Source organism: Coffea eugenioides, chromosome 2 (genome assembly GCF_003713205.1).
Source record: "Coffea eugenioides isolate CCC68of chromosome 2, Ceug_1.0, whole genome shotgun sequence".
In the NCBI taxonomy this organism is placed as follows: Eukaryota; Viridiplantae; Streptophyta; class Magnoliopsida; order Gentianales; family Rubiaceae; genus Coffea; species Coffea eugenioides.
The window spans coordinates 6,516,845-6,638,368 of NC_040036.1; the positions used below are offsets into that span (position 1 = coordinate 6,516,845).

Sequence of the window (121,524 nt, forward strand, 5' to 3'; positions counted from 1 at the left end):
TAAAGTAGCAATCCTCGTCCGTCACTCGTGTACTTGTCGGAAGCTACATCCATATGCAGAAAACGAGTTTAACTACGATATATATATATAAAGAAAGTTATGCAGAATATAATAAATAATAATCCTGTTCAATTTAAAAATTGCAAAAAACACCTCAAACATTAATAACTAGAAGTGAAAAAAGTTAAACGATCACAAAGACACCAAACGTGTTGCTTACCTGGATCTTGGGCATGACTCTGCCGCAGACAGTCTCAGAGTAGTAATAGGCAAAAGCTGCAGGCCCAAATCCTTGTCAACGCAGGGAAACATATTCAAAAGCTTCGAATACGTCTCGTACCTCGCGGCCGCTCCAATCAACCATACTTTGTCTCCATGAATCTCCACCAGCCTCGTCAATTCGCTAATCACAAGCCTCAGAACATCAACTGGCGCGTCCTCCTTAGCCATTGCCCTTAAATCACCAAAATTCACCACCACCCCTGCTCCGACACAATTTTCCACCATTTTATCAACCTCCCGAAACCTCAACTTCAAAAAACTCTCTTCACACGTGCCACTGACGAACCTCAAAATCTCATTCTCCAGACAAACTACGCCCACACCAAATAGCTCCAGTGGAAGAATACCTGAGCCCCGCCTCCTCTGCAGCGTTTCGAAGAAAGTCCTCAAAGCGTCATAAGCACATGCGCCAACAAGCAGAGGATTCCTCCTCCCTTTGATATTATCCCTCGGTACCATAACTTCCGCAATTCTCCTAACACAGTTCTCCTCTCCATCTAAAACCCCAGAAAAACCCACAAACGGAAAGCTAAAAGCTCGACTCCCCAGCTCATCATCGCCGCCGCCTAAATTACACAAAAACACGGGTGGCCCTTTGTATTTGGGGTATCGAAACATCTGACGATGAAGTGGCCTGAGTATAGCTAGTTTAATCTCGCAACTCCTGAACCCCGACTCCCCGAAGACTCTACTCACTACTGGGTCGTCAAGAATGGACAGAATCAGGTTCCGAAGCTCAACTTTCACTACAGTGATGGAGGACGGAGAAGAAGACAACTGGTTTTGCTGCTGATGAGGGTGATAAAGATGGAAATTCTCAGGCTGCCTTCTCTGGTTAGCCTGAGACCTCTTAATAGCGGCCATGAGAGAGTTGGAAATGGGAGGCTCCTGGACGGGGTTGGGGGTGGAAGGCAGGCGGTCCAAGGAAACGCCAAGGCAGAGCTCCAAAGCCTTGAATTGAACGCGAGTGGAATAGGCGTTGTTCCGGGTACGAGAACAAGCCTCCCGCAGAGCCGAGGAGGGACGTGAAAGGAGAGACGAGACAAGGTGGAGAGAGGTGGTTTGGGCGTGGCCACGGCGACGTGCCACGGCCACCGCCTCGTCCAGAGCTTGCTCCGCTTCTTCTGTGAAGCATTGCCTGGCCGTGTCCACCGGCGTCGGCATTAGCCTAATAAGCAACAACACTAATTAATTAAATACTATTAATCACTACTAACGTCGGCCCCCAGAGTAACTGAAAAAAGGTTGGGGAAATGTTTTTTTTTTTTTTGGTTAAGAAACTTTAAAATTTTGGTCGGATGGATCATACCACTGCTTGCTTATTAGTCTAATAAATATACAAAGTACTGACTACTTTATGATAATACAGAATACTAACTACTCTATGCCAAATACAGAGTACATCTTCTTTTTTTTTTTTTAAGTACTATGTGGGTGTATAAGAATCGAGAGGATTGGATTGAGGGGGACTCCTTGAATTATTTATAAAAACTTGGGGGTTGTGTGCTTGTGTTGAAAGGGTGGACAATGTTTTGCAGGTGGAGATACTGCTCTCTGCTCTCTGCTCTGTGCTGACTAGTGCAGTGACTGCTGCTGCTGCTGAGTGGGGGCTGTGATGGTGGTGGGGGCTGTGATTGTGCTTTCGTGTGTGTGGTCTCTTAGATGGGGGCCTGGCCTAGAGGCTAGTACTACACTAATTGTAGTTGTAGTAGAGCCCTCGGAGCAACATTATTTAGGAAAAGGCTATGCAAAAAGCGATTGGATTTTGACATTTTTGTTCTCGAATCTCAGTTCTGGTGCTTGTAATCCTCCTGCACACCCACTTTTTCTGTAGGGATCAGTGAAAAAACAGAAACCCGCATTTTAAAACTGATCTTGTTGCGGGTGCAATTACAAAATCTCACGTATGTTATGTCTTTTGAGTTCCAACTACGTATACTTCTTGATAGTGTATTGCTCATCACAAACTACAAGCTGACCCTTTGTAGGGGTTGCTTCATGATTTTGAGATTAACTAAAATTTCAATATATATTTCGCCTGCGCCTGCGCCTGACTTCTAATTCTTGAAACAACTTTAACCATTGTACGTACTGCTTTTTGAACGTCTGTCAAGTGTCGATATATATGCATTACAATGCGGGAATTGATTTGATCCCTGCTACTTCTCCGTCCATATTCGGCCATTTTTTTTTTATTTTTTTATCGTTAAAGGATTCCTAAACTTGCGATTCTCTTGTTGATGAATGATAATAACAACATGCTTGCCAAGCTCGATGTTGAATAACTCGTCCCAAAGCATTATTACGTACGCAGCTCCTTCCTTAATTATTCCTTCAAGTTCGTTTTCAATTGTTTAAGTCGGTAAAATTTACTTACTGTTTGTCTTATATGGTACTATAAAAAAGAAGCAGGTACTTGCTAAGAACACTTTTTATTGTGAAAAAAAAGAAAAACCACTTCCAGTTATTGCGCATAATAATAGAGTACTGTAATCACAAGTACCATATTTTCAGCTTTTGTGGGGATCCATAATGCTCTCTTCCCAGTAGTCTCCAAATTTCCCTGAGTTGATGGATGAATGAATCATGAAAGAAAGGTTGAAACAGAGTGAAGAGGTGTAAGAAGAAGGACAAGGAAAGGGAAGGAAATGGGCACTGAGGACTGGGGAGGGGAGAGAACAGAGAGAGATGCCAAGCCCACTTACCTGGGAGAGAGGTGGGGGCCATTTCTTCCCTTTGACGTCACTTTCTTCTTTCTTGTCGAAACGGGTCCGTCTATTATTTGGAACACGAGCGGGTATTACTACTGCTACTGCTAGTTGAGAATTGAGAATTGAGATTGATGATGCATTCATGTCATTCGATCGCTGAGTTGACTCACTGGGTCACCCTTCTTGTTTCACCTTTATTCTCCTTATTTTACCCCATGCGCTACACGACAAAATCTCGACACTTCAGCTAAGCCTACTGGGAGTCTAGTGGAGTTAAAGCGTCGTCCCAGTTCCCATGCACTCGGACTTGGCTCCTCTCTCTATATTTTACGCATATCACGTTACTATAACTACAGAGTATTTCTACGAAATAATCTACAGTTCAAACTGGCTCTCAAACGTTCAACTACACGTCTTTCTTTGGTTTTGTCGGTCTTTCACATGATGGTATAGCGCCAATCCATTGACAAATAGACGATGATAGAGTGTCGCTGTCTAAGCTAATACGTCCATCATCAGGAAATGATCCTCGTGAATGAATCAGTCTTTGCTATTCTAAGTTTCGCTGTTTAACAAGTCCTGTTTTTCCTTGAATATGATATGGCATTCTGGATGCGCTACTGCTGCTGCCGCCCAAAGATCTTCTTGTGGGTCTTTATTCTTTGATCTCTCGTCTGAAGGGCTGCGGGCGGTAACTTCTTGAAGAAAGGTTGAACTGAGTCCATGATCAAGGGACGTTCCTCGAATTAGGTGATCGATTCGCGTGAACTCGTGACTCAATGCATGACGCGGACTTTCCACTTTCCAGTCACTGTGCATTTAAGAGGTCCCTTCAAATTGTAAAGGTTGAATGCGACGGGGGTGGAACTAAGTGAGTGAATCAGGCGTCCAACTCCGGAGCCGCACCACACACGTATCATTCATCATCATCACTTGCGATTGTGAAAAGCTGAAACCTTTTTCCTTTTTCCTTTTTTTTTAAAATTTTTTTTCAGAGTTTAGATGCGTCATCCCATGGTACCGGAGGACTATTATCTTAGGCGATCCCTCCCTTACTCAACAAGCATTCTGTTCCGCAAGTGATCTTACACTTTGTTTGGATAGGACAGAGTATTATTTAAAATGCAGTATTCTCTAAAATAATTATTATAATACTTTTTATGATGGGTTGTGTATGAGATTAAAAAGTATTAATTAAAAATATACGAAATATAATTAAAAAAACGTATTTATAATGCAAGTAAAATGACATTTGAAAAAAGTTTTGATATTCAAACATATCGAGTTGGACAATTTGTATAAGTATGTAATTAAACCCCTCTTGACTCTTGACGCATACACCATATAATCCAACAAATTTTTATGTACAGACACAATAAAAACATTCTGCATTAATTGCCAGTACATTTTTTTTTATAATTTCTTGAAATAACAATTTAATTATACAATTGGAGTGTTTAAACAGTGGATTAATTGTCACTTTTTTTTTAATTACATCATTAACATATTTTCTAATCACTTTTTATCTTATATATATATCACATTAAAATATGTCATAATATTTTTTTAAAAAATAATTATCTCAAATAACCTACTATATCCACGTGTGCTCGCTAGTGCCAAGAGGCGGAGAGCGAGAACTATTTACCCTAGCAAAAAAAAAAGGCATTGGATTTGACGTGTCGGTTTGGTTTCCACAATCTCTTTCTGTTCACTTTTGTATTCCTCTCAGCTGCTTTTTCAGTTTTCACTCTTCGTACCAAGCAGTTAAATCCCACTCTCTCTTTGTCCTCACGCCGGGCAAACCAAGATGGAATTTCCGATACTATTGGAAGAGCGATGATTATGAAGCCCCTCTGGAAAAACGTTGACTTGAAGAGATATACAATAAATTGGTTTCCACCACTCGTATCTCGACACTTCTCCCCTCGCAACAGATTCTTGATCAAAGTCTCTTTCAGCTGTGATGATGATCATTCTCCTATTGCTTTCAATTATGCGTTTCATTCAAACAGACAACGACAACGCGCTTAAGTTTTAGGTTTTAACATCGACAGCAGTACCACAAAAGCTGAACCCATTCGGGTTTGTGCTTTTGTACCACAGCCTAACGTGACGAAGAAAATTCATGTTTACCAGCGTGGCGTGGTATAATTTCGAAATTGTAGCAAATTGAGACGTTTAAAATGTTTCCTTAGCCTCTGCTAACCTAAGGGGATTTTTTTTTTTTTTTTTTTTTTTTTTTTTGCGGAGCTCTTGCAAAATTTGTGAGGTAGCAAGTTTACACGAGTAATATACTCCTTTTTGTGATGGGAAAATTTTTTGTTTGAATTTTAGTTTCTTTATTTGCATCACCATCGATATATTTTTTAACCGTGTTTTTATCTAACATATATCGCATAAAAATATTCAAAAAGATGCTATAGTATTTTTTTTTTCAAAAAATTATTCCAAATAATCTTCTAACCAAACACAGTAAGTAAGGTGAATGGCAATAATTCAGGTGAAGACTTGACCAAAATTTTTAAAATTTTCTCTTCGAGTGTTAGTAGTGATTAAAAATAATGAACAATCGAGAAGACCACCATCTCCCTAACTGTGAATTCTTGAACGCCCGATAAGGAGTTGTTTCACATCACTTTCTCATGGCCTCTCAAATCCCCCAGAGGCAGGCATGTAGAGCCCAAACAAGAAGAATCTTCAAGTTGAAGATCTCTTTGGGTATGGATTCTCTCTCACGTGTCACAACAACGAAGAGGAAGAAAAGCACCCACCACCACTGAATGCTGGAATTAGAAGAGGGATAATTTTCGATGACTCCTCCAAGGTTTCTAATAGTTTTACTTGCCTCCTCTCAACTTTTGAAAACCTCACACGCCTCCCTTATTTGGCATTTTTGTACACCATGTCAGCCCAAATAACAAAAATATATAATAAAAAATTGCATGAGAGAGAGAATAGAATTTTGTATCGAGAATGCCTTTTTGTATCTTGCAACAATTTGTTTTCAGAATTTTTCAATTGAATTAAAAGTTGGTGACCAAAAGCAAAAGTTTGGGTGTGACGCCCAGTATTTTTTTACTTTTAGTTATGTATATAGATTTGAGATTTTTCAAATTTTGGATTCTAATTTCAGTTTTACGAAAAAAATGATGTTACTGGTATTATGACTAGAGTGTATTATTAAACAGTTTTTCTTCAAATTTTTTTAAAAAAAAACTAAAGTAACATGATCATTTGCTAACCGACAAAAATATTATATTAAGTATATAAATTTATAAGCTTAAATTAATGAGTTTTGTATATAGTGTAGGAGTTGACTAGGTATAATTAATTATGAAATTTTAAGTGGAGAATGGAACTGATCATCAGAAATACAACAAATAGGACTCTTATATTAGAATAGGTCATTCTCTTTTTCTTCTTCTCTTTTAAGAGTTTGGTCATTCTTTGTAACCGCTGAATTAAATTTAAAACATTAAGAAGATTTTAAACTAATAAGTATGAGCGATTTCCAGAAGATTTAATTATTGAATGAATTTTAAACTTATCTACCAAATAAAAATAAAATGTGAATAAAGTCAGAGAACTTTTTGTAGCCTATGTGTTAATGATGGTCAATAGATAGGGATGTTACAAGTTTTTTATTAAAAATTTGGAAATTGGTATTGTTATATATAAAGGTGAGTGAGTGTGAAATAAAGTTTAGGAAAGAAAGAAAATTTCAAGATAAGAGGCAAATAGCTCTAATCTTGTGAAACTGTGTAGCAGCATCAAACAGAGAATCATTTTTGCTTGTTTAATAATTCCTTTTTTATAAAGTTGTACATACAGGATTTGTCTTTGAAGGTGAGAAATTGTCTAGTTAATATCACCAAAGACTAAAATATAATAGTTATTATGTCGCACCTCATGTCATCAATGGGTCGTCACTCGTCAGGGGAGACATGTAAGATTTTTCAAAATTGAGAGGAGGCAAGTGAAATTATTAGAAACCTCTTGAGGTTTCTAAAATTATCGCAATGGAATTCCATTCTCATTCTCTCTCGTGCTTTCATTTTCTTACACGTAGTTGTTGCATTGTCACCCAAGTTGCCAGTTGCGAGGGCTTACGGAAACAACAAAACCCGTCCGGGTTTCTTTTTTAACAGCGGCGGGTTGCTGGGAGCTATTGTTGGATGGTTTTCATCATTTCTTCCACTCTCCTACTTTACAAGATTCTAATTGATACTTTTTGGAGTTTGGGTTTTTCTATTTTTGCGCTTAAATCATTTCTATCTTTAACCAAAATAAGATTCATTGGAGGAGTTTTATTATCTGTACTTTTACCTTATCAAATTATCTTTAGAGAGAAATTTTTTTTGAAAAAAAAAAAGAGAGAGACTCTAAAAGGCTCACATAATAACCGGTGTATTTAAATACAAAAATGATTTCAAATATTATTTAATTTGTATCATAAATAAGTTTTTTTTAATCACCTTTTTATATTCTGGAACTATTTTTTTTATCTCATACACACCACATTGCAAAATAATATTACAAAACGTATTTTAAATAATCTCCATTCAAATAATAGGCTGGAACAAGATTAAGCCATTTTTGCGCAATAAAATTATTTGAAGGCGATGTCAGGTCCTTTCACGGAAGTTTATCCTGATAGATCGCTGGATAAGCCGCAGTTTTTGAAAAATTGGCGAGGAAGGACGCTTTATGGACAACCCAGCATCATGCTCCGACCTTTCACTCCTGGCTGTCATTCATTTTAGCTGGAGACGAGGGAAATGACGATGAGCCATTGATCTGATCTGCATGCTTTTTGTAACAAGAAGTGCAGCGGTGCTGACATTACAGGAAGAAGAGTGAATTAATCATCATTTTGAGTAAATAAAGTTTGAGGAAGCACTTAGGTGTGCCTGCATTACGGGTTACATTAATTAACACGAACAGGTCCAAGTCGATAATGTGTCGAGGATTGGCATCGATTCGAGGGCGTTCGTTGAGGATATTGAAAGCACAAACAACGATGGTAACAGAGAATAAAGAAGCATAATATCTCCAAAAGGGATGATCAGTTTAGCGGTTGGGGGACCATAAATTATACCACTGACTTCCTGTGTTTGATGGATTGCCACCATAATTCACCAACATATTCAACACCCGCATCACTTTGCCTTTGAAAGCTGCTTGCACCATTACTGAATAACCCCTTTTTTATCCGGAAAAGTGATGAGATTTGACTTCAATATATTAACGCCGACCGCCCCCAACCCCCCGGCCCCCCTCCCTTCCGACTCGAACAAAAATGGAAACCCAAAACTCGGGCATACGGATTATTTTTAAAGATTCAATGATTCAAATTGTATCATATCAATTACTCCCTCCGTCCCATTCATTTGGTTATTTTTGGGAAATTCAACTTTTTAAAAGTAATGGTTTGATTGTGATGTTTGTGCTTCTCTTTTCAATTTTACCCTCTCAAATACAAATTTTAAATTTAAATGTATGATTAAAAAGAAGGGTTATATTAGAAAGAGAGTGTAAAAGTTGTTTTGACTTTTTTAACATAACAAAATGAATAGGACATCTCAAAATGAAAAGTATAACCAAATGAATGGAACGGATGGAGTAATAAGATGGAACGGCACAATTTGAGCTATTGGATCAGAAAGTCCAAAACTTGCATAAAAAGGAAATCCCCATCATCTCCTCGATAGGCTTCTCTTCTTTAGTTAGTATTTACTAAAACAGCCATAACGTCCTTCTCCATCACAAGTCAAAAGGGCGTGTGAACGGTTTGGGGGGGAGATTTTGCCTTGTGTGCGTTGTTGCTGCGGCATTAAAAGCACTGATGCACCTAAAATATCAGTCAATTATGTCAATTAACTTACAAAGACGTGCATTAAAGCTATCATGTAAACATCAAATTTATCAACTTAGCCAGGAAATTGTTGCATTTACAGCCGTTATGAACTAAAGTTGACCAATTTTCCATATACCATTTCCTCCTGACACGTGCCTATGATTGATTGATTGCCACGACTGGTCCATCTAGGCAATATGATCCAGTTTTTTCTTTTCTTTTTCTTTTGGTTGAAATCTGGTTCTACCAAATCTATGGTTCAAATTTCTAAATTTTTAATTTATAAGAGTGGAAAAATTATAGAAGTGGCAAATTAAAATAGAATGCTGCGCTTCTTAATTGCTTCTGCCAAAACCAAAGAGCCGGAAATTTGTCGGAAGAAAATTGCAAATTTTGCATGCAGGAAAGGCGTCTTACATTGAAACATATTTAGATAAGAGTGTAGCCAACTCACAATTTCTACTTAGGTAATCCAGAACAGGTTTTCGGTATAACCCTCTAATCATTATTGATTATATATTAGGAGTATATATCCACTGATGACATCATATATTGACTTCGTAAACATAATCCTTATTTACGTGACACAAAATTGGAAAGCGGAAAAATGCTTTATTTATTGTGTTACGAGCCACAAAATAATACATTCACAAGCATGAAACTACACCTCCAAAAAATTTTTTTTTATTAGATTACAACTAACTAACCCAGAACATTGGGAGGAGGGATGCGTTGAGCGGTTTCTGAAAGAAGGAGTGTAGGTAACAGATTCTGAATTCGAATTTTCTCATTTACACTTTAAAAAAAAAGTTTGAGTAGTGTAATGGAAGGTCCCGAGTAACAAGTTTAAATCCTGTCACTTACACTAAACAAATAAAAAAAAATGTAAAAGAATCCCTTCCTGCAAGCAGTATAAGCGAGAGGTCTTAAATTCGAACCCTCTCACTTATACTATTAAAAAAATTCTTTAAAAAAAAAATGGAGCAATGGTATATATAATACAGACAACTTACAATCAAGGATGGACGTAGGGAGGGACCACTGCCCCCGAAATTTTAGAAAATTTGATCTGCTGCTGTAACAAATTAAAAAGCTTTCAAAAATTCTCCTTTAGAAATTTAAATTCTGGCCCCTTACAAAATCTTTAGAATGTTATATGCTATATACATAGGTTAACATATGTTAAAACTTGCACTAAATTTTTTTAGTCCCATTTAAACTTGTAACTCAACAACATTAATTACAAAGTAATCCATCCACAAATGATGGGAGGAATATACAAGCATGTAATTAATTAACTTGTTAACAATTAATCAACTTGTTAACTTTTTGTATCCTCCTATTCCCTGTTAATATTTGAAATCTTTTGTGTATCATTTTTGTGGGGTACTGTCACTACTCTTCTAAGACGTACGTTGCCGAACTTTATACCACTTTATAGCTAAAGGTTGCACCGAATTGAGGCCTTGCAACTTGGAACTGGAGAGATATATGCGATGCCATCATAATACCCTTACTTTAATTCTCAGCCGCTTCGTGGCACAATTTTTACCAAACCTTTTGGAGATAGCCGCTGCTTACGTAAATCGAAGATATATGCCAAAACTTTGGTACGAGACAGTGAAAACGATGTCTTGTTATTCTTGAAGAGGGAACTAGAACAGGAAAAAGATGGGTGACGATGACTTAAAGAAAAAGTTACAGTTGAAAGAAGAGAAGAAAGAGGGGGGCGGCACAATTGGGGACCAACAACCACTATGGAAAAAATCAACTGTGTGTAGTTTTATGCTTAGTGAATTGCGGATCGATGGCGAAATGTCTTTGCCTTGGCCGCACAAAAATTCAACATTCCTTTCAATTTTGTGCACCCTCTGGCTTTGGGAGGAGTTTGTCGCGTAAAGGGTGATGAAGAGTGACTTCATTCTTTCAATTTGTGTAATGAATATGAACACATTCTAGACCTTTTTTTCTTAAATTTTAACGGCTATTTTTAATGTCTTCTTTAATTGCAAACACTGTACCGTCTGCTTTCATTCGGATGTGTTAAGGTGTTGCCTCCATGGACTTAAATGGATGCTACAGAATTAAGGTGCAAAATAGGTTAAACACGCAGCATGTGAATATGCTGCGAAGTGCGAGCACTTACTTACCTTACCTGTGTGCATCTTCCATCTTTCTAACGACTTTATGGAGCTTCCAATGGCCTTAAAATCAATGAAATTCATTTCTAAAGTATATGAAGAAAAACAAATCACTAAGTAAGGTGTTGCCAAATGCCAATACACTCTGAACAACTGAGACTAGTGCCCTTCGTCCCCCACCCCCACCAAAAAACAAAAAAAAAATCCCCTCTTCCCAGAGGAAAAGAAAACAGAGACTCTGTTTGGATTGGTCTATTTTTCAAAAACTAGTTTTTCAAATACAATGTTACAGGAATACACAAACAAAAATAACTCAAAAAATATCTCATCTATATAATATATCAAAAATAACTCACAAATATATGCAAAAGAAATAAAAAAAATAAATTTTACAATATTTTTCACCTATCACCACCACTACCATCACCCTCGCACTACTACCGCCACCCCTTCCTCTTCTCTCTTTCTCCTCCCTTCCCCTTCCTTCCTTCCTTCCTACCCCCAACCCTTCCTTCCTTTTCCTCTCGCAATCTGGTCGTAGCTAGAACTAAAGGGGGAAGGGAGAGTCGGGGGCTAAGGTGGGAAGGGGAGGGGAGGAGGAAAAGGGATGGGGAAGAGGGAGGAGAAGGAGGAGGAAGAGTGAGGGAGAGGAGAAAAGACGATAGGAGGGGGTGACGGTGGTAGGTAGAGGTGGTGGCGGTTGTGGGTGGTAATATTAAAAGTTCAATAAAATGTCAAGGGTGTAAAACAGAACTCGTCGGAGGTTTTAGGTTTCAGGACTGTTCTTCTTTTCATCTACTTTAATTTTGTTTTTTTTTTTTGGGATTTATTCCTGTATGTGGTTACCAGCTCTTGCATCGGATTAGTGGTACATTGAGTATACAGACAATAACTAAAAAGAAAGAAGGGAATTTCGTTGGTGTTAAATTTACAAATTCTCTCTTTTATGAAGTTGCTTTCAAATTTTTGTTTAATGTTTACTGAGCACCAAATATAAAATAAGTAAAGAAATAAGCACGCACTAATCAAGAATAAAGATTATTATGTTCTTCAACTTTAAAAACATATGTCGACCAAGAAAGAGCAGATATTCTTGAAGAAAACCGTGCCAGATGTTTGGCTTATACTATCGTGATTAACACGTACTCCACCATAGGGACTCAAATTACTCCTGTGTAGAAATTCCTGACCGTCTTTTTTTTTTCCCGTAACGACACATGTAGTCCGCCTAACCTAGCCTACTCGTACTCATAAGGAGAACTTACTCTATGGGAATCGACTTTAAGGAGTGACTCAATTGAATCAGGGGAACTTGACAGGGATTGAACCACAATCAGACCATACGGGTGCACCACTCACCTGTATGGATTTAAAACACTCCTGACCGTATTTAACTACAAAATGTTTTTGGTTCAAGACAGTTAATCCCGATATCCATGGAAGACCCTGGGTGCGTTTTGGGTGTGTTTGGATATTAACTTTTTTTTTTAAATAATATTTGACTTGCATCATAAGTAGAGGTGTTAAAATGAATAATTTTGTCGGATTTAGATCGGTCATAATTGGATAATGAGTATAATTGGGCAAACCCATTTATACCCATTCATAATTTGGACCAATTTAAAATTAGTGGGTGTGGTTGGACGAGTCAACATAATTAGGTTATAATTGGCACCTCTCATTAATTATAAGCACGTTATTCAATAAATTACTCTATTTTATCTTTTCAATAAATAATAAATTTTTATTTTATATAATTATTACACTATAAAAAGTGTTATAATAATTATTTTAAATTAAACAATATTTTAAATAATCGCTTTCGGGCACCCGCGGAAATCACCGGCTAAAATTTTCCGTTCAGTCATCACCTTGCAGTTTCACATGTTGATTTTCAAAATTGTCATAATAGAAAGGCCCCGCGTGTATAAGGATTTTAGGGACCCTAGGCCTCAATAATTGGCACGTTGGTGCCATCCACCACTGACCACCTTCCACAACTTGTACAGAATCTTCACTAACTGCCTAATTTTCAATATATGAAACGGTGGCTTTTTGGCATCCGCCAATCTGCATTTCGATTCTTGAAATCTCAACAGCAATAAGGTGTCAAATCTTGTTTCCTTTCTATTTTTTTTTCCCTAGTTTTGCCAGCAGAATTCGGGGTCAAATTTTGCATTTATTCTTTTATGAATTTGTACACTTTTGTGGCCTTTTCGACCGATTTATTCTCCACAGACTAATAAATAAAGCCATAGTGGAGAATTGAAGTCATATCATGTGAAGAAAAAAAAAAAGTGTGGGTATGGATGTGTGATGGCAGATGCAATGTAATGATCAAATATCGAATGATCCTTCAACTGTGGAAAAAGTTTTCTTTTCCACGCAAAGAAGCAATAATAGAGACGTGGGAAAGGAGTTGGAGGAGGAGGAAAAAAGGAAAAGTGATGTTGAAACTGAATGATGCTAAGCAGTGGAGACAAAAGGGGCAACTTGTTTCTGCCTTGTACATTACCATAAATAGGAACACTTTTGTTTTGGCTGGTGGAAATGCTACGTCTTTTCTAGCATTACTCAGATTCGCCTTGGCTTTCTCTAAACCGTTTCCCTTCTCTTTTCCGGTTTCCTCTGCTTTAGCCGCTGAAAGTCTAGCCAAGCAGCCTAAGGTGCTTTTTTATAATTCAACTCAACATTTAAATTTAATGGATTCAAATCTTAATATATTCAGACCGTTCGACAATTAAAAATTGAACATCTGAATTAGTTAAGTGGCATTGAATTTTCTAGACAAAACTTGCTTCCAAAATTAAGTGACAAACTATTCACTTATCATTGAATGTGATACGCACTCAAATGTATTTGATTTAATATTCAACAATTTAATAAATTAATGGATTCAGACTTCAAATTTCAATTTTATCAAACGCACCCTTAAGCCTAAGCTCAAAATTAAACTGTGAAATAACACATATTTTTATCACCACCTTAAAGAATAAAAAATACCAAGTAAATTAGGTACTGGATACAAAACACGTTCCTTGTTAAATGCCTCTTATTGGACGGAATTTTGATTAAAAAAATTGATGAATGAGAACTTAGAAAACAATTACACATCCAATAATTTAATATATTCCTTTTTTTTTCAAATTTATTCAAGTTATTTTAAGTCTTTTTTCAATCTCTATATACGTTATCATTTAGTCCCTTTTTTCGAATTTAAAATCTTAATAACGAGCTATGTAGGAAGAATGTACAGCTGGAATCATTTCTAGACAATTTGAAAATCCAAATCCGAGATGTTTTTAAAAAAATTACAAACAATAATATTTTAACATGACTTCACCCACAAGATGGGAGAAAGATGGGTTGGATGTTTCAGAGAGAAAGAAGTGTAAGTGAAAAGTTTCAGATTCATGCCCCTCACTTACACGTATAAAATATATATATATATATCACCAACAAGACTATCAATCATAACTCTCCTAATATATAAGATCAACCAATTTTGATGTTATTGCAGATCTTGTTGTCACTTCTAGAGGCATGTCTAATTGAGCACTCGTTTGCAGTTTCTTTTTCTCTATGTACTATGTTAAAAGGCAAAAGCGCTGCCTCTAATATCTTCAAAACTCATGTAACTGAGTAAAAAAGCTTCCATTATATCAATGAGATGTAGTAATGTTTGATATACAATAAAATTTAAAATAAGGTAGAAGAGACAAATTTCGAATTTAACTAACCAAGTGTAGTGTGGGCTAGCGTATGAGAATACTTTTTCCTGTTTTCTTTAGTTTATTTTACACACTTGGGAGTGAAGTTCTAGAAAGTTGGAAGTGTTGAACTACCAATTATGTAGTCACCTTGATTCATGCCATGACAACGAAACTGGATCTTGAAAATTGTGAACCGGGATGCTTCGTGACTTGTGGATTCGAAAGTCGGTCCAATAACTAGCCTCCATTGAGGATTAATATGCGAAGTCTCGTGTGGGTCAGTGTGAACGAGGCCCATTGAGACGACAATTACTACAAATCTCGGAACCCAATCAATTGGAGAGACTCCCTAATCCCATGGTTTCTTGAGTAAAGGCCAAACTGTTAAAAAATTTTTTTTTTTTTAAAAAAAAAGTGTAAAAAAGTACACATGGAGCATAAATAATAGAGATTTTAGAATTTTCACCGTGGGCTTGCCCTGATTGATGCTCGAAAGCGTGCCTACTAAAAGATGTGTGTCTCACAGGCAAATTACGTAGGGAGAGTGGAGATTTAACTTTAACCTAACCCCAGATGAATGTTTCCACGTAGTAAAGCCCACAGTTCTCAGCAGCAACGGTTTTGATGTAGGAAAACAAAAAAATTACGGGAAGATGGCCTGTTGCTCTTTAACACCGGTCAACTTCCAACATCCTTTTCAATCAGAGAAAGGAAACAAGAAATGTAGGAAGCAAAGGTGCTGTGGTCGTGATTGTTGTTGCGGATATGAACTACATCAGGAGCTGGTTGGGACGGGTAAAAAAAAAAAAAAAACAGAACACCGAGTTTTGCGCATTTTCATCCCGTCTGTCGGGGGCATGCGCAGCACTGTCTATCATCCTCTGCTTTGGAAAAAATGGTATAATAATGTCTGGCCATTTCGCAGTAACGTTACGGTTCCTTTGGCCATCAAAAAATTCCAAATCTGAACAATTATGTTTACTTAATGTGTAGTGACGAAATAAACATGTAGAAGTTCTTCTATGCAATACCCGGAGATATTATAGCGATTTAATATATATATATATCAAATCGCTATAATATATTTTTTTTTAGCAACAAAAATCATATTCATATTCATAGTTTTTCTCTTCGTGTGTATGCATAATGCATCTTAAAATGTACCTGGCTAACGAATGATTTTTTTTTTTTTGTCGGCACAGAGGTGTCGGGGTCAATCCTTACGGTGCCCGACTAATCCCCTGCGGCCCGGACCCGGCGCCCCAACCCGGCCCGAATACGTTAAGTGCGCGGAGGAATCCAGCGTAGCGGAGACTCGAACTTGTGACCTCAAGGGTCACTGGTGAGAGGCACTGTCGCTGAACCATTCACGCGGGGGCCGGCTAACGTATGATTGCAGCCAACAATCCTATTGCATGGAAAGTCTAATCACGTGCAAGAATTGCCTGCCCATCTACACGTAAATAACTTTACACACAGAATTAATACCAGTGCACAGAATTGCATCTAAGATTATTGCCTTGTTTGGATTGCGATTTTCCATGGAAAATTAAGTCATTTTCTGTGATCATATTTCCCTATTATCTTTTTTTCTCACATACATCAAATCGCTACAGTAATTTTTCCATGAAAAATCATAGAAAATGCAATCCAAACACAATCTCTACTAAGTATAAAATTACATACAAGGCAACGAAGCACCATCATCAACCGTGGATCAATAGATTTTGCTTGTTTTTGTCATTCATATGGATAAGGGATTCTTGAATTTTGATTTTAACTCAATTAATGAAGACTGGCCGTTTTCAGCTCTTGCTGTTAATGGGTTATTGTTATCAATTATTAAGGCCGGTGAAGTTTGAACATTGAAGCCGCTAGCGGAATGATCAATGCTACCAAGAAATGACTAATAAAATATAAAATCTGCTTGGCCCAAAAGATAATTGCCAATTAATGAATGGTGGAGGAATAACAATTAATAAATGCTAATAAGAAGCGTCCCAAAAAACTCCATATTACCTTTTTCTTTTGTTTTTTTCCTAATCGCTTCTTTGGGTAAGGTATGGTAGGACATATAATATAACATACTTGTCACGATTCATCCGTCGATCAATGTCCTAACGATCATCTACCCTGGACTTGGACTATCTTGATTTCATTAGGGTTAATATATAGCAATACCTAACTTCATGTCCCTCGTGGACCTAATCCATAGTCTACTCGATGCCCTATAATTGTATCTATCACCACCTAATTTATGGTGGCCAATCCAACCATTTGGTGCTCTTTAATTTATTTGATTGGATTGGTTGTTTGACATTTTTGTTATTAATAATTAGTCAAGAAAATTTCTTTTATATATATACATTTTGGGTTTTCCATCTTCCACGAAATAATGGGACAATATACCCAAAAACTAGAGGCAATTCTTCTCTAATAATCTTTTGGGATGTCATTATAATACTACTGTATATCATCTCTTTATTCCCAATGACTATATATATAGGACACAAAAAGGCTGCATTTACAGCTGGGCTCGGATATATTCCAAAATGATTGGAGCTCCTTTCTCTAACTTGAAATAAAAGTCTCGGCCAAGAACAATTCAATATACCGCTCGAAACCGATTGACCAGGAAATGCCTCCCGCGCTTCATCTTACTTTTTTTTTTTGTTTTCAACTAACGGCAATATCAACCGGAAGCATCTTACTACCTGCTGATTTTTTTTTTTTGGTTCCCTCCAGTTCTCTTCTTTAATCATTTTAGTGGATGCCGGAATTGACTTGGAAGGCCTTGCGTAATTTTGATCATTTCCCGTTTATTTTATTTTATTTGTTTCCCTGACCTAAATAAATACCGGAGGATACTTAATATTTATCTATTTATTTTGAAAAAGAAAAAAAGAGATATTTATCTGTTTGACCTACTTGGCAAAATGATTTTCTAGATGCTAAAAGTAAAAAATTTAACTCTTAAAAAAACAAAAAAAAAATGAAAAAGAAGAAGAGAGATGGGAGAGAAAGGTTGGATTGAATGATAAAATCAGGAGAATTGTAAGTAGAAGATCTTAAATTTAACACCTTTCACTTAAAAAAAAAGAAAAGAAAAGAAGGGGGAGGTGGGTGTGTAATTGGTCTAATCACGTCATATGTGTAAGCAAGATATCAAAACCTGCAAATTCATCTTTCATGCAGAATTGCAGATTCGTCTATGTTAACTTTAATAATTTCTACTTTTGCCCCCACAATTGAGCTTCCTGTCCTCTTTTCCCTTTTGTATATCTCATTTATGCCGTTAAAGCTAAAAGATACGAAGCTCGCAAGATTTTAAGTTTCAAATCTCAAAAGCCAGAAGTAGTAACATAAAAATAGCGATCTCTCAGCATAATTACATCCTTTACTGTGGGCACACACACCAAAAAAAAAAAGAAGCTTTAAAGTGAAAAGGATGGTTTGCCCACGCTATGGTAATAATGATGGTATTTGTTGGGGTGGGTCTTGTTAATTATTCATTGCCCCCCGTGAAAAGTAAGGTGCAACAGTAAATTGTGAGGTGATGATCCTCCATCTCGGCCACATTTTTCAACTTGTGGTGGCGAGTTAAAGTTTTAATTAAAGACATTGATCACAATCATATTCCCGTGTTTTTTTTTAAATTTTAATTATACACCAATTTCCAATTCCATGTTCTTTTTTTTTGTCTGCAACGATTTCCAATTCCAATTCCATGCACCAATTTCCAATTCCATGTTCATCTCCAACAACTTCTGACAAATATTTGGATGGAATATGCTGTGGTGGGTTTTGATTCTTATCGTATATGATGATGTTATGACTAAAGTATTTTCTTTAATTTATGTTCTTCAACTTGAACAGAATTGATGTGAACTGATGATCGTTATGTTTATCCCGCAAGGTATTCATCCACTACTTTACATTCATTCATTCGTTAATTAATTCTTCAGTTGGCTAAAGTATGAAGAATCAATCAACGAGTGAAAAAGGGGAAAAAACAACGCAAACAAAAATTAGAAATCAAGTCGTGTGGAAAAACTAGTAGGTTGTCAAATGCAATGAATTCTTTATCATAACATGTTGCGTGATGAGTTATATAAAAGCTTTGTGAATGTTGCAAATGCAATTCGAAGCCGAAATCGGGTACAAAATGATGATGGTGACCTATTGATTCTTTCTTTTTCTAGTTTTTATCATGTTCTTTACGGAGTGTTGTCCTTCCAGAAAAAAAAAATGGTGAAAATTATACAATTCTAGAAAACCACAAGATTCCACAAAATTTTCCAAGTTATAACTATGCATATCTTTCTTTTTTTTTTTTTATCAATACTACAGATTATTCTACACTAGAAAAGAGGGAGAAGAGGTCCAAAGGTAACGCGGAAGGGACTGAAGCACCTATCAGATCTAACGAAGTGCACTGCACGCCGATTTAAAATTTTTAAATAGAGCCACTTTAGCATGACAACTTGCTTTACTCCAATCAAATTTTAATGCATTGGCGGTGTGCCCACCAAATTGGCGAATGCAACTATTCATCAAAACGAAGACGTACTTTTGCACAGAGGAGAACAACCCGGAAGGATCCAAAATAAAATAATGCACTCCGAAATCAAATCCGCAACTACTAAAAGACGTCTGACTTTTGTGGCCTGGGATTCTTTCTTGTTCAGCGTTCCATCCATTTATAGCATTGTGATCACAGATTTGAACAAACAGATCATGGCATCCACCACCAATACCCTGTACTATATTAAGCTACTATTAACCATCCTCACGAGTCAGATCAGAAGCCCCCACCGCCCTCTTCCTTTCTTCCCTCCTTTTTTGGGCACGTCAGATAAATGATTTGGGATGGTGGGAGTACAAATTGTACAATACTGGTAGTAAAAAGTAATTTGCATTGCATTTTTTTTTTAGAAAAAATTTATTGTAGTAATTTGATATGTGTGAAATAAAAAGGTGATTAAAAAATATGTTCACGAAAGAGAAAAAACATAAGAAAAATTGCAATCCAAAGAAAGCCAATTATGAAATCCTAGAAAAACTTTTCTCCTTCATTCTTTTATCCGTAGAAGAAGTAGTAGTAGTACGTTTTTCCTTACATATTTCATTCGTTTCCCGCTTTTTTCTTTTTCTTTCTTGAAAAAGAAAAATAAATTTTTAAAAAAAAAGAAGAAAAAACTAGTATAGTAGTACTACATAAGAAATCAACAAGCGAAAAATAAGAGGAAAAGACAACCTAGAATAGATCAAAATTCCAAATGTCAAACACAAGTTCTTCCTGTTTCACTGCACCCGGGACCCACAGGACAGGACCGAAATCTCCATCATCTTACTTTACTTTTCAAAGTTGGTACCAGGTCCAGGATATCATTAGATTGATAAATCACAAATCCTCCTTTTCTGGCTTTCCACTCTAACTCAACTCTTCTGCTCCAGTTTAAAGCCATTTACAGCAGAATCAAACCCAAACAGATGAATCCCGACCGCCTTCAGCTTTTGAGTCTTTACTCCTCACTCCTTCACGCAATTCCCATGCATTCTCATTTGCTTTCCCACTGCCAACGGAAAAGCTACTATATCACCTCGGATTACTATTAGCAGCAGTTTAATTTTTTTTAGTTTTGTCCCTTTTTTATTCCCTTTTGTTTAAATTTTAGTTCTACTGGTATGGCAGTTTCTGACATTGAAGCTGTGGTTGAATTCTTGAGGAAAAATGGATTTTCAGAGTCTGAATCAGCTCTTATGGAGGATATTTGTGACAAATCCCAACTGGGATCCTCGGATTTTCAGAGATTTTTGTTCCCAATGGTGCCTCCACTTCCCCCGGTTAAAATTCCGGCCCCCGCAGCTAGGTGGTTGCCTCTGGTCCCTGGTGGAGGCGATGCTGATGATGGTGGTGGTCATCAGCTGAGTTCTCCTTCTTCTTCTTCTGATGATGAGGAGTTTGTCAGCTTGGCTTCTTCTACTACTGAATTGTGTTCTTCAGGTCGTGATTCTAATTTTTTAACTGCTGCCAGTGATCTTGTGGATTTTCCTTTCTTTGACTTATTATAAAGTTCTTGTTAATTTTGCCATGTATAATTTTATTGTTTCTCTTTTTATCTTGATATGTGTTGTCTGTTTTATTTGGGAACTGGGATCTTTGGGAGAATTTTGTCTTTTTTTGTGCAATTTAGTTTGCTTTTAAATCGATTATTAGCTTGTAATATTCTTGTTCTTGTTTTCTCCATTAATTGATTGAAGAATAGTTTTTGTTCAGTAGTTGACAGCTAGATTGCTCCTTGCTTTGTTCCCTCTGCATTTCGGAGTTTCTCTCTTTCCCTCTCCTCCTCTCTCGCTGAACTAAGTCTGTAGAAAAATTTATGTCTTGCTCTGTCAATTATGTACTGTAGACTGTAGTCATTAAAGCAAAAGCATACCAAATTAGGCAATGAAATCATGCGTTTCTGCAGTCTAATCAAGGACTTTAGGTAAATTCCCAATTTGATTTTTCATTACTACATGAGAGGGAGTATTTTCTTGCTTGTGTTTCCTCTTATAACTTCGCAACATCCACTGAACTCCTCCTTTAAGTTTAAAAATTTTTCTCCAGTTCTGCTTGGCTATCCAGTGCAATTAATGCAGCATTATGTAGCTGGTGTCTATTTTTTCCTTTTCTAAATCAGCATTTTGTTCCCTGGCATTTGTATGTTGACCCGAGCTTTATATTAGCATGCAAGTCAGAGGTCTCATGAGCCCTGAACACCAAAAACCTGTGACTATTGCTATTCTTTCCTAAGAAATGGTGGTTCCTTTTTCTTTTGGGAAGGGGTGTGGATGTAAAGGTAGAAATGGTGAATATTTGGAGATCGTATCTGATGCATGCTTTTTTCCTTTTGCAGACTTCACAAATCCATACGGGATTCATACTACCACAAGGCCGAGTTCTCAAGCTTCATCTGATGGGATGTCTCAATTTGGTACTGCACGAGATTATCATGAGTTTGATATGCAAAATGACTTATACTGGTACAAAGAGAAAGATGAAGACTATGCTATGCCTCCCCTCTTTGGGATCTCAGACTTTGATGCTGACCCAAGCGAGGATAAGTTTGTCATGACTGTAGAGACAGGGAAGCACGGGGAGAATGAGCTTTGTCTGAACCATATATCTGAAGGGTTTCAATCTGAAAGTAGCACTCATTACTATGATAGACAATGGCCAATAAACTCAAAGGAGAGTGGACAAAGTGAGGTTATTAAAGATTATTATGATTTGGAAAGAAATATACAACTTGAAGAAAATTTTAAGAAGGGAGAGGAAGGTTGCACGGGTTATCAATGTTCAGGCACGCTCTGTGCTTGCTGTGGTGGAGCAGGGATAAATCATATTGAGGATCCTGCAGATTTTGGAATTCTAAATCTTAGTCCTAGTCAGGAGGCATCTATTGGATGTGATGCAAACTGTTCTGTCAAGAATAATACAAACTATTCTGTGAAGAGTAGCCCTATGAATGGCTGGGTTGGAGAACTGAAAAGTAGTGATGACTTTCAAACTCACATCATTGAGGAAGATTACCACCTGGGTGAAATCGAATCTAGGAATCATGAAATGGATGGAAAAATCTGTGACCCTGATCCCTCAGCTGATGAAGAGGTTGGCACCCCTTCTGATGAGCTTCTGATGTATGAGACTAAGGAAGATGATTATGAAGTATTCAGTCTGAGAATCATACACAGGAAAAACAGGTTTGTAAGTCCTTCATTGTCTTTTTTCTAGATTTTGTCTTTGTCCCCAGATGTTGATGCTGAGCTTGCATCCTCTGTGTTTCTCACTTTGATGATGAAGTGCTAATCCGATGTGAGAAATGACATAATGTAGACTTATTCAGCTAGTGCAAAAAGCACTTGGATTCTGTATTAGTCCTTAATTGAATCGATTTTTCTAATCTTAGTTTCCTGGTCCTGTAATGGTTGTTATAGTTTGTCTTGTGCAGGGTTGAATTGTAGCAAACAGTAGTACTCATTTGTTATGCCATCCACAGGACTGGATTCGAAGAAAACAAGGACTTTCCCATTGTTCTAAATAGTATTGTAGCTGGTAGATATTATATCACTGAGTACCTTGGTTCAGCCGCTTTCAGTAAAGTTGCTCAGGCACATGATCTTCATACTGGAATGGATGTTTGCTTGAAGATCATAAAAAATGATAAGGACTTCTTTGATCAGAGCTTAGATGAAATTAAACTTCTGAAGTTTGTAAACAAGCACGATCCTGGTGATGAGCACCATATATTGCGCCTTTATGATTACTTCTACCATCAGGTGTGCATCAAGGACAGTTTCTCAGTATTCTTACTTTCTGAGAATCTTGTTAGATTTATTTACTAGCAGTTTTTCTCTGATAAGGCATGGCAGATTAACAAAAATGTCTCTCCCTTTCCTTTACTCATCTCCGTAGTGATAAATCAGTATGAGTTTTCATCTATTCTTAGATACTCATAAGAGGGATTTTCTGCATGTATTTTGCCTTTTATGTGGTCAAATAAAGAAGTTTTCCCTTACAGTTCAACATTTATATTTCAAAATCGCTAAACACAAGTGTTATGAGTTGTTCACTTTTTTCCTACCTCCAGAGATAAACAAAATGATTGTGTAGTGCTTGCAGACATGATTTAACATCTTTGTCCAGTTGATCTGCTTCACCTTATCTGTTTGTCTTTCTTAAATAGGTAGACTTCCTCCAGCATTATATGCTGAAAACCTATTTGGATTTTTTGAGGTCATAAATGAAAGACTTCTGATAATTAATCATCTGGTAACATCGCAGTTGGTAATCTTGATTTTCATAGTTGGATCTTTCTTTAAAAGTTGAGATTTTTTATGTTCTGACTTTATGGAAGCAGTTTATGCTCCATCATACTACCAAAGGGCTATCACATTTAAGAACTTGTCTTCTGAAAAGTCTCTCAAGGGGTTAGATGTCAACTATTAATTTAGTGCAAAAAGGGACAATAAGTTACCTAAAGAATGGGGTTTTCCGATAAGCTGTTCAGCTTTTGTTATTAAATCATAATCAAGAGCGCAGATAGTACTTCCTTTTGGCTAGTTTAGTTAAGCTCTTTCAATGCCCAAAACAGGTCTTTACTGCTCTTTTTTTCCTACTACGCACTGTTAGTCATGCATTTAGCTAAATTTGAAAATACATCTATCATTCATTTTAAATGGAGCTATCTCAATGGTTCTTGTTATCCTCTTTGTGATTACCTATAGGAACATCTATTCATTGTATGTGAACTACTACGAGCAAACTTGTACGAGTTCCAGAAATTTAACCGAGAATCTGGTGGAGAGGCATATTTTACATTGAGCAGGCTGCAGGTTGGTTTTATTAGAGCTATAATTTGAACTGATTCAACAATCAGTGAACTTCTTTGCAGAGGATATTTTCAAGCTGAGTTGGAGAAATCCCAAAATGAATATTTTCCAATTTTTACAGGGCATTGCTCGGCAATGTTTGGTGGCATTAGAGTATTTGCATGGCTTGGGAGTAATCCACTGTGATCTGAAGCCTGAAAATATTCTTATTAAAAGTTATCGAAGATGTGAGATAAAAGTCATTGATCTTGGAAGCAGTTGCTTTCAGACGGATAACTTATCCCTCTATGTTCAGTCTCGTTCTTATAGGGCTCCTGAAGTCATCCTGGGGCTATCATATGACCAGAAGATTGATCTTTGGTCACTTGGTTGCATACTGGCCGAGTTATATTCTGGGGAGGTATTTGTTTGATTCTTATTTTATCTGTTTGGCTGCATTTTGTACATTATGTGGTATGCTCAGAGTGGGTCAGCAAAGAAATTTCTTTTACTTTATTCTGAAACTTTCGAATTCTTTTCCTTCTGACTGAAAATTGGATTGTGTTTTGTGCACTTGTTCCTCACAGCATAACTGTTTTCCCAGGTGCTTTTCCCCAATGAAGCATTAGCATTGTTGCTTGCACGTATTATAACAGTGCTTGGGCCTATTGACATCAACATGTTACAGCGGGGACAGGAGACACACAAATATTTTACGAAAGAATATGACCTTTACTATATAAATGAGGTTTGTTACTTGCAATGCTATCTCCATCTACAGTGTCATGTGTTACCCTTTTATAGCAGATTTGGAAATTATTGAAGTTTATAGTCTCACTGAACTTTGTCCAGTTTTCTAGATTAGGCCTGTTAGACTAGTGCCCCTTAATCTAGGCGTGGAGGAAGAGGCCTTAGAACAGCTAATACATCCTCATTCTTTCAGTTTGAGAGGAACTTTATGAAACATCATCTGTTTGCGCTAGATTGTGATCCAAGAAGTCTTTGAGATGCAAATCTTTGTACCTATTAGAAAAGTGGTTCTTTTTTTTTTTTTTTAAAAAAAAGGGCTTTATACTTTTCAGGTATAGAGAAGCCTAGGTATGATGAGGTCAAGTTCCATGTCAAACTTGTGGCTTGTACAGGACAACATAACAGTTACACGGAAAAGAAACAAAGCTGCATATAGTTTGTGGTGCAGTAAAGTCGTTTAGGTATTGACCTACAAGAACATAGATTTTATTCCATCTTCTCCCATCTTAGGAACCCAGTTAACACAAGTAAGGGTGGTCACTCAATGTGGAGACAACAAATTAAAAGGATGGTTCAAAGCATGTTTTCAGTCCTATCAGTTGGTCAATGGTGGATCATAGAAGTCTTTGACCATAGAAGTCTTTGATGAACGATATGTGGTCAAAGACTTCTATTATCCGTCATTGACAAATAGGATTGCTTGAAACATGGGGTTATTGATTATTCATTTTTCCCCTAACTTTCTTCTAAAACTTGTTGTGACTTTGCATATTGACGTGGTCGTAGGAGACTAATCAATTGGAATACATAATTGCTGAGGAGTCATCGTCATTGGAGCATCATCTGCAAATTTCTGATCCTCTATTTTTAAATTTCATAAGCAAATTGCTTGAGATTAATCCTGAGAGGAGGCCAACAGCAAGGGAAGCATTGGGCCACCCCTGGCTGTCTCAAGACTTGTTATCCTGTCCGGAGTCCTGAAATAGTTGGTCATTTATCTCTTGCTTGTATCTTTACTCAGCACAAAAGGCTCACTTCACTTACTCTGATTGGGTCCGTAAATATGTGGTTGCATTTCCAATTTGTATAGCGGGTGTTGGACATAAGTGGTTTTGCTTGGTTCCTTGGGAGTTTTTGCTTAAAAAGGCGGCAGGGAATTGCTTTTGGGGAACGGCAAGGTGTTGATATTATTCTTTTTTAGATCCTGTAGTTTCTCATGCATAGATCATACTGTCAAAGCTACAAAGGATTTTGATGTTCATAATGTATTCATCCACAGCTTATTAGATTTATATACTATATCTTCAGCAAATAAGAGTGCGCTGGATTGAATGGCATTGGCAACTGAATTCCCACTTTTTTGTTGGATTAGTTGTCGAATCTGAAGTTTGCAGTACCAGGCAGCCGTACCAAGGACGTAGAATTATTATTCATATCTCCAATGATTTTCGGAACCTTTCTTTGAAATTTGAATTGAACATTCCTATTCATGATCACATATTCCAAGTTTGGTAAAAGTCAACGCTGCCTTTTTTTTTTTTTTTTTGGAGTCGGCTTCAAACTTTAAAAGAAAATAGGGGGCACTTGAGGGTCAAGGTTCTCCTAATCACGCAATTATTATCCCAACCAATTAAAATGGATAAAAAGTAAACATGCTATTACAAAATTAGAATAGGTTTCTAATTGACAAATATAATCATATGACCCTGTAGTGTTACTTTCCAAAACTGTTTCAGTTATTTTACCACAGACTTTAAATTTTTTTTTTTTTTTAGTGTAAGCAGGAAGACTCAAACCCGAGACCTCTTACTTACACTCCCTCCCCCCGTACCACCCAACCCAACTCTCCCCCCTTTTTTTTTGTTTTTTTTTTAGTGTAAGCGGGAGGATTCGGGCCCGAGACCTCTTGCTTACACTCCCTCTCCCGTACCACAGACAACGAACAACTGATCAGTTAAGATTGTGCAATAGAGTTAGGGGTGTAAACTGGTCTAATTAAGTCAAACATTTTAGTGTTTAAATTTGTTTGATTATTTTAATGAATATGAAACTCTGTTTAAGCTTGGTTTCTTTATTTATTGAATCTAGCTCGAACGAATTTTTATCGAGTCAAACTTGAATTAAGTTCTAGTTGATTGAAATTTTTACAATATAATATCCAATTTAATACTAATCAAACTAAGCTGGAATCGACCTTGAAAGTTGATAGAATATAAAATTATGTTCAAATTTATCTTTGACTAGTTGGCGAATCAAATTTGAATGAACTCTTATCCAACTGAGTTCAATTCGAGTATTTAGTAGTTTTGTCCATCTTTCAATTCTAAATAGAGTTAATCCCCCTTCTTTCTCCTCACTTCCTAAATCTCACCTTTTTTCTACTTAAGGGAAAAAAAAATTGTGTGATAGAGGAGTTAAAAGTAATTAAAGACAAACAAGAAGTAATTGGTGCAAGAATACACTACAGAAATTACCATATGATGGGCACGCTTTAACGTAACTGTTTTTTAGAATTGGTGCACATTGAAGTGTTGACTACGTGCGATTCCATAGTTTGACCACATTTTTGCATTAGCGCACAGTAGTGCTGAGAACTTAAAATATTACAAATTTCACAGTTTCTAGAAATGAAAATAAGTTTTATTTCTTCTTCAAGCTACAAAGTACAATTGCTGCTCATATAAATAAGAAGAAGAAAAAAAAATAGTGCAATTACATGATTAAGGGTTGAAGCTAGGCACTTGGCTCGCCATTTTAAAAAAAATTGTTGTACAAGATCCTCGACAATTGTAAGTAAGCCGGATAAATAGACTTGTAATTAGAGGAAAGTATTTGTGCTACTAGCAAGCAGACAGTCTTCTTTTTTGACCTACAATTGTAACAACGACTGCTAGTGCTAGTAGCCTAGTACTAGTTTTTCTTCTTCCGGGAAGCCCCCATCAAACAAGTTTGCCGTAAAAGAAGAACAGAAAACGAAGCAAATTGTCAGAGAAAAAAGGCTGCATATATCAGAAGCAGTAAGTAAATGCTGGATAGTGAATGCTGAAATGACTGGGCCCAACCCAAGTATGCAGCAGCTGATCAAGAAACAAGAGTTGTGTTTTATTTACCGGGTTGCATCCTGAGGCAAGTAAACGATAGTAGTGCCTGTTTTTTGGGGGCTGCGGGATCTTTAAAATTCTGAAATAGCATCGGTTATGGGAGGAGGCAGGGACAAAACCCTCCAACGATGGAAAGATTGTCCCTTCTCTTCTCCTCTTATTGGCGGATGCAGTCCCTGACTCCGCCTTTTTTTAACTTTTTCTCAGACGCCTCTTTTTTATAGTGAAGCGCGTGAGCTCAAATGATTTTTTTCCTGATTCTGAAAATATTTTGTCCTTTTCTTTTTTTCTAATCAGTTCCAATTGAAAGGTGCGGGGCTACAATTACTTTGTATTTTCGTTTTTAGTTCCTTAACTCAAAGTAATTTACTTAACATCTAGACCCCTTTTCAATTGTTTATCGGACAAAAAGAAAAAAAAAACCCCCTTTTCTTTTCAATGGGGAAAGGGACGAAACAGGATCATAATTCCATATGCTATACTTTTCCAACTTCTATTAAAATTCCATATGCTTGGTCCTTGTCAAACAACCAAACAATCTGTCTACTAAGAAGAAAAGTATCACTTGAGTGCTAATTTTAGAAGAAATCAGCAATGAAAATTCTTCACTTGCACGTGTGACTAAACAAAGCGGGCAATTTGAAATCAACGTGAAATAGTAGTGCAAATTAATAGCATAAACGTGAAACAGGGTCGAAATTATTCGTAATTCAAGTCAAATTTGACTAGTGTAATTCAGGAGAGTTAAATTCATTCAAATAATTAAATATAAATCCTAACACAATGTAAAAGTCATCCTATTAAAACATAGACATACTGGAATTTGATTGGACAAGAACTCAAATTTAATCAAGCAAAACACGAACACAATTTCGAGGATGTTTAAGGATTCAAAACTAACCAACTGCTCATCACCTGGATTGCAGTTGAAGAACAGAAAAGAAAGAAAATTTTAAAAAGAATCAAGAAAAGTAGTGGAGTGGTAAAATGAATCAACTACTACTAGTATAGAACTGAAACATGCTGTGGGGCTTGGGGGTAGTTATCTCTTAGCAGCAGGGCACTCTGTGGGATTTTTTATCCCACGTCGAATTGGAGGGTTGGATGTTTGGGTAGATAAGTCCCTCGCAGGACTTCAAAAGTTGTCGGTTTTTGAAGTTTCTGTGTAGATTTGGAACAAGTATAGAACTGAAACATCCAAGTTCCTTTTCCTTTTTCATCCCCCCAAGACACCCTCCCCAAACGCGTGCCGTTAACTCTCCCATTTTCCCTTTCTTTTTTTCCTTTTCTCTCTCTCAATCAACACCACAACCACTTCGTCGAGGCACCACCTTGACCACAACTCCGTCGGCACCTACGCCACCACTGAAAATTATGGACTGAATTCCCAAAACTCCTCACCACACTTCTTATAAGACCCATATATAAGCTTCTACTTAACTAGAAAAATAAGATACTAAATATAAAAGAACAAAAATCAGTGAGCCAAAATTCAAAAGCCTTGTATGATGGCGGAGCTGGCTCAATCCGCCGACGTCTACGCGCCGAAGACTATACAAGTTTGGAGAGCACTATTAAACTGGCTGGCTTTCTTCTTCCAGATCTTCGTTCAGATCATCAGAGGCACGCCGTCGCTGACTCAGGTCCTGTCTTACGTTGGCCTGCGCCACTCCTCTCTTCTCTCTTCTTCATCGCCTCAGTTCAAGCCTTTACCTGTCGTCGAGTTACAGGAGCCTGAGCATCCTCCTCCTCCCCTTTCTTCCGCCGTTCAAATTACATCCGGCGCCACCTCTGATGGTGGACTTCTCGATAAGCTCACGGTAGATTCATACTAGTTCCATTTTGTGACTTGAGAACCTTAATGCATTTAATATGGAATATATATATATATAGGTGTTTTAGGAATTTTTAGTGTGATCTTTCTCTGGGGATTTATATGGTAATTTTGCCTAATTCTTGTGTGAGCGAAGTTAGTTATTACTGTTGGTTGGTCTGGACTCTGGAGCATGATATTTTTATTGTGTTGGGGATGAAATAGTTAACACTTTGCAGAGTTCTTACTGGATCTTTTAAATATATCATTTGTTTCGGCTGACCTCTTTTTATAATCCTGATGAGGCAAAACATGCATGAATTGAGAAAGAGATGCCTTTGTGTTTAAGCTTGGAGTTTGTAGAAACACTTGCGTAAATGGGGTGAAAGTAGAGTTATTCTTGAGAGCTGTTTCTAAGTAAAACCAAAGATTGGATTTTGTGGGCTGGAAAAAAGCAGCCCTGAGATTTTTTTTTCTTAAATAAAATTTTCCCTAATCTGGAACCTGAAAGGGTATAAATAATTCTACTCCTTATATTTTCGTGCTGTTGTCTGCTGTAGAGTTGTTGACTTTCTTAGCAGATATTTCTTTACAGTCTTTGCCTTTCAGTAAGAGTTTCTGTGCAGTTGTGATGGATGCTGTTTTCAGTAAGTGCAATAGGGAGACGTGGTAAATGCTGTATTACTATATGTTTTCTGTACTTATTTTGAGAAATTTCAATCGCCATGTTAAGATTGTTGCTATGGGAATATACATATCGAGAAAAGGGAGGATGTATGAGTTGTTCTTGTTGCTGGAAACCAAGATAGGAGAATTGAACTTTGAGCTTGGTCTGAATAATTATGTACACTATTTGTGACTTCTTGAGACTTGTATTTGAATAAGAATAGATGTTCGAGGAAAAACTGAGTCAAAGATTATTCCAGTTGAAGCTGGAATTAGAAATTTGCGCGTCATGGAGGATAAAAGTGAGGTCATTTTCATGATGTTGGTGGTATTCAGGATTAACCGAAATTAGCTAAATGATGTGTTAAATCCACGAGTCATTTGATTGTGTTTGAAATGCTGTTGAATGGTTGTGTGAATTACCTAGATTTTTCTTGCTTTCGAAGGACCTTAGGCGGCTCAAGCTATGAACTTCTGGTTGCAGGTGGTTCTGGACTTGGATGAAACTCTAGTTTGTGCATATGAGACATCTAGTCTGCCTTCTATGATACGTAGTCAAGCCAGTGAGGCTGGGTTAAACTGGTTTGAACTGGAATGCGTATCTTCCGATAAGGTGATCATGCATGTTCAATTCACACTAAAATAATTCAGAGCAAAATATCTGAGGTGAATGTATCTCATTTTGGTTATGCTTTGATTTCAAGGAAATTGAAGGCAAGCCTAAGATTAACTATGTGACGGTGTTTGAGCGTCCTGGATTGCATGAATTTCTCAAACAACTCAGTGAATTTGCCAACCTTGTATTATTTACTGCTGGCCTTGAAGGTTTGTTCAATACAGGGCAATTTCTTTGATTTTCTATGCTTTACTCTCTTTTTCCAGTTAAATCCTTTTTTTAATGTTTTGGGATTTTTTTTGGGGGGGGGGGGGGTTTATTGTTGTAGTTGATTGCATTTATATATAGTTGCTTAAATTAACAGTGCTTTGTGCTTGCACCTTGCAGGGTATGCTAGGCCTCTTGTAGACAGAATAGATGCTGAAAATAGGTTTAGTCTCAGACTTTATCGACCGTCAACCATTAGCACGTAAGTGTAGTAGTGATCTCATTCGATGTGTCTTGGGTAATATGTTCATTATATTATCTCGGGTTAAAGTTACATTAATTTATATGGGAAGAACTTTTGATTGTTCTTAAATCTACTAGTTATACTTGAGAGTCAAGTTGATGTCTGCACATATGTTTGGAAGTATCAAAACAAGTTGACTTCTGTATATATGTTTGGAAGTATCAAAAAAGGAATATAAGAGACTTTTACTCTTCTGGGAAGAAAGAGTTAAAACTTACTGGAGGAAAAGAAAATGAAGAAGAAAGAAATTACTAAAGCTAAGAACACATATCTAGCTGGCAAAGAAAAAAGAGACCAAAAAAAAATCTGGCTATATATTGTGGGATATCCATCCAGGCTTAGTACAAAACGAGTACTCTTATATGTAATGTAACATGAAACATGAAACAGTGTATCTTGGACCTCTTTGGTGAACTCCTCTTGGTTTTCTTCTCTAACTAGTGGAATCAATGCTGTGGTTATAATCCTCGACCACTAGTTATTAAGTTTTCTGTTCTTCACTGTTAACTCTCTGGGAGAGAGGTTCTCTTCCACTTTGAGCTTTTGGATGAATTCCATATGGGTGCTTGATGTAGCTGTTGTGATGCATAGCTCATAATGAGGTTGAGTTACATTGAAAGTTAACCATTTAACAGAAGACCTAATTGGGCTAACATATCATGGCAAAGATGACCTAGCACTATTTCTTTTCCTTCGGAAAGTCACATCAAATGTGGATGAGGGCCCAAGATAAAATAGCTTTACATTTTGAATCAAAGTTCGCATCTACGGTTTGATATTGGTACCAGATTTTCTCTGTAAGAGATGTCATGTAAACCATAGGTCAAATGTGGATGAGGGCCCAAGATAAAATAGCTTTACATTTTGAATCAAAGTTCGCATCTACGGTTTGATATTGGCACCAGATTTTCTCTTTAAGAGATGTCATGTAAACCATAGGTCTGTGACTAGGATAATGTACTCATTGATCAGTGGTTAAATATAGGGTAAAGAACACTCAAATTGGGATAAGGTATTCTTTCTGTTTTGGAGCTTGTTTAACTGGTGAATTGTTGGGAGTTAGTATATTGTTGGGATAACGGTATTCTTTCTGTTTTGAAGTCCTTTGACCTTATTGATATAAAAATGTCTGGTGGACATTGTAAGAGATGAACAATTACAGGAAAATGGTCATGTAGGAAGAATGGTTCCTGTGCTTCGAGCTGTTTTTGCAATTACCAGACCCCATAGTTTTCGTGATTATTGTTATTTAGATTTCTTGTTTTCTGTTTAATTGCATAATTACTTTCTAGTATTGGTGAGGTTAATTTTGATCATCATTTAGAGATTTATATTACATTCTTAAAATTTGATGGAACTGGAATATTCAAGGACAAAGCAGCTGAGCTATTTCCAGAACATGTTGTCAAGATATATTGTAAGTCAGCCCAAATTTTTTATGAATTGAGCAGATTTTGGTGATTATATATTGAACTAAAGAAAAATGGTAATAATGGTGGCTCAGAAACTGTCACTGCTCTGATGCATATACACATCTACTTGAGGGGGTTGACTGAGTTTCCTTGGAGCTATAAATTTCAGATTTCCCTGATTTCTGAAGTGTGGGGAATGGATATTCAAGCACTTTGTGTAAAAGCAATTAAACATGAAGAGTCTGATTGCATTTGCAGTTACTTCTCCCTCCCCTTCCATTTAAAGAATTTTGAGCTAAAATCCTTGTGTGGGCACTCGCATGTCACGTGTGTTAATACATACTAGAGACATGATGTTTTGAGTTTGTATGGATCTTAATTAGCTCACAGTTCATTAGTCTGCCGTATGTAGGGATGACATCAGGTAACATTAAGCTATGTCAATTTTATTTTATCTTCTTTGATTTTATATTATTTTAGCACTTGTGTTTGGGTGTTAGATAGTTCTAGTTTTTCGGGTAGTAATTGTCTCCTCCAATGAGAATCCACAGAGCACTGAGAGGTCAGTGATTTGTCGATAGATATGGAAGATCTATCTTGATATGGAGCAAGCCTGATGGTGAAAGTTACTATTCTTTGCAGGTCAACATTCTTAAGCAAAGTTCACTAAGCCGATAGTTGACAAGAAATAGAGCATGGTTTTTGGGGGCAGTCATTATTTTTCTCTAGCTAAGATTTTTTGGCATGGTAACGCAACTATTCAAAAAAGTTCTTGAAGCAAATTTCGATGGTATCTATCTTACCGTGCCACCATCATTGTATGAATAATGTATTGGACTAAGTTGACCAGTTTGAGAGTCCTCGTTCATGTTCTGCTTGATGCTCAAATGACTTCAGATGCTCTTTTATTAAGAAATTAAAAGAATATTAGTAGCTTTCTGATTTCATTTATTATTTGGTGCAAGTATTCTATCAACAAGAAAATGCTTTACATGGGGGGAATTGCTACTAGTACATTCGGGATATTGGTTGGTTAAAAGTTTGGATCTTCTTGTTGAGGATCCATAGTGTATTCATGCTTTTTGGCTGATGTTGAAGATTGATCGTGTTTTCATGTTTTGGATGCTGGATATGTTGCAGGGAATATAGAGAGCATGTGAAGGATTTGTCATGTGTATCAAAGGATTTGTGTCGAATGGTTATCGTTGATAACAATCCATTCAGTTTCTTGTTGCAACCACTAAATGGTATTCCATGCATTCCATTTTCAGCAGGGCAACCGCAGGATGAACAGGTACCATTGATTACAGTAATTGGATAAAAACTTTTGTCAAACTACGTCCACTGGGTGAGACTCACGCTAATTTAAATATGCACATGCTCATCAGCTTTTGGAAGTTATCCTTCCACTTCTCAAGCACCTTTCTCAGCAGAAGGATGTAAGGCCAGTGCTGTATGAAAGGTTTCATATGCCTGAATGGTTTCAAAGACATGGGATCCCTGCATCTTGGTGGGCAAACTATGAAGGGATTGTTAAAAATTGAGATAGTTTATTATTCCTGGATGCACCTGGAAAGTAAATCTTTTAGAAGGGCAACATCTCTTCCCACGAAGAGTGAAGTTTTGTATAGCAGCATTTTGTGCAGAGCAGCAGCTTTGAATTTTTCACAGCCGCTTCACAGAGGTGTCTCCAACGGATGATGCACATACTGCGATTCTGGAAACTAAAGATTCTTGTGTAACTCTGTTCATAGCTTTCAATTCATGTGGGATCTAATGTACTTGTCAGATGTTGTACACTGTATTCTAGCCAATAATTATTTGCATGTTAGCAGTATTCTTCTGTACAGAACCTACCATTGGATGCTACTTTTAGTTGTCAAGAATTGTTTATTTAGTACAAGTTAGCTTGTGCCGTTGAAACCAGATTATTGTTGCATTCTCACTTAGTCTTGCAGAGAGATGTAATTCATCATCTGTCTGCTTGCCAACTCGATTAGTAATAGAAGGATGCATCCAATGGATTTTGGTATGCCTAACTCGTCTGTTCGCTTTATGGGAAAGGTCAGGTAGACATTGAAGAATGCCATGTTTGCTGCATGATTAAAAACTTGTTCACTAAGTCAAGAGGAGTAAGGATAGATTTTCCGGACATCGGCAAATTGTGAAATGATGATATCAAATCGATTTAAAGAAAGTTTCAGACGAGAAACTGGTGTCATTAGTCGCCTGGCTTCCATGTTTCGATAATCACCATACATCTTCAGTTTTCCATCCCAGAAAAGTACATCATTTCTTGACGAAACATAAACTGATGGATTTCTGCCTGGAGTTGAGGGTTGCCAGCTAAATACCGAGCAAATGAAGAAGTGGTATGCAGCAAAGAAAACAGCCCAACGTGACCTGGTGATCCCCGGTACAGTTAGCTAGGCTATTGGGAAATAGGCTCGTAATTAACAATAACTGAGGATAAGGATTTGCTAAAGAGTCCGACATCATGATTGTGTCTCAAACCCAGACTATCACAAAATGGTTGATTAACCTTTCTACAACAGCCCCATGTTCCTTCCTAAAAGCCCTTCATGTTCAGCCAGAATCGAAAGCATGGACCAATACATTGTTCAAGAACTTCTAACACGCTTTTGTTTTACTAATCATGTTTAGGTGGACCCCAACAGAGCGCTGGCCTGTTATTAAAGTTGGCAAATTAACAGAACATACCATATTTCTTTAATTCAGGATCATAATCTGTTTCAGAAGCACGTCTGAACAATCTAATCTGTCACCCTCAAAACAAAACAAAACAAAAAAATCTAATCTGTTCAAGAAGCGAAGTTTCTTTGATTTTTGAAACATCCCAGATCATCGCGAGGTAAGAACAGAATCCCAAGCAGATAGTTTTTTACCAACACAATTTTTTAAGTTAAAAAATGAAATAGCTTTATGCATTGTCATCTAAATTAGGTTCATCAATATCAAGGTACAGCTGCAATAACTAGTCAATGTTGTTCTTGAAGGGTGCAAGGTAAGTCCTCGTGGGAAGTTTCTCTCTCACATGAACTATGAAGGCATCAAATATTATGGTTATGGTGGTTAGTCTCATAGTTTGTATATAATATAAGCCCAATTGAGTTGTTAGAAGAAGCAAATGATTGTACAAATGGTATGACTAATCGAGCAGGGATGATTGCCATAAAAGGCAAGTCTGTCCTCTGCTAATTGGAATTGGTGACTAATTGATGAAGAATGAGCATCGGAAAATAAAGAAAAAAAAGAGAAGAAAGCTTGATTCATGTTTTAGTATTCCAATGGTCAACACGGAAAATAAAATGATGAAAAAAGAAACGTCCACTGTACATCATTTGCTTTTCAGATCAGGAACTCAATTATTTTCTCATTCAATGTATATTTTAAGAAACCGAAAAGCAGAAAAGTAAGAAGACATAAAAGAGCAAGGGTCATAGCCAACTGCTCCAACAACTCAAAGTTGCATACTTCTCAGAGTTGTATTCCAGCAAGAAAGCATACATAATTTGACCCCATTTGCATTTTAACACCGCTGTTCCAAGAAAACCTCCAAGGAGCATGGATGTCGTCATGTAAAGCATATAGCCACCACTAATGTTCTTTGCTGTAATTCTTTTTTCTTTCGTCTCTTAGATTTTCTATGGTGTACCAGATCTAATTAAATTACTTCCCTGAAATTGCTGCATGGCATGTACTACCAATTAACAGTCCATTTGTTTGAAGCCCTGCTTTTATTTAGGAAGTTGGCCTTCCTTGCATCTTTTATTTTCCCCGGAAGCCCGGGTCGGGTGGCATTGAGAAAAAAGAACAACCCACAGGAATGAGGAGGAAGGCTTTTTGTGCTTGGGAGGTCTTGACAAATTTCAGTCATGAAATTCAAAAGCAAAGGACAGGAGCAGTTGTATAGATCCTCAAGAGTTCTGGATTAAGAATTACCTTTTTCTTTGACGACGATTGATTGGAAATAGAGTGGATCCCTAAGGGTCAAATTTGCTCCCCTAGTTGAATATTAGTGAAGATTAAAGTATATATTGAACTATTTGCTGTTCAGGTTCTTGATAGTGAAAGAATTCACTCAGAGTATTTCTATCTTTGGCTTATTTTATTCTCTTTTATCCTTATAATTGAAATTGAAAGGGTAGCATTATCCTGACAAAATTTTTACTTTCAACCTACAAATATGTGAAGCTATAATCTATATATTTTCTTACATAAACAAAAATTCAAACTAAGACAATTATTATTATTTTAAGAAAGGATAACACTGTCGATTACCTTAATGCAGGTAGTCTAAAAACCAAAGAAAACAATCATAGATGTGGTCTCAGACTTCATACACGGCAAAGACCAGAGATGGCAAATGGACAGCAAAATGATTGGTTCCATGGCATCGCAAATAAAGCTAGAGGCAATTGAATTTGAGCCCCCTTAGTAGTTGTTCCATCCCACATATATGCTAATTGTTATTGTTTTTCAGGCAATTGGGTGGAACGGGCCATTTGCTGATTTTAACACTGTTGTACTCAATCGGGCACGGTAGGAGCAGTGGTGGGTAGCCGGTACTCCATCTCTTCCCCTAAATACCATACTCCACTTGAACATGAACTTGGCTCCTACCAAAGATTTTAAGTCCTGATGGGTGTAACTTGCCACAATATATGTGATTTCCTCGACTCAAATCTATACGGATGCATCTAGTTCGATTGTGATTCAATTCTCGTCGATTCTCTAATTAATCCAGTTGGACCCTTCCTTCAATTAGATTAGAGTAAAAATAGGAGTAGAATAAATAAATAACGAATGACAAAAAAAACACGGAAAAAAAAAGAACATGGCTCCTTATTAATGCGGAGAGCACTTATTTTGGAATGACAATAAATGATTTTCACTTTTTTTTTGGAATTTAACCTGAATTTTCCACGAGTGGAAGAATATAAACACCAAAAGGAAACTGTGAAAAAAGCTTGAAGAAGAAATATATTTAATTGTAATTCCATGTTGATTTGTTGAATCGGCAGGAGTAATACGCAGCCTTCTTTCGAACGTTCGTGTTGATTTCTCAAGTCTCGAGTCATGCAATTCAATTTCAATTCGTTAGCCATCTCTCTCATTTGCCCCGGAGAAACGTTCCAAGAAATTCCTCTTCATCGGCAGTTTCCATTTGCCAATGACCCGATCAAAGGAGATGAAATGTAATCCACTGGCTTGCTGGATTTTCCTAGAAATCCAGTGTACCTTTTCTTCCTCTTATCTTTCAGCTGTCCCTCTCAAACTTTTTGCCCCTCTCCCACCCACCCCCCTCCCCTTTTTTGTTTTTTATTGTTGCAGGGAAAACTTTTCTGTAACTTAATTTATCATATTTAACAGGGAGGAGAGTCTAAAGAACGGATATATAGATTTGATTCGATTAAAGAGGTGTTTTGATACTTTTTTAAAAAAAATTTCACAGTAGATGAGACTCCTAATCTACTACACAAAGAGTGATTTAATCCCTGTTTGATAACCACTAAGCCAAAACTTGGTAGTTCTCCCACCCCCTTTTAAAAGCAACATTCTTTCGATTTGCCAGTAGACCATTTACATTGATTTAGAGTCTATACACAAGTACTGAATCAACATATAATCACGTAATAAATATTAGGATTTTATTTGAGTAAATCTTATATATACTAACGGTGTATATACTATCACAATTGGATATACGACAGATATATAAAATTTGAGTTTCAAATTTAAGTTCGGATTATATGTCATGCATCTAACGGTAAAAGTGTATACACTGTCAGTGTATGGAAGATTAATCCATTTTGAGTAAATCTTGTATTTAAGTTTCAAATTCAAATTCGGATGATGCGTCATACATCTCACGGTAAAAGTGTATATACTGCCAGTGTATAGAAGATTAATCCATTTTGAGTAAATCTTGTATATACTGACGATGTATACACTATCACGATTAGATATACGATATATATATAAAATTTGAGTTTCAAATTCAAATTCGGATTGCATTCAAGAGTCAAAAGGATGCATTTTGTAAAAGATGCACCAAATTTAAGCTAGTTTCTTTTAGCAGCCACAAAGCTGAGGCCATCTATATTCACTTTTAATTTTTTTGAAGGCATGAAGCTCATGTTACATCAGGGGTGAGACCATGCAAAGAAACTCGTGTTATTTGAATTTGACCGCTTAGTTCCTTACATTTGAATTTCAACTTTAGTAAGTATAACAGCCCGCCATTTATGTTCTAACTTAAGCCCGTATTAAATCATTAAAAACCCCCCAATTAACGACACACCCTAAAATTGGTCAATACTAGTATTTTGACCCGTGCTATGCGCGGAGTTATATTTCACTTTGATTTCTGCGAAGGTACAATGCAACACACCATAAGTGAAAAGATAAACAACGCGGGCCTGTAACACTGACCAGTGACCGCCACCTAAGCCGGAATAGTATTTACCAGGTAGTTTACAATTGGAAATATTTTTTTTATTGTATTTTTTACACTTGGGAATTTCGTATGACTGCAAGGCTATTGTATTTTTTTACATAATATGTGTTGAGATATGCCAATTTCTCTACAGATTTTTTTAGATTGTTTTTGATATTAGAATAATTTAGTTAATAAAAGAATACGTCTTGTTATTAGGATATATGTTATTCAAAGATCATATTGGTTTTTTAACAAAATATTTTAGTTAAGATTTGCTAGTAGAAAATTATGTTTTGTTGAGATTTTATAGGATAATTATTAGTTAGATGTTTTGTTAATTTGTTTTACGTAAGTTGATGAATGAATAACATAAGTTCATTTTCCAGCTTCATACAAGTTTCTTATAAGTCATTTTTTTGCAACACTAATAAATACCTTTTTTTTTTTACAAGTTTCATACAAGATTATGTTTCTCAAAAATATTTTTTTTGTGTACATTAACTTCATACTACATAAATACAAATACTTTTGTAAACGCACCTCAAATATACCACACCAATAACATCTAATACCAATCATAATTACCTCAAATCCATTTACTAATACCGAGAGAAACACATGCCTACGTGGAAGCCCCTAACTTGTCTCGTATCGCACATGAGTTTCAGCAATGTGGACCCACATGCACCACGTGTCCGAATAACAATGCAGTTCTCGTACAACATGAAACGCAGCTTAACATTTTCCCCCTCAGAATTTTATGCAGTTGAACAAAGAGCCCCTTCCAGTCTTAAAAACAGTAGTGTAGCAACAATTCTCTATGCTTTTGCAATTCCGGCCTCTCTCTCTAGGCCTCCCACCAAGTCCCATCCCCTCTCTCTCTCTCTCTCTCTCTCTGCCAAAAAAAAAAATGAGGGGGGACTGGAGGGCCTTAACCACCCTTTAGATGAGTCCCCCACCTTCCGCCGCCACCATCGCCACCGCCATCATCATAACTACCATCCTTATATTCACCGTCACCAACCCACCTCCCTCAGCCTATGCACTCGGAGGCTCTGCCACCACGGTGGCCGTCAGCTACGGCTCGGCCACCACCATCTGTACCTTACTCGCCGACCAACCCACCCAGCAAATTCAATGCTGGAGGAACGGCCAGGTTTTCCTATCCATCTACGCCCCCACCGTTTCTTTCGACTCCATCGCTGGCGGTCTTGACACCGTCTGCGCTGTCCGCTCCGGCGGATACAGCCTCCTGTGCTGGAATGTTGCTAACTTCACCCCCAAAAGACTCTACCTCGGGTCTTCAACCTTGTTAACAAGCATTACAATTGGGGATACTCAAATTTGCGCCTTAACAAACGGTGCTACTAACGTCCGTTGTTGGCGCGGGGAGTCTCATTCAGCAAGTTCGCCAAATGGGACGTCGAGTTTCAGTTCAATTTCATCTGGGCTGGGCTTTTCTTGTGGAGTTGTGGGGAATACTAGTAGGGTTGCTTGTTGGGGCAGTAATACAAACACGGATATTCTAGCTTCAAAGATAGAAACACAGTTTGCAAATATGTCGATGAAGAACATATTTGCAGGTGGACAGCATGCTTGCGGGATGAATACAGGTGGAGTGGTTATTTGCAGAGGGAATAACGACAGTGGTCAGTTAAATGTGCCCGCTAATTTCGGGTACGAGTACAATGCCTTAGCTCTTGGTGCAAATCATACCTGTGCTATTAGGTCACTAAACCACACAGTTGTTTGTTGGGGAGGAGGTGGAGAATTTTCTAGCAGTGTTACGGAAGATACCTCATTTGAGTCAATTGTTGCGGGGTTGGATTTTACTTGTGGATTAGTTACGAGTAATTTTTCAGTGATTTGTTGGGGGCCTGGATGGCCTAATAACTTGAATCCTGCAGGCGTCGGGCTTCCATTGCAGAGGACTCTTCCGGGGCCATGTGTTCGTAGTATTTGTAGATGTGGTATATATCCTCAATCTCAAACACTCTGCTCTGGTAATGGTAATATTTGTTGGCCTTGTGATATTAAAAATTTAGCTCCACAGCCACAACCATTAGGTCCATCACCATCGCCGCCTCCGCCTTCAATTGGTCCATCACCGTCCTCGCCCTCTAAAGCGCTGAGGAGGGGTTTATTGGCCTTTGCCATCGTTGGATCAGTTGGGTGTTTTGCTGGGATTTGTACTGTAGTTTATTGTTGGTGGACTGGTGTTTGTTTTGGGAAAAAGAAAATTCATAATTCAGTGCAACCTACTATTAGTGCTGCTAGTGCTCCGCAGCAATCAAACAGTAGTCCACCCTCAAGATCATCCACTCTTAGGCGGCAAGGATCACGCCTGATGAGGCGACAGAGGAGCGGAACATCGTCAAAACATGCGGACAGGGCAGAGGAGTTTTTGTTTCAAGACCTTGCTGCGGCCACCAACAATTTCTCCATGGAGAACAAGATTGGTGCTGGGAGCTTTGGGGTTGTTTACAAAGGCAAATTACTTGATGGGCGTGAGGTTGCGATTAAACGGAGCGAGACAGGTCCAAGAACGAAGAAATTCCAAGAGAAAGAGAGCGCATTTGAATCAGAATTAGCATTCCTGTCGCGGCTTCATCACAAGCATTTGGTTAGGCTCGTGGGGTTTTGCGAGGAGAGGGATGAAAGGCTTTTGGTTTACGAGTTCATGAAAAATGGCGCGCTTTATGATCATCTGCACGACAAGGACAATGTGGAGAAGAGCAGCAGCGTGGTGAATTCTTGGAAAATGAGGATAAAGATTTCACTGGACGCTGCTCGGGGCATCGAGTACCTTCACAACTACGCAGTTCCACCCATAATTCACAGAGATATCAAGTCATCCAACATATTGATCGATGCAAATTGGACTGCCAGAGTCTCTGATTTTGGATTATCACTAATGGGTCCAGAATCGGAGCAAAAACATTTTAGGCCGACCAAGGCAGCTGGGACAGTAGGCTACATCGATCCAGAGTACTTCGGTCTAAACGTATTGACAGCAAAGAGTGATGTGTATGGTCTTGGGGTGGTATTATTAGAACTCTTGACGGGGAAGAGGGCTATTTTTAAAGCAGGCGAAAACGATGGTGCACCAATGAGCGTGGTGGATTATGCAGTACCGGCAATTATGGCTGGGGAATTGACCAAGATTTTGGACCCGAGGGTCGGGCCGCCGGAGCTCAACGAAGCGGAGGCGGTGGAGCTGGTGGCGTACACCGCAATGCATTGTGTGAATTTGGAAGGCAAAGATAGGCCGACCATGACCGATATCGTTGCTAATTTGGAACGAGCATTGGCTCTGTGCGACGATAGTCATGGCAGCATATCAAGTGGTCCAATATCCATTGTTTCAGATTGAACTCAAAAACAACTCCAGGTCACAAAATTTTCAGTTTTTTCTATTTATTCTTTTCTTTTTTTCCCCCCGGTCATTAGTAACCAATTGATGTGGGGATTCTTTGTTTTGGAGTGTAAAGAGTAGGATATTTGTTCTAACGCGGGACGTAGCCTAGAATTTTATGAACGCTGACAAGCAAATAGAAAGATCGATAATTTATTTTCATGGAACAGCTACACTACTGTCTGCGAAATGCTCATGTATCGTTTTTTTTTTTTTTTTTTGGGTAATTTGGACTTGGTCAGCCTTAGCGGGGGCTTTTTATCCAAGGTTTTTATGGTTTCACGTATGTCCTTGAATAAATATTTACTACAGTAGTATATTAGAACATGGGATGATATGATATACTACACAGAAAAGAAAGAGAGAAAGAAAGAAAGATGGTTGGTGCAGCTTTTGTACTTTGATGGGAGTCGTTGTTCCTACAGCGTACGGGGGGCACAAAACAAAAAAGAAGTCTAAAACCGTAACAAAAGTGGTCCAACAGGGCATTTAAAACTTGCACGTTGGGCTAATTTACTTCCTACTCAGAATTGACTTTGAAAATTCCATTAAAAGCGGTCAATTAAAATCAAGTAGTCGCTCCAGATGATGACACCTGTAGGGCAGGCTCTCCTCTGTCCTCCTCCCAAGGCGGACCCACCCTGAGTTGTTTAGTCATCCTCCTCTGGAACGGATCCCTCCACGTTGAGTTTCTATCTACTGTCTCCCAGGAAATGTGAACTCTTGCTGGCTGTGTTGCTGCTCTGGCGCCGCCGCCTGCAAAACATGTTTACTCGGTCCTCCTCCTAAGTTTTTTAACAGAGCTTCCAAATGTTCGAGATATTTTAATTTTAATTTTGTATGAACCAAGATTTCAAGATAACTAGTGTACTACGAGGGAGGGATGGATTAAGTGATACGATGAAAAGATAGTGTAAATGAAACATTTCGAATTCAAAACCTCTTACTTACATTTAAAAAAAAAAAAAAGTTCGCACATCAAAATAACTAGTACATGATGTCTGTATTAGTACGTCTGATATTCATTTGGTAATTTACTGGATACCTTTTTTTTTATGAATTGTTAGTGTGTAGTTTTTTTTTTTTTTACACTAATAGCTAGTACATGATGTCCGTATTAGCACGTTTGTCATTCATTTAGCAATTTGTTATGGATAGTTTTTTTTTTATAAATCATTAGTGTATAATTTTTTAATATTGATAAATTTAAATCATGTTACATGATATGAATTCAAATTTAAACTTCAAATTATACACATGTGACATACATTTAAAAATTAATTCATTTGTTATTTTTGGGAGAGGAGTAGCAAAACCAATTCTTGAAAATGATAGAAGTAACGTTCACCAAATTACTCAGATTCCTCCGGTGCAAACATTCTTGGTATTAAAAGTCGGGACAATGAATGGCTGGCGGTTGAGAGGTGGATTTGTAAATGGGCGGCCGCGGACCTGGCCTCCCCATGCACTAATTCCTCAGTTGCTTCCAATTTGCTTGCTGCTCTTTACAAACATTTTTTAAAAAAAAAAAAGAAGAAGAAGAAGAAGAAGAAATCCTTCATTTTTTTATTGCGGGGCGTAGATCTGAACGATGCACGTGAGGAGGATGTGATTCTATTGAACCCGTGCTGGTGAGCTGTGAACGGGAAGAACAATCAATCTTCAGAGTTACGGTGGAGTGCCGAGGTTCTTTATGGGAGGATCCGAAGAAGTGTGAGAAATTTGTGTTACAAATCCAACGTAACAATTTACACTACTGATAAATTATCTGCAGTGATAGCTATCATTTTAGCGTCAGACACAAGATAGAACGTTGTACCATTCCCAGTGTAAAATTGGAGCTCGTGATGAATCCGATTGTGGATTTTGTCAAAGAAATACTGAACATCTTCATTTGTTTTTGCCCTGCCCGTGTCCTAAATTCGTGAACACCCCCATAATTATTAATTAAACAACTTTTTTGACTTTTCTTTATTTCTAAGTCAATTTGTCCAAGAATTTGGTCTTCCCGAATCCTGTGTCAGTCGTCGTCTACTTCGAGTTCGAACCCTCTCACCTCATCCCGGCAATATTTTAGTAGCAAGAACCTGGGATTTTGTTTTATTTTTTTTAAAAAAAGGTCTATCCAAGTAATTGAATTGAACATTTTTCCATTTTCATTCTCGTTTAAAAATAGCTGCATGAAGCCAAAGGGAAGTTGTTGTGCTGCAGAGATCCCCAACCAATTATTACTACAGTGTAATGTAGTAGTGTGTACACGACTCTTGCGCTTTCTTGGCGGTCAAAATTTTTGGTCATCTGATGATCCCGTCCACTTTTTGACTTGGTGATTTTTTATTTTTATTTTTTCAAAGCACGCTCATGCTGATTGATACCACAAATAGAATTGCTCATTTATCCCACGCAAATTGCTCGTTTATACCATCCAACACAGTAAGTGTAACACGTTCACTTAAATTAAATGTAGAAGACCGCGTCCATAGTATAACATCGCAAAGCAACAAAGTGCAGTCCAATGGACACCATCTCCCGTGCATTAGATTCCATCCTTCGAGATTTCATAACCCCTGTCTGTCTAATGCATCACAAGGAAGCATAAATTTTCTTGTTCTTAAAAAATTTAGAGATTGCAACACCTAATCTCCATACGCGTCTCTCCTCCTCTAGCTCTCCCCTTCTCCATAGTGTAGATTAGCATGTGAACCTCCATACAAGTACAAACCTTTTGTACGAGTAGGATAAATTATTGCCGTTGCAAAAAAAGAAAAAGAAAAAGTGTGGCTGGCTTGCTTGGCCCGAGCAAATTGTGCGTTTTCATTTCTGAAGTGGTCCAATTATTGTTTAACCCAACCAAATTTCTTTTTTAAAATATGCCAAAGCCGAGAAAGAGCAAAGATGAAAAGGGAAGGCGACATCTACCCCAGAAGCTAGAAGCACGTCCAAGTCCATCCATCCCCAACCCTCCAAAGTGACCGAGTACTCGTCGTCCATCCCATATTGAGAATCATGGGAGGATGAGGCCTAGTTGGTGTTGGTGGTACACACTTGATTGTAAGTTCCTGTGGGGTGCGTCCACTAGAATTGAATCATTAAATTAATGATGCACACCCCGCTAAGCCAAACTCTCTATACATTCGGGAGGAGAAGATGAGAGATGTCGGTCGGGAATGGGGTTATACAGGGCTACTTTGTAGAGACCACGCGGGGCTAGAGCTTTTACTCGAGCCACCGCCGTGTGTGCGAGCCTCCGCCTCTCTCTCTATTCGGAAGATATGCACACACGCTTGACGCTCCTGTTCCTGTTCCTGTTCCTGTTCCTGTTCCTGATTGCCCCTTCTGCCGCCCCTATTTATTGTTATCCAGACTTGTTCAACATCCACCAAGAACCTTTTAACAATCTTTTATAAGTAACATTCCACAAGGGGCCGTATTGTATTACTTCCATGCCTACAACAATCAATCTTCCTGTTAACTGGCAAACTCAATACACGATCAATGGGGTTAACAAAGTTCTTCAAGTGACTAAATAACAAATGAATAAATGGATAAAATCCAAGATTCTGAAACATCCTCTAGTCTAGTAATATATGCTCGGTAAGTCCTACATGGTGCAGCTTTATTAAAATCATTAAACAGAAAAAATGAATTCTTTGATGACTGAACCCACTCTCACTCTATACTTACTTAAAACCCCACTCCTTGACAATTGATAGTAGTATTACTACTACGTGCTAATCAGATTCGAGGGTATATTCTTCTTTGCCGTTGTAGTTCAGCTTCATTCATCCAATCTGAGAGCCACAAAAGGCCATTGTATCCACAGTATGCTACTGCAATCAGCGTTACCAAAATGATGACAATCAAAAGCACCTTTCTCGTAGCACCACTAATAACCTGCCCAGGAATAACAGAAATCACCCTTAGTAAACCTACAGCAACAACCACCACAAAATGTCTCGTTACTTCTCTCACTATGTGCTAACCTGCAGTCTGGAAACTTTCTTGTCTTCCTGAACCCGCTCCCTTCGCCTTCTTCGTTTTGCTACGGGTTTCTCACCATCTGGCTCCTTTTTCTGTGGAAGCAGAAGAAAAGAACTAGAACTTAAATATCAAGCATCAGGCACATGCATCACAACATTTCCATCATGGCAACAACCTATACACAATACAAGGTGTCTAAACTCGATCAAAGAACAACTTGTCAACAAGAATAACATAATCAAACTATAACTTTAGGATCTCCCATTCTTCTCTAAAAATTTAATCTTCTTGAATTTCACATTGCAGTCCCAAAAGACTGGCATATTTGTTGATGCCAAAAGAATAGCAAATGTGACATTATCACATAAATCAACATATTTAACAGGAAGTCAGGAATTGCCTGTGTCACTACAGATTTACGAAGTTGTAGCTCAGAATCAGTGATCTTCATTTTACTCCTGCAATCCGTATCACAACGGAGAAGTCCAAGTCCAAAATGAGTTTTAGGCACATCTTTGGGATCAGACCCAGCATTCCTGTAGGCTTCTTGCACGTCTTTGCACGACCACTCCTTCTTCAAGGTCTGGCATCCGCACCGAACAATAACCTTATGCAAGGAAGATAAATAGTGAAATTCAAACTACTGGTAAAAGAGTCTCAAAGTGAAAATATTCGGAAAATCACAAGGCAGTAAGGACACAAGCACATGGAAAATAGAATGATGAAGTAGTGCACTGCAAAATTAAACTACAAAACTGTCCTAGACAACTATAAACAAATTTAACTTCAGGATCATAATCTGAATTTTGCAGATTTTTTTGATTTTACAGAACGAGAATCCAAAACACATAGCTACATATGAGGAGAAATTTCTAAAAGTAGGAGAAAATGATTGTTCATCCACGTAACATAAAATTACCTTTTTGGAGCACTTGTCAGGTGATGGACATTGACCACGATGACAAATCTCTGGACATAGATGCGTACAGTTTGGTAGCTTTCTGTTGCGCCAAAATCAAAACTTTAACATCACTAAATTAGTTCATAAACTTGAGGTTTCATTTGCATACCTCTCCCAAATCTCAACAAAAGGATTTGATATTAAAGAAGGATTGAATTGCATATAATGCCTAAAGAATATTCCACACCCTTAAACATTAAAAGCAAACACATTCTAAGAACAGAGACTTAAAATGTTGGAAAACTAGCAGTAATTGAAATCTAAAATCATAACAACCATCCCAGGTGGTACTGTGGTAGCAACAATTCTCACTACATGACTGCATTGTAGCATAATACTAGGGTTTTTCCAAAGATAAGAAACCTTCAGTCCAAAATATATTCACCTTTTATTTTCACACAACACAACAGTACTAAATCTACTAATCAAATAAAGGTATGCTTTTTTCACACTGAGCTATTATAAATAGAGATAAAATTAAAGCCTATGTTACAGGCTGTACTTTATATTTCACACCTCCTTTTCTTGGCCCCAGATCTTTTATGCTCAAAGAGTTCATCATAACTCCACTAATGAATAGCAAGCTCAATTGTAAGAAGAAAAATAGTCATTTCTATGAAGGAACCAACTACTACTTGTCGCCTAAACTGGCTTATGTGAGCCAATCCCCGATGATTTACTGCTGTTTTCTACAGTTTACATGCAATTGTTATTCTTCTTTTTAGGGCCAATCTATCAGAAGATTGTACTATAGTCTTCTAAAGCTTTATCTAAACCAGTCTATCCATTTGTTTCTTATAACTAGGCCTTAAAGAAATTTCACCTAGGAAATACTTGTACATTTTTGGCAAATAATTTCTTTTAACACAAAAAAAAAACCTCATGCAGGGAAGGGTAATAAAGTATAAAAACCCAGAAACAAAGATGAACAACAATGAAGATAATGTTCCAGCTGGTAAAAGTTAAACTTCGATAAGGTCTCTTCAAAATGTCAATTACTTTTGGGTCAAACTACCAAATTTCTTGAAGCAATATTAGGTGTTAATGTTACATTATTTCCATATTTATGGAATTTTGGATAGCAATGCATAGTTATTAGGACAAAGAGTTCATACGTTAAAAAGAAAGTTAAAGGGGACAATCACTTCTAAATGGATTAAGTGTATTAATCACTTGTCAATATAGCCCTTTATACAGTTTTTTTCCAGTTCTTTTGGAACTTTCCGATGTCCCTACTTACATATACTTAAAGAAACACAGAAAAGAAGAAAAAAGGCGCTTGGATCTGTACCCATGGTTCTTTCTGCTCCAATACTCATTTATTAGCATATGAAAAAAGAAGATACAGTCTGCTGTATGCCCTGAGGAAAAAATAAAGGAAAGGAAGATATATTACCTATGACATGGTCCTCCGCATGAACGAACAGCCATTTGCTCCCTTTCGTCCAAACTATTGTAATATATGCACTTAAGAGCATGAACCATGGCACCGCAGTGGCATGCACGCTTTAATAGTGAATGACACGGAGGGCATTCTCCAGGATGACACACCAAAGGGCAAGGATGCAGACAAGGAGGACTTCTCTCCTGAACGGTTCACAAGTAAAAGATAGACATACTTGATACTAAAATTATTTGAAAATACTGAATTATGAATCTGTAAATGCAATATTCAAAATGTGAGGGATGTTGTAGAGAGTTAGTTGCAATAGCAACTAGTTAAGTTTTGGTGGTGATCAACAAGCTGAGAGCAACGATTGAAAGTCTTACCTTTTGGCAAGGAAGATTACACTCTTCACATGATTCAGCCAGTACAGAACTATATGATTTCGAATCGCTCTTCAAGGCATGGCATATCTTTGTACAGTAATGGTTGCCACAGGAAAGAAGAGTGCCACATAAGTTGTCGCATGAAAACTCTGCTGGATTTGAGCAGATCATCTAAAAGGTGGAAGATGAAGATGGTCAAGACTTTTCAAGAAAAGCAGACACGTGACACAACAAAGAGGTAAGAACAAGGAATGCCCCACTTCTCCTTCCCATCCACAAACACGCGCACGCGCATACACACTTGAAGGAGATAGAAAATAAAAAATTCAAGTATATATAAGTTCTGTGCGAACCATCCTCTCTGCTCCTATGTGATTGCCAACACATGATCTCCACAGCAGTTCAGGACAAGGAGGGCACAATGTACCAGGAGTATGTTCAGCCTCATGACTTGACTTCTTTTTCTTTGGTTTCAATGTAAACTCTGGAAGGGCAGGAGGTCTAGGGCCATGGCACCTTTAAAAAGCACTACCATCAATAATGCATTGTAGTTTGAGAAAAGTGTGACTAGAAAAAGAGGTATAACAAACTTCAGTAGAATTGAAACCTTAATTTGCACTTGTGCCCACATGAGTATTCTTCATCACAGATCAGACGACAAGGAGGGCAAGCTCCATAATGACACTTGTGTGGCTGAATAAATGCTGAAAGGATTAGAAATCAAAACTAGGCCGAAGATAATAGCCTAGTAACACACACACACACACACACTCAACAATTTCACAAAAGTAGTACAAAAGCTTTGACTTCAGAAGAAATGAACAAAATACACAAGATAAATGGAAAGGAAGTTTCTACAATGGTTCCATATCAAATATCAGTACAGTGAATAATTACAAACCTTGCAAATTAACCTGTGGGTGCACAATGGAGCTACACGACATCGTTTGGGACATTTAGGAGGCTTTTGCTCGGTCTCTGTGCCACATGGAACCTAAGTATGAAATTCAAAGAAAGTTGTTAATCAATGTAAAGCAACAGATTTAACAGTACAAGTAATGCTCATAATTCTGCATCAATTGCAGAAGTTAATCAAAATGAGATGTTACAAGTAAAAGATGTTCATATTCAAATCTACTTGCTTCACAACAATATACTGTACTTTCAAAATGTTTCCCAACCAAAAAATTATGGTATTACTACTTGAGAAAGAAAAAGATTTAACTTTTCTCCCATTTTTGTGCCTTAGCAAGCACCACATCCGGAACGCTCCCAATCCACAAACATGAAACATAATGTACATCATATAGGCAAAAAAGAGATTGCACTGCTTTGTTATATGTTGTGACATTTTCGGCAATAAACATTACTTGTAAAGTTTCATATTAATTGCAGGGGGGAAAAAGTGCTCACCTCAAAATGTGTTTCCCCACATGAACATGAAATCATCACCATCAGTGGACAAGGAGAACAGGCACCTCTACAGAAGCAAAATAAAAATCATTGATAATTTGTAACATTAGTCTGGGCCAACAGAAGACCTAATTTATTTGATTAGCTTCATAATTCTGGAATTCACAAGTAACTATGTGGCACAACTACAGGCTTAACATCCACAACTCGTTAATTCTTTTAAAGGCATTTTGTGCAATATACTGTACTCAATATTTGTTTCCAGGCTAAGCCAAATTAAACTGTTTCAGTTGAGTACAAAATTATCATTTGCAACCAAATGTTGCATAATATGATGGTCCTTCAAACATCCTAACCTTTTTAAGAGAAAAGGACAATCTTCTCTTGAGAAAGCAATTTTAATGATTCCTCAAAATATACAAGTGAACAAGTCTTTATGCTAAATGTTACAAGAAATTAAAATGTGTAATTGCTAAAAAATATATTATGTCTCCTTAATTTTTGATAAAATGAAAAACCAGTCAGCAGATGTAAGTAGGATTCTACATGGAAGCAAATGAAGTACAGAGTTATGGTAAGTTTCACATCACACAATTCACCAAGAAGTGAGATTTCAAGCAACGACTACAATCTAAAGGATCACAAGATACCTATGGCACGGAGCAGGGCATTTGTGATTCCTACATCGAAGCCTCCTGTCACAAATCTGCTACACCACTGGTCACACATTTGCTGACAATTAACTTCAAGAGACAGATTAATACAGAAACTTTACACAAACCTCAGAACAAGGTGGGCAGTCCCCATCACAACAGCGACGCTTGCAAGCATGACGCCCACAATCCCGCACGTTCTGGCACTTCCTTTCACATGTTAAATCTTGATAACAAGGAATCTGCTCTAAAATCAATTTACCAATCTCAATCCCAACTTCGTTGATAAAAGAATTTATCTCATTTTACCAATCACTTTAAGAAGTACCTGTTTCCTTGCGCTTCCACACCTGCAGGACTTGGTTACAACTGTCCTGCAAGTCTCAATGCAAGGCCCGCGATGACATCTTTCTGGGCACCTATGGAATCCACAGCTCAACAGCTTATCACAAGTTGCTCCACAGAGAGGCACAGCAACATCACAAGCCATCCCTTCATACACTCTCTTTCCACAAGGACAAGTCCTCTTCCCCTGGAGTGGACACTCACCACATTTACCTTTATGACACCCTCTCTCACAAACATGCCTCCCACAGCCAAGCAACTTCTGGCATGGATTTTCACACCTAAAAATCCTCTCACAACACTCTCTTTCCAGCTCCACCTTCCCGCATTGGCACTTATAAACCCCTTTTTTGCGACACATCGGACAGTCACCATCATGGCAAATTTCACCACACCTATGGCTTCCACAAGCTAATGTCTTTCTACAAACGCCTTTACAAGAAAAATCCTTAAACCCGCAACGTCTCACGTCCTCTTTAGCCCCACAATAACACTTGGTTTTAACCAATTTCGGGCACGAGGGGCAGGGCCCTGGGTGACACAACAACAAGCATTCGTGCCCACAATTGTATGTCAACGGCCTACCACAGATTTCTCCACAAGAATGAGGTAAAATCCAGGGATCATGAGGTGGGTTTTCGAGTTTTCCACAAAAACAATAGTAATACTTGGGGGTCTGCAATTTGGGATACTCGATCCGGCATTTGGGGCAATGCCAGCGGAGGGTGTCATCGTTAAGAGTGGCGGCGCGTGAGGCAGCCCGTGCAGCTGCAAGATTTGAGGATTGGTGGGCCCAGGATTGGATACAGAGGAGGTGGAAGACTGCGAAGCAGCGGGAGGAGCAGGACCAGGTGGGATCGGTGGGTTTGATCCGTTCAAGGCATATGAGGCATGAGAGAGCCCCAGAGCGAGAGGAAGTAAGGAACGATTGGATCTTTATCAGGTCTTGATGTTGAGGGGAGGATTGGTGACCGGTGAGTTCGAGGTAGGATTTAAAGATGGTGCAGGAGAGGTCAGTGTGTTGGTGCTGGCGGGAACTGGTGCCGGAGTCGGAATCTGAGTCGGAGGACGGTGGAGAAAGTGGCGGTAGGAGGGTAGTGTTGGAGGTCGCCATTACGGGCCTTCCTGCGGAAATGAGGGTTTGGGATGAAATTTGCCTATTTGCTTGTTGAAATTGGGGCGCGGCGTTTTCTAACTGTCACTTCCGCGCGGCACATTTCCCTGCAATGGCCAATTTGTGATGCGCGTCACCCTGCATTTCGTTCCCTCTTTTCCTGGTGCTAACTTCTTCTGCATATTATAGCGGGGCAATTTCTATACTGTAACTTGGCTCTTCTTCTTCTTCTTCTTCTTCTTCTTTTTTATTTTATTTTGGTCTCGACAAAATCCCTTCAATGTTGCTTTTGGGTGATAAATGGAAAGCTTAAATATAACTGAAATTGTCCATTAGAAAACGAGGAAACAGACCCCTCCTCCACTTTGATTAGAGGTGTCAAAATGGGTGACTTGGGCGGGTTTGGGTTGGGTAAAATGGGTAATGGGTATAAGTGAATCAATCCCCATTTAATTAGATGGGTATAAATGGGTAAGTCAAAAAATGAATTGGGTAACCCAATTACCCATTTATAACCCATTTATTTTAATTTTTTGTAAATTCATTTAAATTCATTTTTGCAAACTAAGTTATCAATTTATACTGCTCTTTGTACCCATCATTAGTTTTAAATATTTACTTATAATGTTCAATAAGCCTAATTACCAATTTTTTTTCATTTATACTCTATTTCACAAAATTACATATTATTTAATAATTGAATAATAAGAATATAAAAATTTGAACTAAGTACTATAAAAGTTAATATAAAAATTTAATCCAAAAATTTTGAACCCCTAACATTTTTTTCATATATAAATTTAAAATTTCATTTTAGAAAGATAAGAAAAGAGGCTCAAATTTATCATAAATTGGTAATGCCGAAAAATGAGCAAGTTAACAAACTAAGAGAAAATAAAATAATAAGATAAAACCAACAAATAATAATAATAATGAAATAAAAGTAGTTAACATTAGGGTAAAATACAAGGAACCTCCTCGTGGTTTCGTGAAAAGATACCTTACCCCCTATTGTTTTTAGAAACCTCTACATAAACACCCTAAACTTCATAATTAAAATGGAAATTATCTTCTGAATCGGCTGAGTTACCGGCAGCAAATCGAATACCCAAAATACCCTCATTTATAATCGAATACCCTCCCAGATAGATCTTTTTTTTGAGGGTATCTGTAACCATATCACCACCATCCGATTCCAAAGGGGTAAAACGAGATCCAGAAATCTGTTTCCTCCCTTTATCAGCACCAAAAACAAAAGCACTATCCCCTTTATCCCTCCCCAGAATTTTGGGATCAGCATCTCCCAATGAACTCTTCTGAATATTTTCATTTTGATTAGGTTCCAACTTTATCGCTCCCTTAGTCTCCTGTTTTTTCGGCAATGTCGACTCCATAGCCACCGCCGCAAAGCTCTTCTTGGACTGCGGCTTCCTATTTGACGATGAAGCCATCATCCAAGGATTAAAATGAACCTCGCGTACTATATGGTGCGAAGTTTAATTACCCGTCTCTGATGATCACATCCATTTGTAACCAGCTGCTAGGTGCTGAGCTTTTCCACATGATGATGAGTGGGGATGCTTGAAATGGCACGACGTCCGATACTTTGAGTTTTTGGGGCAGGGCGACTGGTAGTAGTGATCAGGGCAGTGGTAGTGGACGACTTTGTGCCCCGGCTACTGAAAACAAGTGATCCTACCAGGGGGCTGGCAACACATAGCAAAAGGATGGCTTTCCTAGAAAGTACTGATGATTTCCTAGCCCGCATTCTCTTAATTTTTTTTTCGAAGAGAGGAGAGAAGGGGGGGAGGTCAAGTTGCCAGGCTCGTGGCCCTGAGTTCAACAACAAATGCCACCACAATCCAACAACGGTTGGCCTCTTTTCTGTCAGCACTCAACTGCAGCTTTACCTCATGTGTTGTGGGCTGTAGCTGCCGAGCGCTTTGTTGCAGAAGTTCTTGAACATGCATGGACCAAAACGCAGATGTCTGGATGGACGAGGATGCAGTGGATGGACTTGGGAAAGTGGAAAAAATTGATAATAATGATTATCAATATATATATAAAAGAAATGGTCGGAGCTTGAATTGTTTTATGGAAGAGATAATTTGTTAGAGACGCATGTAGCTAGCTAGCTAGTGTACCCATTTGGCTTGGAAGCTAATCGATATTTATTGAGGGTTAATTGGTGTATCTGCTGTTCCATCATGCATGGGAGGCAGCCAGTAGCTGGAGACGAAGCGGGGGAAAAGGGACTAATTATGGGAGGGCAGTTTAATCATGTGATTTTCATGTTTCAACAAACCCACTGATATCCTAGCTTCTGCCAATATTCTTGGACTGAAGGGTAGCTTGGGAATGAAACTCAAGGTCTTTGAAAAGGAACCTCGCGTACCGATCGTCACTAGGTGGCACACCCGGTTATAAGTTAATTTTCATTTTAGTTATGAAGTTTAGGGTGTTTATGTGGAGGTTTCTAAACGATAGGGGAGTAAGATGTCTTTTCGCGAAACCACAAGGGGGTTCCTTGTATTTTACCCTTAACATTATGACAAAATGAAAAATTTGAAAAAAAAAATGGGTGACGGAAAAAAAGAGATTTGGGAGAAGAGAATTCTAAATGGGTTAATTGGATTTGATGGGTTACCCAATAATACCCATTTAATAAATGGGTATTATTGGGTAACCCATTTATATCCATATACAAAAATTTAAGATACCCATACCCATCTATTCATGGACGGGTATGGATAAATTTAGTTAAGTGGGTTGGTTTGCCACCTCTATGAATTCCCCTCAGGTTATGGTACAAGTAGTTTTTAGTACATTATATAGCCGACACTTGGTTCGTTGGTTGGCATATTTCTTTTCTCCCATCTTGCTTTTCCTCTTTAAGACCAGACGGCTAGACGCTAGACAGACCTGGTAAGATACCAGGCAATAAAGGTTAGGAACCTGGTGATAAAGCGAATCCCAGAAAGGATTTTGCTGTTCAGAACTATGATCGACTTAGTGGCCTTGCAGTGTTACCTTACAGCTTCAAGGACCTTCTTAGAAAGCCTGTTCTACAAGCTTTTGTAAATCCAAAGTAGAAAACCACTAAAGCATGAGTTTTTAAAGTGTTTCTTCTCCAGAATGAGTAAATATCCCAACCGATTTATGATGGATTTTAATTCATTTGACAACAGAAAAAGTAAATAAGAATCCATAAAAGCTGTAGGGCGAAGCAAGGCAACACATAAAACTGCATTATCAACTGATCAATTTAAGCAAAGTCTGCGTACTATTTACAATTTAACATCTGCACCATAGGAAGAGCGTAGAAGGAATGATGGAATGAGCAAGACTGCTATATATTGTTGGCTTTGGTTCGGGGCTTTGAGAATATACAGATACACATAACCAGGCATTGCTTACACAATCTTTTATTGCATTGCACAAAACCAATGGAATACGGTAAAGATCTTATAATTTACACAGATGGGTATATACCAAGGAGGCGAGGACTGAGGAGCAAAAGCCAGAGACTTGCCATTGCATCAGATGAACTGAAATCGCATCAGAAGCTTTACCGACCTGTATGGCTCCCCTTTTTGATTATGAAGAGGAACAGCTCGGATGCCTTCTCTTAGTTCTGAAACAGGCAAGCATGTTTGTCCTCCAAAGTCATCCTTATCAGACATATCATACTCATGAACTTCAATCCGAAGCAGAGCCAATTCAGGAACTGTTAGTGGGAATTCAAAGTGTTCATTCCAATTAGGTATCCAATTGTCCTCCAGCGTCCTTGTTTTCTTCATCAGAGTATCAGCAGGAACTCCAGCAATCCCTACCTGCATGGAGATATATTTCAACCTACTCAGACATCAATAACGCAATCCACAAGAGTAAATATGTAACAGAAGGTTGTTCATAAATAAAGCAAATAGTTCTCATTATTCTCGTATGCTCTTGAGCACCTTTACCATTTTTCTTCTCTTTGAACAATCTACTATACTCTTAGGCCTTGTGCTCAAGAAATATGGCAATAAAAATATCTTTTGCATTAAAAATCTAGTGAAGAAATTAACTAATCAATAGCTACTACTACTAAAAAAAAGACTACAAAGAAGAAGGCTATTGCTACAACACTACTGTTCAGCTGAGAGCTGAAACCTAAATGCCTTTTTAATCAAACAACGGTTGTTGAAACAGTTAAAAAGTTGGCAATGAACTAAGTTGGAGTTTACCAGAACGTGGAGATATATACTTTCAACTCAGTCCTTACTTACCCTTGTGTAGAAATCAGGAGGGGAGTAAGTGTCGAAGTGTGTATGACGGAAATCATAATACCATCCCTCACCCATGAATACTGTCACCTGCCCAATAGCAAGGGATCAGGGTTGAATGCAAGTCAATAAGTTTAGTCAGGTTAAAGTTTCCATGGGAATTCATGCACAAGAACACTCTGATAGGAACATTACTGTATTTTTGGAACACGAGAAGATATTTGCCAATTTATGCAATTACATTACGGATTAGAAAATTTATTTTATTTTTCTTGAAAATTTGTCAGACAGCTTATACTGATGTAAAACTCATCTCACCTTCAGTGTAGTTTTAACTGGTAATTTGGCTTTAGGGTCAAAAATCTCATTACCAGTCTTCAATAAGATATCTGGTTTTCTAACATATCCACAGCCACCGTTGGCCCTGAACATTCCACGCATCACCCAGAGTGATCTTCCATAACCCTGTTGAAGAAAATTGTCACCGAAAATTTCCTTGAAATAGACTTTGGCCTAATTACTATAAATTAAAATGAAGATGCCAATAAATTTACATTCTAATATGCCAACATCGAAGAACAATATGACAATCAAGATAAAATGATAACCTGCATGTTTAGTGCGACCATCTGTGCCCCATGCATCCATCCAATGAGGGGATTGTAATTAGATGAGTCAAAACGTATTCCCTTTGGGTATACTCTCAACAAGTTCCTCTGAGTAAACCTGAAAGAGGAATATAGAAAAGCCTGGACAGCTTATTAATTGGAAATGATTACTTAATTCAAGCGCAAGGTCAAGAATTGAAGCCTAAAGAGAGGTATTATGGATTATGTTGTCGATTGGAGCATCAATGCAGCAAGATTCAAGGATGAAACAGTACATTTTACAGGGCCTAGATGATCGAACTACATACCATGACTGTAAAACCCCATTAATGAAGGCAAAATAAGCTGAATACATGTGTATCTGAGTATCCAGCAAGAACAATTGTTCTAACTATGACGATCTATAGTAATCAGGATGACATCTCTCAGGATTACTTATATACCATTTACAATGCAGGGAAACCCCTAGAGAAGTCAAGCAAAAGCTACTGCACGAAGTATGCACTGGTTGTATGTTGTAGACAAAGCAACATGATCAACATAGTACCTTATAATTTCTTTTGCATGAGTTACAGCAGCCTTCTCAAGTTCTAGCTCACTTAAACTAAGGCGTCTCACTTTGTTAGGATCGAGCCTCAGCCAATCATCCAGTCCACCCTTTCCCTTTCCAGCATGGATTGCAATCAAACGTTTATATTCTGGGACTGCAATTTGCTGAGACTTGCGATCTACTTCATCATCGTCATCGTCCTCATGAGCTTCCTCTTCATTGAGATCATCCTGCAACAAACAGCTTATGTAGAAAAGTTTAAATTGAAAACAACGCACGAAGCTGTAACTCAAATTGTGATTATCAGTTAAGTAATTGGAATGTTCAGTCAGACCTCATCATTGGTCCTAGATTTATTAATTGAGATTTCTCTTCCCCAAGGTTCTGCTTCAGCTGATTGTTTTCCTTCCTTCACTTCATTCTGTTCTCCACTAAGGTCTTTTGCCTCTAAGTACTCCTTAGGTGGTTTAGTTGATATCATAACCTTTCTTTTCAAGGATTCTGGCGAGGGAAACTCTCTTAGACCGTCTGATCCAGGTACGAACAGCATATCTCCAAATGTTTCATTAATCATCTAAGATTTTTTAGACATTGCAAATGTTAGCAGTAGAGCAATGAAAGTACTAGTTACTCTCTGTCCAAAGTGCAATTTTACACACCTCAGCTACTTTAGCTTGAAGATGCCGAGGAAGATGGTCTTCAAGTGTGATAACAACAGGATACTCGGATGCAGAGAATGCATGCTCTTTAATAGACCTCAAGCATTTGATGAGTTGCACAGGAGTTGTCAGCGTCCTGTATAAGAAAGTAGATATCTTGGCTAATTACAACTTCATTTCCAACTTGGAACCAATTAATGTCCGACTCAAAAAGAATCCATACACAAATTGAGTTAATTTCTTCGATGAAGATCAGTACCTTCCATGCAGGACATCAACATCATCTTTTGTGGAATTAGGCCATATATCCAATTCGATTACTCTCACACCATTCTGGAGTGCATTTATTATAGGGACATCGCTGCAGTCACTACTTAGCTGATTCCCAGTCAAATAAGAATTATGCCCGGTATATATATAGTAATGAGACAATGGATCATGCATATCATGATGAACCTGTTTTGTTTGAAACAAAAAACCCACCTCATAATCATTTAAAAAAAAAATCAACTCTGATGCTTAGAAATTGATATAAATGGAGAAGAAATGGAATTACCCCGCGACGAGGATCAATAGGAGGATTAATATCTCCAAAAAGATACTTGAAAAATTGCTCAAGATTAAGACCGCTGCGATGGAAAATGTTGAGGTGTTTAGGCTCATGAAGGCTATTTATGATGGCTCCAGCATCCTCCACCGTGGCATTCTCTTGCTTTTGAACTTCAACCAAGAAACGATGGAGGTTATCAACGCTTATGGTCCCGTTTTCGGAGTAGCGGTCGAATATGGACTTGATTTCAGCCGGGGCCTCTGCAGAAGCCAGCCTGAACCTTCGCCGGCAACAAAAGCACACTCTGTAGGTCTGTTTAGACATGCGATTGGATTTTGGATTTACGTTAACTAAAAGTGAAAGAAGAGAAGAGGAGTAGAGTTGATTATGGATGTTGGGGATTGAGGATCTTAGGTGTCTTTTTGATTAAGGATGGGATTTGAGGATAGCTTTGCTTGTGAAGATGGGAAGGCATTTCTGGAGATTGGACAGGGCAAAGCTCACTGTCGGAACTCGGAACCAAATCCAACCAACCGAACTTTTTCCTACAGGGAAAAAAAAAAAAGAAAAGAAAAGAAAAAGATAACGATTCTGGTTTGGGAAACCTTTCAATCGTTGGATTTTGTTTGTGGATAAAGGTCGGGTTCTGGTAAGGTTGCAATATCCAGCAATTCTGGAACGTCCCCAACCTTTACGCTTTACTTCTTATTGGTCCAGCTCTGGTGGTGAGCTGTGAGGTCATTGTTGATTGTTTCTCCTTTTTGTCTCCATGCATACAGCTGGTTGCCCCGCTGGGCCGGCCACCATTGGATCAAAGAAAATTGTGTCTAATTCAGTCAATCAATCAACGAGGCCCTCCACCTCAGTATCGAGTGGAGGAGTGTCACCAATAAACAACCCCAATTAAATCCCATTACTTGCAAAGATAATCACATTTCATTTCACGTATTTTTTTGTCATCTAAGGAGTAATAATTAAAGAGTAAATTTCATATGCAATATAAGTATACACACTATCACCGATAAATGGATGACACGTAATCAAATTTTGCACAAATATTATATATTTAATGATGATAGTGTATATAAGATTAATTCATGATTAAATCTCATTACTTACAAAGAATATCATATTCACCTACCCCTTTTGTCATCTAAGGGAGTAATAATTAAACATTAAAGAGCCTTTTTTTGGGATAATTTCAGAAACCACCCCTAATATTTTTGACAATTTCACTAAGCACCTCTAAGGTTTAGAAAATTATACATACTCCCTTGTCATTTAAAATGACAATACTACTCTTAAATATTTTAATGAAATTCCCTTGTTTGGTATGCTTATACTTAGAATGACTTTAAAATTACTTTTTCATTCTTTTTCCTTCTTATCCTTTTTATGTTATTTTTTTGGCCAATAAAATTGTAAAATTACCACTATTATCTTTAGTTTCTATTGTAACCAAATGTCAAACTAATGTTTTTTTGATGAGTTAACTTTATATGTAATCCTATGTTTTTGGCTAATCTTTGTTTTCTATTTTTTGGTATTAAAATTAATAATAAATAAAAAAGAAATTACCCAAAATCACTATTAAACTATAATAATCTCACTATTCAAAAAATTCATAAACTATGAAACAATTATTTCAATATTTTATTTTCTATCTTATAAATCTAAATTCATAGTAAAATACCGTCAAAAGTATCCTATCATAGTGATAAAATTATTATTATTATAGTTGTTTATCAAATAGTAGATATAGATATGAAAAATTCGGCGCCTTTTCCTTATAATTACATTAGATAATTTTATAATTCTATAGGGAAGTAAATTAAAACTCATTACATAAGGGCATTTTTGGATATTCATTTAAAAATTTGACCAAGTCAATATTATTTTAAGGTTTTGTTACTAAAACTATCAAATCAAGAGAGGTATGAGTAATTTTTTAAATCTCGGGTGAGTTCAGTTTGTTTCTGAAATTATCCCTTTTTTTTTACTTGTAAACTTGTTCATCTCTATGTTTTGCTTGCAGGGAATTGTCTCTAATTAGTTGTTGAAAGCTACGATATTTGCGCAGTGAAGAAATCTTCTGACTATTTTGGCCTTTCAATTATGTTTAAATTGTCTGCTCACTTCTCCTCTTTTTTTTTTAACTTAAAATGCAACAAAAAATTAAACTGACAATAAGATGATAGATAGTTAAATGAAAAAAAAAAGGGGACAATTTTCATTCTTTGACTCTTTGAATTAGATATGAAGCCGGATAAATTTGTGCCTCAACAGGATGATATAAATTTGTGGCGAACTGGTTATAAAGTTACAACTCACTGAAATTCGCAGAGAATCCGGTTCCCTGGCATTGCCACCCCACCAATCAGAGAGCGATGCCCTTTGTGTTTCGCTGATGTCTACAAGAAAATGTTTACTTGAACCATTTTTTTTTCAAAAAAAAAAAAAGAAGTTGTATCTTGTTACTGCAATTGCAGCACTCCTCTGTACAAACGATCTGGTCGCGCAAATCCAACTCTACTACAACATTAAGGATGGAAAAGAAGCGCGTCGCGGGCGGGCTTGAAGGATGCAGTAGTGTTCATATAAACTGGAACCGCATCAGAAGCCTTACAGATCTAAGTTTCTCTCCTTTCTTATCGTAAATTGGAACTGCTCGGATCCCCGGTCTCAACTCCGAAACAGGCAAGCATGTCTGTCCCCCAAAATCATCCTTCTCCGACATGTCATGCTCACGGATTTCAATCCGAAGCAAAGCTAACTCAGGAACTGTCAATGGGAATGTGAAATCCTCATCCCATATCGGTCCCCAGTCATCCTCTATTATCCTCGTCTTTTTCTTGGCCTCATCTGCAGGCACTCCTACCATCTGAACCTGCAGTTCATGAGGAAATTATCTTAGGCTCAACCTATTGAACAAGATTTAATATGTTAAGGAGGAAACAAAACAGAAGAAATAGATCAACGCGTCAACAGAAGCAGCAGATTGCAACAATATATCAGTTCAGCCACTCATTACATGGGTATAAGCTCGCCAGAAGTTCCATTTTCGAACGTCTTAAAAGTTACCATCGCATCAAAACAGGAAATATCATATCATATCTATCAGGATAACACTTTTAAACCAATTTTAGTCGCTGACCTTTGTGTAGAAGTCTGGCGGTGAATATGAATCAAAATGTGTGTGACTGAAATCTAATCGCCATCCATCTCCCAAATACACGCTTACCTGTGGAAAAAATGATTAAGCTGTAATTAATATAAGTCATCGGGCGGTTGGAGTTTGCAATAGCCACTGTCAGAAAGGTGCTCACCTTTAAAGTTTTCTTAACTGGCAATTTTACTTTAGGATCAAATAGCTCATTCCGCGGTCCCCTTTTCATGAGAAAGTCAGGCTTCTTAACGTAACCGCAACCTCCATTAGATCCGAACAACCCATGCATCAACCAAAGTGATTTTCCATACCCCTGTTTGTTTGGGTTAAGAAAGAAAATGATTTCACTAAATCCGTTGGTGAAAAGAATCCTCAACTAAGATGAATACATGCCGACACGAATGTGGTAATCATAATCAAATTATGAAAGTCGATTGCTTGCTTGTGTACTGTTTCTGTGATGCATGTTACCATTGATGCAACAGAAGTCATTGATGGTTTATCCCTCGCACAAACTGCTTGTCCATGCTGACATGTGAGCATGGAGCAGTGTATAGATGCTGTATTAGCAGATTTGCATGACATTCTACTTGGATCACTATTTACGACAAAGACAATAAGGATTTCTGGAAATGCCAGAGAAGTTAATTCAATAAAACTTTTAATGTAATTAAACTGCCGGGAAGTGTTATGTTTAAGATAAGGACAGTGAATGAGTGCATGACCAAGCTCGGATTGCCATTCCAGGAGTTTAGGAACACAAGATTTGAAAACTGACCTGCATATTGAATGCAAGCATTTGAGCTCCATGCGTCCAGCCAACTAAAGGGTGAAAATTGGACGAGGTTACTCTTGTTCCCTTTGGAAACACCCTCAGAATATTCTTCTGTGTAAACCTAGAATTCAAAACTGAATTCAGCTAAAACAAAATGTTGGTAGAAGACCAGATGGGACAGCTATTGTGAACGTCAAAAGCAATCTAGCAATCTTCAACTTTTACTTCAAGTGAATACCTCACAACATCAGTTCCATATAAAGATGCAGCCCTTTCAAGGTCTTGTTCAGTCAAACTAAGACGCTTAACTTTGTCCAGCCCAGTTACTAATGCGTGCCTCAACCCCTGTTTTGCCTTCCCAGCATGAATAGCAATGAGACGCTTGTACTCCGGTGCTGCTAGTTGGGATGATTTTTGGTTTTGGATGTCTCCATCTTCATCATCTGGATCACTATCGTACTGAAATCATAAACCAATAAACATTGCAGATGAAATTTTGAGTAATATTCAACGGATGACAAGAAAGATTCTATGAAATGTACCTTTGGGTCGCCCTCCAACGTATCCTTCATAAAAAAATCATCTTCAGAAGAATCCTTTTCCGCAGGTGAAGAAGTTCCTTCTTTCTGATTCTTTATTTCAAGGTACTCTTTTGGTGGTTTGGTTGAAAGAATTATTCGATGCTTCAATGCTTCCGGAGAGGGAAATTCTTCTAAGCATCCCGACTCCGGGTAATACAGCATTTCTCCAAAAATTTGAATTACCATCTAGAAGCAGATAGGTTATATCAGTTGCAATGTTGATGTTTTCTCAGTCTTAAAAAAAAAGGAAGAACAAATAGCGAGAAACTCCAACCTCTGCAACTTTAGCCTGAAGGTCCGGAGTGAGGTGATCCTCCAAAGTAATTATTACAGGGTAGGGAGATTTGACAAAAGCATGCTCCCTAATAGACTTCAAGCATTTAATGAGTGGCACTGGAGTGGTCAGCGTCCTGAAAATGATCAACAAGGTTAAATTTTCTTACATTGCCATTTCCGGTAAGAGAAAATTTAGAAGTGTCCCTAAAAATAGACGCAGCAAAATTGAAATGTGAATATATATCAGACAAATAGTTTCTGGCACAGATTTCTAAATGTGGACAACTAGAGCAAAGCAAATGATAGAGAAACCCATGCTGGTCTCTTTGCATTAAAAATGAAGCGATTCTACAAAGAAGAAACCAACTGGAAATCTAAGCTCCCTCTCTTATAGCCCTCGCTATCATCTCATATACACTGCAGAATGAAATTTGCTCAGCACATTGACATAGATAATAAGGAAAAGAAGCAATGCTTTAAGAAACTAAAGAAAAGAAACAGCTTCAAGGAACTCATTTTCTTTTTCTGTGTAGTGTCTTTTGTATACGATATCCAAAGGAAAATGACCAAAAAAAAAAAACTGAAAATGAGTCTAGGATCATACCCTACCTTCCATGAAGAACATGCACATTATCTTTTGCAGAATTGGGCCACAGATCTAGTTCTATTCCCCTAACACCTCTTTCTAGGGCTTTTATGATTGGGATTTCACTACAGTCGCTGCTCAACTGGTTTCCAGTTAGGTATGAATTGTGACCTGTATATATGAAATAATGTTGCAATGGAGCTGTCATATCATGATGTACCTGGAATCACAAAATAAACAAAATTGTAGGCAATGTTGACATAGAAAATGCTTAAACTGCAGAATTTCCACAATATATAAACCATGATAACATAAGCCAGCTACAGAATGCAAAGATGGAACCAAGCGTCCTTTTCTAGCAGGGCATTCCGAAATGCATTTTACTCTTTTTGGCTACTAAATTGGAATGTCAGTTCCGCTATTTTAATACTATCGGCCTCTCCTTATTTCCTCTTAAAACCATCAACCTCTTGAAAGATTTGGGGCACGCTGACAGAAAAAATGTTGTTGTGCCGCGAGACATCATTAGCTTTGCGGGATACTCACAACTGATGGCAAACATAAAATATTAATGGGTAGAAGAAAACAATTTTCAACGTTCAATCTTGTCCTGCCATCATCATAAGGGTTCGGAGCAGACAACTACGAAAACAGTGCTGAAGTTTGACATGTTATGTCCCGTGGTAAGAGAATCGCAACTAACAGAGTCCTCTCCAACTTTGATCCTATGTCTTACGGGTTATACTTCTCTTCAAGGTAGTTTTGTTACATGGCAGCATTTCTCGTAGAGATCCATCTGCCATCTATCAGCAGTCAGTCTTGCAATCATTAGAGGTGAACTGTAACTATCTAATTACACCCTCTGAAACACATATAACATATTTGATCACACTCCTTTCAAGAGTTACCTTTTAGAAAATATTATTCCGCATAAGTCAGAGTTGCAACTGTAACTCCATTTACTTGAGTTCCATAACTATAGACTTTTCATTGACCATAGCCAACGCTCATCCAATCCTAGTTCCAGTTGTCATATATGAAATTTTCATTCTTTTGTAGATTTATACAGTGATTTGAGGAGAATTGTCAAAGATGACTCAAGCTAGTAGTCTTGACTAGCCAAGAACATGCAGGTCTTCAACAAGAACATGCAGGATGATCTTAATGGCCCCATTAAAGTATAGTCACACCCTATCCAACAACTGAAAAAGTACTTCGCATTAAATTATATCCTCAATCATAATGACTTAATTATGCACCAATCTAAGAAGGGATCGTAATTCCTACACAAACAGCAGAGATAATGCTTTATACTGACATGCTAAGATCATAAGTCATAACACGTAAACCTCATCCAAGTTTAGCTTTTTGCTTTTGTTGCAAGTCTCATGCATCTAAACACGTTCTTAAGATTACGTTGTCGGTATTTCATCATTTTTTTGGGGGTAGAAGGTATTTCATCTTATATTTGGCTTAAGCATGCATTCATAGAAAACTGATTCCCCTTCCCCCGCCACCCCCCTCCTCCCTCCCCCAAAAAAAAATTAATAATAAAAACCCGAGATTAGAAAAGGAAATTAAAATGGAAGAAGAAGACAATGGTGTAGAGAAAAATCTGGGAAGATCAGGAAATGACCTGAATTTTAATGGGGCCATTAAGATCATCCTGGAACAAGAAATAAAAGAAATCTTCAAGGTCTAGTCCCCGGCGAGTATACTTGGTCAAATGGTGACGACGCTGGATGACAATGTGCATCAGCCTCTCTGCATCCGCCAGAGTGCAGCCTTCCTCGCCCTGGTATTCCACCAGGAACCTGGCAAACTGGTCGGCCGTCATGTGGGTCCCGCCCCCGGCGTACTTATGGAAGGCACTCATCACGTCCGGGGGTGGCTCCGTCTCGCTGATCTTAAACTTCCGGTTAAAACATCCAAACATCCTGTAATAATTATAACTCCCCATTTTTTTAAAAAAATTTTTTTTCCTGGACGACAAAAGGTTGTTGGCTTTGGAGGGGACGACTTTATAACTCTACAATCTACATGTGTTTCCAAATATATAGGAATTAAGCATTGAAGGAAACATTGCAGAAACGTCTATGATCAGATGATGATGATGGTGATGGGGTGCGAGTTGAATGATTCTTGGATGGCTTTAGTTAATGTTGTTGAATTGGATTGTTGTTTCCTCAACAAATGACAGGGAAGAAGGAGAAAAAAGCAATGAAATTCCCAATAAATCCAAGGACTCCTAAAGATTAGTAAGAGAGAGAGAGAGAAAAGGAAAGGGGAAAAAGAAGAAGAAAGATTAATAAAAAAAAAAAAGGAAAAACTTCGCGGAGGTTGGTCGAAGAGAGGGCTAAATATGAGGAGTATTTAAAGCTGGATCCGTTGTGGGACGCGTTCCTTACATGAGGCTTTAGAGTTACGACGACGACGACGACGACGACTTTCTACAACTACAACTAAACAAAACATCAATGATTTGCAGATTCACCCGACTTGATGTTTCAGAATATTTCAGTCGTCGCAGGTATTTGTCCCTTTGTCATTTTTTTCCCTAATTTTACCGATTGGATGATCTTTTCTAGTAGTCCTAATTTTTAATCTTCCGATCGTTCCCGCCGTTTTCTTGCCCCCACCACCCTTCAAGAAAAACAAAAAGAATTTCTTCTTAAGAAAATTAGTAGCATAACAACTAAAAACTACCCTATTGTTGTCCTCTCCAGTGGTTTTTGGCTTTTTCGTACATGTTCTGTTTGGGTATAAAATTTTCTCCGTCCCTTATCTTCTGTTCTTTTCTTTCTTTATTAGCCACTAGCAACCAGGGATTGCGATATCTTCCGTAAAAACTTACTGCAATTCTCCCGTAAAAACAATCCATGAGCATATCTAACACCAAAAAATCCCTGAGCTCATGGCCACCAAACATTATGGAATCACACTGCAAATGTAATTCTTCGAGATATTGTAAGAACCAGCGCCGAAGTCAATTTGCATGAAGGTGAAGCGAGCAGGGCAAGAACCGGCCCTAGTAGAAAGTTAGAACGAAGATCCAGATGAAAGAGATTTTGGAATAGGAACTTGGTCCGTCACTCAACCAGAAATTCGTGGGAGAAATTCAGGTGGTACCAATTTTCAGTCCACTTGAACCATTTATCATTCGAAATTTTGCAGTATACCTAAGAATGTTGTAAGAAGGATCGAGCCTATCTAGACTATTGGCTGCTTTCAACAAGTCAACTGTTGTCACAAATCTCTTGAGCCACGAGAGGACAAGAACTATATGGGTCTGTTTGGCAAATAAGTTTTTTTATCAAGTTGATCTGTTATAAGTTTTTAAACAATTTTAACTACAGTAATTTCAAAAAATTTATCAAAATTTTTAAACTATATATTTCAAAATATCAAAAAATTTATACATTTCAAAAATTTTTTCTATAACTTCTATAGGAAATTACAGTAAAGTTTTAGACATACATCAATAAATTCATTTGCCAAACAGGGACTATGATGCAAAAGACTTCAGCAAGGTTGAGTTGGGTCGAGTTAACTACATCAACATTCACGACAATGTATTTGCCAGAATGAAATTACCAAAAAGTTAGTTCAAGTTTGGAAAACCTGCTTGCCTCTAGAACAAACAATAGGTTGTTGAAGAGATTGCCGCTCTGTTTGGCAAATAAGTTTTTGACCAAGTTTATTTGGTAATTTTACATACAGCTTTCTTAAAAAATTTCTCAAAATTTTTAAACTCTACACTTCAAAATATCCAAAAATTTACACACTTCAAAAATTTTTCCTACAATTTTTACAATAAGTTACAATAAAATTTTAGACAAACATCCAAAAAACTTATTTGTCAAATGAAGCCTGCATTACTTGAGAAATATCAAGGACAGTGAGGTTCACAAATTGATTTTGGAATTGGGCTCTGCAGCTCATTGTCATTGAGATCAAGTGTTGAGGTGACTGATACCGGAATTTGTAGACACGGCCCATTGAACAAGTAGTCTCCAAGAGCTCGAGACTCGGCTCCGAAATTAACACGGAACGTGGAATTCTAGGTTCAGGAACTTGCCGTCCGCATCAATGAAACTGTCCAAAATGCCGTTTTTGGTTCTTATTCAGTTTTCCTATTATTAACTATAATTGTATTGAAGGAAGAAAAAAGGGAAAATCACGCAAGATTTGTTTCTAAAGGCGATTTGCGAGTGGATTCGGGTCACCACACCCGCGGATCTGGCAGTGCATGAGTATTGAGTTGATACTTGCCTTTTGGATCCACTCTGTGGACCCACGACGGGTAGCATCGTTATCTTCGTTTGAATTAATCTATTTTTTAAAAATAAATTTTTTAAATACAATATTACATTAATATATAAATAAAAATAATTTAAAAAATATTTCATCCATATGATATATCAAATATTTTTAAAAATATTTTTAGTAAAAATTTTTCATATACAATATTACAGTAAAATATTGCAAAAACACCATCAAATACAGCTAATTCAAACGGAGCATTTTAAGTATATTTTTTTTTTCAATTTAAAGCACATGTAGTCTAAAAATAGGCATTCCTATGATTATTTTTTTTTGGCTCTTGACATTATTATTGAAATTTTAATATAGTTGTGTCAAATTTATTCATGTTCTCAAGTTATTAGAATCTTGTGAATTTTTGTCGAATCTTGTTATTTTAGGAGTTCAATCATGTATGGATTCTTGATTCTTTTTTATGGAATTAGTTTGTGACACTATTCCCGCTAAGTTGCTTCCACCGCCGCGTCAGCAATCCAGTAACGGTGGAGGGCATTTGGACCTGCAAGTGTAAGCGCATTGGTCAAAAATCTCAAAAAGATGCGTCACATTATTGATGATTGAGAAGGGGGAATTAACGAATAGATTCAGGATGAGAGAGATCCAAGTGCTAAGAAAGTCAATTTCGAGCCTTCAGGATACCTGATTGATTGGAGTTTTATACGATTAGCTACAATTGATTTTACTCACATTTGAGCCCTTGTTTCGGAGCATGTTAACACGGTAGCTTATACGCACCTGATTAAATGCACAATCAAAGTGGCGACCAATTCCAAACATCAATTAGTTTATAGTTGTCTGCTATTGATTTCAAAAAACAAATACAGGGGGATCCTTTCTTTAGGTATTGACCAAAGATTCTTTATTTAGCCACTCCACCGAGAATGTCCTTCCACTGGGGAGAAGGCTTGAATTATTCATGGTCAACGTATAATAAAGCAATCCAACAACTCTACTTGAGAAACGACATTATCCTCGACCAGCATGGTTTGTCAAGAATGCTACTCCATGCTTGATACTTCAAGGTACAAGGTTGATAACATTTGGTCGGAATGTTATGTTATGTTATGGATGATAGGTACCTCCGCATGTCTTCTTCCTTCTTCGGCATAAGACGTCACAAGTTTGCCCAAGACTCGAGAGGATGGAGCCTCTCGTAGATTCTAATACGCAGATTCAGCAATTGAGAGGCTACCCTTTACACCCCTTTTCTCTTGCAATAAAATGTTTTTGAGACCTTTTTTTGGAAACGTCTAGGCCCAACAAACAAGGGTAGGGCAACAAAGTTGGTGCACCCCCCCCTCCCCTCTCTCCTCCTCTGATTGACGAACTCAGCGACAGTCAAGGGTGATAATATTTAGTGGCTACCCATGACAAACTCAATCATCAAAATGTAATCGTTTTCCCTTGCACTTGGCATATATCTCTACACAATGATTCCCATACGAGTTATTAGCTCAAGGAAGCTAGGAACTCGGTTCAATCGAGTTTTTCCCTCCTCTTCCAAACCTTAAACTTTCTGCTCAGCTTGAAATCAAATTCCTGAGCGCAATTGTGCTACAAAACATTCTGCAAAGTTCATCATTTAGCAGGCAGCCACATCCACTCCAACTAAGATTACTTTTGTAGCAGCACAACATCACCATCAGTCACTCTTCTATAAATTTTGACAATCTTTACTCTGCAATGTCTCCTAAATCCATCTTTCCTTACCCACAACTTCGGATAATTTGCACTCAACATACTCTAATCTGTGTTAATTCACTTCATTGCAACAGCAGATAAAAAGCACTGAAGAGCTTCTCTTCAGTTTGGCTCCATGACAACTATCTTGTGACCAATGTATCACGTAGACCAACATTTGACTAGCATATTCCAAAGTTCCTGCCAATGCTATGGTTAAAACATGAAACAACCATGACAGAAATGCAGAATGGTGATTAGTGGAGTAATAATTGCACTACTTAGCTTTGAAATCCGCCACTATCTCCTAACAACTAGAGTGAGAAGATGAACTGAGCTTCTTGAAATCCAGAGAGAGCCATATAGATTATATGTATAACCAGTACAATCTTACAGTAGTATAAGAAGCGCCGCTTTACACAAATTAGATCAATCTCTATACAAAATTCCGGCATATTCCTTTCCTTGAGAAAGGAGAGTCAGGGGCCGCACTATTACCTGAAATTTCTGAAAATTAGATTGCAACCCTAACTTACCAGAATCCTCCTACCCAGTTGTTACAGTCACAATACCTGCAAAGTAAAACTTGATGTCAATTTCAATGCGATTATAACATGCTGAAACTATTCCACTACAGCAAAAGAAACTATTCCACTACAGCGAAAGAAATTATTTATTTATTTATTTATTATACTGCTAATGTAGGCAGAATAAACAACATCTTATCCAACTGAAATCCAAGGCAAAACCTGTCCTGGTAACAGTTCTTCATCCTCACCTTCTCATATCACCAGCACAAACTTCATTTAGTTGCTTCTGAGTCTCTTCCAAATCTCTGTACAAGAAGTAAAACAAACCAAAGCCCTCCTTAGTTACAACAAAAATCAAGACATAGCACACATTCTAACACCAATGTGCAAAACAATGACAGCCTTCCAATACATCCAATCATGTATATTGACAGCTTAAACATGAGAAAAAGTTAATCCATAGAACAAAGCCCGCGTTTCACTAGTACTACCATAAACAACATTCCAGCCCAATTCCATCTAATTTCATATATGAAATCTAAGTCCATTAGAGCATACAGCGATAAGAGGAAGAATAAATAATCTAACATCATGAAATGACAGAAAAAGAACATCTATATTGACAGTCTGAAACCCGAAGTTGTCCCACTAAATGTAAACAGGAATTGGTTAAATGGCTTGTAAGTGTGTGGCTAAGTGCTCAAAAGAGCGACATGGCTTATCCATGTTGGCAGGCAGTACAAATGCAAAATTAAGTTCAGATTCAGGAAGTGCCAGGCCAAAGGTGAGATATGGACAATCCAAGAATTTCACACTCACATAAGCAGACAAGAAGTATATCGGCAGAAGTAAATGAACAAACTAATCCAAGAATGATCAAACTAAGAAACTGAAACTCATAAATCAAACGAACAACCAGAAGCAAATAAAAGACAGAGAGATGAAATGCTCCATGGCATAATAAATCCAACAATAACATATATTGTTTGCATGTCAGGTTCATTTAAGCTAAGAACCTTGTATGCCATCAACCCAAGTTAAACAGAAGATACATCTCAGTGACGGAACAGCATAAAACAATTTCACTTCACCAATTCTGTTACCTTTTGACTTTAGAAAGTTCCTCCCTCAGTAGCTCCACCTCTTTAGCACAGGGACACCCAGCGGAGCAGGCACCCTGCTTCCAACCGGGTGGTGGGATCCAGAACGGATCAGCAACACCAGCCTTCTTCCGAACATCAACTAGGTCAGCACTTTCCAGCCAGTACATTATCACCCCATCAGCATTGTAACAGCGTTGGAAACGAGAAGTTCCATCAGGCGCGATCTTTCCTGGTATATCCTTGAGAAGGTGATCCAACAGCCCTGTGTTACCAATTTCCTTCTGAGCCTCCTTCCTTAAAGCAGCTCTGTATATTGGGTTTTCAGCTGCAGCTTCCTTCTCCTTCAGAATGTTTAAAATAACTCTCTTTCCAGCCTCGAAGCTTCAGATATCCTCTCCAATCAGTGTCAGAGTTAATAAATACATAAAAAGGAACCATAAAGATTGATGCTTGCATACATAAAAAAGAACACTGCATATGGATGTAACATAAAATTTATAACTAAGTTTTGCTCCTTCACCTTTCATTGGACCACCATTTGTACTTCTTTGCTTTGTGAAGATCTTCAGTAGTGGCTTCTTCGCTCACAATCTCTGCTTTAACCACATTCTCCACTTTAATCACCTGCTTTTCCACTTCCTCAACCTTTTCTTCCAATCTCCCACCGCCAAACTTCATAGTAGTAGTAGACGAAGAGCAAGGAGACTTCACCGAAACCTCTTCGAGTTCAAGCTTAGGAATTAAAGGAGCCCTTACCAACCAGAAGTCCTTGACCTCTTCCAGATTGCCGAAGTGAGGGATTTTAACCTCCCTAAAAAGCACCCTTTGGGCAAGCTTCAGTCCCATAATAAAGCACATATCAAGCTTAGGGTTAGAGCCAGGTCTCTCTTGATCGAGGCAACTCTCGATAGACTCCTTGCTTGGGAACGAAATTGTGACCTTCAGTTTACTCTTCTCACTCACCTGATGGGATGCCAAAAATCACTAATATACTATACATATCTTCTCCAATTTTAGGATCAGCCAAAAACAAATTAAGGGGTGAAAGAAAAAAAAATAAAAGAAAAGCCCTAAAACTGGAAAGGGGACAGAACGGTCTTACCATGGCAATTGAAACGGACCTCAACCAAGGAGGAGTTCTAGGAGGTAAATTAGCATGTAAAATTTTGTAAAAACCCCCGACAGCAACATTCAGTTTAGTTGCTCTTCCTCTAGTTGTTGGAACCATCGAAAACGGCTGTGAAGACACGGAATTTATATTTCCCTTCAGCAAGAAACCCAAAATAACAGACTATTTATATAACTTTGGAGAAGGCATAATTTACCCTCAAACCAAAAATTAATGGTGAAGAAAAAAAGAAGGGCCGGGAGAAAAGAGTAGCAACTTGCCTTTGTGGGTAGTTGAGTGTTGAGAAGGAAGAAAATAGAGGCGTTTAGGAGTTAGGACTTGGGAGGTGAGTTAAAGCGGCACCGAGTTGGGGGAACCAAAGTGATGTAGTAGTACTAGTGTTACTAGTGCCAAGTTGTTGAACTAAGGTCACCCGACCGTCCTACGTAGGAAGGAATGATTTTGTGGGTGTTCCAGGATAAGCCGCAATAGAGAGAGAGAGAGAGAGGGGAAGCCGCTGCTGAAGCCGCTGCTGCTGCTGCTGCTGCTGCCGCCGCAACTGAAAGAGGAGAGAGAGGGTTTTGAGAAAATCGAGATGGCGAACCAACCCAACTCAACTGCCGAAGCGATGCGGGTCGGACTCCACAGCACGGTGGGCCCCACGCTTAGTTTTGTTCTGTTTTTAAGCGTTTACCTTTATATATTTTCCGCGGAAATTTTTTTGGTAAAAAAAAAAAAGGATTTCTGCCATCAGTCATGTGATAATGAAGTTCTAATTGTCTCTCTCTTCTTCTGCAAATAAATAAATTAATTAAAATTTGAATTATATTTTTTGAACTCCAGGATTGTTCTAATATAAATCCTTTAATCTGCACGATCAGATTAATTTTACATTACAGCTGGAAAAGCAAATTTTTTTAAACAAAGTCCAACATCTAAGAAAATTTGCTGGACGGCAGTGAAATCATTTGTCGAGGTTGCAAATTAACTAAACCAAGAAGAAAAACTATAACCAGAATAAATTTAAATGAGCAGCATTTCTGGTAATTAACAAAACTTTGACAACAGTGACAAGATAGATCAAGACTTATTTCAAGCTAATTTATGTGTAAATATAGAAAGCCAAATCATAATTGACAGCAAATGTTCACATCAGGAAGCCAAAACCAAAAAACAAAACACATTGCGAGATTCAAGCTTTTGACCAAACATATTAATTATTATAAGCAAGAAGGTGTGCGATAGCATATCAAACCTTTGACTCGGTAATCAATTCTCAACTTTAATTCCTCAAGAAAATACTCGCTTTTACACTTGATTCAATTTGTCCATCATATTCGTGTATAGTTCATGGCAACATTAATTGTAAAATCTTACTGCCCCTTGTTAACTTCACAAACTAATTTAGAAGTATGTAACCCCTTTATAACTAAAAGTTCACCAACAAATTTGGACAATTAAAAACAGGCTTAGGGTGCATTTGATAAAACTTGAGTCAGAAAATTGAAGTGTGAAATCTGAAATCTGAGGTTTAAATCCATTAAATTATTGAGTTGCTATGTATTAAATCTAATACATTGGAGTACATATCACATTTAGTGATAAATGAATAGTTTATCATATACTTTTGGGAGCAAATTTTGCCTAAGAAATTCAGTACCGCTTAATTAATTCAAACGTTCAATCTTTTGTTATCAAACGGTTTGAATATGTTAAGATCTGAATCCATTAAATTTAAGTGTTGAATTGAGTTATCAAAAGGATCTAGCTCTATTTATATAAAAAAAAAAAACAGATAAAAAGCATGACCATCAATATCATGTATACATCACATCACAAAAAATATTACATTGTTATCCTAAATATTTTTTTATAAATAATCTCATATCCAAACACACTAGTGGTAAAAGGTTGATGTCCTAAACAAGACTTTTGGGTTCAAATTTTGCTGAATGTGAGTCGATCCAGATGTGATGTGTAATTAAATCATAAGTGTCCAACAATAGGTATTGGTGTTAATCGAAGTTGCAAGGTCAAATTAGTTTTGCCTTACAGCGGCAGGAAAAGCTTTTTTTTTTTTTTTAATCCAAATTCCACCATCTAAAGTAATTTTGCAATTCGATACTTAAAGAACTTCAGGACAAAAGTTTGTCTAAGTTGAAGGACTAAATTGAAAATTTGAACATTAAAAGGATTTTGATCAATTTTGTACTCATTCCAAATCTCCAGGGCTCAAAGTCTCTCGGTTGGCATTTCAGGAAGGGGAAGGAAAAAGATCGATTAGACGGCCATGAAGCTGCTCCCCGCTGTACTTCTCTGGGCTCTGGTTCTGTTGGGAAGCCTAGCTCTCATTCTGGTTTGTACTCCTCCACCACGCTGTCGTGTCGTCCCTTACGCTAGTCAGTAAAACCGCGATTTAATTTTTGGCTTTTTTTCCGTTTCTCTAAGAACCGATTAGGCGACCCAGGAGCCACTTCAGAGCATCCTGAAGAACTTGCAAGCAGTCGGATTACCGAAAAGGTCAGCTAACTCTAGCCCACTTCACAGTTATTGAATATCGCAGGCATTCACTTTTAATTATTGACCTTTTCTTTCTTCTGAATTTTTACGTAGAATTATTTCTCTGCTAAAGCCTGAAATGTTTGATTTCCCGATTGAAAATCTTATTAGGCGAAAAATTTAGAGGATGAAGAAGAAGTGACTCACAAGGTCTACTTTGACGTACAAATTAATGGAAAACCAGCTGGTATGCGCTAATACAATAATCTTTTTTCAGTTTTTATTTTCATTATTGAAATTTATTTGTTTTACTGTCAAAATTTCCGGCATCATTTGAAATGGCTAATAAAATTGGAAGAAAGGATAGTACCGAATATATTCGTACAGTAGCATGTCATGATACAAACTTGAAATAAGTTATAGAAGCTTATAAGCACTCATCGATGCTTGAATTAACTGTTAAAAAGGTTTCTAAACATCTTTGCCTTTCTATTTTAGAATTCATTTTTCTGGTTATAATGTTATCCTTGATATGTTAGTGTTTTCTCATTCTTTAAGTTATGTCTCCTTCAACGTGCTCTAGTGGAACCCAAAAAAAGGAAAAGAAAAAATGAGAGAAAGAGAAAAGAGAGTCATTTAGAGCCCTAATCCAAACATGAGGAGCATTACTTCAGTGAAGAATCAAATTCTCAGTTGAGATAGGCACGTTTGAAGCCTGTTGCGTTGAGAAAGCTAATTAGTCTTACTCTTGTTCTAGGAGGCGGACAAGTTACTGTCAACCGTTTCTTTTGTATTGACACATAAAACTTTGATAACTGAATAGCATGCGAATGTATAAGCAACCACCATGTGTAAGTATCACATCATCACAGTTGTATACATGATATTGGAGAAAGAGCTTATTCAAGATCACTTTGGATGGGGCCTATCTTTATCTGTTATATGAATGAGAACATGGTTGTTTAATGTTCTGCTCTCTCCTGTTGCAATACCATTTCATGTATAGGATCATCAAATTCTATATGCCTGAAACTCATACACCCTGTAAGAGAGTCATGGTGATTAAGCATTAAATTTATCTAATCATGGTGGAACATTGACAAATGTATACTTATTATGAGAAATTGTTATTACTCACCAACCAGTCTGGTTTTTCCCCTTCCATCTTGTACTATAATAAGTAAGCTGCTTTAAAAACTTGTCCATGTGTGATTTGCCACCCCCTTTTTGGGTATTCGAAATGGAGATCAGGCTTACATAGACCTTTATTTTGAAATTTGACGATTTAAAATGTTATGTCAATATATTCATTACTGTTTCCTTTCAGGTCGTATTGTCATGGGTCTTTTCGGAAAAGTTGTTCCAAAAACAGCAGGTAGTACTTGCTTGTATAAGTGTTATAGCTTAACTTTCCTTTTTGGTTTGTTTTATTGCTTTTGTTCACCTGACAGCCACTTATTTATTTGTTTATCCTGCAGAAAACTTTCGGGCTCTTTGCACTGGTAGCCAAGTAACTCGTGTTCCTTTTTCATTTTTTATTTCTTAAGATGAGGATTTAACTGATTCTGCACATCTGCTTGTCAGTTCAATAACCCCCCCCCCCCCCCGGATTTGTATGTATTACTAACAAGGACTATGATATGATGAATGTATTGGTGAAAGACATCTGGCTAAATTGAAGGGGAAGTAAACTGTCCTTTAACCAAGAAGTTAAATGATCTAAAATGCTTTATGAAAAAAAATATTGAGAATTTGTGTTGGAAAGGAAGATGCTTAATCTTATTCTTGCATTTGTTAATCGTCTTGGAGGAACAGAAGCATTTTGTACTAATAACTTCTGCAGGTGAAAAAGGGGTTGGACGGAGTGGGAAGCCTCTGCATTATAAAGGAAGCTCATTCCATAGGATCATACCAAGCTTTATGATTCAGGGTGGTGACTTTACCCGTGGTGATGGGCGCGGTGGAGAATCAATCTATGGTGATAACTTTGTTGATGAGAACTTTCAACTGAAGCACACTGGCCCAGGTAAACTTTCTTAGTGCATTACGTGGCAACATTCTTTGGCATGTGTGAAAGCAGAAGCTGATTTTATTGAGAATTGGAACAAACTCCAAATAAATGAGGCTGGCAGCACCAGGCTTATTAATGTTTGATATCATTGTTGTGGAACAGGACTTCTCTCCATGGCAAATGCTGGACCAGATACAAATGGATCACAATTTTTCATCACAACAGTCATAACTAGCTGGTAAACTGTTCTTGCTAATTGTCAGTTACTCAGTAGAGCATTAGTGAAAATTTGCACGGAACTCATTTGATCTTTATACTGTGTCTAACACGTCACTAAATGCTGCCTTAAAAAAAATGTAACTACATGTTTAAGCATATCCAAAGTACATAATGGTTATAGCATCTGACCTTTGTGGGAGAACTATAACGTGGTATCCTGGAATGTGGTTTGCCATTTTATATCCTCTTTAATATCCCCAAATGTGCTTTTCAGTTCAGGAGCTATTGAAGTTTAACAAAGTATTCTTTTGAATTCTTCTTAAAGGTTGGATGGGCGTCATGTTGTGTTTGGGAAAGTGCTTTCTGGTATGGATGTTGTCTACAAGGTCGAAGCAGAAGGGAGGCAGAGCGGAACACCCAAGAGCAAAGTGATCATCACAGACAGCGGCGAGCTAACATTATGAGGACCTGCGATAGCAGTATGAAACTTGATGCTGGACAATCGTACACAGAATTTAGGCACTTATGCCATGTGAAGCTTACATTTGATCTTCAAAAGAACCGTTCCAACTTCACCAAGTCTCTGCGAATTGTGCAAGATTTTCACTGGCAAACGCCCTATGTAATACAACTGCGCTTGAATTTCCAAAGACAGTGTGTGAAGTTTGTCATTAGGAACCTTCTTGGTGATACCGTTGGAAGCTTGCTCGAAGCATGCTTTGTTGTAGTTTTTAACATTTCAAATGCGGATGCTAGCTTCTACCACTAACTGAAAAAGCTTTGAAGCCGACTCAACGTTAAGCTTTTGTATAAGCGACTAAAACAATTCTTGTTCCTCTCCTTAGCAGCGCACAATCACTGACAGCATATTTAAAAGGCAAGTCAGTGAGAAATTTTTACTGGTGTAACGTATAACATGATGAGAGTTGCTTTTACCAAGACACATGATACCGGCAGCAAATCCATCTCAAACAGGCCGAAAGCATGTCAAATCGGCTCAGTGGAAATAGGGGTGGCGAATTGTGCCAAAAACTGATGATTTTTATTGATGGTTTCGACATGGAAATCGGCTTAGTCTTCAATTTCTACCATGCAAAATCTGCTTCTAAATCCTTTTTCTCCATTGATTAAACCTGGGTTTATGGCAATTCTTTAACTGCAACAATTTGTTACTAAGTCGGCCTTTTTTTTTTGGGGTCACTCATTCAATCACGCATAGGACATCACTTCTAATACTGAACTCTGAATTCAATCGCGCATTCAAAGTTTTTTGGAAAAAAAAAAAAAAAACTGAAACTGGTTCGCTGTGCCGTGTTTTCAAACATTAACTCCTTAGGTTATTGAAAACTACAAACATAAAAATACATATTAGCTTCTGAAAAACATTCACACACCTTTTTACTTCCAAATTTCTCCACAAGACAATGATACGATTAGCACAAAGAACAAAAATAAAACATTTGCGTAGTATAATAAAACTGTGTGATTCCCTTGCAAAGTTGATGGACTCAATTTTGTTCCAAAAAAATTCTTCAGCTATCAGATTTTCCGGCTTCTTCTTTGCCACTAATCTGCTGCTGACACATGTTCGAAAAGTTAACGGAGAGAGCAGAATAGAGGGAAACGACTTTATTAATATTACCATTAATTTCCTGAATGAGAGAAACGTTTTTAACCAAATTGTCGTGAATTTTGGACCGATGGTTGTCGTTCACTTGCTGAATCAGAACTCGGTTCCGATCCAAAACCGACTGCACCTGTTGGAAGCTGTCAGTGAAAGTGGTCCACATCCGGGAGCTGCCGCCGTCGAAGGATTCGTCGCCGGCGCCTTCGTTCTCTTCCATATAGGAGTGGTTGACGAGATTGGCCGTGGTGGTGGTGTTGCAGTCAGTAGTTGTGAGAGCATGAGCTCTGGTTAGGGTTTGAGTGGTGCGGCGGTGGAGATTGTTATGGTGGTCGGCGTGAGAGCCGTCGTCCATGGCGGCTTCGGCGGAATAGAACCTTACACATATAAATATCTATGCATAATTTATAATGTGCCACTGGTGATGCATGAGTGGCGCTGAATGCTTCTACTAAACTTGCGTATTCGTTTCCTCAGAACGGAAAAAAAAAAAAACTTACGTATGCGTAATGTTATGAGAGCGAGACGCGATGCGGATTGGGCGAAATGTTTTTGAAGTCGTACTGGCCAGTAAATATCATTTACGTATCGTATTTTGTGTTACTGAATACAGTTATTGTATACGAATAAATTTTTAACTTACAATTATATTATAATATATTTTTATAAATATAACAAAATATAATGCGAATATCTACAAATAATGTAATAATTATAATAAGGGAAAATCGCCAATTTAGTCCCTAAACTTTTTTTTTCTGTCGATTTAGTCCCTATACATTATTTATAGCCAATTTAATCCCTAAACTTATATTTCGGTTCCAATCAAGGAGTTTCGCGGTGGCGCCACCGCATAATTTCCGTCAGCTTCCCAATCCAGCAACAAGAAGGGGTATTTTAGGAACTTCCATTCTAAAGCCTTAACCAAAATTAAAAAAAGGTGCAAACTCCACTGAAGCATTCCGCCTACAAAATTAAAAAAAGGTGCAATCTCCACTGAAGCAATCTGCCTGCAAAACAAATCATTTGCCACTAAAGCATTGCTCCCACTCCACCGTGAAACTGCAACATGACGGGCAATTTTCGACAATTTTTGTTTCTAGGATAATATCCTCTGTAAACCCCCACTATCCAATTTCAAATTGACATCGTCATTGCTACAACCATAGCTATTTCTCCAATGATTCTGATTCCGGATGGTCACGGTCGGCGTCGTGGTAGTGACTCCATTGGCAGAGCCATAGCTGTTCCGCCGGAGAAGAAGTTGGTTTGGATCGGACCTGGGATCAAAATAATCGAATGGTTGAATATCCTTAGCCCTTGATTTGATGGATTGGGACATGAAAGCGGAATCATGGCAGGAGTCAAGAATTCCTGGGTGGCAACTCCGTCGGTGAAGGAAGGATTGGCGGCGGCGATGGACTCCTCACGAGGACGAGAGGTGACTCCAAAGGATGAGCTGAGGCCATCATCGGCTTGAGGGTTTTGCATTTGGTTCTGCTGCATTGGTCCTTGCTTTGAAAATCCACTGCATAATTCACCCGCATTGGGTTTTGCAGGAGATTTGGATTTTGGGTGGGTATTTCTCCATTGAATTGGGTTTTGGGTCTTTTGGGAGATTTGCATTTGGTTCTGCGGCATAATTTCCTTCGCCAATTCTTTTGGGAGATTATGCTGCATTTGAAAAGCAAGGACCAAATTCAGACTCATTGGATTTTGATGGAAACTCAATTGGAACTCAATTAAATTTGGTTTGAACTCAATTCAGAATCTGATGGAAACTCAATTGGATTGAATTGAGCTGACTAGATTCGAAACTCCAATTCACAACATCCAAGTGAAGTCAAGAATTGAATCTTGAGTTATGAGAAACGGCAAGATTGCACCTTTTTTTAATTTTGGTTAAGGCTTTAGAATGGAAGTTCCTAAAATACCCCTTCTTGTTGCTCGATTGGGAAGCTGACAGAAATTATGCGGTGGCGCCGCCGCAAAACTCCTTGATTGGAACCGAAATATAAGTTTAGGGATTAAATTGGCTATAAATAATGTATAGGAACTAAATCGACAGAAAAAAAAAGTTTAGGGACTAAATTGGCGATTTTCCCTTATAATAAATCCAATTGACCCTGTTCGGATATGACGTAACGTGGCGTAACGTGTTAGTGATTTGACTTCATTGGTAACATCAAATCATCAATTATAGTTTGGCTTGTATATATGTACGTGACTTTATACGTGATATTTGAACATATTTTTTAATTAATTTTTTATTTTTTACATATCAAATTATTAAAAAAATATATATATATATTTTTTTTTTACAAAAAAACCCCTGCTTATCAAGTTTGACTTTTTAGGGCGAACGACTTCTATTAATTTTCACATCATAGGAGCAAGTGGGAGTGTGAGGGAACTTTAGCCTTCGTGACTTTTGAGCCAGATTAATCTGCACTGCACCCTTGTGGTAGCACACTAGTAGATATTTATTTAATTTGTTTTTGGAAGAGGAAAAGTTGAGCTACTTCTAAAAAATAAATAAAAATTGGTCACAAAGGAAGAAAGACCTGACTTGGCAGGCATAGAAATGAACTTAAAACTCAAGAGCATGCCACGATATTTGCAAGGTTGCTGTTTCGTGTCTCAAAGTCTTTAACCGCGTGAAGTGAAGCATCTATCAATCAGCAACCGGCAGGCAACTTGAATTTAAAGTTGTTTCATTTTAGAGGAATATGATGGACATGTAAAATCAACAGCAAGAAAAGCATGTTCATGTACCAAGAAAACAGAAACTAGCAGGAACTTTATGCATACAAGAAGACACACAACACATATAGCTTTGTCCACATATCTTACTAACAGCTTTGTTCACAGAGAGCTAAACCCAACCCTTTCGCTGCTGCTCTTAATTAGGATAGGAATATCTTCGAAGTAATTTTGCGTGGAGATCTTTCTACTACTTTAAAGTAGTAGCAGTAGTGTGTTCTAGACAAATCAAGTGGATTTAACTCTGGGGGAGACGTTCGCCCGCAGTGGATTTTTCATGACGACCGTAAATTCTTGCTTTTCCGACAGATCAACATCGTCACCGTCAACAGCTCTCCACTCGAAATGCCAAATCAAATTAGCCACGAAGTACTCCAAATGCAACAGAGCCAGGTTCGAGCCAGGACACACTCTCCTTCCAGCGCCAAATGGCATCATCTTTATCTCTTTACTCCCAGTAACATCGAACAGCTGACCTTCGCTATTGTCCCCAGCCATTTTTTCCTCTAAAAATCTCTCAGGCCTGAATTCCATAGGACTTTCCCACACTTTCGGGTCCCAGCCCATCTCTGCCACCATGAAATTCACAGTAGCGTTCTTGGGAACTACATAACCCTCCAACTCCACAGCTTCAGTGACCGAATGGGGCAGCACAAAGTGCCCAGGAGGGTGACGCCTGAGCCCCTCCAGCACCACTGCTTTCAGGTAAGGTATTTTCTGTAAGTCCTCTTCCTTCACCTCCTCCGTCTCCTTCAAACCGTCCCCGGACGACGACGACGATGACAAAGACAAAGACAAAGGTGGTGGCGGGCCGACAACCTCCACTATCTCTCTGTAAAGCTTGTTCTGAACGGCAGGGTACTTCACCAAGTTGGCCATAATCCACTGCAGCGCAGTTGACGTAGTATCAGTGCCCGCATTCAGAAATTCGGAACACAGCGTCACCATCTCCCCCTCACTAAGTTCCCTTTTCTCGTCCGGCAATTTCAAGCCCGCCAGGGTATCCACATATGCCACCACTTCTTCCTCCTCCTCTTCTTTATCATCATCGTTACGCCGCTGTCGTTTTGCTTCAATTCGGGCTCTAATCAAAGGAACCAGCAATTTTTCTTGATCTTCCCGTAATTTCAGAAGCTCCTTCCATTGGCTGCGAAACAGAATCTTCCCCAATCTAGGCAAGAAATTGAGAATATTATAGCGGCCAAAACTCAGCAGCGCCCGACGCATCAAACTCTCAACCTCCTGAATTTTTGTCTCTGTGAGCTTGTCCCCGAAGCACATGAGCAGCAGCAGACAGAACATGGCGTAGCGGAAGTGACCGACCACCGTCCTGTCCATATTGGCGGGCTCATCAGCAGCATGATTTTGGTGGAGAAATCGTTGGAAGAGGATGCCTAAGACCCAGCGGCGGGCCCGGGTGTATGACTGGACCCGAGACGGGTGGAGAATCTCGGAAGTGAGGTTTCGGCGGAGAAGGCGCCAGGTGGGGCCGTAACGGGCGGAGCTGATGTTATGCTGGTTGCTGTTGAAGATTTTGGCGGTGGGAAGAGATTTTGGGCGGTCGGAGAAGACAGCGCCGTTCTGGACAAGGGCTCTGTGGGCCAAGGAGTGACTTGCGACGAATATGGAGGGGCGAGACCCGATTCTGAGAGAGATGAGGGGGCCGTACTTGGCTTTCAATCTTTGAAGGACGGGTTCTATATCGGCGAAGGACATGCGGAGCCATAAGAAGCTGCCGATGACTGGGATGGTGTAGGGTCCCGGAGGGAGCTTGTCTTGGGTGTTGTTAGAGGAGGAGAGCAGGCTAAGGAGGGATTTAAGGATTGCAGAGATGCAGAGGGAGACGACGATGATGAACCAATACGTCTCCATTGTTTTGTTTTCCGGTTTTCCCAGTACCCCAGTTTCAAGATTAAATAAAAGATTGGGACTGGGAGAGCTTCCCTTTCCTTTCCTTTTCTTTCCTTCCCGGTGGTCTATTTTATTTTATTGGTCTTGTGGTCTAGTCGTCGACTCGTGGTTGAGTGGAGGACAAGACAAATGGAAACAGACACCGGCGGGTAAATCATAAATGTCGACAAGACAAATGGAAACAGACACCAGCGGGTAGCGTCCATACTCCATAGTCCATACCACACTTGACACTCCGGAGGAGGAGGAGGAGGAGGAGGATAATATATATACTACTATTATATGTGATACTAAAATGAAAGAGAAAGTAGTAGTGATATAATAGGAAAGACGACGTGATTATTATGCTGAATCAAACTATAATATATTGTGTTTGGATTGCATTTTTCGTCATTTTTCATGGAATAATTTCTATAGCGATTTGATATATGTGAGGAAAAAAGGTGATAGAAAATGTGATTACGAAAAACGACAATATTTTCCGACGGAAACAAGCAATTCAAGCATGACCTTAGTTTAGATGCGATACTCAAAATCTGGGATTATTGATTGATTGCGTCAAAATTTGTGGTACTATTTCTTTTTATGTTTTGTTAGTTTGGTTTAGTGTTTACGTTTATTTCATGGGAAGATATGTTTTGTTGGTTTCGTACACCGCACCAGCCCTTGATCCCCTACGCGCACATAATACAGAATGTTTGAGTAAAACTACGGATTTCAAAGCGTAGATAGTTGCATACTACCAAGTACGTACATTTGAAAAATACACTAAATTAATAATACGTACAATAACAATATATAATTTTGACATCCCCTGTCACGCTGTAAACTTAGTTTTAATTTCTATAATTGTGTACGAAATGTGAAATTAGAGATCTTAAGTTTAAATTCCTTCTCGCCTTCTCTCTTCCTACTTTTTAAATTCTACAATTTTCTTATTAAAAAAACTAAACTAATTAAATTGCTGTCATATTATTGACATTATATATATATATACACACACACACGTATAAACTATGCTATAAGTCTCTCTCTCTCTCTCTGGGTGATATAAGCGTGTCTTATTTCGTAGAAAACTCAGAAAATGTATGTTTATATCTAAATATAAGAGTGTTTTTTCACAAACACCGGACGGTTGGAAAAGTTAGTTGCAAAGTATGACATGCTTCTCGAGGTAATCCCAAAGAATAGTCTAGACACGCAAATAGATCTTCCATTCTCTATATTTTGAATTTACATCCATTTTTGTTGTTTGACTTGACAAACATTCTGAAAAAAACAAAAAAACAAGAACGTTCAAAAGGCATGTAAATGTCATCATCAGCACTCTCACCATCGATCCACGCCACGCCATCTTTCATGGTAATTTTGACTATTCGTGCTGTTTATCTTTTCAGTTTGCTTTTGTTTAGTGTAACCCCAAAAAAAAAAAAAACAATTGAGGGTCTGTTTTTTGGGTGTAAAAGGTTTTCTGGAAAATATTTTCCTGATTTTCTATTGTTTGGTTGGATTTTTGCTTTGGGAAAATTTTTTCCTACTGAAAATAAGTTACACTCACCGAAGGAAAATAACTTCCTTATCTCTTATCGTGAAGTTATTTTCCTCAGCCTTCTCTTCACAGCCTCGCAAGGATTTTCGACATCAGGTAAACTACTCCAGCATCTCTCTCTCTCTCTCTCATTTTTTTTCCTTTCATTCCCGAAGAACCCCCATTCCCGCTTCCTCCGGCGTCAGTCCTCGGTGGCGATCACCTCCTCCGACGACACTATCTCGGCAAATCGGATTTTCGGCATCAGCAAACAAATCCAAGGGAAAGACCCACTCTTCTTCGCCGGCGGCATCTCCAACTCTGGCTCATTCCGGCTCTGGCAGCAACATCTCATTCCCGTTGCTACAATAGCATTTCCAACAAGGGTGAAGACTCCTTAAGTATTTCCAGAGGTATGGTGGTCTCTTATTCCCTTTTCCTTTGAAAAATTGTCTAGAATTACTGGTGTAGATTCTTGAAGTTGGATTTGAATGAATTTTTGTGGGTTGCTTTTGTTTTAGTTTGTTCTTACCTGATTAGGGTTAAATCTGATTTGATTGATGCTAATGAATTAATTTGGCTGCTGAGTTTTGGGGGTTTTATGATTCTTTGAATCAGAATAGTTGCTTGACCTAATAAAACTATAAAAGGGAAATTTTTCTTTTTCTTTTCCATCTTAATGCTTTGTTTTGCTGTTGGACGTTTGGCCTCAAAGAAAATTGGCAAGAAAAAAGACCTGGTCTTTGTAGGCTCTAATTAATGGATATCAAAGAAGGTTAACTTCTTTGGATGTCTGATTGATCGACTAGTCGCCGTTGGCTTTACTTGCAGAATGATTCAACACATAAAGGAAGCGTACAATTTTAGTTTATGAAACTTGATAATATTTGATAATATCAACGGAAATTTACAACTTTAATTTGATAATAATTTTCTAGTTGGCCTTTTGTTCTTTCTCTTCTATTGTTTTGGTCTAGGTGTTTTTTTTTTTTTTTTACTAGCAAATAGAGCTAATAATTCAAAATGCTAATTAGTTTATGACACTTGCATTGGTCTACTTGAGAATCACAATTTGGATTTTCTTAGTTCTTCGAAATTGAAGAAAATTCCTTCTGTCTGTTGCATTCCTTGCACATTTTGATGTTATTTACTGCTATTAGTGCAATTTTCATTGAATGAAAATTATCTTGCTGTTTATCCCCAAATTAAAAAAAAAAGAAAAGAAAAGGCAAAAGGGGGAATTTCTTTTCATTTTAGGTTTTAATTCAATCCTGTTAGACATTTGAACTAGAAATAGCATTAACGAATGACCACTGGTTAGAAAGCCTCCCAGGCCAGAAACCTTCAGTTCAAGTTTGCTTGATTGGTTTACAAGATCACTGCATATATGTATCAGCTGTTAATCAGCCAAGCTTCAGTTGAGTATAGATTAATTTGATCCGAGCTTCAGGCTAGAAAGCCTAGTTTTCTGACTAGGCAAAATGGAAAACAGGACAAGAAAATTTCAGTTGTAAGAAAGTTTGCATATAAATAAGTCATCCGACAATACTTTATGGAAATATCAATCAACAACAATATCAGCAAGCGAATGATACTTTGAAAAAAGTGGATTTGGCTGGGATGATACTTTGAAGGTGATAACTGCCAGTCCTAGTGTGTATCATGAAAGATTGAGGTGTCGAATAAAGTACATGAACTGAATTATGCAACTGCCTTGTCGGAATAATTGTTTCTTGTATGGCCTATGAGTTATAATAGGTTGTGCTTCACGAGTGGACTTGATGTTTCTTTCACATATTAAGATATTTATTTTTCCTGTTGTGTTTCAGCACCATTGAACCTTGGAGGTGATCTAGAAGTGGAAAAAAGCAGGGCTGACTTGCCACTTGCCGTGGCCTTGGGAATTTGTAGGTGCAGGCCAACTGGATTTGTTCAAAGCTTTGTTTTTCTAGCTGATCAGTGCTTGAGTTGATATCTGTTCAAGACTATGTTTTTTCTTTTCTTTTCTTTTCTTTTGAATCTATATATCTAGAGATTGATTGAAGATCGGGGGATCAACTGTCTTCTTGGCTTGTAATGTGTATATTGCAAATTTGCAATGCTGAGTTGCAGCAGCAGTTGCTACTACACTTGATGATTCATTGCCGTCCAATTCCCCACCAACTACACCAAAAAATATATATGTGTATATATAAACTCGTAGCATATAAATATAAATTTGGATGCAGGGAACTCGACTTCTTGTTTTATTGTTCGTTCCCATTTTGTCACAGAAGTTGCCATTTGTCCAACTAAAGCAAGATTTTTTTTGCTTCAATGCAAAGAATTATACTTGAAACATTTGTGTCTTGATAACCAAAAATGAAATGTTCATCGCATTTCACTTTTTTATAGTGACACTCTTACTATCATTTTTAATGTAAAGTCTAACAAATGATAACTATATAATAAAAATAAGAATGAGATATGAAAAATCAAAATATTTTCATTGACAAGCCAAACACCGGAAAATTATGAAAAAGGGAATTTGGAAAATTTTTTCACTTAATAACCAAACATTGGAAAATTATGGGGAAAGAAGTGATTTTTCAGGAAAATGACTTCGATGGAAAATATTTTTCCTAGGAAAATATTTTCAGTCCAACCAAACAGACCCTGAGTGTGTGCTTATTTCAAAAATGTATAGTTAATTTTTTTTTTTTTTTTTTCTTCTTTTAACGATAAAGCTAATATATGTGAAATCATCTCAGAACATAGATCAGTTTATTTAAAAGGGTTAATTTCACTTTGTCCCCTCAAACTTTGGACGATTATCCACTTAAGTCCCTAAACTTCAAAATGGGACACTTAAGTCCCTAAAATTATAAATACCTCCCACTTAAGTCCCTGAACTTATAAAATGGGACACTTTAATCCCTAAACCCTTATAAAATGAGACACTTCGACCACCAACGGCATTCAGGATTTATTAACAATTTTCCTTAAGTGGGAGGTATTTATAAGTTTAGGAACTTAAGTGTCCCATTTTAAAATTTAGGGACTTAAGTGGGTAATCGTCCAAAGTTTAGGGGGACAAAGTGAAATTAACCCTATTTAAAAAATATACAATATCTGCTCCCTTTTTTTCCCTTCTTTGAAGGAAGTTGTTGAATTCAAAATCATGGTAGAAGCAAAGAGAGGATATAAGTTACAGTCCTTAAAAGTCATGGTAGAGAAAAAATGAGGATTTGAATACTTTTAAAACTAATTTTAAATGATAGTATAGTATAGATATCTGGACAAGAAAACAGATTGAAGGTCTTAACAACCCAAATTTTACCCCAAAGATCAAAGAAAGAAAATCACCTGTCAAAATACAAAAACTCGCCTTTTACATAATCCACACCCAAAATTTTCCCACAGTTCCGTGCATTTATTGATTAAAAAAAAAAAAAAGACAACAACATGAACTGAGACAACCAGCAAAACTTCCAAAGTAAAACAAAACATTTTAGCGACAAAATAGCACTTCGCAACTGCAAAAGAAGTTTTCCAGTTTCCCTGCTTTGAGTTCTTAACTGAAGCATACATCTTGCTTAGCAACTCCAGCGGGACGACAGCTAACGCACAATCTACTCCCATTGACCTTCCCAGTGGTTCCACTCAGATGCATTTATCGTGGATTTTCCGTCAGCGGCCACGAGGTCATATGGTGAGTCCTCTGAAAACTCAGTGGGCATGGATTTCCAGTGGAGAGATGGCACCCAATCAGCTTCCCTCAACACCTTCAGTATCTCTTCCACCACTATGTTACTCCCTTCTGCGGAAAAGTGAACCCCATCCCTGTGGGAGGCAAAAATGTGCATTGAATACAATTGTGGAATAAAATATACTAGCGTTTCGATAGCATATTATACTTCCGGATGATTATATTGCCGTTCTTTTCCTGGATTATTATCATTGCAAAACTGCATATCGACTAGTGCTAATTCCTAGCCTGGATTCCTGCATTGTACCGGATGCAGTACCTATTTGTTCATGTCTCCAAGAAAGAGAATGTAAAGAATGGGTAAAAATCAAACTTACGTGAAGCAAGCAGTAAGCCAATCATCTCGTTTCTGAATCGCATTGAAAAGATCAATAACCTTTATGCCCATCTCTTTGCATAACTCAATTAAGGCTTCTGAATACATCTGGCACAACTCATTTGTTCGAACTATCTCACTAAGCATAGGACTGTTCGGAAAGAAGAAAAGGCTTAAATGACTAGTCATGAAATTTGGAAACGAAATCAATGACAAGGAACAAAACCTAAGAGATTGGCATCAAATTACTTGTAGGTTGCTTGAAGTACGGCCTCATTGACTGGTGGACAACTGAGGAAGATTAAGCGGGTTGAGTCGGAAAGGCTCTGACGTTTAGATACCATATTAGCAAGGAGATGTACACAAATTTTTTAACAGATTAACCAAAAAGGATGGCAAAAAGAAAATACACATCAGGCATCATGCTACTGCACCCACTGACATTAAGACCTTCGATGGAAATTTATATTGCGGTTTTTCCAATTATTAATCTGATCGTAACAGCATAATAGGAGTGAGGAATTTTTCTCATTTTCTTAGTTTTTCTTTTTTTCTTTTTTTTTTTGGGGAGAGAGAGGGGGGGGAGGGGTTGTTGGAGACAATAACAAGAACCTTAAAATCAAAAGGAAATTGAGGAACTTTAAGCTTCTATATGTTCATTCACGTTCCTCTGAGAGTGGAAAAAATCACTGGTATCTTCATGAAGCTATGTCATCAAGTTTGCTCTCCTATGGCAGAAATGGGAATTTAGGCCTGCTTGAGTAATCTTTGTCTTCTCATAAGAACCATAGAACATCGAAATACAAACATTTTAAGGGTCATCTATCTATTGACAGAAAATCATAGTAATTGTTTTCCTCACACACTGGCATAGCAAATGGAGTGTACTGGCTCACCATAATCCCCATGGAAAAGGACTGATTCATTAACAGAAGCAAGGAATATTGCCAAAATGAAGAATCCATTTAGCGCTTGTTCCTAAAAATAGCTTTTTTATGTTAAGTCTGTGTCTGAATATTTTGTATCCCGATAGACCTTTAATAGGTTCAGCCCATGGAAACTTGCCAATAAGTAGCAAAACTTAAAGCGTAAATCTTTAGTGACTCTTTACATATCTAAATTGTCCTCATTCTTAAAGATGCATTGCTCAATCAAGTTACCTTGAGATGAATCGCAATTTTTCTCATATTCTCAACGTATTCTGCAAGTGGCACATGGGGACCCAGTCCAGATGGGTGAGGCCCGATTGAATCATTGCCACCAAAGTAGACAATCACCAAAGCAGGCTGAATAGCAGCATCCTGCAACAGCCAAACATAAACCAACTGTCAAAGCCCTGATACTGATAGACATCACATTCACTTAACAAACAAAGTCACCAACCATGTAACATTAACAATTGCTATCAGAATTAAGCACAGCACTAGAAGAGGAAGTTGAAGAAGACATCTGAATCAATGACTTAAAAAAAGGAAAATCCTACAAAGCTCTAATTCTGCCAAAGCATCCAAGGGAGTAGAGTGACTAGCATATTGTTTCAAAACAGTGGTTCTGATACTGTCTCAGATGCATCTTTAATAATAAGTTTTTTCACCCCATCAAAATTCTTAACCGGAAGACACAAAAATGGTGCGAACAAAGTAGTAGTAGCATGGACTGCGTTCAACATTATAATCTTCAGAAACTTTGAACCCCAGCACAACATGGAATACCTTTGGAAAAACTTGATCAAGGACCTGGAGAGCACGTCGTGAGTTCCACCCGTAGTATCCACGCATTATAATGTCTGCCTACAAGTGACCACATGGTAGACGAGGAGATTGCATTAGACTGTAGTAGAATTTTCAAAATACTGCATCATGACTCCAATCAAAGCCCCAAATGCGTCAGCGAAATGGGCCTTTCATTTGACAATGCAGCAGTACACGGCAGGGATACATATGGGCATGGATGTAGAATATGTATGTAAGCCTTTGGACAAAGTTGATCGAGTTGAAAAATTACACCGTATTTAGCGTAACTTCCAATATATGCGACCAAAAAAGTGAAAAAGATGAAATCAAACTCGCAATAGAATATTAGCAAAAATCGAATAATGCAAAGTGCACCAGGAATATAGTGCGCTTAGACATGCCAAATTTGCATTTACATATAGTCAATCGAACTTTTATCATCTTAAATCATAAGCTGAAAATATAAAAACCTGATCAGCAAAGTATCAAAAGCATCCCCAACTATTTTAAAAAAACGGATAAAACATGACAAGGTTGAATTGAATGAAAACTCAAGTGTGTTTGTGAAGCGCACACTCCGCAATTTGAAGATCCCCATTTTATCATTATGTAAATTATTAATATTAGATGAGCTTTACTTTGGAGAAGAATAATATTTCACTTTGGGGAAAAAATTAATAATAATAGTAGTAATTACTTTGCGAGGGTAAATATCAGTGAGAGTGGCGCCCCAACCCTCATTGGAGAAGCTGAGCTGCACAATCGACGATCCAAAGAGAACAAACTGCGGCCTCAGTGGTCCCACCATCTCCGCCTCTTCTTCCTTTTAGCAATTGAGTGTTGCCTGACAATTTCGCCAGAAATCAGCCCAAAAACAAGAAGAGGGGTATCTTTGGGGTCTGCCTCTGTTGGAAACTCAAGAAAAAAGGAGACCCAGTAGTTAAATAAAAACGCACGACTGGCAACAGCAAGGGGATGCTATTCAATGAAATAAATTTGAGAGTCATAATAGCAGACGGTGTGATGACGCAGGCAGAGGGCCTTCAATTCAATTCAATTCAATGTCCACCGTGTTTTGGGCCTTCACTATACCTACCTACGTTTATGATAGCTAAGGGCCTTCAATTCTATGTCCACCGTGTTTGCTTCTCCCTACCGTAGCCACATTTATCATGTGTAAGAACCAATAATGTCCACCGTGTTTTGGTTATCCCTATTCCCTACCGTAGTCACATTTGTGATTGTGATGATGACCTTCAATTCAATGTCCACCCACATCGGCTAATTTCTTAGATTATAGGTTAAAAAAAAAACAATCCCGCAAATGCACCTCTGACATGGGCATTTTCTTGTTCTATAGCGGCCGTGCTGAATCAGCACGGCCGCAAAATAAAAAATTCAGTTCCGTAATGTCAACCGTCTGCAAAGTTCAACAAATTCAGTGCGCCAGTTGAACAAATTCAGAGGCGCAGTGTCTGCGAAATGTCAGGCGCGGACGTGCTGACTGGGCACGTCCGCGCCAGAGAAACAGACTGCTCCGCTGCTGCGCATCTGTCAGCGCGGACGTGCTGACTGGGCACGTCCGCTGCCGACCAAAAATCAATGCTGTCGGTTGTGTCAGTCGCGGTTTTTGGAATTTTTGGTTACGGTTTTTGCGTTAATTTTTTAGTTTTAGGTTTTAGGTTTTTAGCATTAGGGTTTTTTCGTTAGGGTTTTAGGTTTTTAGCATTAGGGTTTTAGGGTTTTGGATTTTTAGCATTAGGGTTTTAGATTTTAGGGTTTTGTGCGGGCAATATAATTGAATTTAAGTTATGAATTATGTGATTTTGTATGTTTCCTTCAAGATAGACGGGAATTAATTTTACAAGTTTATAATAAAAAATTACTAATTTTTAGTATTTCAAATTAAGAACAAAAGCTAACACTTATTTTAAATTTTAAATTTAATTACTTTAGTTTTGAATTGGACTAACTCGTATATTTCATTTGGGCTTACATTCATTGTATTAAAGTCATGTAGGTAATTTCTGTTTGGATCAGACGCCTCATCCAAATATCCAAATTTGTTATGTTAAAGGTTGGGTTAAACAATGTGGACCATAATATTTATTTTTATTTTTCCTTTGTTTATCTTTTAATATGTCGATTTAGATATTTTATATGTTTTAGGCATTGTATAATTTTCTGAAAATATTTTTTCTTTGTTTTTCTTTTAATATGTAACTTTAGATATTTTATATGTTTTAGGCATTGTATAATTTTCTGAAAATTATACAATGGATTCTTATGTTCACTGATTTTAATCTAAGTCCATAATTTATATTTATAATTTGTCCCCTAACTTTTGCTTGGATAGTGCTAGGGTCTCAACATTTGCCAAAAATGGATTATTTTTTCATGTTTGGAGTTCTGGCCTTTCTTTATGATGTTAATTCGTATTTTTTGTGAATTAATTCTGACTTTTAGGTATAATTAGGGTTTTTAGTAAATTTATTAAGTTTAGGATTTTAATTTAACAATTTTAGAAACTAGACTGAATAATCTTTTGTTTGTAGATTTGTTAATCACTTTGGTAGTCTAATTAACCTAAATTTGAGTAGATTATGAATAAAAGGTTAGTAAAAAAAAGTTATTTTTAAGAATTTGCATTTGGCCCCTTAGATTTTTAAATACATGGTTTTACCCATATTTTTAAGTTTAGCCCCCATGGATCTTTGTTGCCCTTATCAATAACATTGTTCTAAACTTTTTAATCCGTCATTCGTGTTTGTAACTTTAATTTATTATTTGTTTTGCAACGTTAGTGGGTTTCTTTTTAATGACATCCGATCAAGTATTTAGGGTTACACTTTTGTATTTAGGGTTTAGGGTTTAGGGTTTAGGGTTTAGGGTTTAGGGTTTAAGGTTTAAGTAATTAGGATTTAGGGAAAAATAAAATTAATCCTACGTACAAATTATACTGTTTGGAAAATTAACATTCATTAGATAACTACCTAACACAGCTATTATTTACACGTGATCAATGCTTAGGGCGCATGTTGCCTTTACTCTTCCCCTTACCCTTACCAACATTTTGCGGCGTTGTGGAAGGGCAGCAGAATCTCTTCGGTCGTCGTCTCTGACGCTCGCCAATAACGACACCAGGATGATCGGGATGGGAGATCATCGACCGTCTCTACTTGAGTAAGCTGACTATACTGGAGATTCGTAGGGTCGAATAAATGGTAAGGTGGTTCGGCCTGTGGTTCGGCCTGAATCCCACTTCCAATTTCAAAAGTTTGACTAACATGACCACAATAATTCGAAATCTCCTCAACTTCAACATAAATTTCAGTGGGTTGTCGACTACCAGATTTTAGGTAGTACATACCAGCCACTCCATTATCATCAACCAAAGGCATCGCACCAAAAATACCAGGTTGGGGGCAATTTCGAAATATCAAATTTATCCTTTGCCTATTTCGATCTAAACCCATGATATTGTATACTCTGTCTAATAATTCATCGTATCCCACCATTTCTGTCAAGAAGAGAACTTTTTTGGGCATAGGTGGATCGTAAAAAATTGAGCCTGCAGCGTATACAATTTTTCCTCCCCAATATAGTTGCAGTACCATACAGTTATCGCTCGACATATTATGCCTAATTTACACATAAGTAACAAGGTGTTATAAACTTTTTAATGAACATATATATTTACATGCTTGGTTACCGTAAAATATTTAAATATAATTACCAAATATAACTTGTAATTATTATCACAAGCAACGCCAAAATTAATTATATTTTTATTTCATTTATGTATAATCTCTGCCAAAATAGTCGCTTATATAGTTTTTATAATAATTTTAGTAAACTAGAATTTCACAGCCATCCTAAATAAATTTCATTACTTTAATTTTCAAAATAACCTGATTAAACTAAATTTTAACCATAATCCTAAATATACTTCAATTTATTAATTTTTAAAATAAATACATTCACCTAACCTCATTATTCATGTCCCTAGATGCCTTTGTATTCTAAATAGAACATGATTTTTTACTTAAATTTTGTATTATTATTAAATCATTATCAAATCCATAATAGTTGTTAATTAAAGAAAGATTCATGTATTCTAATAAGCAGGAATTAATATAATGAAATATATTTATAAGTTATAAATTATATAAATATTTATATAATGAAATATACAATAAATATTATTAATTGAAATATTATAAAAACACCATATTTATAATATTATAATATTTATAATTAATATTAATGTATATTATATATATTATATATTTATAATATTATATATTTATAATTATTATAAATATTTTATTTTATTTACGAAATACTTTTATATATTTATAATATATTTATATAAATATTATATACTATATATATTATATATATTATATATTATATATTGTACATTTATACAAAATATATATATTAATGTATTTTTATAATATACATTTATATTATGTATTATATCTAATATAATTATTTATACATATTATAAAAAAAATTTTACGTAAAATTTTTTTTATACATTTATAACATATTTATATAAATATTATATACTATATAAATTATATATAATATAATATAAATTATATATTATATATATTATACATTTATATAAATTTTCATTATACATAATATATATTAATGTATATTTATAATTTACATTTATATTATGTATTATATATAATATAATATATTTATACATTTATATTAATATACATAATATTAATTTTACATTTATACATAATATTAATACATTTATATATTCATATTAATTATATTAATACATTTATACATAATATTAATATATATTTATAATATATTAATTTATACATTTATATATTATTCATTTATAATTTATACATTTAAAATAAAATACACTTATAAATATATTTAATTTATGTATTATATATAATATATATAATATAATACATTTATATATTTATATATTTTTTATAAATATAAAAATATATTTATCCATAAATATTTATAAATGTATTATAAATGATATCTTACGAAAGTCCTACGTACAAGAATTCTTCATCTATACCAATCTTATCTCCTCAAATTTTTTTATTGATTCTAAAAACTAAAAATTTTAATTAATTCTTCTACTAATTCTATATGAATCATTTTATATAGTAATTCTATATGAATTCTATAATTTTATATAAGCCAAGGTCGACACCACTATAGAACCATCACCACTAGTTAACTCTTTTTGTTGCACTTCAATAGTATAAAATTATAAATAAATTTAATACACTTTACATTAACTATTAATTAATATAACATAACAACAACAGATTCATGTATACAGAAAACATGTTTAATTAATATCATTTCATGACAGTATAATTTAACATGTAAATACATAAATAAGCTAAATGTTTAATTAACATAATATAAATAATGTAATTAATAACTAAAGTAATAATAGTTATAATACTAACCTGTACGAAAAGATTCGTAATCTGAAAAAATTTCGCCTTTGCTAACACCGCAATTGATTAGCACGGCGGCCTAACACCCCAATTGATTAGCACGGCGGCCTCACGTAACACGGCGATACCAACACCTTGTCCCTGATGTTAGCTCTCGGCTTTCACTTCAGCAGCGAATCTACTTTTCTATAAAAATAAATATTATTATCCACCAATCAATCTCAATTTTTAAAAATTAACTAATAACATTTCATTTATAATAATATAATTAATTTATACTATGCTGCACCAATTAACCTGATAATGAAGCTGCCTGTTCACACAATACTCTGTCTACTAGCTCTAAAAAATAATCGAACACTTTTTCTACTACTATCAATTGATCAAAAAAAGTTTCGGTCAACGAATTTTCAAGTCGCCAGCAAATCTGCCTAACCCGAGAAATCACTTGAGAGAGCAAAGATACTTTCAAGTCGCCAGCAAATCTGCCTAACCCGAGAGATGCTGCTTGAGAGAGAACTTTCTTCACAGATTCCGATTGCAAGAACAAAGAGCACCTGGTCTCTTAGTGCAAATTTGAGACTGAGAAGTGAGAGTGTTCGGAGAGTGAGTGAGAAATGAGAGTGAGCAGACGGAAATTTCGTGCCAAACCATTTTATATCGAATTGAATCAAATCTAGCCGTTCATTTGAACGGCTAGGATTTTTTTTGGAAAAATCTCATTGCGGCCGGATTGATTGGATACGTCCGCGGTACTCATCGACCAATAGATTCCCACGCTTTCAATAATTTACGTACTATTTTCAATTTTCACGTGGCCTTGCCGGCTTGGTCAGGCGCTGACAGTCAATGTCAGGCACCTGATGCCTTTTGACTGTCAGGCGCCTGACCAAGGCCTTTTTGACCCATCTGACTGCTTTTTTTAAAAAAAAAAAAAAAAAAACCTTGCGGCCGTGCCCAGTCAGCACGGCCGCTATAGTTTTAGAAAACAACCCTGTCAGACATACATTTGGCGGATTGTTTTTTTTTTAACCTATAATCTAAGAAATTAGCCACCCACATCTGTCTACGATTAATCATGTTCCAACCCAACATTATCTTTTTCATTTCCATAGGTTCCGAACTCGAAACCTCATAGTTAGAGATGCAAACCCCTTTTATTTGCACCAACATTCATTGGTGCCTGCCTACCCACATTTATGATATGAGGTCGCAAGGGAATAAACACGAAACAAACAACCTCGTTTCAACTAGTGAGACTCAAAAAAAAACGAATGTGTTACTTCAACTGATTCCGTCACAAGGCGTCGGGACTCCATTCCACAAAATGCCTCCAAAATGAACAACAAAGTGCACTTTTCAGTTCAAATTACCCCCACACATCTCTTTTCAACACATTCCTCCTCCCTCCCAAAACTTTAATGTATGCAAGATTATCTCTTTACTGATTTTTGTCTTTCCTAGCTAGATAGAGAATGGTGTTTTGTTCAATATTATGGTAGGTATTTTTTCCCCGAGTTTCATTTTAAAGTCACAAACCAGATAACAATTTCATTTCAAAAATTTTAATTTTGAAGAACCCGTTTGGCTCTAATGGAGTCTGTTGGGGTAAGCAACCACTTTTATTTGTTTTTATTACCCTAACTAATTGAAACGAGATCGTTTTGGCTTTGGTTATTCCTTGGCTACGTGGTTGTTGCTGGACCTCTTATTTAGCAATGTGAGAGGACTACTCCTGAACGAACGATTCTTCTAATGACTATTTGTGCCCCATATTGCATTTATGATGGTTAGTCGCAACAGTTACCTACCCCCCATTTCGCTTCTGGGCTAATTCCTTTGTTCATTGTTGGAAAAAAAATAGCAAGAATAATGTTTTAACATGGATTCTGGTATAAAACTATGCCTACTGCGCCGAAAATTTTTTTAAAAAAAATACTTGGCTACCGGGCTCAGCCAGTCAGAAATCCAACTAAACATTTTTCTAAAAAGTTGCCAGGTTGACAATAGAATATATTTTTTTAATGTTGGCCTGCTGGGAACTTTTCAAGAATGCTGTCGATCTGTAAGCCTAACAGCCTGCTTTTTTTAAAAAAAAAAAAAAAAAAACTCGAAGTAAACCAGCAACCTTTTTCGTAAATCATTTTTTATTTTATGTTCAAGTGTAAGAAAAATGTTTAGATCTGTTTGCTAAATCAATTATTTTTATTTTATTTTCAATCCTAAGAAAAAATTTTAGATAAAAAAAGTCACATCTCATTCAATTTATAAGAAGATGCATTCCCAAATAAAAGTGCTTAGTGTGCAACAATAAATGAATATTTAAAAATCTTTGAAAGATATTTGCTAAAATTATTATGTATGGGATTTGATTTTATATTTTTATAAAACATATAGAAATTTGACATTTACATAAATAAAACTAGGGGAAAAAGCCCGCGCCATGCGCACAGGAGTTTAGTACCTATAATTAAAGATAGTTAATAATTATTATTTAGTATTTTGTAGTATAAGAATTGAAGTATGACAATTTTATTATGTGATATTAAACAGAAAAATCATAAATTATATATTGAGTCAAAAAATATAATATGCAATGAAATATAATTATAAAATACGATTAATCACTTTGCGTCTAATCTAATAGAATAAAAGATCTACTTATATCTGCTCATGCATTTTAGGGATGTTAAATTTTGTCGTTTAGTTTGAATTTGATCTTGATATGAGGGCAATCTACCTCATTATCTTGTCATATAAGTGAGATTTGAAAAATTAGCATACTTGAAGAAATTATTGCTAGTAGAATTTCGGTTCTTGCAAGCCAAATTCTTGGATTTATATTGATTCCAAGGACATAGCATCATGAAAATTTCACATTGACAAATCAATCAATTATGATTTATTGTATGATTTAGGACATATAACAAAGCATCTCCTTCTTAATAGGGGTTACAATCACAAAACATCAGTTTTTCACCTAGTTGCAAAGATATACAATAACTAACACGCTAATCTAGATGAATAATTACCTCAAAAAAAGGACTAAAACATCTTAATCCACTCAATTCAAGAAAACAATTAAAAGTAATAAAGTACATACTTTAGATTTGCAGCCAAATAGTTTTAAGTAGATAGTTAAACATATTGGCAAATCAAATGAAGTAAAAAATTACCTAAATGGAATCATCAATAAAGTAGCAAATGATTTGAAAATTACCGTAACTAATAGTTAAAACAACAAAAGAAGTAGATGCAATCTATTAATGATAAAATTTATGATGACAAACTTATTCTAAACCACAAATAACAATTAACAAATGTGATCTCCTCCCTATCAAGCCTGTCTAACATGGGCAATTGAATTAAAACACTAAAAAAAGTTTTGCACATACAACTTGCAAGATTACAAATTTCTTACAACCAAAAAAGTAGATTAGCTAAAGAAAACATACCTATTGAGAAAGAGTTGCAAAATAGGAAAGAGTAGTTGCGAATATAGCAACATCTGAATTCAATAGACTACATGATTGTAATGGAACAAAGTTATAGGTAAATGAAATGAATTTGAATAGATGGGGGTTACTATGGTGATGGCCAAGAAACCAAACTTCTCTACTAATCAGAATTAATTGTGTCTTAACATCTATATATCATAAGTTTGCAAATAACTGTTGAGAAAGGCTTTAAGAAATTAAGACACTTGGATGTTAATACAATTAAATGATTAAAAGGATTTTTATGTAATTCCACTAAAACACAAGCTGAATTCAATTGTACCTAATATTTAATTGGATATCGAATATTGTCACATGTTAAAATTACCCATAGCTTTAAATGTCTGAGAGGACATTTAAGTAATTATAAAAAAAATCAAATCAGTTATAATGATTCATATTCAATATTCCAATTGCACTTCAAATACTATCATATTCCCAAAATAGCCACATCCTTGCGGTTGAAATCTTTGCCCTAAACTCATTCTTCTATAGTATAAGGATGTACAAATAATTTATTATTTGATAGTGGGTAGTTATAAGAATGGAGGTAGAAATAAATATGATAGTAACTAGTCATGCATGAAAGGTAATTATTAATCTAAGCTATAGTTTGACAAATATAACATTATTGTGCATTATAAAAATAGAAAGGCAAAAAATAGAAAAGAAGGAAAATTTGATAACGTGAAATGGTAAAATGGTGAAATTTAAAGGCTTTTGTATAAGTGACGGAATTGGAGATTGAGATGCGGAGGAAGAGGGGCAAAAAAGAACCAAGACAATGACAGGAGGAAATAAGGAGAGGGGCGGAGTAACCTTTGCTCAACGCCTACTTATATTGGCGAGGATTAAACCTTGGTGAAGATCTAGCCGTTAATCTCAATGGCTAGATTCCAATGCCATTAAAAAAAACAAAGCATCACTACGGAGCTGACGATAGGGGCAAAATTCTGCAAAAACAAATTGCTGCACAATTGCTCACAAATTTTGCAAAAATCTGCCCCATCACACTGATTGACGACTGACGAGAGAGTATCCCTCCGTTCTTGACCTTTTTTTTTTGTAATAATGACTACTAACATGACACAGCCCGGTAGCCATCATATTTTTTTTAATGAAAAAAGATCTAGCTAGTTGTCGGGCTTAGTTAGCCACCACTGATCTGGCTATATTATGGGAAGGGGAATCTAAAGAAATTAAAGGAGAATCCCGTGAGTCACCACTGATTCAGATAGATACCTATACATCCACGGGTGAAATTTTCAAGAAAACCTGAATATTAATAGAGTTTTTAAAACTCTCTTGGTAGCCAATTACTCTAGGAATGTTTAGTTTATTCTCATTGGACTTGCTTAGTCCTTTCTTCTTTTACTCCATTAAAATTTCTTATTTCCATTTTAAAGTATTGACTTGTCAAAATGAAATTTCGTAAATCAAGAAGTAAATTCAAGATCCAACCAGGCAAGGAAGTGTCAAGTTCGAATGCCTAACCAGTTCAGATCTAGAGGTAAGGTACTGCTGAGAGGACATGGACAAGGGCCTGAAGATGGCATGGGGACGCAACCAGTTTAGGTGGCATGGATTTGGTCACGGCACCACATTTCTTTCTCACCTAATTGATCCCACGGACTGTCCCTCGCATTTTGAATCCAAATATTTCTTTTTAAATTCCAAATTTAAAATGAAGCATTTTAGTCCTTATATTTTAAAAGTCATAGCTTCATTCGTTACCGATCTTTTTCTCCCCCTTCTCAAAACTGCGTGGACGCATCATATTATTAGCATTTGGATCATTGATTAAAAAGGACGCTTGGCAGCTTTCCTTCAATGACTTCGTATTGGAACTTCATGTCATCTTCTCAACTGTTGCTCGCTTCTTTTCGAGTAAAGAAGATGGCTAACTAACAGCATGCAATCGAGCCTTTCATTTTAATCATGCTTCAGAAAAGTGAAAACAAGAAGAACAACCACATTCTATTTTAAATTACCAGGATAAGTACAAGCTGGCACCGGTATACATTGAGATTGAATTTTGTTGAAAACAATAAAGTTTTAAAATACTATATTGATATTGCTGACTCAGCGAGCAAAAAATATGCGACCCCTTTCAAGGAACCTTACAACAAAACCGAATGCCCACTAATACAATGATGTATGGAATAATCAGCCAACTTAAGAAGAAAAATTAAGTCGAGTCAAAAACCGAAAAAACAAATTCATCTAGGTATTGACCAAAATTCTAATTTAAGTGAGAGAACTATGAAGCGGACTAGACAAAACAGAGGTACCGTGATAAGCCCTGAAGATATTTCTCCCAAATTCCATATTACAATTTAATATCTTTCACAAAGTCAAAGCTCTCCGCAATAGCAAAAGCCACAATGCCACATGCATTCCGAAGAGCCGAGCTTCTAAGAGAATCCTTTCCAACCAGACATCAATTCGAGACATAATTGACCTCTTTTGCCACAACTTAGATTCAATAACTGCTTCAGAGGAAACTCTTCCAATAATTAGAAATGATTCCAGGGAAGATCCTTGCATCTGTCCAAGAGCCATTTTGAATGGAAAAGCATAATCAGGCCCAAATATAGATGTCAGAGAGGAGTTCACTGTCAAAAAGAGTCTAATTCGAAGTAAAGGTGCTTCATGCCAAACGTAGAAAAGAACTAAAAAGAGAGAAACTGGAATTTTTTTTTTTTTTTACTGGGTAGATGGGGGAAATTGAGGTGTTGTCAAAACAATAAACCGGCCAAGCATGCGGAACAAAGGACGTTGGAAACCACAAAGCTACCGCTCATCAATCCTCCTAACTAAGGCCTTGTAATTAATGATGCCAATATCTACCTCTTAATAGATCATCCTTCCAAAGGAAAGAATGTTGACAAACCCCTTGAATAATCTACAAAAATTCCAACACTCTCTTCCCTTTTGTGGGATAACCAAGTTCCTTGAAGCTAATTATTTAATCTATACATCCACCATGGCGAAAAACCCACAGGGATACAGGCCAGGCCTTTGACAAGTTTCATTTAACAGCCATGTGAAAGCCAAAAAAGCCAGATATTGGGATACACAGATAAAAAGCTGACATAACTAGATGACATAAAAAATTTAGTCAACACTTAGTAAATTCTGAAGTTGAAAATTGGCAGTCATAAATCAAATTTGAACAATTGTTTTGCAATTCACAGCACATGTGAAGTAACGAGAAACACTTTGTCTGAAGATATAAATACTCAATGCCAAGATTAAGTCCATAAGCAATGCAAGGAATAGCCAATAAGCGGAAAATGAAAGCATAAAGAAATAAGAAGTCCAGAACTCACACTACATGATTGAAAATATATAAGAGCTGACATTATCATTCTTTGCACATGTTATAGTTGGCTTCACAGTGCTTGGATTTTCCCGTTGCTAAAACTTCTTTCATTATTAAAATCTTTTCCAGATCACTAAAGTTCTCCAAAGTGGCACTATTTTAACCATACGAGTATATGCAGCATAAGCTGAGTCAGAAACTAGAGATGAAATATACACAAACTTTTAAGACTTCAAACAGAATCTCTGTAAACTTAACAGCAGATTTGCATAGCTCATCATGAAGTATTCCTCTTGAGAAAATTTAAAGATATTGTAAACTAAAAGTCGTAACTTCAAACTAATCACAACATGCAGTGTTCATAGCAGAGATTCATTTAAAAATATATGAGACTTTTGAATTTGAACAGTTAAAAGTTCTCATACCAGCTCATTACTAACTGCTCGTAAGCAGTCGTTTGTTTTCAGCATCAAAAGAATAACACGAGGCAACCTCCTGAGGAGTTCTGTGATTTGAGGAAAATATTGTGAAGCATACATCTGCAAGAGAAATAGCTATGTTTATAAACTGCAGCGAGAATATGGCATCCTTGTCTGGATTAAAAATTAGGAATGCCAATATAAACCCAAGACAATGCACTCTTATTCTCTTTTAAAATGCTTGTTGTTAATCTTTTCCCGTGATTCCCATAATAAAATTTGCCTCAATGTGTATTGAACAGTACATGTTGTGTGTGTGTGTGAAAGAGAGAGAGAGAGAGAGAAAGAGAGCCTGCTACATCTTTGAGACAGCTAGTTACCTGAGGTATATAGATCTTAAGTAGCTAGTTAAAAATATAAAAGTTGAACTATTCACCATGCTTACCATTTTTCCTTTTTCCAGAAGCTGGAGGGGAGAACGTGAATGCTAAGGATCAAACCAAGTTCACAGATGAAGAAAATATAACTTTAAAAGCATAACCGACTGGGTAATTTCGAGTCCTCACTAAGGATAGAAGGTATCATCTTGAATCGAACAAAAACAATTATAAACAGGACATGTTGTTCAGGACTCCAGCTGAAGTATTTCAAACTTCCAGGCTTTGGCAAAATTATATAGATTGAAGAACACAAGAAAAAAATTTAATTAAACTTCATGAAAATCAACAACTTTAAATGTTGCAAAATAAAAATGCATAAATAACCCCGTAATTGGCAAACTACGTAAATAGCATATAATCCCGATTATCACCAAGTATTCTCACCTGCAGTTCAGAATGGTCGGTGCCGTGTACTACCAGATGATCAACAGCAGGGTCGATCACTCTGTTCCAAGGTCTCATTGTAAGTATCCCAGCAAATAATGCATAAAGGTCCTCTCCAGCACCCAATTTCACACTATTTTCCCTTATTGCTTTAGGATCAGAAAAAATCAACCCCTGTAATCACATTACCAGGTTCAAGTAAATGACAAATCAAACCAGCACAACCAGGACTACTATTAAAGTAGTTTGGAACTGCAACAAACCTTCCAGAGGGCAGCATAATTGATTCTTATAGAATCATCAAGATCCTTGTAGAGACCATGATCCAGCAACACCAACTGTGGCTTTTTCCTGCCTGCAAAGGAAAATTCAGGAGAATGGGAAGGATTATTAATGTAGTTGCAAAAGTCAATATACTACATATACATCTCAAGTACATTCGAATTTTGACAGCACGGAAAAACTTGAAAGCACAATAGGAATGTCTCTACACACAATCTGACCAGTGAGACAGACGTGAAAAAGAATGTATACAGTTTTAAATGTTGCATCCAATTCCCATTTACAGGATTGTTGATAATAGTAGAATGATAAAGTTAAAAAACTTTCAGAAGGCACACTTAGCTTCCTGCAATGTTACACTGCTACATTACAAAATAAAATGAACTCACAGATAATCCACCATGATAGCAGTAAAAGATTCAAATACGATCCCAAAATAGTAGAATGATAATATGCTCACAGAAAGGAAAATGATTTAAGGCACTTATAAGTCGGGAAGGAGAAAAGCAAGTAAAGTCCCTGCACAAGTGGCTCACCAAATATGCTCCCATTGCCAGATGGTAAAGGGCGAACTAGTACATTGGCAGCATGTGGATCACAATGTACAAAGCCATGCTTAAACATCATTTCAGCAAAAGCTTGACTAACCTGCAAAGGGTGAAATAAAGGTCTCGTGATGACAGCTCAAATGAAATAGCATCTTCTGTTCAAAAGTAATTAGATATCAAGAACTTCTCAAAACAGTGACATTTTTAGCTTTTAGAAGAAGTCAACTTTTTAACTTCTCAAAACAGTGTCATTTTTAACTTTTAGAAGATGCCAACGAAATTAGTTAGGGCACATACTTAGATAAAACTAGTAATATGAAGAAAAAAGAAGAGCCTGAACTTCATATAACTGTAGGCAAAAGGCAGCTAAACTCATAAATTGTCATAAGCATTTGATGCTAACAACTGATGTACTAGCATATTTGAGCATCCACTGGAAGGTGTTAAGATGCCAAAAGTGGCAGGAGATACACATGAATGGTTGCGTGAAGGAGCATGCAGAGACTGCAGATAGAGTTGTTTAAAAACCCCAACTTGTTAGTTGTTGTTGATGCCACAGAATCCAGACGAATGTTCCGTAATATCATATTCCTTTGCCTTTCTTTTGCAAAAAATAAAATGAAATGTGAAGACCAAGTGCTTACTAGCTTTGCAACATCCCTTGGCTGAATTCCAAGTCTTTGAATAGTCTTCAAATCATTTACTTGTGCACCATCAATGTATTCCATAGTTAATAATCTTGAGGTACTGAGATTCCAATCAACTCGAGGAGCATAGATATAGCGTGCAACTTGAGGCGATAGCTTCCTGAAGTTGTCCATACACTTTACACTGTTTTTGGCCTCAACCAAGAAATCCAGTTCCTGAGAGCCACCAACATAACTTGTCACGGAGATACAGAAATCTAAAGCTCATGTAGAAATAGACTGAGAATTGCAGACATTAATAATGAGGAAGAACATTATACTCTTATCAGATTTAAAGAGGCCAACAGTCAAGCAGAATGATGAGGCAGAAACCAAATGCAGACCCTGATTACGAGAGAATGACAGAGGACAGGTGAAAGATTTAACACTAGCCCAAACAAGAGAACCAAATTAAGGCACACTGATCCTTTCCTTTTTCTTCTGAGAGAAGTTCACATGAACTGAACTAAATGACCAGATATTTTGATTGCTTGAATCTTATCTACGATTTCCATGAGGGAAAAAGGAATTAATGGCTATTTAATTTTGCAAAAGTTCTGCACATCACACCCAATAAATGCTAAATCTAACACCTCCAGGCATCCTCAAATGCATCTCTGCTCTATAAAAAATGGCAAGCAGATCAGCTTAAAGTCTTCCATGAAAAACATATAAGTTAATTACCATATTGTCCACAACTAAATCTACTCCTGGCTGAGAAATACTCAAAGATTAGAATATCCATCCTTTTTTGAGGCATACAAAACCAATATATAGCATAAGTTTGACGCATTTCTTCTCTACATAAACATTTTATTCAGCCTCTAAGTAAAAGGTCAGCTTCAGGAAAGACCATATGTGCAACGGAATCTTTAGATTTTATTGCATGCTTCCTCGACATCAAACATGATAAAAGGAGCCTCTAAACAAGATAGGTTCATTGATGATGGCACCAAGGTTTTACAACAGACAGCCATACACCTAACCAACCAGGGCTCCATGATTACATATTTAGCACTGCTTGAGGCTTTCGAACTGCTAAAGAAACACCAGAAATCAACTTTATCCATAATAACAGCTGTAATTTGAAAACGTATTGATTTCAACAAAAAATGTTGACCAAGTTGCTATAACTGGGCCCAAGCAACAGTCAAGAGGCAGGTACTTGGTGGCCAAAAGAGACACTTGTAATGTATGCTAAAATCTGCAATTTAATGAATACCTTTTTAAACAGTGCCTGACACTGATCAAAGCAGAGACACTAACAAGAATGAGAAAATGGGGAAAGGGTAGCAATAATAGCATATAGATTTGACAAAATGTTAGCAACTAGCCTTTGGTAAAGATTCGCGTATTTCGTCGACCAACCACCTACATAAAAGTTGAGAAATTTTTCATAAGAAACAAGTATTGTTTCAAAATATCATTAAAGGTTTTAAAAACTTTAAATTTCACTTCAATTTAGTTGGTATGTAAAACACGTACTGCCATGTTTATGGTAACGCATATGTGCCAACGTAAGATGTGTATGAGAAGAGACACAGAGAAGCAACCATGCACATTTCATGGTTTATATATGCCAAGCATCATTACTTGTTAGAGAATTAACTTTCCATTTTTCATGAAACCAAGGTAAAAGAGAGCTTGGAGAAATTTTTTGAACCTGTAATCAAAAGAAGGAAACAACTGATGCAATGTGTTCACTATTAAGTCCACAGTTGCAGTGTCTGCCGCAGCAGTATCTGTCATGTGAGTATGCTGAACCTGGATCACATGTCTAATAGGTCAATGAGAGGAATGCTTAGTCATAACGTGTACGAGCAACTTTTTGTAAGATCATATGTCACAGACCTTGACAGCAACTTTTTGTCCATCACGTGTACGAGCAATATGAACTTGTGCAAGAGAAGCACTCGCTATAGGGACAGGATCAAATTCCTCAAAAATCTGTATACAAGAGTCTTCAACTCAGTTTTGAAGGTGAGGCAATTAAGCTCTTGATAGCTTAACTTACACTAATAATCTGTTTCATCCTTATACAGGTTAAGCTAGAAATTTTATGATGTTGGAGATACTAGAAAGGACAAGGACATACTTCTTCAGGAGTACCTCCAAGCTCTTTCTTGACAACCTCGCACACTTGATCATATGTAGAAACTGGGCATTTATTTAACATGGACTCCCTCATTATATGAACATACTCTTCAGGTACTAAATACTCCTAAATAAGGGAAAAAATTTAGGTCCTGAAGAAAGAACATAACGGACACTAAAATTATATAAAAAGGTACAAACTGATTCCCCACAATCTCCTAAAAGGAACTCATCAGAGTGACATACCAATTGACTAATATGTTGTCCAAGCTTGATATATACTCCACCATTCCTAAAACAAAGTTCTTGAAGTCTACGAGCACCCCTGATGTGAACTTCATGTTTAACTCTTGTCCATTCAGGGCTACCCTCTGGTAATCCCCAGAGCGAATATTTGTAATCTAAAACAAAGATAACAAAATGGAACTCCATTCATTACATAGAAAACTTTTCAAATTTACAACACACTGTAGTCAACTTAAGAGTCACTACAAATTGGACATTACTTATGAAATGTGACAACATAGCTTACGACTTCAAGGCAATGCATTATGCATCAATAACTAATTTGTTCACCTTAAAAAGAAATAGATTCTATAAATGAAGTCCAAAGCGAAGCAAGCCATACAGGATTCTGAGTCATCTATCCACATAAAGGTAAAAGTAATCATCATATAAAGGTAAAATTAACTAAATACTTTAAAAAACCAAGAAATTCCAAAAAAATCATGCTAACTGGTTCAAGTGATTTCTTTTCCATCGCAAACAGAATTGTTTCACCAAAAGTTACTTATACCATGGTCCTGGAGGCAGTGAAATAAAAGAAGATTCCGCATGTTTTTCCCTTATCACGATGCATTGGTAATTAGCCATCCACCCAGGACTATTCATCTCCCTAACCTGGAGTAAATAGCTTTTTGTAAAAAAGCTGAACCCTAGAAATCTTCACCAACCACTAGTTTCCATAATGCCAAATCCATATCTCCATCCCAACCGTTTTATATTTCATCTGCATTACTATTAACATCAAGGGGTTCATTCATACAACAGTTCCCCGAGTTAAGGCTTAGGAATTGAGACAAATTTAGTACCGCACAAAATCACAAATTCACCTCACCTCTAGATATTCATAGCATCTAGCTTCATTTTAAAGCAATGACTCGGAGGAATGCACAGAAATAAGCTTAAAATGCGAGCAAAAAGTTAAGGCGGTGCTTATGATATAAGAAAGGTACATACCAAAAGCTACAGTGGCGGCGGAGACGGAATCGCGTAATAAGCGGATGGGGACGGCGGTGGAGAGCTTGAATGCGCTCGCTGGATCATCGGAGCTCATAATCAAAGCCGCACCGGCTCCGCCTCCCGCGGCTGTGGCCGCCAGCAACAGTTTCGCTCTGGCGCGCCACACCGATCTCGCCGCCATGTTTTGGCCTTCCTTTTTAATTTTTTCCCCCTTGTCCCCGCCTTTTGATTGGCTTCGGGTTTCTATTTAGAACTCCGAGACAACGGGGTGGACAGAAGCGAAACTTCCTCTATTATCCACATATCTTCTGACCGCCCCGCTATTTTTATGCATTTTTACCTTGTGGAAGTGTTTTTCTTTTTCTTTTTCTTGATCTTGGTTCATCTTAAAAATAAGAGAGGGGGGGAGGGATTTCACAAAAATTGGCTATAGAGAGACGCATAAACGACCCTTGGAATTATAGCGACTGTTGCTTATCCAGACAATGCCTATGCGCTACTAATCACTCTTTTTTTTTTTTTTCCGCATTAACCGTTCTAAATCTGTTTTATTTTGTCTTTGTTTTCTTCAACTTTTTAAATCACAATTACGTATGGAAGTTCGCAATAAACAACTCAAAACTTTTTTGTCTCATGCGGAGTGAGCTGAAAGGCTTCTATATTGTCATCATCGAAATGTGGAACTCAAGGTAAGGAACCTAAAAGGGATGATTTAAAAAACCTCCTATAAAGTTTCGATCAGTATCACTTGGTACGCATAAATTTTTTAAATTCTCACTGATCTCTCCCAATTCGAATTTCTTGTGGCGTGCATGTTCAGCCTCTGAGGGAAAAAGCAACATTAAAAACTTTTTTTAAGTGGAGAGAACATATTTTAATTCCAAATTTATCTTCTTTCTTTTTTCATGTCTCGCGTATTAATTCAATACCAAAATCCATAATAAAATAAGTAGTAGTTAGCTACATGAACTTCACTTCCAAGTTCCATGGATGGCATCGCCATGTGTTAGCTTGGTTCGCTGTAGAACACCTCCGCAATACGTCCTGTCTTTGCACTCCGAAGTCAGTTCAGAATTCGGATGTCCAACTCTGAGAGGCGATTCAGGCGAACGATACAGTAATTCGAGACGTAAAAACTTATGATCAAGAAGATAATCAATTCCACTAGACACACATATCTAACCGCCCTTTTTTTAATTTAAATATATGTAAATTTATTAAGAATTCCAATTGATTGTTCCTAAGGTTTTTTAATTGAGAGAAAAGAGATCTTTCTGACCATGATTTTTGTCCATTATTATAGTACCCGATAGCTCTTTAGTGATTAAAGTTGACGTATCAGAACGTAGTGGATTTTGAATTCAAATTCCCCTTCTCCCTATTTACTTTTTAAATCTCAACATTCTCTTATTTGAAAAAAAAAAGCCATGCTTTCCGAATAATTAGCTGCCTTAATCAATCACCTTTTGGTCTATCATTACAGTAATGATAGCTCGCCATTGAAGGAAAATTTTGCCTTGTTTGCAAAGCTATTTTACTCTAAATAATGTTTTTTTTTTGCGTTTTTTATGAACAAATTTCTCAATTATTGTTTTATCTCACATATATCAAATCATTATAATATATTTTTCTACGAGAAACTCTGAAAAATAGCAATACAAATGGGACCAATTATTTTGTAGATATGATAATCATGCTATATTTATGTCGAGAAGACCTTGTTCCGGTGACTAAAGTTAAGACACTAGAGTGTAGCGATTTTAGATTCAAATTTCCATTCTACCAACTTCTTAAATCCCAACTTTTTCTTATTGTGAAAAAAAAAAAAAAAAAACGACGCCATGTTTTTCAGGTTACTGAAGAATTAGCTGCCTCAATCAGTCATTGTCATTTTTTGGCTTGCTCGATAGGAAAGACAAGATTCTGAAAAGTCGTAATCGCATCCACACGGACAAATCCTCACCACATATAAGTTAAGCGAAGCCTCTTCAAAATGGTACAGTGGTTTGTACCACTCAATTGGTATTAGACCGACACAAGTATTGAGTTGAAGTTATACCAGCTGACAAGTCTGAATTGTGGGGACAAGTAAACATAAAATAATAATAAAACCGGTAAAAGGAAATTGAAGGAAAAGTTGAACCTGATAACTTTTCACCTTTTACTTCAGTAAAGTTGAACCTTATTTTCACTTCAGTAAAGTTGAGGAGCTTCCTACGAATGCTTCGGAATAGGCAAGTCCTCTGGAGAAATTACACTTCGCACTCCCTCCTCACTAAGAGACCCAAGGCCGAACAAAACCCCATCGTAGTAAGAGACCGAAGGGGCAGTTTTCAGTTTTCAGTTTTCACTTAAGTAAAGTTGAAAACCTTATTTTCACTTCAGTAAAGTTGAGGAGGCTTCCTACGCGAATAGGCAAGTCCTCTGGAGAAATTACGCTTCGCACTCCCTCCTCACTAAGAGACCCAAGGCCGAAGAAAACCCCCACCGTAGTAAGAGACGAAGGTGAGATGGGCTGGCTGCAAATTTTAATTACCAGATTGACATCCAAAATGGTGTAATGAATCATCCTCCACAAGAGGTAAACCTGACAGAAGATTAGGCGAGAGAGCAATGGCAGTAGATGGGTAGGAACAATTGATAGATGGATTGAATGGAAGAATGAGTGGATTAAGTACGAGAACGAGTGGATCAACAACGGCATTTTCCAAAAGAGAAGCAGATTGGCCAGGTGAAGGATCTATTTGGCCAACGTACAGGTATGTGTGAAAAAATTTGAAGGCAGAAACCATAGAAAATCCATGAAACCTGATTATGTTCGCATAGGCTAAGAAAAGGGGAAGAAATCATAGAAAATCCATGAAACTTATTTATGTTCACATAGGCTAAAAAAAAGGGGAAAATGGAAAATTTCAATGTGATTGTGTTATGGTAAATGCATGAAACAACATTCTATGTTATATTGGGTGCATTTTTTGGTTAAGAACCGAGACTTGTTAGTATGGAAATTGAGCCCATTTGATTTTGGACTTGGAAATGGACATGGACCTGGGATAAAAATTTTTTTTTTTTGGCTTGTCTATGGCTAGCAGGGAGGTGCGAGGAGGTCCCGATGGAATGGGAAGTGGAGGCAAAGGGGTGAGACAATAGTGCAAATTTACAAGTATTACGATAATATGCTTATCAGTATCGAAAAAAAGACATAGTGATGAGATTACGTATATATCTAAACAGGTAATATACAGCACCAGTTCTTCGATGTATATGGTGAGGGAGATAGTGAAGGGACTAAATGATGACCAGGTCAAGGCAGTGGAAAGCATAGGATTCGGATCTATCTTGCATTTTAATCAATTTGACATAAATATGGAGCTCTTGTCATGGCTCATTGAGAGGTTTGATGCAAGCAAAAAAACACTGAATGTGCATGGATATAACCTCCAGATTACTCCACAGGATGTGGAGTACATTCTAGGATTTAAAAGTCATGGAATGCAACTGATGGTAAGTACACATGGCGTTGACCAGAAAATTGAGAGGGAGCTGAATATAAATGTTATTGGAAACCAGGTCGGTTTGGTAAATTTGGGGAGGAACATACAACAATTGGATAGCAATGGGGCAGAGTTTAAAGTGAAATTTGTTCTATATTTGATAGGTAGATTACTGGCACCACCCATAGGCTATGGCATCAGTAGAACTCTAATTCCTGCGGTGGCAAAGGTGGACCTACTGGAAATGATAAACTGGTCAAAGTACGTTTTAGATGAATTGGCCAACGGCATAGCGAACAGAGTAGAGAAACCATTTCCAGAAGTGGGGGGCTGCATGGTTTTCTTGATGGTGAGCTCAATTTGCTGTTTAAAAGTTGGAGTTGCATTTACATTTTAGCAACTAACTTGGTATTGATTTGTGATGCTAGATATTCTACTTAGAGCATGTGAATTTGAGGAGATGTAAGCCTATTCTAATGAGCATGAGGCCAACGCCACGAATCTGGTATTGGGCTGAAACTGATTTGAAATTCAAAATAATAGAACTCCAAGGTGCTGGATTATTTGATGGCAATGAGGTAGGATTTCGTAAAAAATAAATGCAATGATCATATGCTTATGTCGATTAAGTTTCCTAAAATTGGCTTGTTATTGTAGGTTGATGTTATAGTGGCTGAGAGAGTAGTTGACCGAAAGTTATATGATGAAGAAAAAGCTGAAAAGGGTTGTGCAGACCAATTAACAGCTGACGCATTGCTAGGTGTACAGATGGCTATGATGAAATTAGGAGGCCAGCAAGAGGAATTGGAAGCAAGGATGTTTAGGCTAGAGACGAAGATAAACACGAATCACAGGATCCTATTGACTATTGTTGCTGCAATAAATGAAGGTAAAGGGTGTTCGATTGATAGAGATGTAGTAGATGAAATGGAAAGTGGGATTGGCAAGAAGATGGCCTCAAAAAGGACTTGTATAAGAAATCCAGTAACGCCACAAAAAGTTGGGGAATCCAATGACCGAAGGCAGGAAGGAAAGATGGCAGCCAAGGAGATTGAGAATAAGAGTGGATACCTAGAAACTAATTATCATAACCCAATAACACCACCAAAGTTAGGGAAAGGTTGTGATACAGTATGTGAGAAAATTTATGATGTAGATGATATGTTATCACTACCTCGGAGGATCCCGGAGGTGAAGCCAGCAAAATGGGAACCAAAGTCTACTAAAAGGAGGGATGACATTCGCGCCAACACAGCAGTTGCAATAGCTGCATCTATGTCAAGCTGTAATAATATAGTCATGACAGAAAAATGTAAAGGAAAGAGAGATAGGAATGAACTAAAGGAGCAAAGACTAAGTCCCTTTGAAATCGGGACCATGGTTGGGAAGAGGAGGAAGCATGGGAAGAAAGCACATAACCAGGTAAATGTGATAATACATATTCCATTCATGGTTTTTGCACTTTTTATTTTTTTACCTTTGATTCCAATGATGTGACCTTAGATATAAAACATACTGGTGATTGGTAGATAAAACAGACGTCGGAGTCGTCACAGGAAAATTCTGAAAGAATAAATAGGATATTTGATCACATTGTTGACGACTCGATGCCCCATAGGTGAGAAACTCTCGCTATTGCTATACAAATTATCATGTATACATATTTGAAGATTTTTGGTCAAATAATGGATGGTAAGAATGCTATTCCCTTTGAATTGCAGCTCCATAATCGTTCATATTTTGTCTCACACGGCATCTAGAGAGGCCATGCAAACATTGCTTCCTGAAGGATGGTTAAGTTCCGAGGTGAAGTCAACCAATTATGAACTTAATATGCTGATTTTTTAAATTTATGTAATTTCAAATCCACATTTATGTGAATGGAAATGGTTGGCCTAAGTCGAAGTTGATTCATGTCAGGTGATTTCTTGTTACGTGTCAATGCTAACACGAAGAGCAAGAAATGATATAGTCGAGACACACTATCCTGTGTGGTATCTGCCAGTTGATTTTGCGGTTAGTCTCTGAATGTACTTTGAAATGGGAAATGAAATGATAAGCTAAACTCGTACTTATGAATTGGAACATCCTCTTCTGCCAGGTTGTAGCTCTGGATTTCAACAAGTGTGATGATGTGCTGTATAGAGCTTTTTTGGCGGGAGATCGATTTGGGGGGCCTATTGACGAGTGTGAGAGGATATGCATCCCCTTCAATTGGGAAAGGGTCCATTGGCTATTAATCGTAGCTGATGTGACGTCTGGAACTATGCTTCTTCTCGACTCATTGCCAGCTAAAAATGAATTGGAGAACAACCTACGGTTGGCAATGGCGAAAAAACTAGTAAGTATTTTGAGTATGATCAATAGACCGTTTGTTGTCAAAATTTCAATTCTATGTACTATCATTTGATAAATCGATAATTGGCCACAGTGGGGTAGACTTCAAATGGCTTTGTTTGTTGGAATGGACGGGAGGAAAACTCATAGAATTTTCACAGATTTCATTATTGATGCACCCGATTGGTGCCCGCGTCAGCTCAACTTGTGAGTAATATCCCTTGGGAGCCCATGATAATATTATTGCAGTTTGTAAAAAAAATTAATGCAATTCAATGATTGATTGTACAAAAAAATTTCATGCTTAATTCATTTATAGATGTGATTGTGGGATATACGTACTCAAGTTCATGGAAAAGTGTCAATTCTTAGGTCCGAATTTGCAATTACAGGTATTAAAATCTCGCTTTAATAGCAAATTATGCACTAACATTCTTAGACCAAAGAATGCATTCATACTCACCAGTTTCATTATTTGCTATTGCTGTTGCAGTTTGATTCTGTTGTAGAGCGTAAGAAGGTAGCTGTTAGATTGTTCTTGGATGATGGAAACCAGTTTAAAGGACGTGGCCTAAGAGTACTGGGCATGTTGGGAATTGAAACATGTGACATAAACCTATGAACAATGAACAAGTGTGCTTGAACAAGGAGCTGAAGGTCTTCCCATTCTTTTGTAGGTTTTTTGTTGAAAATATTTTTTTGGTATCTTAGCTTGGCAGAAGTAGCTGAAGACCTTCCCATTGTTTTGTGACAGTTAGACAAAGCCGAAGGTCTCGACATTCCTTTGTAGCTTATAGTAGCTGAAGACCTTCCCATTCCTTTGAAGCTTTTTTGTATAGAGCTTTTTTGTTAGACAAAGCCGAAGGTCTCGACATTCCATTTTTGTTGGCAGAAATAGCCTTTAGACTGTCCCAAATGTTTATATATCCAAGGCCTTATTGCCATGAATTGGTTCATTGTTTCTCACCGGTCAATACTAGTAATTATAAATTCTTCCATGACAGCGATATATTCTTGTTTAGGAACTGCTTTGACAAGTCAAAATTGGACTTTTTAATTTTTTTACAGGAGATTGGTTAATTGGAGTTAACCACTCCAGGCTTTTTCTATTGAAAATTTGCACAGACTTGAAAATTTGCACAGGCCTTTCAAGCATCCGTCAACTTTGAACAACTCATGGGATCTGTTCATTAGAAAAAATTTGATTAAAGAGCATTGAAACCCAACAGTCGTACTAATTTGATTAAAGAGCAAGCAGAGATCGGGCCTTGTTGAAGAGATTTCGTCATTTCGACCTCCATTAGTAGAGATCCGTGTGTTATCCATACAAATCATAGAGGATCTATAGTACAGTAATATTGAATAATGCGGGCAAATAGTCAATCTATGAATCGTTTTCAAAGGTAGGAAAACTTACAGCACTAAGCTAAAGCCGAAAAAAAACAAACATCAGGCGTAAGTGGCAAAACAACCAAATTGCAAAACAGAGCCAGTAGCATATATCATATTCATTCATCAAGAGTTGAAGACTAGACTATCCGGAGCCGTTGTTATTTATAATAAACGAGTAGTTAGTTTATCGGAATCAAAGGAAATAAGAATGGAATTTTCTTTGGTGGCATAAGTTCAAATTGTAGAACGAATCAAAAGTTGTGAATAATTCTTTTTTACTTATATTTCTTATTTCTGATTCTTAATTCAATTTTTTATTAAGAAGTCTATATTAAAAAAAAGATTGAATTCTTCAAATTAGGCAAACAAAACGAATTTCTTATTTTTATCTTACGTATCAAATAAAATATTAAAAAGGCAGAGTTTTTTTTTTATTTTTCTCTATTTCCATTTCCCCAAAATCCCTTATTTAGCTAAAGCCGAAAAAAAACAAAAATCAGGCGTAAGTGGCAAAACAACCAAATTGCAAAACAGAGCCAGTAGCATATATCATATTCATTCATCGAGAGTTGAAGACTAGACTATCCGGAGCCGCTGCATCTAATGTATTTTCCAAACGATAACAGATTTCCAAAAAAATGGTAAAATGTTTACATCACTTCTCCTACATCAATGTTGGCTAACTGAAGCAGCCAGCTAGGAAAGGAAAATCTACAATCTATATCAGCAACTAAGTTTAAGGCAAATCTTGCCAAAGAATGGGCCACTACATTGCCATTTTCACAGTCTAACAAAAGAGAAAGAGCAATTTCGAAACTCTTTCCTCAGTTGCAGGATGTCGAATAACACAGCTAAAGTCCCGAGGATCCTCCACCCTTTCCAATTTGATCTTCTCAACCACACACCTGAAGTGCATGTTGACAACCTCCTCCAGAACAGTCATAGAAAAAAGACCAGTTTAACAGCTTTGAAACCAAAACCCATCACCTTCTCCATGAAGCATTTCACTTGTTATTTCTCAGCTTAGTGATGGAAGAATAGAGCAGCAGGAGAGCACATTTTTCAAATGTAAACCAGGAATCTGAACAAAACATATACATGCAATTGTGTACCCTTGAAAAGAGTCTACCCAAATTTCCCCTCATTCACACATTGAAGCAGAACAGAAAAAAGGACTACCCAAGGCTAAGGAGCCAACAGATTGGCAGATAAGAAATTTCAGCGTACAAGAGAATCGATCACTTCCTAATATTCAACAAAAATAATGCCTTTGCACTTTCTATATCAGAATTTTCTTGATATGTGCTGGTGGAAATGGAATACAGAAGTGCATGTATTGGGGATTTCGAATTCATGCAACCGAAAATAGCAACGGAAAAATTGCAAGAAAACAGCAATGGAAAAATGAAAGACAGCAATGCATCAAAATTTCTTAAACGTGAGGCAATGATTCGGCCAACTTAGCCGGTCTCTTCACACGGAAAATGCAAATCAAACATCTTTCAATAAGAGTTTTCGGCTAGGCATTTCATCGAACAGCTACTGGGCATTAAAAATTCAGCAATTCTCTGCTCAAATGGTGTAATAATCAGCCCCAAAATTATTGTAAATCTAAAGAAACTCAGCCTAAACAAACACAGAAAGCATGTATGTTCTTAAAATCATGAACAATCGACATCAAAATTTGCTATAGCAACCTACGGCAGACATGCTTTGAGATTTCCAGCAACTGAAATTTAAAGGGAAAAATAAAATCTAGGGCAGACATGCTTTGAGATTTCCAGCAACTGAAATTTGAAGGGAAAAATAAAATGGCTTACGGCGTTTTCTTGATGAAGATTCGCAAGCGGCAATTCCTCCGCCAAGTTGTTTCTTCATTTTTCTTTCCTTCCCGTCCGAACTTCCTCGCCAATTTCTCCCTTTTTGCTTGGCCTGAAGCTTCTAATTTCCTCCCTAAAGCTTTTCTTTTTCCGTTCTTTTCCTCAAAATTTCCCCTTTGCTCTGCTTTTTCTCATCCCCTTTTTCCAGCTCTTCGACCCCTCTCAAATTCTATGAATTTTCCCAATTGTTCTCATTTCTTTGCCGAAGCCCCTCTATATTCCAGGCACTTCTGATATGTGCATGTATTGCAGGAGAAAAGGGAAGGAGCGAAATTAAGTTAATTGGAGTTTGTGAAGTATGGGTTCTTCGAGAAGAACACCCAATTGGGTGAGATGGTGCCTATAAGGGAGAAAAGGCACCTACTAAGAGGGACTCGTGCATTCCAGGCCACCACAAAAATAACCCACCACAAAATAATATTCGCATTTAGTACCATGTAGTTCACCAGATCAAAGCCTTTAAAAACCTTAAGCCAACCCCCAAATAAAAAAAAAAGTAAAATACAAAACATAGACAGTGAAATCAAAGAATCCATCACACTTGAAACACCCACCACCTCCGCCTCCTCTGTAACCTCCATTGTAGGTGAAATCATTGCTATTTCTCCGTTGTAGGTGAAAATAGCAATTTATGGGTCGGGTAGGCCTGGTGATCCGGAGAATGGAGGGAAGCTGACGATACTCCCAGCAACGAACCCTCAGCTGATATCTCATCACATCAAATTGCTCAAAAAAACATTCAAGATTTACTAAAGAACAACTTTGACAATTTAAAGAAATCAGTTTATTAAACAACAACCTTGAAAGTTTAACTAAAAAATTATGTTCATTAAACAATAACTTCAACCGTTTAAAGAAATAACTTCAAATGTAATAGATTATATAAAATCTCATAAAAACAGGGATAATGATTTCCAGTACCAAAGCTCCTAAAACAGATTCAAGAACTTAAGGAGAGTTGAGAAATGAAGGAGAGTTGAGATCTTTTTAAAAAAAAACTTTCCATTAGCTTAAGAATTTTTAAAAAAAATTTGAAGTTAAACAAAAACTTTCCATTCCAGAATTTTTACGAACCTTCTTACTCCTCGGTCTGCAGCTTGTTATTGGCGAACATGTTCTTGGCGAAAACTCTCGGCGAAGAGTATTCTTCATCTCCTGAAGTTGTTTCTGGTGGTTGAAGAATACCCACCAAAGCCATTTATTATTTCTTGGCCTCCTCAAAGTGGTGGTCCCCTTTGTCTAGAATTTGTGGCCAGAAAGCAATCGCATCAACACAAAGTCACGTGGATAACTCTTGCACAAGAGAACGTGATAAGCTTAGAATTAAAGCTGCACCATTGTCTTCAAATTAAAGCTTAGAATTAAAGTTGCACCATTGTCTTAAAACAGAGATGAAGGCAACAAAAAAAAATTTGTCTGTTATCCCGTAATAACTTTCCATTCACCAGCATACTGACACACTAAATAAATAGAACAGAAGCAAAATATATTGGATAGTTCTACCGCTTTAATAGATAAACAAATAGTACTGGCCTATAGCTTCAATAGAAGAATGAATGCAATGGTCAACGACAAAATAACTCCTGCTTTGACCTTCCACATAGCATTCGATATGTGCGCCATGTCTACCTTCAACTGAGCAACATCCATACTCACACGCTCAATGTTTGTCTCTGCACCTCGGTGGCCGTTGGTGCTCTTAGGGGACATGAGGTTAGCCGTCGAACTCTCGCCTTCATTTCCTGAGATAGATTGCCTGTTTGAGTTTTTTATAGCTGTTGCATACACATCGCACCACCCTCTAAATCCGAGACATTTTTGCTGGAAAAAATTAAACAACAAGTTAATGATATGCAAAGGGTCGGAGTTAATCATATAC

General features: G+C 37.1%; 13 protein-coding genes and 1 long non-coding RNA gene across 16 annotated transcripts in view; 5 read left to right on the forward strand and 9 right to left on the reverse strand.

Moving 5' to 3' along the window:
• LOC113762686 (protein SMAX1-LIKE 6-like) overlaps positions 1-2,250 on the reverse strand; it is a 5,866-nt gene extending 3,616 nt beyond the window's left edge. The window contains exon 1 of the mRNA XM_027306244.1: positions 221-2,250. Coding sequence (XP_027162045.1) covers positions 221-1,446 — 1,226 coding nt within the window. The 5' untranslated portion in view covers positions 1,447-2,250. The remainder of the gene's footprint in view (positions 1-220) is intronic.
• Positions 2,251-20,368: 18,118 nt separating this feature from the next.
• LOC113754088 (serine/threonine-protein kinase PRP4 homolog) lies at positions 20,369-26,106 on the forward strand. Its single transcript, XM_027298421.1, has 7 exons — positions 20,369-20,714; positions 21,610-22,456; positions 22,753-23,032; positions 23,981-24,088; positions 24,207-24,485; positions 24,669-24,812; positions 25,601-26,106. Exons 1-7 carry the CDS (start codon positions 20,396-20,398, stop codon positions 25,793-25,795), a joined length of 2,172 nt encoding a protein of 723 aa, XP_027154222.1. The 5' UTR covers positions 20,369-20,395; the 3' UTR covers positions 25,796-26,106.
• Positions 26,107-29,143: 3,037 nt separating this feature from the next.
• LOC113761527 (CTD nuclear envelope phosphatase 1 homolog) lies at positions 29,144-34,878 on the forward strand. The gene is made up of 6 exons (XM_027304549.1): positions 29,144-29,735; positions 30,879-31,007; positions 31,099-31,219; positions 31,398-31,479; positions 34,074-34,227; positions 34,322-34,878. The coding sequence occupies exons 1-6, from the start codon at positions 29,421-29,423 to the stop codon at positions 34,475-34,477; spliced, it is 957 nt and encodes a 318-aa protein (XP_027160350.1). The 5' UTR covers positions 29,144-29,420; the 3' UTR covers positions 34,478-34,878.
• Positions 34,879-40,249: 5,371 nt separating this feature from the next.
• LOC113760362 (putative serine/threonine-protein kinase-like protein CCR3) lies at positions 40,250-42,973 on the forward strand. Its single transcript, XM_027302910.1, has one exon. The coding sequence runs from the start codon at positions 40,343-40,345 to the stop codon at positions 42,767-42,769; it is 2,427 nt and encodes an 808-aa protein (XP_027158711.1). The 5' UTR covers positions 40,250-40,342; the 3' UTR covers positions 42,770-42,973.
• Positions 42,974-45,961: 2,988 nt separating this feature from the next.
• LOC113759250 (NF-X1-type zinc finger protein NFXL2) lies at positions 45,962-53,367 on the reverse strand. Of its 2 annotated transcripts, XM_027301817.1 has the most exons (13): positions 51,918-53,367; positions 51,718-51,831; positions 51,587-51,642; positions 50,937-51,003; positions 50,425-50,517; positions 50,131-50,216; positions 49,877-50,039; positions 49,524-49,694; positions 49,150-49,340; positions 47,712-47,793; positions 47,193-47,399; positions 46,795-46,884; positions 45,962-46,705 (listed from the first exon to the last, which is right to left on the reverse strand). In XM_027301817.1, the coding sequence occupies exons 1-13, from the start codon at positions 53,046-53,048 to the stop codon at positions 46,547-46,549; spliced, it is 2,610 nt and encodes an 869-aa protein (XP_027157618.1). In that variant the 5' UTR covers positions 53,049-53,367; the 3' UTR covers positions 45,962-46,546. The 2 variants fall into 2 exon arrangements, with proteins under 2 accessions (XP_027157618.1, XP_027157619.1); XM_027301818.1 differs by lacking the exons at positions 45,962-46,705; positions 46,795-46,884 and having other exon boundaries at positions 47,271-47,399; positions 47,712-47,813.
• Positions 53,368-56,271: 2,904 nt separating this feature from the next.
• LOC113761257 (phosphoinositide phospholipase C 2-like) lies at positions 56,272-60,328 on the reverse strand. The gene is made up of 9 exons (XM_027304156.1): positions 59,690-60,328; positions 59,393-59,589; positions 59,134-59,269; positions 58,809-59,048; positions 58,472-58,704; positions 57,925-58,042; positions 57,635-57,781; positions 57,320-57,406; positions 56,272-56,881 (listed from the first exon to the last, which is right to left on the reverse strand). The coding sequence occupies exons 1-9, from the start codon at positions 60,005-60,007 to the stop codon at positions 56,588-56,590; spliced, it is 1,770 nt and encodes a 589-aa protein (XP_027159957.1). The 5' UTR covers positions 60,008-60,328; the 3' UTR covers positions 56,272-56,587.
• Positions 60,329-61,954: 1,626 nt separating this feature from the next.
• LOC113762649 (phosphoinositide phospholipase C 6) lies at positions 61,955-67,084 on the reverse strand. The gene is made up of 9 exons (XM_027306197.1): positions 66,704-67,084; positions 65,091-65,287; positions 64,480-64,615; positions 64,167-64,391; positions 63,863-64,083; positions 63,628-63,745; positions 63,010-63,162; positions 62,838-62,924; positions 61,955-62,570 (listed from the first exon to the last, which is right to left on the reverse strand). Exons 1-9 carry the CDS (start codon positions 67,025-67,027, stop codon positions 62,277-62,279), a joined length of 1,755 nt encoding a protein of 584 aa, XP_027161998.1. The 5' UTR covers positions 67,028-67,084; the 3' UTR covers positions 61,955-62,276.
• A 4,291-nt stretch (positions 67,085-71,375) lies between these two features.
• LOC113762875 (protein DYAD-like) lies at positions 71,376-74,382 on the reverse strand. 2 transcript variants are annotated; one of them, XM_027306500.1, is made up of 6 exons: positions 74,093-74,382; positions 73,806-73,967; positions 73,224-73,666; positions 72,704-73,084; positions 71,849-71,905; positions 71,376-71,642 (listed from the first exon to the last, which is right to left on the reverse strand). In XM_027306500.1, the coding sequence occupies exons 2-6, from the start codon at positions 73,929-73,931 to the stop codon at positions 71,603-71,605; spliced, it is 1,047 nt and encodes a 348-aa protein (XP_027162301.1). In that variant the 5' UTR covers positions 73,932-73,967; positions 74,093-74,382; the 3' UTR covers positions 71,376-71,602. The 2 variants fall into 2 exon arrangements, with proteins under 2 accessions (XP_027162301.1, XP_027162300.1); XM_027306499.1 differs by having other exon boundaries at positions 73,806-73,940; positions 74,093-74,381.
• Positions 74,383-76,012: 1,630 nt separating this feature from the next.
• LOC113761299 (peptidyl-prolyl cis-trans isomerase CYP19-4-like) lies at positions 76,013-79,374 on the forward strand. Its single transcript, XM_027304230.1, has 8 exons — positions 76,013-76,167; positions 76,260-76,331; positions 76,482-76,557; positions 77,638-77,685; positions 77,789-77,812; positions 78,154-78,336; positions 78,484-78,559; positions 78,866-79,374. The coding sequence occupies exons 1-8, from the start codon at positions 76,102-76,104 to the stop codon at positions 79,002-79,004; spliced, it is 684 nt and encodes a 227-aa protein (XP_027160031.1). The 5' UTR covers positions 76,013-76,101; the 3' UTR covers positions 79,005-79,374.
• A 539-nt stretch (positions 79,375-79,913) lies between these two features.
• On the reverse strand, positions 79,914-80,656 carry LOC113762405 (protein EARLY FLOWERING 4-like). The gene has a single exon (XM_027305849.1). It carries the CDS (start codon positions 80,517-80,519, stop codon positions 80,073-80,075), a length of 447 nt encoding a protein of 148 aa, XP_027161650.1. The 5' UTR covers positions 80,520-80,656; the 3' UTR covers positions 79,914-80,072.
• Positions 80,657-82,899: 2,243 nt separating this feature from the next.
• LOC113760980 (cytochrome P450 89A2-like) lies at positions 82,900-85,035 on the reverse strand. The gene has a single exon (XM_027303757.1). The coding sequence runs from the start codon at positions 84,797-84,799 to the stop codon at positions 83,156-83,158; it is 1,644 nt and encodes a 547-aa protein (XP_027159558.1). The 5' UTR covers positions 84,800-85,035; the 3' UTR covers positions 82,900-83,155.
• Positions 85,036-86,510: 1,475 nt separating this feature from the next.
• LOC113764054 lies at positions 86,511-88,227 on the forward strand. Its single transcript, XR_003467448.1, has 2 exons — positions 86,511-86,779; positions 88,196-88,227. It is a non-coding gene; the product is annotated as an uncharacterized LOC113764054 (long non-coding RNA).
• A 1,430-nt stretch (positions 88,228-89,657) lies between these two features.
• On the reverse strand, positions 89,658-93,172 carry LOC113761487 (GDSL esterase/lipase CPRD49). The gene is made up of 6 exons (XM_027304499.1): positions 92,861-93,172; positions 92,143-92,220; positions 91,591-91,731; positions 90,680-90,756; positions 90,432-90,581; positions 89,658-90,188 (listed from the first exon to the last, which is right to left on the reverse strand). Exons 1-6 carry the CDS (start codon positions 92,969-92,971, stop codon positions 89,978-89,980), a joined length of 768 nt encoding a protein of 255 aa, XP_027160300.1. The 5' UTR covers positions 92,972-93,172; the 3' UTR covers positions 89,658-89,977.
• A 10,148-nt stretch (positions 93,173-103,320) lies between these two features.
• LOC113753680 (putative ABC1 protein At2g40090) lies at positions 103,321-110,852 on the reverse strand. Its single transcript, XM_027297906.1, has 12 exons — positions 110,540-110,852; positions 109,547-109,701; positions 109,302-109,427; positions 109,058-109,153; positions 108,870-108,970; positions 108,541-108,577; positions 107,165-107,383; positions 106,509-106,620; positions 105,954-106,045; positions 105,691-105,864; positions 104,873-104,986; positions 103,321-103,669 (listed from the first exon to the last, which is right to left on the reverse strand). Exons 1-12 carry the CDS (start codon positions 110,721-110,723, stop codon positions 103,469-103,471), a joined length of 1,611 nt encoding a protein of 536 aa, XP_027153707.1. The 5' UTR covers positions 110,724-110,852; the 3' UTR covers positions 103,321-103,468.
• Between the last annotated feature and the right edge of the window lie 10,672 nt (positions 110,853-121,524).

What these genes read in the sequence shown, in the direction of transcription:
- LOC113754088 (XM_027298421.1), top strand. Translation starts at nt 20,396, where the DNA reads ATGGCAGTTTCTGACATTGAAGCTGTGGTTGAATTCTTGAGGAAAAAT. An exon ending in ATCATACACAGGAAAAACAG is followed by an intron (nt 22,457 to 22,752) that starts GTTTGTAAGTCC and finishes TGCCATCCACAG; the next exon opens with GACTGGATTCGAAGAAAACA. An exon ending in ATGATTACTTCTACCATCAG is followed by an intron (nt 23,033 to 23,980) that starts GTGTGCATCAAG and finishes GATTACCTATAG; the next exon opens with GAACATCTATTCATTGTATG.
- LOC113761527 (XM_027304549.1), top strand. Translation starts at nt 29,421, where the DNA reads ATGATGGCGGAGCTGGCTCAATCCGCCGACGTCTACGCGCCGAAGACT. An exon ending in AATGCGTATCTTCCGATAAG is followed by an intron (nt 31,008 to 31,098) that starts GTGATCATGCAT and finishes TTTGATTTCAAG; the next exon opens with GAAATTGAAGGCAAGCCTAA. An exon ending in CGACCGTCAACCATTAGCAC is followed by an intron (nt 31,480 to 34,073) that starts GTAAGTGTAGTA and finishes GATATGTTGCAG; the next exon opens with GGAATATAGAGAGCATGTGA.
- LOC113760362 (XM_027302910.1), top strand. Translation starts at nt 40,343, where the DNA reads ATGAGTCCCCCACCTTCCGCCGCCACCATCGCCACCGCCATCATCATA.
- LOC113759250 (XM_027301817.1), bottom strand. Translation starts at nt 53,048, where the DNA reads ATGGCGACCTCCAACACTACCCTCCTACCGCCACTTTCTCCACCGTCC. An exon ending in CCCACAGGTTAATTTGCAAG is followed by an intron (nt 50,217 to 50,424) that starts GTTTGTAATTAT and finishes GCATTTATTCAG; the next exon opens with CCACACAAGTGTCATTATGG. An exon ending in ACATAGGAGCAGAGAGGATG is followed by an intron (nt 49,695 to 49,876) that starts GTTCGCACAGAA and finishes TCCACCTTTTAG; the next exon opens with ATGATCTGCTCAAATCCAGC.
- LOC113761257 (XM_027304156.1), bottom strand. Translation starts at nt 60,007, where the DNA reads ATGTCTAAACAGACCTACAGAGTGTGCTTTTGTTGCCGGCGAAGGTTC. An exon ending in CATGCAAAAGAAATTATAAG is followed by an intron (nt 58,043 to 58,471) that starts GTACTATGTTGA and finishes TTCCTCTTTCAG; the next exon opens with GTTTACTCAGAGGAACTTGT. An exon ending in TGGTCGCACTAAACATGCAG is followed by an intron (nt 57,782 to 57,924) that starts GTTATCATTTTA and finishes TTTCTTCAACAG; the next exon opens with GGTTATGGAAGATCACTCTG.
- LOC113762649 (XM_027306197.1), bottom strand. Translation starts at nt 67,027, where the DNA reads ATGGGGAGTTATAATTATTACAGGATGTTTGGATGTTTTAACCGGAAG. An exon ending in ATGGCCCCATTAAAATTCAG is followed by an intron (nt 65,288 to 66,703) that starts GTCATTTCCTGA and finishes TTGTGATTCCAG; the next exon opens with GTACATCATGATATGACAGC. An exon ending in CAGTTAAGAAAACTTTAAAG is followed by an intron (nt 62,925 to 63,009) that starts GTGAGCACCTTT and finishes TTTTTTCCACAG; the next exon opens with GTAAGCGTGTATTTGGGAGA.
- LOC113762875 (XM_027306500.1), bottom strand. Translation starts at nt 73,931, where the DNA reads ATGGTTCCAACAACTAGAGGAAGAGCAACTAAACTGAATGTTGCTGTC. An exon ending in GAACTTTCTAAAGTCAAAAG is followed by an intron (nt 71,906 to 72,703) that starts GTAACAGAATTG and finishes CTTCTTGTACAG; the next exon opens with AGATTTGGAAGAGACTCAGA. An exon ending in TGTGCTGGTGATATGAGAAG is followed by an intron (nt 71,643 to 71,848) that starts GTGAGGATGAAG and finishes TTTACTTTGCAG; the next exon opens with GTATTGTGACTGTAACAACT.
- LOC113761299 (XM_027304230.1), top strand. Translation starts at nt 76,102, where the DNA reads ATGAAGCTGCTCCCCGCTGTACTTCTCTGGGCTCTGGTTCTGTTGGGA. An exon ending in AATTAATGGAAAACCAGCTG is followed by an intron (nt 76,558 to 77,637) that starts GTATGCGCTAAT and finishes GTTTCCTTTCAG; the next exon opens with GTCGTATTGTCATGGGTCTT. An exon ending in AGTTGTTCCAAAAACAGCAG is followed by an intron (nt 77,686 to 77,788) that starts GTAGTACTTGCT and finishes TTTATCCTGCAG; the next exon opens with AAAACTTTCGGGCTCTTTGC.
- LOC113762405 (XM_027305849.1), bottom strand. Translation starts at nt 80,519, where the DNA reads ATGGACGACGGCTCTCACGCCGACCACCATAACAATCTCCACCGCCGC.
- LOC113760980 (XM_027303757.1), bottom strand. Translation starts at nt 84,799, where the DNA reads ATGGAGACGTATTGGTTCATCATCGTCGTCTCCCTCTGCATCTCTGCA.
- LOC113761487 (XM_027304499.1), bottom strand. Translation starts at nt 92,971, where the DNA reads ATGGTGGGACCACTGAGGCCGCAGTTTGTTCTCTTTGGATCGTCGATT. An exon ending in CTGATATTTACCCTCGCAAA is followed by an intron (nt 92,221 to 92,860) that starts GTAATTACTACT and finishes GGTCACTTGTAG; the next exon opens with GCAGACATTATAATGCGTGG. An exon ending in TTGATCAAGTTTTTCCAAAG is followed by an intron (nt 91,732 to 92,142) that starts GTATTCCATGTT and finishes TGGCTGTTGCAG; the next exon opens with GATGCTGCTATTCAGCCTGC.
- LOC113753680 (XM_027297906.1), bottom strand. Translation starts at nt 110,723, where the DNA reads ATGGCGGCGAGATCGGTGTGGCGCGCCAGAGCGAAACTGTTGCTGGCG. An exon ending in TTGGAGGTACTCCTGAAGAA is followed by an intron (nt 109,154 to 109,301) that starts GTATGTCCTTGT and finishes TCTTGTATACAG; the next exon opens with ATTTTTGAGGAATTTGATCC. An exon ending in ATTATGCTGCCCTCTGGAAG is followed by an intron (nt 105,865 to 105,953) that starts GTTTGTTGCAGT and finishes ATGTGATTACAG; the next exon opens with GGGTTGATTTTTTCTGATCC.